The sequence below is a fragment of the Ascaphus truei genome, chromosome 4 (assembly GCF_040206685.1).
Source record: "Ascaphus truei isolate aAscTru1 chromosome 4, aAscTru1.hap1, whole genome shotgun sequence".
NCBI classification, from domain to species: domain Eukaryota; kingdom Metazoa; phylum Chordata; class Amphibia; order Anura; family Ascaphidae; genus Ascaphus; species Ascaphus truei.
Genome location: NC_134486.1, coordinates 230207215 through 230351393, shown reverse-complemented (window position 1 = coordinate 230351393; position 144179 = coordinate 230207215).

The following is a 144179-nucleotide window of genomic DNA, read 5'->3' as shown; positions in this document are numbered from 1 at the left end:
AAGTCCAATAACCGCTGAGCGAGGACCCTGGGTCTCATCTTAGCGGTGTACTTCATGTTCCAGAACTGCTGCCGGTAGGTCTCTGGGGTCAGACCTAAGCGATACAGTATGGCGGCTTTTAATTGTCGGTAGTCCATTGCGTGATCTGCAGGGAGGCCCTGATATGAGGCCTGGGCTTCTCCTATGAGGAACGGAGCCAAAGCAGTTGCCCAGCGATCTGTAGCCCAGCCCTGAGCTTCGGCAACCCTTTCAAATGTCAGTAAAAAAGCCTCTGGATCCTCGTTAGGAGCCATTTTCCTCAGGAGTACCGGGGGTTTGTTTGCAAATTCTGGACTGGCAGACCCCTGGAATTGGGTCAGCAGCTTGGCCATCCGCTCTTCCTGTGCTGCCTGCTGCTGGGTTAGCAGGTGAGTTTGCTGCTGCAATAGTCTTTCATCTCTCTCTGCTTGTAGTTGGGCCTGCTCCTGCATTAACAGTCCCTGCTGTTTGGTCTGCTCGCACAGAAACTCTTTCAAAATTTCTTCCATTTTTCTCATTCTTTTTTGTGTGTGTGGCCCTTCAACTGCAGGGGCCTCTCAAAATCCCGGCACTTCTAACACCATATGTTGCAGGGTACATGCAACTACACACGCGGTGTTTTCTTGATACTTTAACCTTGGTCTCTATCCCCTTTCAGAGGATTGGGTTAGACATGGTAGGACCTCTAAAATCCTCTGCATACGGACACAGGTTTATTCTGTGATAGTTGACTATGCCACAAGATACCCTAAGGCATTCCCCACGAGGGCAGCAACTGCTAAGCAAGTAGCCAACAAGTTGTTGGAGCTGATCTCATGGGTCAGACTTCCCCAGGTTATGTTGACTGACCAAGGGACTAAATTTATCGCTAAACTGATGCAGAATGTCTTAAAGTTACAAGAGGTCATGTAAGTTTGGACATCGGCCTAGTATCCACAGACTGCGTAGGTTAAGGAAATTTGTAGACTCTGAAAAGAGAGTTCGGGATGAACTTCTCCCCTTTCTGCTGTTTGCAGTGCGGTAAGTTCCTCAGGCCTCCAAGGGGTTCTCCCCATTTGATCTCCTATATGGCTGCCAAACTCAGGGTATTCTAGACCTCCAAAATGAGCCCTGGGAGGAACAGCGGTCCCCTTCTCAGAATACCCTTCAATATGTGTTAGACCTTAGGAACTGCCTAGACATGGTCGGCCATTTTGCAAGGGAGAATCATAGACATGCTCGAGACAGACAGGAGAGACATTATAATCAAAATTCTCACATGAGGGTTTTCAAACCTGGGGACCAAGTGATGTTGCTAGTTGTGGGAGTAAATTTCTAGCCAAAAGGCAAGGCCAATGTGAAGTAATCCACCCCACGGGAGATGTAAATCTCTCAACCAGGGTCCAGGTAGTGTAAACCGATTTACTATGTAAACTTACTGAAATCCTGGAAGGTGCAGAGATCTCTGTTCATTCACCCTGTGGAAGGGAAAACATATCTGGGTCCTCAGCCCCTACAGGGAAACACCTTTGAGGACAACCTAATCCCTATCGGAATCTAATTGACCTCTGGACAGAAAGGGGACATGTTAAAGATGTTTACCCAATTCAGAGATGTTTTTTTTTATCTCCCAGATTGAAACAAATTAGTTTCAAATATGATAGAGACAGAACCTGGGGTAAAGTACGCCTGCTCTGTATCCTCCTCATATTCTACACCTCCTCCTACTAACTCTTCTCCTACCTCCCTCTACTCTATTTCCTCTGTTACAGAGGAGGACCTGTCACTGCTGATCTCCTCTTCTCCCTCTACCACTTGCCCCCTTGATCCTCTGCTATAATGGGGAGCCCCTTCTATACTAAGGACTCCGTGTATACCTGCAGATATCTTTTAACCCCTTCATACCCATTTACCTCTTCTCGAAGATGCTGCAGCAGGGATCCTGGCGGTGAGTCGTAAGAACGTTTCCAGGGTCAGAGTGTTGCGGAGTAATGTGCTTAGCTGTATCCGAGGATGTCAATCAATCCCCGTATACAACATTTGGGGTATCCCATAACTTCGGAACCCCGCTACATAGACACATTCTGTAAAGACTTTCTCTGTCAAACCCACCCTGAAATTTACAGCGTAAAAATCTCCCAATCCCAGTATCCCAGTGAAGGCAAAAATCACATAATTCTTTAATGTCGCAAACTCAGTATACAATATACAGTATACATTTTCGACCCACGGGTCAGGCTTGACCTTTATTATACGCCTGGTTAACCCCTTCACCATCACATATGGAGAATGTGAAGGAGGAGAGGGTGGTCCATGGCATCAAATTCTGCAGAGAGATCGAGTAATATGAGCAGAGTGTAATGACCTCTATCTTTACACTTCAGACCGTATAAGATCCCAGAAGACAAGGGTTTTCCCAGAGCCCCAATTCACAAGTGTCTGGACAGATTTACCTCAAATCAGAACTAGCTATGGATTGGAGCTTTCTCTGGGAGAGGCTGTGGCGATGGTCCTTGCGAAAGAGCAATCCATCGGTGTTCACTCCAGAGGATGGTGTACATGCTTTCCAGAAGAGGAATACAGTTGTTCCTTGTTACCTTTGTGGGACTGGTGGTCCCGAGTGGATGGGTTGTAGTTTACACACTGGTCTGGCCTTCCTCTTTGGGCATCAGCCAGAGCTGGTGGGGCCTGTACCGTCAGGCCCCAGCCATTCTCCGGGTCTTCAGCTCAGAGAAAACTCTCCATTAACTGAACAGCCTGATCTAGGGTTTTGACAGCATGGCACTTTACCCAGAGGTGTGTAGGAGGGGTTATCACCTGTAGGAATTTATCCATAATAATCTGTTTGAGTACCTCTCTGTTTGGGTTGGATCCAGAGAATACACAAGTCCAACAAGCACTGCACTAAGACACAGGATTTCACTTTGGAGTTGTGACGGTGCTCGTCTCCAATCAGAAGGCGGACCCGCAGGGCTGAGGTAGGAATGCAGAATAACCAGACAGAGTCCTGTTAGAGTATACATAGTCGGTAAGCAGGCAGAGGTCAGTACTGGCAGCAGTGGTGCAGAGTCCAGGCGACAGGCAAAAGGTCAGGGCAGGCGGCAGGCAGCGAGGTCGCGGTCACGGTCTGGGGTCAGCAACAGAGATACCAAATAGGCGAAAGGGTAATGCGTGAGAGCAAAGATCAACCAGAGATTGTGTTTAAGGTGACTGACTGCCATCCAGGATGATATTGTTGTGAGACAGTTCGAGACTTGGAACTGTACAGTAGATTTGAGGTTGTGCGGATAAATACAGTTGTGTCATTTGCATATACATACATACACTGTATGCTCACACAGGGCTATTTCTGAGGAGGACTGAGTTTTGACACCTTTTTTTAGAGAGCAACAAGAAGCGCCATGCAGTGATTATGAAATTATAGGAATAATTACGGAATAATGAGTGGGATGTTTTTTTTTCACTGCAGATGTCCTTATTAATTACTTCAGCACTGAAGGAGTTCAATATGGATTATACATAGCAGTTTACATATAAAATCTATTACAGGCATACCGCGGTTTAAGGACACTCACTTTAAGTACACTTGCGAGTAAGTAGATATCTTTCGAAAGGCAAACGGCAGCTCACGCATGCGCCTGTAAGCACGTCCTGAACAGCAATACCGGTTCCCTACCTGTACCGAAGCTGTGCGCAAGCAGGGAGACTATAGAGCCTGTTACACGTGTTATTTATATCAGTTATGCACATATATGACGATTGAAGTACAGTACATGCATCGATAAGTGGAAAAAGGTAGTGCTTCACTTTAAGAACATTTTCACTTTACATACATGCATGCTCCGGTCCCATTGCATACGCTAATGCGGGGTATGCCTGTGTCTCCCACCAGGTATAAGGTGGCGAGACTAATGTGGTTTCTAAATGTATAAGGTGTTACTGTGGCAGTGTTTTCCTGTAACCGCGCAAAGGAAAAATGGTTTTAAAACCCAGTATCTAGCAGCATAGCAGGTGGCTTTTTGCTAACTTTCGCTAGGAAACTCCTAGCGCAGTAAGATTTGCTGTGAGCACTGTTCGGATAAAATCAGGAAATATTTCGCACAATTTTTATAGTTATATAAAAATTGATGAATTAAAGTCCCCCTATTTTAATTGTGCCAACATATTAGGCATATTAGGATTTTCATCTAACACGCCAGAGACAGCGGAAACCTTTAATTTGTAAGTACTGTCATTTAGAAATGTATGGCAGGAAATTCCTGCAAGGGAATGGCGCATATTCAGCCCTGGACTTCTAAGACACCCCGCTGGTGTGCTGCTAAGATGTCTGAAAAAGTCAGATCCAATACCACAGCGGCAGAACGAAGGAAGCAGCTCCGGCGTAGTAACAGCGGTTGCGAGAGGCGCCACTGACCAAAGACTGTTTCCAGCTCTATTTGCGCACAACTCCAGCTCCCGGGAAATTGTGCCTAGAGACTTAATTTCCAAAGATTTCATTTTGGGAACAAGATTTTTTGTTTGCCCCGTCCCAGTAAGTGTATTTTCAGTGTAATTGTATACCAATGCGTGTGTGTTTATTCTTTAAATAAATCACAATTTATTTTATCTCTTTGCTTTGCTCAATCAAATGATCTGGGTATTAAGGTGTTAAAAGTGCTGGTCTCCCGTGACAATTTTGCTATCAATGTATTACTTCCTGGTAAAATATTTCATAAATAAATAAATAAAATTATGGTTTGTTGTTTTTATCTTCATTTGTTTAAGCTATGTCTTTTGTAGGGCATTTTGAACATTGCTGTGTTTTTTAAATTAATTAATAAAGTGTAATAGACGTTATATGTATATGCAGCACCTTTTAGGCAATATATGCCCATTTGCACCCAATAGGCTTTAAAGACTGAGGGTGAGGGAAGGGTTAACTCTTGATGAAGCGGCATAAGCTGAGAAACACATTGAGTGACCAACACGGTGGGAGGACGTGTGGTAGCAGAGTCACAGGAAGAGCCTTCATTTACCGTTACCCGACGATACCGGAAGCAGGAACGCACTGGGTAGAGACGTCACATGCCCGGGAGGTTGGGGATATAAGCAAGTGGAGCGGTGAAGCAGGGGGATCCTGCCAGAACCCATAGAGCTGGAGGCTAACAGCAAAGCAGCATCTGAGTGCCCCAGAACGGAATCTTAAACCAACAACTCCTTCTGTTTACACAAAGTGTGAATATTCTGTGTAATAGCCCACTAAAACTTTGTGTCTTTTGGAATACACTATTTCTCCTTTTTTGTCTTGAGGATACATCCACATGCTGTACCTGGGGAATAGCTATACCTGATCATATACAGACCTGGGATCTTAAAGACATATCAGCAGCAAGAAGACATTACAACCTTTGATTTGATGAGCCTTATTTGATCTTTTCTCTAATAAGTGGGCTGGCATATGGGCCAAGTTCAGTGACATATCGCCATCATTTATATACACAGTTTACACTATATTGTGTTTTTTTTCTATTCTGGGGTGATCCTGCTCCTTCTGGAACTTGGAGGTGTAACGTTGGAATTAGAGGACTTTTTGTAAACATGTCCTCATCAGAGGTTTATGAGTGAATCATATACACAGTATCTTTCACCTACATCTAATTATCCACTCTAATATTGAAATATCAGTGTGGGAGCGCCTGTCCATTCTTTGGGTGTGTCTAATCCTACAATGAGCACCGAAGAGTTGGGGACTTTAAACACCTTGGTGCGCAAGCTATTGGTCCTTGCACAGGGATCTGCTGGCGATACCAATCATCATTACCTCGCGATCGTATATGAACTATTTTATTCTGATTTACAAATGGTGTCTGATTATGCTGATATGGAACCTACTATGGAGCTACACACCATGCACCACGTGAGGTGGAACAAAGGCTCCCTTCTGGGCCGTACAGCCTGGGTGAGTGCTTTCCAAAACATGCTCGCTACCACCCCACCACCGGAGTTGTGCCCTACCATGTCCAGTGTGCTACTTACCCTGAGTAGCCAACCGTCAAAGCCCCACAGAGAAGCACAATCCCCATACTGTGAAGTGTGCACTGCTGCCGCTCCGGTAAGCTGCTCCACGAGGAAAAATATTCAAGAAGTGAGTGCCATCAGTGAATCGGAGGACGAGACCGATGACATCCATGAGGTACCTGCCGAGACCACCTATGTACCCGAATCAGATACTGATCCGCAGGTTCCGGAAGTCGTCACCGGGGAACCAAGCGAGATCCACTTTGCTAATCCGTGCTGGGACCAAGCGCAGAAGGCTGCCGATCTGTCCCTACGCTGCCACCAGGAGATGCGTGAGGCCCGCGCTAGAGCTGCCGCCTACGTGAACGCTGCGGAACGCCACTTCGATGTGCTGAGGCTGTTGGAGGAATTCCCTCGGGAAGTGCCAGCCGGCACCACCCCAGATGTCCGTGATGTCACCACAATGACAGCACCACCACCAGGAGATGAGAATCGTGCAAAGCCTGCCGGACGGGCTTACCTGATGCCACTCCGGTGAGTGCCTAGTTCTGCTGTGGAACCTTTGCTCCATCATTGCGAGGAACGGAAGGAGGAACGAGGCGCTCTCAATGCCACCGCCCTGGCTGAAGCCCGATTTCTTAAAGCTAAAGGCCGAGGTCAACTGAGGTTTGCTGGGACTGTGGATGTTTCTATCGCTCCTCCTGGGGAGACTCCCAAAAGTTTTCTCTTCAGACGTTAGATTGTCCCCAGTTGCCCCAGCCACTGCCCAACCTGCCCATTCTATCCCGCCGTCCCCTACCATCACCAGTCCTAGAGTAAGACCCCTAAGACTCCTAGACCCTTATCCCTGGTGAGTCCTGTGGCCTCAAAACGCAATTTTAAATGGGATAATATGTGTGACATGCATGTTATGCCTGTATCAGCTGTGGGAAAGTCTGTACCATGGGGGGACTGGGTGGAACAGGAGGAAAAGACCTCATCTGAATCAGTACCGATGGGGTATGATAAGAATAAGTTGTCAGGGTCAGTACCCAATACCTCTTTAGTTAAGGAGGAGAGTGCAGAACCACCATTATGGGAAGGGTCTGTGTGTTGGGTGCTACCTGGCACAGCCAGAGAAAAGGGCCTATTGAAGTACAGTAGGGCAGAGAGTGTTCTAGTACAAAGATTCTGCCAAATGGGATATGAGTATCCATATGTCCCTGAGAACCTCATGAGGAGTACTGAGGAATACAGGATGGAGTGGGTGGAGGAAGCTATAGTAGCACACTTAGCAAATACTTCCAGAGACTTCAGAAACCGTGATTTTGACAGGGCAAAACACCTACTCAAGCTATGGGTAGTGGGCCGCAATATACATATAGACAGAGTAGAATATATCCGAGTCTGGGAAAAGGAGGTGCTATTCTGTCAAAGTACCTGACGGTCAGGGCAATATGGTCAAGAAGCCGGCCCACTACTACTGAGGTAGCCCTAGTACATTCACAATAAATCCAGGTTCCAGTTGGGGATGGATATTTGTTATGGTAATGTGCATTGCAATGTGTTAATGTATGCAAATGTTAATGCATGTAATGTTTAGGTTAATTCAAGGTTGTTGAACAGTATGGGATGTTACACCTACTGTAGTCCAAGTGGTGATGTTGGATTTTCATCACGGGGAGATTGTAGCCTAGTCTCCGGCCGCTATGTCTTTTCCTGGGCCCTACAAGTGTAAGTCCTGTTAGGTGCAGGCAGTGGATGGGTTAATTCATTCAGGAAGGCCTTGTGTGCTTTTGCAGCCTTAGATACATTTGATGTATCTAAGTGTGGGCCTAGCAACAGCCAGAGAGTGTCAGCCTGAGGGGTGGATACTGATTGGGTCACATACTGGATGTGATGGCCTGTCAGTATCTAGATCTGTCTTGTTATGAGGCGGAGTTACTCTCACACCTAAGGGTATAAATACTGGCACTCTCACAAAAGTAGGTGTGTCTCTTTCCTCCCTCTGTGGAATGAGTACCAGCTACCCTGCGTCTAACTAGGAGGCCTCAGGAGGAGCACTATCAACATGCAAAGGGAAAGCTATGCAAGCTGTAAGATCAGAACCTACAATAAACACCATTGTACCATCATCAGTGTGATTCACTGTCTAAGGACCAAGAAAGGTGTCAGTATGGACTCTCCTTCCACCCAAAGGACCCATGTTGACTGGAGGCGCTGCAACCAACGAATAAGGTACCCTGTAAACCCTGTCCTGGTCTCCCCACAACACCGCAGAGCACTCAGCCCTTTTGTTGCCACACAGGTATGCACCACCCCAAATTTGAAGAAGCAGGAGAAGCAGACCCAATCCCACTTGGGGGGTGGGGGGAAGGAGGGGTGCAAGGGCTACATACAGATTATACAATTTCCCTAAAGATCCTTTTTCCATTCACATGCACAAAGGGCTAGATGCAATATGCTCTGCTAAATCAGTGCAAATAATGCCAGGTTACCTTAATAGGTAAGAAACTTTATTTTCCCTGAGTTTAACTGGTATCCACTAGAGTAATTATATGCAAAAACAATGTCCGGAATCTGTCATTGACATAGGGCTAATGTCAGGTTAATTAATCACTACCTGATGTTCAAATAACCTGAACTTAATTCATGTCTTACTTCGTCCAGACCCTGAAATATGGAGAAAGAGTGAGAGAGAGAGAGAAAGACCTATTCCAGTATAATTACAAGTGCTTTATATATCCCATGAAACCTCTCATCAAACACGTGGAGACACCTGTGCTCATAAAGGAACATACTTTGGAGATATGTTAATAGGATATGCAAAGTATATTTTAATGACTCCTATTAGCATATCTCCAAGTATCTCAGGTGTGTTCCTTTTTGAGTACATGTGTCTCTTCATGTGTTGTTTGAATTAAAGGGAGGTTTAGGGGGTTATACTCTATAGAGCACTTAAGACTCTATTAAAATAGGCCTCTCTCTCTCTACTCTCCCCTCCAGCAAAAATGCCATATTTTAGGGTCCAGACGGAGCTAATGCCACCTGTACCTAATTCAGATTAAATCCCTGTGCGAATGGTCTACAGTGCATATGTGATGTTACAGGGAACACCTCATTTACATATCATTAGCACTAACGGACGGAAAAAAATAACCATACGTTATTTAAACGGTCACACTGGGTTATTTACTTTAGTGGTTAGGCATTATGATTAGCCAGACGTTAACTAATGTTTAGGTTAACATTAGGTTAAATATGCAGAGTTTAGTGCAGACCTGCACAACATACGGCCGCCTGGACTCCCTGTGCGGCCCGCGATGTCCTCCCCCCCCCCCCCAGCCTGCTCTGCAGACACATAAAGGAAGGAGCGGCAGCATTTTGACACACTCCCCACCCCCTCCTGAGCCCGCTCTGCCGAGCGCTAGCATTGTGATGGCCCCCCTCCAACCCCTTCTGCCTATTAGGGAAGGATCGGCAGCAGTTTGATGCGATCCCCTGCAGGCAGAGAGAAGGGACAGAGCTGAGGCCGGTCTGACTGCAGAGGGTTGGGGTGGGGTCTGACTGCAGAGGGTGGGGGTGGGGTCTGACTGCAGAGGGTGGGGGCGGGGTCTGACTGCAGAGGGTTGGGGTGGGGTCTGACTGCAGAGGGTTGGGGTGGGGTCTGACTGCAGAGGGTGGGGTCGGGGTTAGTGACAGCAGAGCCTGTTAGTGAGAGCAGGAAGTGAGGTGCCTGCTGCCAGGGACCAAGATGGCTTCCCCCCTCCAGTCATGCTCCACGGTGAAAGGTAGGACACCCCCCCCTGCAGCTGCTCCTCAGAGCTAGTGTCAGTGTGGCTGTGGCAGTGTGTCAGTTTGGCTGTGTCAGTGTGTCAGTGTGTCAGTGTGTCAGTGTGTCAGTGTGTCAGAGTGGCAGTGGCAGAGTGTCAGTGGGGTGATGTGAGGTGAGGTGCAGGGTGAGAGTGAGGTGAGGTGCAGGGGGGGGAGGTGAGGTGCAGGGGAGTGAGGTGCGGTGGGGGGGTGAGGTGAGGTGCAGGTGGGAGGTGTAGTGGGGTGATGTGAGGTGAGGTGCCGGGGGGAGGTGAGGTGCAGGGGGGAGGTGTAGTTTGGTGATGTGAGGTGCAGGGGGGAGGTGTAGTGGGGTGATGTGAGGTGCAGGGGAGTGATGTGATGTGAGATGCAGGGGGGAGAGTGATGTGAGATGAGGTGCAGGGGGAGGTGAGGTGCAGTGGGGAGGTGTAGTGGGGTGATGTGAGGTGCAGGGGGGAGAGTGATGTGAGGTGAGGTGCAGGGGGGTGAGGTGCAGGGGGGTGGGATGTGTGTGGTCTGCAGGGGGGTATTGTGTGTTATGTGGAAGGGGAGTATTGTGTATGGGTGAGGGGGAGAGATGGGGGTGTGAGATAGAGGGTGAGTCTCGCAAAGGTTGATGATGAGGGGTGCAGGGGGAGATATAAGAAGATGATGAGTGCTGGGGGAGATATGAGGATGATGAGGGGTGCTGGGAGAGATATGAGGATGATGGGGTGCTGGGGCAGATATGAGGATGATGAGGGGTGTTGGGAGAGATTGATGAGGGGTGCTGGAGGAGATATGAGGATGATGATGATGAGAGGTGCTGGGGGAGATATGATGATGATGATGATTGATGATGATGATGATGATGATGATGATGTTGATGATTATACCCGTGCGGCCCAAATCTGTTTTTCTTGGAGCAGTTTGGCCCTTCTCGCTTTACAAGAAATATTGAGGTAACGGTCCCCTCAATTAACAAGTGCTGCAGAGCATTGTATCCACTTGTATAATGAATTGCTGCATCCAGATAACACAATGTTAAAATGAAATGCTGAGTGGAGCTAGTATAAATTAACCCCTAGTTGGGACGTGGTCTGACTTGAATATGAAGGGTTGTCTGGGGGAAGTCCTGAGACCCACCCAGACCCCATTCATGAATCCAGCAACTTAATGAACCAGTGCACCTTGGGAAGCTCCCACTTTGAAGATGGTAAAAAAGTACTCACATGTATCTTTACTTCATCCGGGTTTGTGTGCTCCACGCTGTATGCAGACACAGGAAGAAATCACCACTGCCAAGAAGGAGAGTGAGACTGCGGGCACGGCCGTGCAGCAAAAGTGATAAGGCTGGACTGAGCTAAATAAAGTCTTTATTGAAGCATGGATTTAAAAAACAAGAGGTAGGGTGGCACCCCCCCACGCCTCTTACGCGTTTCACCCGCTATGGGCTTTCTCAAAGAGTAGCGTTACTCGTGCAAAAGCCTCCTGAAATACCGGATACAAACCGGACGTGACATCACTCAACCAATGGGGTGCGAGTACTCCCTAGATGGTATACAGGGAGACCGCACTTCTGGTAAGTGTATGCTCATGTGGGATGTATCAGTACCAGGGACATGCGCAATGAAGACAAATAACAGAGCAAATAAAAACAAATAATTTTAAATTTACACAATATGACAACACAACTAATTAATCTATAATCATATCCTCATAGAGAGTGGCACATGCATAACAATATATACATAAAGATGTAACAAAACCACTCATATATGAGGATGCGAATAATAAGAACACTGCATAATAAAAAATGCAATATAAAATAAAATCAAGTAAAGTCGGGGGGATGAGGGTTTTCAATCTATTAATTTTGTTAGAACAATTTAAATAACTAAAGTGCATAATTCAATAACATGCAGTGATCATAAATGTATTCAAAGCTTGAAATGTTGATAATATATACCAATGTAGCAGTGTAACATAAGTAGCATCACATCTTTATACACATAATAGCAACAATTAAAATCAATTTTTGCAACAGTTGAAGTCAGTTTTTTATATGTATGAACTTCAAGAAGCTTATTTATATTTTCAATATATTCTACACCAATATGAAAATTCATTACTATTATCAAAGTTTTTTTCAAGAGGTAGAAGGGGGGGGGGGGGGTGAGGGGGAGGGGGGAAAAGGGAGGGGGGAGAAAGAACATATAATCAGAAAAAAAGGATCATCAATTTTCAATCAATAATGGATAGGAGGCTCTCAACCAATACGAGGACTAGTTTCATGAAGATAATAATAACAATATATAATATGTCTCAAAGAGGAGAGACATAAACATATATAAAACATGTCCATACTGCTTGCATGAACATTCGCACAAAATATTATTATGAAATGAAACAATCAAGGCACAAGAAATATCATATGATACTCTAACAGGTCCACACATAGCTCTTAGTAATTTAATGTCCATATATGCTTGCATACATGATGGATTATGACCCCAATGGCACAGTATTAAGCAAAGGTAATACTTATATACAATAGATGTTATTTGATAGGTGTTTACTGGCTGAGCTACATAGGTGAACAATTTAGAGCATATAATGATTCCCAGTGTAAAGACCTATCAGAGAAAGTGTTTTATCTCCCAGTCTACGTTGATTCCTCTTGGTGTCATTGTGTCCATTGTAAAAATCCAGAACATTTCCTTTTGATTAAGGATGTTCTGGCAGTCGCAACGTCTGACTGGGGGTGGAATATATTCTATCCCACTAAAGGTAAAAAGATCTAATTTCCCTTTAGGACATTCTAAGAAGTGTCTTGCCACTGGGAACCTCTGACAACCTCTGATCTTTGTTCTTTATACTTCTAATATGTTCCATTATATGATTTTTAGTGGATGTATTGTTCTTCCTATGTAGCTCATACCACAACCACATGTCAGAATGTATATTACATAGTTAGTATTACATGTGATAAAACTCCTAAGTCTGATTTTGTCCTTATTAACTTTTGAATGCATCACTTTGATGGATTTTGCATAAGTACATACCTTACAAAAAACCCTAGAATTTGTTAACGTATACATACATAATTTGACAAAGTCTTTGCCTTTTTAAACACAAATTTTGGTAGTTCTTCAATGTATGGTTTAAGTTTGGTGTCCAAAGTCAAAATATTCCAATGTCTGGCAACAATGGAACGGATAGACTTAGCTTGTCGGCTATGTTGTGTAATAAAGTATAATGGTGTTTTATCCTTCCCACTTCTAGATTTATTTAGTTTTTTCAACAAATCAATACGTGGAGTGAAATAGGCATACTCAAAAGCTTTCTGTAAGTCAAATTCACTGTATCCCCTAAGGCAGAATCTCCCAATATCCCATAAATAAATTTAATAAATAGAGAATAGATTCAATGATTAATGTGATTTGTGCAGGTGATAAAAGTGAATGATTAAGAAAGTGTTGTATTGCTGTGATGCCTTGTGTGTGATCAATAATTGTGTAAAGAGATGTGACGTCTAAAGTAACCCAGAGAAAATTAGGAGACCAAGTGAAATTCAAAAGTGAATTAAGTAAGTCAGTGGAGTCTTGGAGGTATGACGGAAGTCTGTGGACCAATGGCTGTAAAAAGATATCAATGTATCTGGATAGCAACCCTGTTATCCCCATTTTTCACCATCTCCCAAAGATCCATAAATCTCTGGTTGACCCTCCTGGGCGACCAATAATATTGAGTATTGGATCTTTGGGAGATGAACTATCCAGAAACATTTATTAACTCACAATTATTTTTTATTTGATACACTTTATTATTTACAGACACGAGGCAAAGCAATGGGCACTTCGTTTGCACCATCATACGCAAATTTATTTATGGGATATTGGGAGTTTCTGCACATTTTTAGTCACACAAATCCTTTCCGTAATAATATTATTTTTTGATCGAAGATTCATAGATGACCTGTTTTTGATTTGGGAAGGTGACACGAGGTCCCTGACAGAGTTTGTGGACCATTTAAACAACAATGAATATAATTTACATTTTACTTTTTCATATCACCATCAAAAAATTGAATATTTAGATCTATTGTTGTATATCGATTCAAATCAATGTATTTAATCTGATTTCTTTAGGAAATTGAATTCGAGAAACACATTCTTGAAAGCGGATAGTGGTCATCCCCAGCCTCTAATTAGAGGCATTCCAAAACCACAATTTTTAAGGCTTTGACACATTTGTTCAGATACAGATCATTTTATAAATCAATCAGAAAAACTAGCCACCAGATTCCGCCTTAGGGGATACAGTGAATTTGACTTACAGAAAGCTTTTGAGTATGCCTATTTCACTCCACGTATTGATTTGTTGAAAAAACAAAATAAATCTAGAAGTGGGAAGGATAAAACACCATTATACTTTATTACACAACATAGCCGAAAAGCTAACTCTATCCGTTACATTGTTGCCAGACACTGGAATATTTTGACTTTGGACACCAAACTTAAACCATACATTAAAGAACTACCAAAATTTGTGTTTAAAAAGGCAAAGACTTTGTCAAATTATGTTTCGCCTAGTATGTATACTAATCCGTTAACAAATACTAGGGGTTTTGTTCCACCTAAAGGTTTCTTCAAGTGTGGTTTTTGTAAGGTATGTACTTATGCAAAATCCGTCAAAGGGAAGCATTCAAAAGTTAATAAGGACAAAATCAGACTTAGGGGTTTTATCACATGTAATACTAACTATGTAATATACATTCTGACATGTGGTTGTGGTATGAGCTACATAGGAAGAACAATACGTCCATTAAAAAATCGTATAATGGAACATATTAGAAGTATAAAGAACAAAGATCAGAGGTTCCCAGTGGCAAGACACCTCTTAGAATGTCCTAAAGGGAAATTAGATCTTTTTGCCTTTAATGGGATAGAATATATTCCACCCCCAGTCAGACGTGGCGATTGCCAGAACATCCTTAATCAAAAGGAAATGTTCTGGATTTTTACAATGTACACAATGACACAAGAGGAATCAATGTAGACTGGGAGATAAAACACTTTCTCTGATAGGTCTTTACACTGGGAATCATTATATGTTCTAAATTGTTCACCTATGTAGCTCTGCCAATAAAAACCTATCAAATAACATCTATTGTATATAAGTATTACCTTTGCTTAATACTGTGCCATTGGGGTCATAATCCATCATGTATGCAAGCATACATGGACATTAAATTACTAAGAGCTATGTGTGGACCTGTTAGAGTATCATATGATATTTCTTGTGCCATGATTGTTTCATTTCATAATAATATTTTGTGCGAATGTTCATGCAAGCAGTATGGACATGTTTTATATATGTATATGTCTCTCCTCTTTGAGACATATTATATATTGCTATTATTATCTTCATGAAACTAGTCCTGGTATTGGATGAGAGCCTCCTATCCATTATTGATTGAACATTGATGACCCCTTTTTTCTGATTATATGTTCTTTCTCCCCCCCTATTTCCCCCCTCCCCCCCTTCTACCTCTTGAAAAAAAACTTTGATAATAGTAATGAATTTTCATATTGGTGTGGAATATATTGAAAATATAAATAAGCTTCTTGAAGTTCATACATATAAAAAAACTGACTTCAACTGTTGCAAAAAATTGATTTTAATTGTTGCTATTATGTGTATGAAGATGTGATGCTACTTATGTTACACTTTGCTACATTGGTATATATTATCAACATTTCAAGCTTTGAATACATTTATGATCACTGCATGTTATTGAATTATGCACCTTAGTTATTCAAATTGTTCTAACGAAATTAATAGATTGAAAACCCTCATCCCCCCGACTTTACTTGATTTTATTTTATATTGCATTTTTTATTATTCAGTGTTCTTATTATTCGCATCCTCATATATGAGTGGTTTTGTTACATCTTTAGGTATATATTGTTATGCATGTGCCACTCTCTATGAGGATATGATTATAGATTAATTAGTTGTGTTGTCATATTGTGTAAATTTAAAATTATTTGTTTTTATTTGCTCTGTTATTTGTCTTCATTGCGCATGTCCCTGGTACTGATACATCCCACATGAGCATACACTTACCAGAAGTGCGGTCTCCCTGTATACCATCTAGGGAGTACTCGCACCCCATTGGTTGAGTGATGTCACGTCCGGTTTGTATCCGGTATTTCAGGAGGCTTTTGCACGAGTAACGCTACTCTTTGAGAAAGCCCATAGCGGGTGAAACGCGTAAGAGGCGCGGGGGGGTGCCACCCTTCCTCTTGTTTTTTAAATCCATGCTTCAATAAAGCTGTCTCACTCTCCTTCTTGGCAGTGGTGATTTCTTCTCGCTTTACAAGTTGTGCAGGCCTGGTTTAGTGTATCTGGCCTAAACATGGTAATATGTTATCAGGACTCCATGTTCATGTTTCACTGCAATGGCAGTGGCTGAACTTTTGGTAATTGGTATAACGCTAACATTCTCCGAATTTCTGCAATAGCTGTAAAACACTCATAACAATAAATCAAAATTAAACCTAATGTCATCGAAATAATTTATTAACCAAGGAACAAAAAACAGCACTTTGTAATGTTCAGGATTGAAGATTATAAAGTAATTATTCTCATAGCCATGAATGCCAAGCTTCTTCCATTTGGAGATTTTGGATCCAAAAATAATACATTAAATGCTCCCATCAATAATCACTGCAACTGACCATTACTGGTTGTTCCTAACGACCCCAGACCAGAAACCCTATCATAATCCCTGAGGAAGTTCTATCATAGAACGAAATACGTACAGTAGTATTCGGAGTGTGCCAGGAGTTAGAGAGTCTGCCTATCCTTTAGAGAGCCTGCACGGCTCCTGTCTTCACTGCCTGTCAGCTCAGGCTGCTTGTAAGACTTCCCGGGTTCCTGCAATCCAGCTCTGAGGAGGAACAAGGAATCAGGAAATCACAGTGGAGCAGAAACAGAGAAGGACCAAGCAACAGACTACAACTGCCTCCTGTCTGCACACATTGCAAGACTCTATCTAGGACCAGGAGAGTCTATAAGCCAGGACATCCTTAATCTTCATACTGCCGTGAATCAACTAATGTTTATGAGTGATCCTATTCCAGGATCCAGGCATTAACCTATTGTGTAAGCCATTATCCTTATTAGTTGGTTTTGTTTGTGCACCTTATCTTCTTTTTGTCTCCATTAAAGTCTATGAGACAGTTGATGCTAAAAATCTGTTAGACTTGACTCCAAATCGCTGAGCCTCACAGAAAATCAGTGAGAGTTGACAGGTCTGCAATAAGAACTGGAGTATATTTAGTTACAGTGAAAGTGACTTGTTTACATTGGATCATTCTTTAATAGTTAAAGCACATGCAAACTTTCTACATTCTGTAATTGAAATCTAGCATGTCTGCCACATTTCTGTCCAAGTGTTACAGTATTTCTGCACATGTTGATAAATGTCAAAATAACTTTACCCTTATTGCTATGAAATTATACAGTTATCATGGAAACATAACCCGAGGCCCTGTGATTATTTATTAATTTATCTGAAGCATTACATGTTGGATAAACAAAGAACCGCACAGAGCAACATTTGGCATTTTCACATTCCATTTAATTAGCAATTCACTTTTTTTTTGATAACCTGAAATCAGAATTATGTGTCACATTGATTAATTAACCTTTGCAGCTCCCAGACCCTTATTCAATATGCTCTGAAGCCACTTCCCTTTTCTGCAGAAGAGATCAGCTCTACTGAAACAAATGGGGCTAACTTATTCTCCAGCACCGGGATGTGGTTTCAGAACAAATTGAATAAGGCTCTAAATCTTTTATGGTTTATATTTTTATATTAGAAATGTGGGAAAAAGTTACCTTTTGCAAAAGAAATAGAGTATAAAAAATAGGTTGATTACTAAAGTCAATGATTAATGAATAAAAGCCGCATACATTTTCACTAAGGGTAACTTTAATATCATTCATATACTGTGGTTTGTTTTAATGAGTGTTCCTTATTTTAAGAAAACCCTAATTATTTTCTTGCCCTTTTTTTTAATTTACTTACTGAACCATTTATCAAAATGTTGCACTGCAAAAATGAGACAAAACTGATGCAAACATATTGAAGGAGATCTATTAAACTAAACAATTCAATTGGTTTGACACAAAATTATTTCCCTCGATAAATTGTATTTTCTTGAGAAGTTTTGCACCCGGGACATGCTGATAAATTATTTGTGTCGGATAGGGAATTGTCGTAAAGTGAAACTCGTTTTCTGCCCAGTGATTTGTATTATAAAGAGTCGGCTATGAGAGTATGTGAGTGAGCGTCGGATAAGGCGTTTTGACGTCGGAAAACTGCCCATTGGTATGCATTATTTGCGTCTTATATGCAGTTCATCGAAAAGGGAAACGTCGAAAAGCGAGGACCGCCTGTACTTTTTTCCAAAGTGATTTATGATTCCTTCTGCTAGATTTACTGAACAGTGTAAGAAATGCTAGTCTTGCTATTACTACCGAAGTGTGTATTTCCCTTTTCTTATTACAACAACATCCGAGATATGTATCACCATACTATATAAATAGAGCCTGCACCAATGTCACAGGGAGAATACCAGCAGCCGAACACTGTTCAAACTGACACTCTGGAGAATTGAATGATGAATTTATGAATTGATGTTTCGGCCCTTTCTTTGGCCTTTATGAAGATAAACAGAATAAACCCAATCATCCAGTATAAATACCTAAACAAAAGTGATGATATGCATTATTTTCAATGGACAGGCAATCAATCTGCTCCCATTTAAAATAACGCATATGGTCCAACATTTTGCACATACAAATAGGTACAGTGTATTTGCTATGTCAATATGGGATAGAGAAGCAAGTAACCCCTCCAAAGGAGGCTCAATAACACGTGCAATTTACTATATGCAAAAATTATATAATCAATAAAATATGTGTATTTATGGATTTATTTGTAGACACACACACACACACACACACACACACACACACACACACACACACACACACACACACACACACAAACACACGATGTGGTATTACATTTCTCCTAAACAGCTCCTCATTAGCGTATAAGTCATCAATCTCCCAGCTATTTTAATTAGCTGAAGCTTCAGCAGCCGTTGGTAGAAATAGGTATAGCTGGATTTAATAGTTACAGGACAAAAAAAGAAAACAGGTACTGTACAGTACCTGCTAAATAGGTACAGCTGTAGGGTATTTTGCACCGTGCATGTTACAAATATCGATAGCGACCATCAAAATGAATAAATAATGCAATTGTACTCGTTTTGATGCTAGTAATCAAAATCCAATATCTAGCAGTAAGGTAGTACAGTCAAAATGTGAATAAAGGAACCAAATAGCGCTTTAAATTATTTGTGATATGTGACAATATAGTAATAAGGTATGTGTACAAAAGTGTTTTAATTAAGCAAAAAGGGGAATGTATTCCTTATTGCTAAGAGGATAGGCTCAAACCAAGTGAAAAGTGTAGCTAGTAAAAATTATGGCTAAGAACATCAAAGAGGATTAAAGAACAATACAAGCGTAAAATTCTCATGATAAGGATTTAAGTAGATATATAAAAAACACATAATAAAACCGCACATAATGCAAGTGCTAACTGAACAAAAGAGTAATCAGTGATACTGTACATTGTTACCGGGCTCCCATTGACATAACAGGGTTAATGTTGATCTCAGATGTAAAAACGCCAAGACTTTGACGAAGAGGGGAATGTCCACGATTAGATGAATGATGAAGAGGACAAAGCGGCTCTGCTTGACGTAGCACACGCTCCTGATCTCTGCAGCAGACACACACAGCGCAGTAGAGGCGGATCGACTCTGGTAGGGAATGCACTCGCTCTCCTGGTCTCGAGAGGTAAGTGCAACACATCTCTGTCAGCTGGATATAAATGGAGGCAGAATCACCTGCGCTGATGTAGCAGCTGTAGTAGATATGCTCAAGAGCAAAGGCACTTAGGTAGTGCTTGTAGCTAATTGAATACGGTTTGAAAATCGTAGAGATATACAAGTAAATGCAGAGCCCAGAGAGTGATATAGCACAGTGGCAGAGGCTTCCTAGCCTTCCAGAACAGTGCGTACCAAGGATAGTGGATACCCTCCAGGAAGGAACATCACCTGATGGAAGGGAACCTGTGGAAGCTGGGGTTCCAAAGTTGTGAGTAGACCAAGTGGAAATGCATCCAGGGGATCTCCCCTACAACACATCAGTATCATTTCAATGTACACTGCTACCACCATTCTTTGCGAAGTACCCAGCCTGCAACTGAAACACACACACACCTCTACATTAGCTCCAATGCTGTGCAGGCATCAACAGTGGCACATTATTTATCACACAGGCCACTAGGACTGAGTAAGAGACACTTTGAGACAATTGTACAGTGGGGTTCATTACTATTCTCTCTGTACCAATGCCATAAGTATTGTTCATGGTCTTCCGATTCCGAGGACCAGTGTATGCCATTTCTGTGTTCTCTACTTTTAAAGAACCATTATTCATAAGATACGTGTCCCGCTGCTTTGTCTGAACCCAACCTGGTTTCTCGACAGCTGAATATTCTCTCTCTGGTACAGGGGAGGTGGACTCAGTCCCCCACCCTGCTATATACATATTAATATATCTAGGGAAATAAAGAGGGGCTACATTTGAGGCACTGTTAAGATTTTTTTTGGTGCTGACAACACACAAACCCTCATGCAAGTGGGGAAACTACAGCGCTCCCCTAAAAAGCTGATAAATACAAGCAAGCAATAAAAGGGACTCAAAATAGTCAGATACAAGCCCTTATATGTATCCTCCGGATTTGCAGCTCAACCTTGAAAGAAGGATCCTTCCTTGATCCTCAGTGGTTAGTGATCAGAGAAGAGTGGTGAGTGCATAAAAAACCGAAAAAATGATAAGCAGAAATAATGTGTGACCACAGGTATTGACACACACACAAGGGGGTGGCAGGGTTTAATAAAAATGTTAATAGTAGCTCAACTCACACGGGCATGTGTGAGCCCCTCCTATCAAAGTTTCGTTCAGCTCTTGTCTCAGAAAACGATCGGGGAACAGCTTATTCTCACGGGGTAATCCCTCTTGAGAAGTACCAAACATGGGGCGACAGCCACAAGATGTATGAAGAAATAGGTAGTTTATTCAAACATAAAAGTAAGCATAAAGAACTTACATAAAAGTACAACACTGTCAGCCTCCGTGTCCACTTGGTAGGCACCGCCAGTGAAACCCCCCTGTTCACGCGTTCGGTCGCAGGGCCTATGACTCAGATCTGACTAAGCGATACATTCGCGAAATATGTAATCCTGTGTTGGTGGAGCTGCATCATTCTGTTTGGACACCCGAAGCCACCATAGGCCCTGCGACAGGACGCACGAACAGGGGGTTTGGCTATTGTAAAAGCAGTTAGAGAGGGGGGAGAAGCTGTCACCCCTGTTGAGTACTGACAGACACTAGCGTAATGATGTTCGTCTATAAACTGAAAGTGACCCGCAGGGCTGAGATAAGATATCAAATCACTGACCTTAACCGAGAGATAGAGTCCTGAATTTAGAATAGAGTAGTCCGGGTCACAGGCTGGGGTCGAGGCAGGTGGCAAAGGAGCATGACCGGGGTCACAGACAGTGGTCAAAGCAGGCGGCAGAGGTGCAAGGTCGGTGTCACAAGCTGAAACAAAGAGAAACCATGCTCTGGTAACTTCCTGGAGGAAGTCTTGCCTTTTTATAGGCAGGATGCTGGTATCCAAGATGGCCACAGAAGCTTCTGTATGGGTGGAAGTGATGAAAGCTGCCAGGGAACAACATGGTCATAGGAGCTTCAGTGTGGGCGCTGAAAGATCCGAAGCCTCATACCTAGAGAACATGTTCGGAGCCACAGAGAGCCAGGAGGACCCCTACTTTCAATTTATTGGAATGTAACAGCAAAATGGAGAGAAATTATCAGAATTCCAAGAGAGGCTAGAAGTGGTCCTCCAGAGAGTCGGACAAAAAAATGGGGTCCTGGTGGGCAAGGTTGATTGCACCCGAATAGAACAGTTAAAACAAGGGGTCGATACTGGGGATGTGATGACTTCATATCTTCAACTAAGTGAAAGAAATAAGACACCAACATTTTAGAACTTCTGAAAGAAATACAGGATCAAGAAGGGCAGATATCCCAAAATCCACCCAATGTAAAGGTCAAACGAGCATATCAGCTCGATGGAGATTCGGAGACAACGCTGCTGAGGTATGGCTGGTGGAAGAAGACCCGCCTTAATCAGGGATGCTTGAAAGGGGGAGTGAAGTGTGAATCAGGCCTGACAAAGCTGGAGAGCCCCTCGAGAGGATGCATGAACATCTGAACTCAATGCAGATGGAGGAAGTGCTGGGATAAGACGCTAGGACTGATTGACAGGAAAGACCCCGATGAGCCCCCAGGAGAAAAACACACACACGGATGGGAATTAACTCAAGGGGACCCCTTCTTTAATGGGCACTTGCCCCATCTTCTGCTATAGATGCAGAGAGGAAGGGCATTACGCCAAGCACTGTACAAGGTGAGAGAATCTGCAACACATGGTAAAGAGGTTAATTTGATCCAAATCTAACCAGGGAAATGACAAAGCGACTCAGTGAAGGAGCATACTGGGCCCCACGTGGCTCCACAAAGGCAATGCCTGCCAAGAGACTGGAATTATTCCACCTGTCTGATGGCCTTCTGGGTCCCTCTGCTAGGGTACAAGCTCTTATCGAAGAAAAATATGCAATGTTCTCCTAGGCAGTGGGTCACAAGTGTTCAAGCCATGGTATGATAAACATCTGAAACTTCTGCCATTGCAGCCGTTAGATGGGCTTATTGTGTGGAGTCAGTGATGCCAGCTACCCTTATCTAGGTTATGCAGTAGTGGAGTTGGAGTTCCCGAAAAAAGTCACTGCCGTATCGGGACCATTGACTGTGGTTACATTGATATGTCCAGAGGTTCAAAGTAAGGATGAGACTGGGGCTATAATCGGAACGAAGGCAAATATTTTTGGACAACTAGCAAGATGATGTCAGACGGTTGGAGGAGATGATTATGGCAGGACTCTGACCATTCAAACCTTGTGCTTGAAAGCATACCAGTGAGTGGAACAAGCTCCCTGACTTAAGATCTGATAAGAGTGGTCAGATAGACTGCACCTCGTCCAGTGAAAGTGCCCCCCAACAGTATCTGTCAAATAGAAGGAAGGATGACCCTCCATCGAGAAGTAGAAGGCCCTACTTTGATGATAGATGGTTCTCCCCTGGGAGGAATCCTGGGTGGGCTGTTAGTGAAGAGTGGGGTGATAGTATCTGCTAAGTAGCTAGAGTGGATAACAGTCGATGTAAGGAATAAAACTACCCACGATGTGCGGAAGAGGTACGGTGATGCTTTAATCTGTACAGTGCCAAAGTATTGGGTCAAGCCCAGCAGATGAAGACTAGCCTGGAAAGAGTGACTCCGGATATGGTTGACTTGTGGAAGAGGGAGCTAAGGGAGAAGACGGCCAGAAGGCCTGAAGTGTTCTCCACCCATGAGTGGAATGTGCCTACGCATCACAAAATACACCTGATGTCCGTCCATTTAGAGAGAGGTCAAGGAGACTGGCCCCAGCCGTTATTGAAGCTGTGAGGCATCATCTAAAGGAATTACTAGCAGCAGGTATAATATCGGAGTCAAGAAGCCCTTATGCTTCTCCAATTGTGGTGGCCAGAAAGAGGAAAGGAGCATTGGGGATATGTATAGATTATAATACATTGAATAAACAGACCAACAGACAAAAATACTATGTAGACAATGGTAGATGCACTGGATTGCCTAACTGGAAGCAAGTGGTTTTTGTTCCTCAACCTTTGAAATGGTTACTACCAAATCCCGATGCATGAGAAATACATGGAGAAGACATCCTTCATACGCCCCATGGGGCTCTACTAATTTGAACATATGCGTCAAGGAGTGTCAGAGGTGTCTGCCACTTTTCAGAGGCTAATGGAACAAGTGGTTGGGGATATGAACCTGCTGGGGGTACTAGTAAACCTAGATTACCTCATAGTCTTTGGGAGGACTTAAGAGGAACATGAGGCTTGTCTAATGAGAGTGCTGGACCGGTTGCGCAAGCCTGTTTTGGTTACCCCTGCTCCATGTATAAGGGTCCAAACGATTTAGCTCTTGGGCCCAGCAACAATGTATTACTGCATTATACTGTCTGTAATAAAACCATTTTTGTGTTTTTCCCTTTCCGGGCATGCCATCAAGCAGGGATTGCTAGGGTATGGGTTTTAAGGGGGGTTTAGCAGATGAACCATTGACAGAATGTGCCTAGGGGTTAGGGTCTGGAGTTACCGGTTCCCTCATAAATGTACCCAGGAATCATGCCTGATTCTCAGATGTAGGCACATTGTCCCGGCAATACTTTCCCCTTGAAAATGCAAGCGCGACTCACCACTAGGGTACGCTGCTTCAGCACAGCCCAGAAAGGAGAATGAGGCACAGGGATAAACATGTATTCCTGTAGCTGAGGAAATCCCTAAGTTAAGAGGGTGACCCACAAACAGTAAAGGGTTTGTGGGTGCCCCAACTGTATATAAGGTTGGGGGGGGGGACATGGGGGGACTCTGAGAGTCCAAACTGAGTCACAGGGAAAGTGTGTGGGGAAATAAGGTAGACAGAAATAAAGAGACAACATTTTTCCTTTTCTGTTCCCTGACAGAGTGTATTACAATATACTTTTTTTTTTGGATATACAGGCATAATAAATGATTGTTTTGCTAATGTTTATGTATCTCATGTATTTCTAATGTATTTAGCAGCTTTATTTATACATTGGTGTGTGTAATGTAATTTTTATTTAGTTACATGTTATTTTTAATGGCTTATTTCTGGTAGTTAGATTTGAATGATGGTGGTTACTTTCAATTAGAATTATTTTGGCAATGGTTTGGCTTTAGGAATTGAATAGGGAATTGTATAATTGATTTCGATTGTATTGTAATTGGTTTAGAAAATTGATTGAGGGTAAATGTATTTATGTTGCTTACTTTCTATTTGATTTTGTGGATGGCATTGGTGGGTAAGGGACATTGTTCATAGTATTTATAAAATATTTTACCAGGAAGTAATACATTGAGAGTTACCTCTCGTTTTCAAGTATGTCCTGGGCACAGAGTAAAACAAATAGTACATGGTTACAAGTACAGTTACATAAATGAACAGGGTATACATTATATACAAGACATTGCGTGCACAGTTAAAGAAAATATATATTATGAGCGTATGAAACAGTTACAGACCAGGTTAAAATGTGAGACAGCCTTAGATTTGAAAGAACTTAAACTGGTGGTGGATGTGAGAGTCTCTGGTAGGTTGTTCCAGTTTTGGGGTGCACGGAAGGAGAAGGAGGAACGTCCGGATACTTTGTTGAGCCTTGGGACCATGAATAGTCTTTTGGAGTCTGATCTCAGGTGATAAGTTCTGCAGGTGGTAGGGGTGAGGAGCTTGTTCAGGTAGCTGGGTAGCTTGCCCATGAAGAATTTAAAGGCAAGACAGGAAAGGTGAACTTTGCGCCTAGACTCTAGTGTTGACCAATCTAGTTCTTTGAGCATTTCGCAGTGATGTGTGTTGTAGTTGCATTGGAGAACAAAACGACAAATTGAATTGTAGAGGGTGTCAAGTTTGCTAAGGTGGGTTTAAGGTGCCGAGCCATATACTATGTCTCCATAGTCAATAATTGGCATTAGCATCTGCTGTGCGATACGCTTTCTCACCAGGAGACTTAGGGAGGATTTGTTCCTGTAAAGTACCCCTAGTTTGGCATAGGTCTTGGTTGTCAGGGTATCAATGTGCATCCCGAATGTTAAGTGGGAGTGAAACCATAAGCCCAGGTATTTAAAACTAGTGACAGGTGTTAGGGTGGTGTTAGCGTTGGTTCGAATCAGGAGCTCAGTCACTGGAAGCTTTACAAATTTAGTCTTGGTCCCAAATATCATTGTTACAGTCTTGTCAGTGTTTAAAAACAGTTTGTTTTGGGAAATCCAGTTTTCGAGTGTTAAAAAGTCAGACTGAAGTATGTGTTGAAGGTCAGAGAGGTTATGACTGTGTGCATATAGGATTGTGTCATCTGCATACATGTGTATTGAGGCTTCCTTACAAGCTGTGGGAAGATCATTAATGAACACTGAGAAGAGTAGGGGCCCAAGAACAGAGCCTTGCGGGACACCACAGGTGATATCCAGGGGGTTGGAGTTAGAGCCTGAGATGGACACATGTTGGGATCTTCCTGATAGGTAGGACTGAAACCAGTTTAAAGCATGTTTCCCTATTCCAGAGCTCTGGAGTTTGTTAAGCAGGATAGCATGATCGACTGTGTCAAAAGCCTTTGCAAAATCTAGGAATACTGCACCAGTGAGTTGACCCCGTTCCATTCCACACTGGATTCCATTGCAAACTTTTAGCAGGGTAGTTACGGTGGAGTGTTTGGGGCGAAATCCAGATTGGAATTGGCTAGGGAAATTTGTCTTGGTGTAGAAATCGCTTAATTGGGAGTGGACACATTTTTCCATGACTTTGGATAGAATTGGGAGAAGTGAGATTGGCCTGTAGTTTGAGACAGTGTTTTTGTCCCCACTTTTGAAGATTGGGACAACTCTGGCAGTTTTCCAGGTCTTAGGGATATGGCCTGCAGACAGGATAGAGTTGACTATCCCAATAAACATAGCAATATACAACACACATCCCCCCTGCCCCCTAATACATAGTGTATTTTATTTTGAAATTGATTTTGCATAGTGTTACATGATGCACAGATTAATTGCATCATGTACACACTCAATGCAATTGTGTGACATTTGATATACATTTGTCTAGCTGCTGGTTTAATTGTAAGATGCAATGTGGTGATTTTCAGATTAAGATTTCATGTTTTTATTTATGCATGTTTTATGTGTTTCATAATGGGCAAATAATCTATTATCCATATCTGGATAGTAGTTATTTTGCCCATTACTGTATTGTATGTGTTAGGGGGCAGGGGGGATGTGTGTTGTATATTGCTATGTTTATTGGGGGCAATTGTCCCCAATAAACATGCTATTGTGCCTTAACCCCTTCATTGCTTTAGCGGATAGCCGCTAAGGTAATGAAGCTGCATTAATGTACATTTGAATAATAGTGTGCGGGAGCAGGGGGTCCCCTGAGCTGAACCGCATTGATTTCTGCCTCAGGGACCCCCTGCTTCCCGAGTTACAGGCCCCTGTTTGGGGCATCGGTGCCAGTGTCGCCACCATCTTTATAGAGCCCACGTCGTGTCTTGGACACTATAAAGATGGCGGCGACATTGGCCTCCGATGCCCCATACCGGGGCCTGTAACTCGGGAAGCAGGGGGTCTCTGAGGCAGAAATCAATGCGGTTCAGCTCAGGGGACCCCCTGCTCCCGCACAGTATTATTATTAAAATGTAGATTAATGCAGTTTCATTACGATAGCGGATAGCCGCTAAGGTAAGGAATGATTGTTTATTGATATGTGTGTTTTGACAGTAGTGTAGATGTGTAAGGGGTCTCAGGAGCTGAACCGCATTGGTTTCAGGCCCGCGACCCCCTACTTCAGGAGATACAGGCCCCTTTATGGGGTGGCCGGTATCCCCTGCAGAATTTAAATGTCCCGGTCACGTGACGCGGAAGCTTTCAAAGAGCAGGGGATACCGGCACCCCATAATGGGGCCTCTTTCTCCTGAAGTAGGGGGTCCCCGGACCTGAAACCAATGCGGTTCAGCTCCGGAGACCCCCTGCTCATGAACCCTATTATTAAAATGTATTTGTTTTGTGTACGATCGCCTGTAACAGCCTTACATGGAGATGGCAAATCTCCATGCAAATGTTCCAAGCGGCTTTCTTTTTTATCAGCTAGCGTATGTGAATCGCGTCTCCGGCTTCACTTTTTATCGGACGTGCTTTTTTGTTTCAGCCAGACGCAAAAGCACGGAGCTTAGTGCATAGCCCCCTAAGTCCTCTATTGGCTTTAAAATTAGTACTGTCTCCATATTTCAGGGTCCCGTGACCCTTTTAATTAATGTTTTAATTTTCCTCCAGAATAATACAACTTAGGGCAGGTCCACCAAATATGTTTAAACAAGCCTATCTGGCCACAGTTCCAACAGCATAAAGGGGAGGAAGCCGGAAAAAATGAGTGGATTCTGGCGGGGGTGTAATACCATCTATGTAGAATTTTAAGATTAGTTTCCCGTACTGCCGGGCGCCTAGACGCTCTGGCTGATCTCTCAAATATTTCCGGCCACTCGTCCCTCTCTAGTGGACGGCCGATATCATTTTCCCAGTCTAAAATATTTTTACTTGGTTGCTCCGCCCTATTGTGTAATCAAAATTTGGTACAATTGTGCTATGTTGCCTTTATGATATTCACCTGCTGAGTATAGATTCTCGAAAATTGTCAGAGCTCTAAAAACATCCTGTGTAGGCAGTATTGAGGTGGCGTAATGTCTTAACTGGAAATATTGATATAGATGCATATCTGGAATATCAAACTCTTCTTTTATTTCCTGGAATGTTTTAATCCTTTCGATTTCACTACGTCCCCAGTCTCCTCAGACCTTTTTCACTCCAGATGTATTACAATATACTTTAATGTAGTGTTAAATGTTTTTACATTCGGAACCGATGTCCAAACAGGCAGCCCGTGCAAACCCATAGGCACCGGAAAGTCTGCTGGACATCGGAGTTCATAGTGAAAAGAAAAACAAGCGCAAATAACATTACTAATAAATTAAATAACACAGATGGTATACTATCCTTAATGAGTGCAGCTCCCGACGTAGAATTCAAACCAAATTCAATCAGCAAACGAAGGAGAAACAGGTGCGCAAATCACACCAGGACATGGAAAGAAAGTAGAAACACAAAATAGTGCAATATTGTCAACCCCAACAAATGATTTCAGTGTTGAAAGTTCTATAAAATTTGCACTCACGTGTATAACGTGAAATGAAAGCATTGTGGTTATTAGAAGTTAGGTACTCCAGATCCATAGGGAGGGGTGGAAACCCATATACAAAAAAGGGAAAGCAAAAATAGTATAGTACTGTTTTTAATATTAAAAACACAAAGTATTCCACTTACATAAGTGCCTTTGTTTGTGAGCATTCAGACCACCCTGGGTCATATGGTCAGACAAAGATGTTCACAGCAACAGCATCTGCTCCACGGCCGTCACAGCATGCACTGAGCTGAATGAAGTTGTCTTCCACTCTGGATGTCATCAACAAGGGCTTCTTAGTAATCACTGATTCACCCAACGCGCGTTTCCACAGCAAAGTCTTCCTCAGGGGCTAATCTCCTTAGCCCCTGAGGAAGACTTTGCAGTGGAAACGCACGTTGGGTGAATCAGTGAATACTTTGTGTTTTTAATATTAAAAACAGTACTATACTATTTTTGCTTTCCCTTTTTTGTATATGTATAAGGCAAGCTGCAACTAATTGCCATTACAATCTGAGGTTGACGTCCTACTTTCCTCACTTAGCTTGGTGATTAGGGGATTTCTCCTCCTCTGTGCTCTGGCATCTCAGTTGCCATGACAGCGGTGGACGCTTGTAGTTGCAGCATCCCCTGTAGCCATGGCTACCTACAGCTGGCGCCTGTTCTGACGTTGGACATCAGCGCAGCAACACGTGACAATGCGCCTGCGTCATCAGGGGGCGACAGCTGTGGATGGCTGACGGAGCGATGAGGGGCAAGTACACTAGGGTATAAATATGTTTTAATATTGTCACATAACAGCCCTCACCTTGACAAACTCAGTGTAACTCTGCCGAAACGGTGGACTCATGGCAAAAGTAATTCTTGGAATTAAGTCTGTGTGTCTGCATCTTCCTGATCACCTGTTGCTTATTCTGGGACCCATGGACTCCCACTGTGTTATAATGCACCGGCAGCTAAATATCAACTACTAAGTCTTAATTGAGTGCCTGCATCACCCCTTACATTCCTGTATAAGTGGCCATATTGGTACAGCTGGTGAAGTGAGGAAGCATCCATGTTGGTGTCAGCGAACCCACACACTGATGGGACATTGACCACGACATACATGTAGTGTGTACATAGGCTTAAGGAGCAGCTACGCAAAGCCTATAGACTTGCTACTGAGGCGTCTGACTGCCAACAGGGCGAACAAAGGCTGCTATGATAAATGAATGCTGGGCTATGAACTACATGTGGGAGACAGGGTCCTCAGTCAAAATTTATGAATACCCAGCATGCACATAATCACTAATCGATGGAAACCAGAACCCTATGTTGCAATGGAAAAGCTGGGCGAACTACCAGTTTATACAGCTGTAACCCATGGACCCCTGGGCAATCGCAGGTCGGCCCCCCTACGCTGTACTAGGGTCTGGCTACTTGTCTGTATGTAGCCTGCTGGCATACCTGCTGGCAACAGGAGTGCCTGAGTCTCCCGCGATGGTATGGGGGATGACAGGAACAGGTTTCTGGGGTGGATGCCTTCATTCTAATCTAGTGGTGCAGCACCTCCATCTCTAGTAAGCCCCAGGAATGCGGAGTGGAATCCTTCCAGAGAGTTCCCACACAGGGATGAGAGATTCCAGTCTCACACAGGTAGATATCTTTAAATAGCAGCAGTCTTTATTCACAGCAGCAGCAGTAATAGCAACAACAGCAGCAGCAGCCAGATACAGGGTATCCACTTCACTCTGTGCTCTCCTTCAGGATGGTCTCTTCCCTGCCACCACCCTGGATCAAGGGCACCCAGGGTGGGGCTAACTCTTCCCTCACCCCCTAAGCAGGGGGAGAGGTATTGGTCCACCTCACTACACTATTGTTCCAACAGCTCTACTCAGAGGCTGCTGGCTTCTCCTTCTCCAACTGTAATCTCCATACACTAACTAGCTCACACTTAACTTAACTCAGACTCACTCTAAATAGGAAGTGCACTGCTCTTTATGATAACACAAAGAGTTGGAAGGCAAAAGCATATTAGTGCCTCCGTCTACCAACTAGAAGCTCATTATTCAAACGCACTCCTGGGCGGTTAAAACTTAGCATTTAATAATTATTATACTAAAATAAATTCTACATACAGAATATTAATAATATACACACAATGTACTTATACAGAGAGGGAAATAGGGAGGTAAGGTTGGGCTCAAGGTGTATAACGCTATGGCGTATAACTGAAATGAATCAGAAAAGCTAATTAACACCTAATATAATATAGCCTATTAATATAGAACATAGGATCTCTGAATAACAGCCAGCTAACAAGACTCTAATCACTATAACAACATACATGTGTTGTGCGGCATGAGGCGTAGCATACCGATCAAACCAACCTGTAATTGTGGGATGTAGCACCAAACAGTGTATTAGTAAATAGTAACTTGCTATTTTAAACTAAAAAAAGTAATGTTTTCACTGTAGGTGCCACACAATAACAAGTTGGTGGTACGTGGATTGATTCTACGCCTAATGACGTTGACATACACAGCACACAGATAAATCACACATATAGCTGATAGGAAATATAAAAGCCTGGAAACAGCTGTGACTAAACACTCTGCTAGAGAAATACAAGCAGCATATAAGTGAACCTGTGGTATACGGACATGCCGTCCAAATGAAATCAGTGCTACTGAGACCATGTCCCATAAGGAGCAATCAGCATCAAGCAATCATATGTTCTGCTGTGAAAAACCGTGCTTAAAAGTTGATAGCACTGATAGTAGTGTGTGGTGCAAAAAAGCCCCCAATATGTCAGCAGTATTGATATGAATCAATGTATAGCATGCATCACATTGAGCCGTCTGACATATATACAGAATAGCACTGAGACAGACACAAACATTAGCCACAGTGTGATAAGTCAACTGCTGTACCAGGCTGCAAACGCAAATAAAACGAGTCTGTAGCAGAAACAGAGATACAATGTGCCAACGATACCAGACTCCCTCTGATCCCTCCCTGATGACGTCACCACGCCAAACGCCCTACGTGTTTCCCTCCTACACGGAGATTCTTCAGGGGCGAGTGATGAACAGCTGATGTCGGGAGCGTGTATTTATAGAGTCACGGGTTACCATGGTAACCCGTGGCCAATCAAAGAGTCACATGATGTTTAGTGGAGACTAACAACAACACTATCCCGATCACAGAGTTACTGCATGCAACAGACAGCAGTACAAGAGAAGTACACACTAGAGGATTAAAAAGATAAAGGAGAGTCAAAGGATATAAGTCCACCATTCACGGGGACAGTGTACATGGAATGAGGCTAAATGAAATTAATAATAATGATGCAGAGTGTGCATAAGACCGCATAGCAACTCTGAGATAGGTGGCAAATAAAACGGGCTGATAATATCATGACGTACTAAATGGTATGCATATCAACCTCCCATTAATACACTGTGTTGTGATATTAAGTGCTTACTTGCCCAAAAATAGATACATAACAGTTTTTGTCAACAATGTATATAATATACAATGTGTAAGTGGATGGACAGATATAAAACATCTTAAAGAGATCAAATGAAAGGTGTGTAGGTGAAACCCTCATTAAGACCGTGAGGGCTCAAAGTTTTTAATTTATATCTCCATTCCGCTTCACGTTTCAACAATCTGTTATTAACATCACCTCCACGTATGTTGTTCTTAATATGGTCAATGCCAATAAAGGAAATGCATTTGATGTCTCCTTGGTGGATATTATTTAAGTGGCGAGCAACAGGGGTATCAAGTTGATTGTGAACAGAGTTGATGTGTTCAAGTACTCGTCGTCTAAATTCCCTTATAGTTTTGCCCACGTATCTAAGGCCACAAACACAACTGATAAGATAGATCACATTAATGGTTTTGCAACTTATGTGGTGTCTAATGTCAAATGATTTGGATTGATCGGTGGTGGTGAATAACTTAGCGGGTGTAATGTACTGACACGCCTTGCAGTTCTTACATTGGTAAGTACCTTTTGGTGGTGGTGTCAACCATGTAGATAAAGTTTGGCGTCGAAAATGACTGTGTACCAAACCGTCGTGCAAGTTGGCTGATCTTCTACTGGTAATGCTGGGGGTTTCGTTAAGAACCCTGGTTAAATCATCATCCGACTTAAGTATGTGCCAGTACTTGGAGAAGATCGATTTGATCTCTTGCCATCTATAATTATAGGTACCAATGCAACAGACTTGAGTGTTAGATAGTCTATTGGTCGGACCCAGCAATTTGTCTCTATCACTATCTCGGGCTCGATGGTAGGCATATTTGAGTGTAGCAATTGAGTATCCACGATTTAAGAAGCGATCTTTAAGGTCTTTAGCCTGTAAGTGGAATTCCTTAAACGTTGAGCAATTGCGACGTAGTCGCAAATACTGACCAATGGGGATACTTTTGATTAGTGATGGAGGGTGGTGACTCGTAGCTGCTAGGAGACTATTGGTGGCTGTCTTCTTCCTAAAGACCGTAGTTTGAACATTAACATCTGCGTCCTTACTTATTTTTAAATCTAAAAAGGTAATTTCAGTAGCATTACACTCAAACGTAAGTTTTAAATTCAAATCATTGACATTCAGTAATGCCACAAATTCAATAAGTACAGATACCGGGCCGTGCCAAATCAACAAGATGTCATCTATGAATCTAATCCAGAGATCAATGTACTTAGTATATTCCGCAAGTTTGTCACTGAACACATATTTGTCTTCCCACCAGCCCAGGTACAGATTTGCATATGTGGGTGCACATGACATGCCCATCGCTGTACCCTGAGTCTGGTAGTAAAGGATGCCATCAAATAAAAAGTAATTGTGACTCTTTGATTGGCCACGGGTTACCATGGTAACCCGTGACGCTATAAATACACGCTCCCGACATCAATCTCCGTGTAGGAGGGAAACGCGTAGGGCGTTTGGCGTGGTGACATCATCAGGGAGGGATCAGAGGGAGTCTGGTATCGTTGGCACATTGTATCTCTGTTTCTGCTACAGACTCGTTTTATTTGCGTTTGCAGCCTGGTACAGCAGTTGACTTTTCACACTGTGGCTAATGTTTGTGTCTGTCTCAGTGCTATTCTGTATATATGTCAGACGGCTCAATGTGATGCATGCTATACATTGATTCATATCAATACTGCTGACATATTAGGGGCTTTTTTGCACCACACACTACTACTGCACCGACACACTTTATTCGAGCAAATACCCAGTATGTACCTGGCAGATACCTGGAATGCGCCGCTCCACACCTCTGACAAGCCCCGTTGTGTTTGCCTTCCCAGCCTGGGTTCATGCCTGGCTGATGGGCGGCTGATCTGTTAAATGATAATGATTAGGATTTAATAGGCTGCAATGCTTCGCGTGTCTACCAGATGGCATAAATTCATGAATTTTAATGCAGTATATATATATATACTGTGCAGAATTGAAGCCAGCAGGAATAAAATGCTTCAATCCCTGCTTGGAAAATAACTCAATGCACTCGGGCAGAAAACAGTCACAAACCTCAATACACCCGGGTATACCCGAATTCGTGGGACTAGCCGAGCTCGAATAAAGTGTGTCGCCAGTGTATCAGTGCTATCAACTTTTAAGCACGGTTTTTCACAGCAGAACATATGATTGCTTGATGCTGATTGCTCCTTATGGGACATGGTCTCAGTAGCACTGATTTCATTTGGACGGCATGTCCGTATACCACAGGTTCACTTATATGCTGCTTGTATTTCTCTAGCAGAGTGTTTAGTCCCAGCTGTTTCCAGGCTTTTATATTTCCTATCAGCTATATGTGTGATTTATCTGTGTGCTGTGTATGTCAACGTCATTAGGCGTAGAATCAATCCACGTACCACCAACTTGTTATTGTGTTGCACCTACAGTGAAAACATTACGTTTTTTTTTTTTTTTCAACCAAAAGTTTTTTTTTTTTTATTGAGTGCATGGTACAATAATCACATTTTCTTCCAACCCATTGTCGTATACAAATGTATCCACAACAACTCATATTATAAGTATACTCACAAAAGACATACTGGGGATACGAACAGACCAACAAGACGTACCGACATACTACACCAGGGGGGGGGAGGTAGGAAGGGGGGGGCGGGGAGGGGGTTGCCATCGAACGATTCCAGTTCAGCTGGGCTCCACATAGGGGTTGTGGTTCTCGCTGCTTCCCGGACTTCTTGGGCTTATAGGACAGCTGATCCGCAAGATCTCACAGTGACTGCTGTCGTAGCGTTGGTTGCTGAACTCTTCTGGAGTATCTTGGCCCTTGTCTATCCTTTTCTCTGCCCCTTTTATTTATCTCCTTGTTTTGATAAGCGTCTATGTCTCCCTGTCTTCTACACTCCATCCAAGGAGAACGCGTCTACAACTATTAAAGCAGTATATTGGAGGCATTGACCCCAGGGATATCGTTCAGAGCTAGCCATGGTGACCAGACTTTGAGAAAATTTGTGCCGGTGTCGTTAACCAGACTTGTTAACTGTTCCATCCGGCAAACGTGCCAAATTCGATTTCTGATTTTTGGGATGTTTGGTATATCCGGTTGCTTCCACAATGCTGCGAGTTCGCACCTCAGGGCAGTTGCAAAATGTGCAATTAATTTGTGCTCCGACCTGTTTAGCCCCTGAGTGCGTCTGGCCAGCAGAAACAACCAGGGGTCCAAAGGGATCGTGCAGTCGAGAATTCTCTGAAGCCAATTTCTGATCTCCTCCCAGATTGGGAGTACCTTGGTGCAGCCCCACAGCATGTGTAGCAAGTCTGCCTGCTCCCCACATTGTTTAGGGCACAATGGGGGGTAACCTCTGACAAACTTTGATAATCATGTTGGAGTCAGATACCACCTCATTAGGACTTTATACGCGTTCTCCTTTAATGTCGTGCAAATCGAGCTTTTAGCTGCCGCCAAGCTAATTTGATCCCAGTCTTTGTCCTCTAATGTGTCTCCTAGATCTCTTTCCCACCTGTTCCTATATTTTAATGTCACGTCAGCGTCAGGAGTCGGACAGACCACCGCTTTATACATTGTAGAGATAAGTCCCTTGGTTCCTGATCCAACAGAACAGAGCTGCTCAAAATTAGTGCGTTTAGCGCGGATGGGAAATTTGTCATAGAAAGCTCTTAGCTGGAGGTATCTAAAGAATTCTGAATTTGGAATTGACTTTTCAGACTTAATTTGCTCAAACGATTTAATCGATATTCTACCCTCCAGGTGTCGAAGGCGAGTATAACCCTTCTGTGTCCATGTAATAAAATCTTTCTTCTGCAGGCCCGGAGCGAAATCAGGGTTCCCAAAATTGGGGTCATCAAGGAGTGTTGTCTCATCAAGACGTGCTTATATTTGCTTTTGTCCCAAACTGCCAAAGAGCTGACTACCGCGGGGAGCGGGTTTGTGAAGTCCTTGCGGACCTTGTTTGGAAGCAATATCAGGTCCTGCAATGTCACCGGGGTACAGCAGGCCGCCTCCAGCGCTACCCATCGCCTCTGGATAGGGTGGGTATGCCACTGGATGATTTGGGTTAATTGGGCCGCTCTATAGTACGACAACAGGCAAGGTACCGCTAGTCCTCCTTTTATAGTGGGTCGAATTAGTATACTAGTTTTGATACGGGGGGTTTTATTACCCCAGATAAATTTCACCATTGCGGACTGTAACCGAAGAATCTCCTCCCTATTTATTGGGACCGGAAGAGTCTGAAATAGGTATAGTATCCTGGGTAGGAGATTCATTTTCAGTGATTGGATCTTCCCGATCCAGGATATGTTGTACCCTGCCCATTTCCGGAGATCTTCCTTCAGTGTCCGAATTAATCTGGGGTAATTCGCTTTATAAAGGGTATCTGATTGTTTTGTGATATTTATTCCTAGATATTTGATGCAGGAGGCTTGCCATTTGAATTCAAATTTTAGTGTGATCAATTTCTCAGTGGCCTTAGGTAAATTGATATTTAGTGCCTCTGATTTTGCCTGGTTAATTTTAAATCCCGATATTGTATTAAATTCCCCTAGTAATTGGAAGACGTTCGGCAGAGAGGTGAGGGGCTGTGATAGAGTGAGTATCACGTCATCAGCATACAGGGCCACCTTGTGTGGCTGGTCACTGATTTGGATACCTGTTATATTTGGGCTGAGATGGATGTGTGCCACCAGGGGTTCAATACAAAGCGCAAAGAGGAGGGGTGACAGGGAACAGCCCTGTCTGGTGCCGCTCTTTATCTGGAATTCTTCCGAAGGGAAGCCCTGGTGTCGGACCTTCGCCGTCGGTCCCTGATACAAAGCGAGAATTGCCTCTATCATTCTCCTTCCCAGCCCGAACGCCCCAAGCGTCGCCCTCAGGTAGGGCCAGTCTATTCTGTCGAACGCTTTTTCAGCATCTAGACTAAGCACCATAGACGGGATATGTTTTTTCTGCGCCAGATCAATTAAGTCAATAATCCGTCTGGTGTTATCAGCTGCTTGTCGACCACATATGAACCCTACTTGATCAGGATGGACCAACTTGGACAACACCTGGTTAAGGCGGTTAGCTAACAGTTTGGAAAAGATTTTTATATCCGAGTTTATTAACGAGATGGGTCTGTAGCTTTTACAGTCCGCTGGGTCTTTTCCTTGTTTGTAGATTACAGAGATTGACGCCTGGAGCATCGAGCTCGGGATAGGGGCACCATCCAGAAAGGAATTACAAAGTTTTAGTAAATGAGGAGCTAGTATTTTACGAAATTTCTTATAATAGAGGTTGGAAAAGCCATCTGGGCCTGGGGCCTTGGCTGCTTTCAATGACTTCATTACCTCTAGAAGTTCCTCGCTAGTAAATTCTGCCTGCAGTGCGTCCCTCTCCTCTCTGGTTACTGTAGGCAGCTGTGCCTCAGTCAAGAACGTCTTAAGCCGTGTTTGTGTGTTGGCGTGTGAGCCACCTTCGCCCCATCGTATAGGGTCTCGTAATATTTCTTAAATTCATTGACTATTTTTTTAGGGTCCGAGGTCAGGTCCCCTTGTTTTGTTCGAATTGTATGAATTTGGGAGACCTGGTTTTTGTCTCTTAGCTTATTGGCAAGTAGGGTATCTGGCCTGTTTGCTTTTTCAAAATATTTCCGCTTAGTCCATGTCAGCTCTTTTTCAGCCCGGGAGGTTAACAAAATATTCAGTTTGGTTTTGGTGTCTAGCAACTCCTTAAGGGTCATCGCGTCTTTATTCTTTTTGTGTCGAGTTGAGAGGACTGCTAATTCTGCTTGTAAGTGATTGATTTTTTTGTCCTTCTCTCTCTTTCGCCTGCTTGCAATCCTCATGAGCTCTCCTCTCAGAGTCGCCTTATGGGCCTCCCATAAGATAGCCTGCGAAGTCACACTTCCTATATTCTCCTGAAAATATTCCCTGATCTTGTCCCCTACGTTTTGTGCAATTGCGGGGATCTTTAGTAAAACTTCATTTAGTTTCCAGTTCGCTCCTGGTCTGTCCAGACTAAAATTAGTGCAACGTAGCTCAATCGGTGCATGATCTGACCACGAAATATCGTGGATGCCCGTGTGGGAGATCTGTGAAACCATTCTACTTGATACAAACAGGTAGTCTATCCGACTGTATCTGTCATGGGGATGGGAGTAGAATGTGAAACCTTTATCCTGGCGGTGCTGTTCTCGCCAAATATCTAGTAGGTTATTGGAATGTAGCCCTCTATTCCAAGTTTGTCTTATCTTAGAGCTATTTTTACTGCCCGGAGTGCATCTGTCCATTATAGGGTCTAGGGTTTGGTTGAAGTCGCCCCCCAGTATTACACAACCTTGCGCTACTCTCCGGAGTACAGCGAAAAATCTGTCTAAGAAAGCTTCCGTGCCTTCACTTGGAGCATAAACATTTGCCAGCGTGATTGGTTGACCTCTTATTTCACCGATTAAAATGAGAAATCGGCCGTTGTAGTCTTTTTTAATGGTCGTAATCGTCAGGGGCAAACGGTTATGCACCAGAATGGCTACTCTTTTTTTTTTTGTGGCTGAGGCTGAGAACCAGTTCTTATATCTATGGTCGATAAATTTTGGGGAGTTAGTTTTAGAAAAATGAGTTTCCTGTAAGAGGATGATGTCAGGGTCTGTTTTTTTATAGTCAGCTAAAGCTAGTCTGCGTTTCCCTGGATTATTAAAGCCCTTAACGTTATGTGAGATGATGGTAATCCCTTTATTCATGTTTGTGGTTCCCAACCTTTACTCTTGCGGAAGCAGCCGTCTGAGCCTCTGGTGACAGCGATGTGGGTGGCGGGAGTTCCTGTGCTTGATTCTGCTTGTCCGCAGTCTGGAGCCATGGCATAGGGGTACGGGGGGAAACACACTGGGGAAACATAAAAAAACACAGTTCAACAATCATTTCAACACATATCAACATTCCGGGGATTGGGCGAGAGCTAGCTCCCCCAATCTCCTTCTCTGCCCTTCTCAGGCGTGCAGCCTGGATGGAGTACGGGATGGCCCTCCTTCCCCCTCTCCCATCCTTCTTGGCTGGCCTAAATGGGACTTCCATGGGCCTCTCGTGGGTCGTCACTCCCACGCCCATGTGGAGACTCATGCTCAAAGCCTTCGCGAGGGGCAGCGCTCCCCTCCTCCTCCCTTATCTAAGCAACGTAGTAGTGAATTAGTGTAACGGCCACTTTGTGTAACTTTGCATGCTACCTGTAAGTGCAGCTTAATACATTAACTATTGGAGTGTAACTGTTAACTTGTACAAAATAACTGTTTGCCCCTGTTTGCTATCCTTTCTTGTATTTTCCTGCCTGTCTCAGTGTCTATGTACGTTCCAACCCTCTGTTGTGCTGGGTACCATATTGCTCGCTAGTGGTGTATGGTAGGCTACGACTGACTAGCCCTTCATGTTATGCCCCCGCCTCTCTGCTCTCATGCTAAGCGTTGGTGAATCAATTGGGTCTCCCCTCCCTCCGCCCCTCCGTTTCCCGGATAGAATCATTATTCCCTGCTTCTGCTGCGGGGTAGTGTCTTTGCTCGTGTTTGTCCCTTCATGCCGCCATTAGTGCTATTAGCGCCTTAAGTCCTCGATAGCGGTGGTGCCCATCTTCCATTAAGTGTTGTGCTCTTCCGGTGCTTGCCAGTGCTTCTTTCCGGCGTATCTGCTCCTCTGCCACCTCCAAGATGGCGTTTGGTCCACTTCCGGTGACGTATTTCCGTCGGCCGCCATTTTCCTTCAGTCAGCCCGCGGAGAAGGATGTCTCCTCACCTGTTCCCGCGCCTGGAGGCCCTCCACTTCCGCAACGAAGCCATGCTGTGAGCCGCAGTCTGGGGCATCATGTTGGGTGTCTTGCGTTCCATCTCGAGTCGCCATTTGCAGCTTCAGGTAAGGTTTTGAATTTTCTTTTTCAGGCAATCCGAGAAGTCCTCTTAGTGGTATTACCGGCAGGGCAGCGACATTGACAGATATCTTGGCAAGTTCTTTGAGTGGCAAACTGGTGTGGGAAGCTTTGCTCCAACTTTCAAACTGTAATTGTAGTCAACTGGACTTAGTTAGTTTCAGGAAACTGGGGGGTTCAATGGGCCTCGGGGGATTTTGGCGCTCCCACGGTGCTCCATTCTGGATCCTCCCGTGCCTCTCTCCTGGGGCTTTGTGTCTGGCCCTCCTTCAGTCCCAGTTTATGCAGGAATTCTTCGCTTTCTCCTGGGTCTTTTATAGTTATGGCCCTTCCGTTCCTTATCACCATCAGGCCAAACGGAAAGGTCCAGCGGTATCTCACCGCTCGGTCTCTCAGCAGTTTGGTGACCGGGTGTAGTGCTCTCCGTCTCGTGAGGGTGATCGGGGATAGATCCTGGAACAGCTGGATAGCGATTCCCTCAAACCGGCATGCTCCCTCCGTTCGTGCACATTTAAAGATCGCGTCTCTGGTTTTAAAATAGTGCAACCTTGCAATGATATCCCGCGGTTGATCAGCTGCTGCCGGGCGGCTTCTGAGGGCTCTGTGGCAGCGGTCCATCACTCTTTCTGCCGCAGGGAGATCGGGTAGTATGGTTTCCAGCCATCTGGTTATAAAGTCCTCTGCGTCTGTAATCGTTTCTGGGACGCCGCGCACCCTGATATTGTTTCTGCGGTCCCGGTTTTCGGCATCCTCCTGTCTGTCTAGTATCTCTGTAATTTGAGTTTGCATATATGTGATTTTTTTATCTGCTTTTTTATGTTGTTTAGAAGCGGCCGCCATCTTTTCCTCTAGGGCACCCGTTCTCTCCCCAGCCCCTGAACCTCTTTTTTCATGTCCTGCAGTCCGACATATATCATATCTTTCATGTCCTGGTATAAGCGATCAAAGTCGCATATTCGGACAGGCATCTGGGTGGGCTGATGCAGTGGGGGGTCTTCTTCCCTCTCTGAGTCTGATCCTGCTGTTGACTCTGGCGGTCCCGCTGCGGCAGCGCCTCGTGGGGTAGAACGTCCCAAATATCGCCTTAAATCGCCTTCCTTTTTCTTTTTCGCTGATAGCGGAGCCATCCTGGGGGTAGCTCTTACTCTTTTCCTGCTTTTATTTGTGGGTTTTTTCAGTGATTATTGCCGTTTTTATGACTTTGTGGGAGGTGGGGGATGGAGCTCTAGGTTTATGCTGCCATCTGCTCCAGCCTCGCGCATGCGCCTCAACATTACGTTTTTTTAGTTTAAAATAGCAAGTTACTATTTAATAATACACTGTTTGGTGCTACATCCCACAATTACAGGTTGGTTTGATCGGTATGCTACGCCTCATGCCGCACAACACATGTATGTTGTTATAGTGATTAGAGTCTTGTTAGCTGGCTGTTATTCAGAGATTCTATGTTCTATATTAATAGGCTATATTATATTAGGTGTTAATTAACTTTTCTGATTCATTTCAGTTATACGCCATAGCTTTATACACCTTGAGCACAACCTTACCTCCCTATTTCCCTCTCTGTATAAGTACATTGTGTGTATATTATTAATATTCTGTATGTAGAATTTATTTTAGTATAATAATTATTAAACGCTAAGTTTTAACCGCCCAGGAGTGCGTTTGAATAATGAGCTTCTAGTTGGTAGACGGAGGCACTAATATGCTCTTGCCTTCCAACTCTTTGTGTATTCATTCAATATCAGCTCATCAATTGCACCCAACGTCACACTAGGCGTTTTGGGCACACTCATTCAACACAACTTCATAACTTTAGTGAGCTGTATACTCTGTTTGTATTTAAGATCTTTATGATATCAGCAGGCACCGCCCCTGTGTCTCTGCCTTCAACACGGGGTCAGGTGACCTACCTCCACCATTCAGGGCAGTGCTTGAAGTGGGGGAAACCCATGATAACTCCTGGCAACCTGCCCTTAGCAGGGATTACACCAGGAGGAGGATAGAACTACAGCCCCATTTCTTACCAGGGCTACACAGCATAGCCCAAAAAGGCTCATGGGTCCTTTAAAATGCTCCGCCCAAATCATCTACTGCCAATTAGACATCTTGTGAGATGCCCTCTCCATGATGAGGCCCCTACTCAAACCACTGGGTAGAAGAAGCAAACACTAGGTCACACCCAGAGTCAGAGCCCGAAGAAGGGCAGGTAGAAGTGCCAGTAGATCAAGTGTTATACCCTTCTCGCTCTCATAGATAGACTAGGCCACCCATGCAGTTAACGTTTGATTCCCCTGGGGTATTCCCTTAAGTCCTGGTGGGTAGTATACCAAAAAGAGTGACCCCTATGGTGTGCGACCCATGTGAACCTTGGAAGTGTGGTACCTAGTGGTGTACAAATTACGCTGTTATGTTCTCAGTTGTAATGTCTACTCTTAAACAATACAAGTAAGTACTGTAACTTTAAGACTAGACCCTACAGACGCATTATGTTGAAATTGTCATTATATCTTGCTCCTGTGCTGATTTGTGCCTAGATAAGAATCAGGTGTTAGAATTTTTTTTTGTTTTACTGTACCCAGCATGTACCTGGTGATAGCCCCAGATTTTCCAAGGCAAGTTTTGAAATACTCGTCGGCGCACCTGTATGTTACATTATTACTATTATTTATGGAACCACTGTGAAATTGATGGGGATATCAATGTTTCTAGCAGGGGCAGAGTGTAACACCCCTATGAACACATATAAGTATATTGATTTACATGCTCTCTGGCCAATGGCTGTGAACCAATGAAAGGACTGAGATCATTGGATATCAAGAAGGACGATATCATGGAAGGAGGAGTGGGGAGAGATATAGGTAGAGAGGAGAACGGAGCAAGGAGATACCCGCGAGGAGAGAGGCCCCATCCCGAGGAGCCTGGCCCGTGCTACAACGCAGTGGCAGAACCTTTCTATTCTGACAGAACAGCGCATACCGAAGATAGCAGATACAAACCAGGAGGATACATCACCTCATTTAAGGGAACCCATTGAAACTGGGATTCCGAAACTGTTAGTAGACCAAGTGGAAACGCATCCAGGGGATTGCCCTTGCAACACAGCAGTATCCTTTCAACACAGCTAACGCGATTCTTTGTGAAGTACTAGGTCTGCAACTGTTAACACACACCTGTACATGAGCTCCAACACTGTTCCTGCACCAACAGTGGTCCATTAGTTAACAAATGGTCCACTGGGAATAAGTAAGAGACACCATGGGACAATTGCACTTTGGGATACTGTAACAGGGTAGATAATCGCCAGATAATGATACAGGGTTAACATGTTTGCAAATCCTGAGACAGAACTGAGCAGGTTAAGTCCAGAGCAGGCTGGCTTAATTAATTGGCTCCTCCGCTGGCTCGTTTGAGACTTATAAAAAAACTACAGAGCTCACTGCAAGCAACGCTCTGATCCAGGAAGCTACTATATTGGAAGAGAGTCCACCCTGCACGTGGAGTTTTCACTCCCTATCCCAACCAGGCAGAAGTTGCGAACCAAAGGTAAACTCTCCTACGCCTGTCTTATATAATATCATTGGTAAGGAGCTAGATAGAGTGAAGAATGTTATAATCAGTGCTACAGAGAGGAGCTGGGTCTGTTTATTTTTGCTCCTTTATGCTGAAGACAAGCAGCATTTATGTTGTCAAAGTGTAATAGAAGCCTTTTTTATTTTCCCCTAAAAATGCGTCTCCTGTTTTAAAATCTCTGCACACATCTTCTACAGGCACATTACTATTCTATCTGTACTATTGCCATAAGTATTGTTCCTGGTCTTCCGATTCTGAGGACCACTGTATGTGATTCTTGTGTTCTCTACTTTTAAATAACCATTATTCATAAGATACGTATCCCACTGCGCTGTCTGAACCCAACCTGGTTTCTCGCCAGCTGAATATTCTCTCTCTGGTACAGGGGAGGTGGACTCAGGCCCCCACCCTACTATATACATATTAATATATCTAGGGAAATAGAGAGGGGTTACCATGTATATATGTATAATTGTTTGTATTTAAAAAAATATTGCTATGTTGTTTTCCTTTGGTTCTATTGGTCCAGAGTCCTATTAACTACCTTGGGCTTCTAGACCTGTTAGTGTCACGGGTGACCAGGCCATTTACAACTTTTTACCAGGATCATGCATTGAGCAAAATGAGTTAATGAAATAAATTGTAAATTTATTCACAGGAAAAGGCAAACACACAATGTTACACAAACTACAGCAAAAAGACACACTTACTTGGGAATCGGGGTTGAAAAACTATACTTTACTAGGTGTAGGGGCTTATCAATCCAAAGCTTACCCTAAAAAGTCTTGGAACTGAAATCAACCTGCAGTTCCAAACACCACAGCTCCCTCTCTCTCCAAAGGGCTGGAATTCACCTGGTGCTTAGAATCTTAGAAAACTTTGAGAGACCTAGGAGAACACTGGAAAACTCTCTATCTAATGGGCACAAGGGGTTATAATACCTCTGACTTTCATTCAAAAAATACTATAGCCTAATCCAAAGCGTGAGAAATTTCTCCGCCGTCAATCAGAGACAAGATGGTAGACACAATAGAGTTACCTGGAAATCTGAATGAACCAAGGGGCATGGGCAATTTGGCACCTCTGGCCCTGGTTCCCTCAATGCCACCCCCAGTGACAGGGTCCTGCCAGTCTGGTGGGATCAATGGAAATGCAAAGGGCGTCCCTTCCCTCCTGTCCAAATGATCTTGACACATCAGACACATCCTATGTGGCTTTCATCTCCCCCATATGATTAGACACAGTGGCACCCATGTTGGTAACCCACTGGCTCACTCAGAACACTGGCTCTGAACGTCCCAGCTCATCTCTGTGCACAAACATATTTTTTACAACACACTGTTCCGTAAAATATACACTTTAAAACACACTGTTCCATAAAATATACACTTTAAAAATATCATAAGTCTTTTGGTTATGGGAAATAGAATAAGATGCTTTACGTTAATTCTTACTAGACATATTCCCCACACTCTATACAATAAACTTAGGACTGGACTTTTAAAAGTCCCCTCACAACCTTGTAGATGATTGGAGTACCCCCAGAATCCGTATACCGGTTCTGGGTGACCTGGGAATTTACTGGGTATCCCCATTAAACTAGGGATCCGTGGACTGTTTCAGGGACACCTCACATCCCTATTCCCCATTTACCTTTCTGGTCTGTGCTGAAGCAGGGACCCCAAGTGTTTTCAAGGGGCGATATTACCGAGACAATGTGTCTACATGTATCCAGGCATCCTACCTGATTCCTGGGTACATTTTTAGTGGAACAAGCAACTCTGGGCCCTGACTAGATAGACACAATCTGACAACACTTTCTCAGCAACCCCCCCCCCCCCTCCCACCCTCCTTCCCCTGAAACTCATACCACAGCAATTTCTGCTTGCTGGCATCCCTGGAAAGGCAAAAACACAAGAAATCTTTATTGTCGCATAATTACAGGTAATGCTTTTACAACAGTTTGGTCCAAGAGCTGAAACTTCTGAACCCCAAAACATGGATCAGAGGTAACCAAACAGGCTTAAACTAAAACTTTATTAGTCAGCCTGGCTACCTCTTCACTGTCACAGGTTAGCCCAATCCTATAGATGGGGGGGGGGGGGATGTTTAAGTGTGTTGGGGTGTAGAGTTAGGGGGTTGGTAACCCGGGGAGGGTGGTAGGGTTTAATGCTTTTTAGGTAGCCATGGGAGGAAGGACGTGTATGTAGTGTAATGCAAATACTTATTTATTCCTTTAGTTCCTCTGGTACACATTGGTATCCTCAGACACATAAGAGGTTAATGTATTTTTCGTCTGTAGGTTAGTAGTAACTGTTATAAGCAGTGTTCGAAAATTATTATAACTACACGCCCGTGGCGAGTGGATTTAGGCTGCTGGCGAGCCGTGCTGTGGCTCTAGGAATTCCCCATGCAATTTTCCCTGCTCGCACTATGTGAGCCCATTATTTGGCTCCTTCTGTATCTGCTATGGCCCCACGGCGTCAGACGCCGTGTTGCCATGCCAACATGATGCTCGTGACGTCATGGCCGGCATGTCCCATCTTCCGCCCCCGCATCTCCCATCTCCCGCCCGCATCTCCCACCCGGCTGGCCACATCTTCTGCCCGCATTTCATCTCCCGCCCGAGCTCCAGCACTGCTCGCATCTCCCGCCCGAGCTCCAGCACCGCCCGCATCTCCCGCCCGAGGTCCAGCACTGCCCGCATCTCCCGCCCGACCTCACTCACCTCACACCCGGCTGCCCGGCCTCACGCACCTACCGCACCGGCTTCCCGACCAACAGCACCTCCCGCCCGACCTACCGCACCGGCTTCCCGACCAACAGCACCTCCCGCCTGGCTGCTGAACTGCTGCACAGGTGGGCCCCTCCTTTCAATGAATACCCTGTCTGTGAGTGTGTCTGTCTGTGAGTGTGTCTGTCTGTGAGTGTGTCTGTCTGTGAGTGTGTCTGTCTGTGAGTGTGTCTGTCTGTGAGTGCGTGTGTGAGTGTGTGTGAGTGACTGTGTGAGTGTGTGTGTGAGTGTCTCTGTGTGAGTGTGTGTGTGAGTATTTCTCTGTGTGTGTGTCTCTGTTTGAGTGTCTTTGTGTGAGTGTGTGTGTGAGTGTCTCTGTGTGAGTGTGTGTGTGAGTGTTTCTCTGTGTGTGTGTCTGTGTGTGAGTGTGTCTCTGTGTGTGAGTGTGTCTGTCTGTGTCTGTCTGTGAGTGTGTGTGTGTATGTGAGTGTGTCTCTGTGTGTGAGTGTGTCTCTGTGTGTGAGTGTCTCTGTGTGTGTCTGTCTGTGATTGTGTGAGTGTGTGTGTGTGTGTGTGTGTGTCTGTGTGTGTGTGTGTCTGTGTGTGTGAGTATGTCTGTGTGTGTGAGTGTGTCTGTGTGTGTGAGTGTGTCTGTGTGTGTCAGTGTGTCTGTGTGTGTGAGTGTGTCTCTGTGTGTGAATGTGTCTCTGTGTGTGAGTGTGTCTCTGTGTGTGAGTGTGTCTCTGTGTCTCTGTGTGTGAGTGTGTCTCTGTGTCTCTGTGTGTGAGTGTGTCTCTGTGTGTGAGTGTGTCTCTGTGTGTGAGTGTGTCTCTGTGTGTGTGTGTCTCTGTGTCTCTGTGTGTGAGTGTGTCTCTGTGTGTGAGTGTGTCTCTGTGTGTGAGTGTATCTCCGTGTGTGTGTGTCTCTGTGTGTGAGTGTGTCTGTGTGTGTGTGTGTGTCTGTGTGTGTGTGTGTCTGTGTGTGTGTGTGTTTCTGTGTGTGTGTCTTTGTGTGAGTGTGTCTGTGTCTGTGTGTCTGTCTCCCTGTCTCCGTCGCCCTCTCACTGTCTCAGTCTCCCTCTCCCTGTCGCCCTCTCCCTGTCGACCTCTCCGTCTCCCTCCCTGTCGCCCTCTCCCTGTCGCCCTATCCCTGTCGCCCTCTCCTTGTCGCCCTCTGTCTGTCTGTCTCTGCTGTCTGTCTCCGTCTGTCTCCCTCTCCCTCCCTCTCCCTGTCTCTGTCTGTCTCCCTCTCCCTGTCTCTGTCTGTCTCCCTCTCCCTGTCTCTGTCTGTCTCCCTCTCCCTGTCTCTGCCTGTCTCCCTCTCCCTGTCTCTGTCTGTCTCCCTCTGCCTGTCTCTGTCTGTCTCCCTCTCCCTGTCTCTGTCTGTCTCCCTCTCCCTGTCTCTGTCTGTCTCCCTCTCCCTGTCTCTGTCTGTCTCCCTCTCTCCCTGTCTCTGTCTCCCTCCCTCTCTCTCTGTCTCTGTGTCTCCCTCTCTCTGTGTGTCCCTCTCTGTCTCTGTGTGTCTCTCTCTCTCTCTCTCTCTCTCTCTCTCTCTCTCTCTCTCTCTCTCTCTCTCTCTCTCTCTCTCTCTCTCTCTCTCACCCACTCTCACTCACCCACTCTCACTCACCCACTCTCCCACTCTCTCTCTCTCATCCACTCTCTCTCTCTCTCATCCACTCACTCTCTCTCTCTCTCTCTCTCTCTCTCTCTCTCTCTCTCTCTCTCCCACTCTCTCTCTCTCACCCACTCTCTCTCTCTCTCATTGACTCTCTCTCTCTCTCACCCACTCTCTCTCTCACCCACTCTCTCTCTCTCTCTCTCTCACCCACCCACTCTCTCTCTCTCTCTCTCTCTCTCTCTCTCTCTCTCTCTCTCTCTCTCTCTCTCACACCCTCTCTCTCTCTCTCTCTCACCCACTCTCTCTCTCTCTCACCCACTCTCTCTCTCGCTCTCTCTCACCCACTCTCACCCCACTCTCGCTCTCTCACCCACTCTCTCTTACACTCTGGATCTGGATCTCTTATTTACCCTATACAGTATATCTTAACTGCCCTATACTACACCGAAATAACCTATACTGCTATTTTCCAGATCTAACTCTCGAGCTTCACACGGAAGACATCGGAATCCCCCCTAACCCAGAAGACAGGTAAGGAACACATCCCCTCCAATGTATAACATTTCGGGAATGAGGGTACCTGTACAGTACATTGAGGGACTGCAGATCAGGTAAGATCCCAGGCGGGATTGCTGCTTTAGATATTGTGACACGGGGGCGTCCAGGCACTAGTTATGGGGTTCAGGAAACTAGTCATTCACATCTGTCTGTTTTTTTCTAAATCCGACATTTACACACACACACACACACACACACACACACACACACACACACACACACACACACACACACACACACACACACACACACACACACACACACACACACACACACACACACACACACACACACGTAACAAGGACTTGTAGTATAATGTAATACAATAAATAAACTAATGTCAAAACGAATGTTGTTCTTACTAGGAATATATTCATTTTTTTTTTTAAAGCGGGACTAGGGGCAGGGCTAGGGCGGGGCTAGGTGGCGAGTAGATTTTTTGTTCGGCGAGTAGATTTTTGGGTGATTTGTCGAACACTGGTTATAAGTGTATAACTGTTATGCTAGAAGTTTATAGATTCCCCTCCCCATTGCAACGTAGACATAATTAACTCCTATTTATTGGTGAAGTAAATTACCACATACCTATTGCTATTTTAAAATAGCAGACAATAAATTCAACTGGGTCCAATCAATTTGGTAATAAGTGCATTCGTTTTTTTACAGGTGTGATATTAACGCAAATTTGTTAGTGTTTAATGACTCCCCGCCAATATACAGATCAAAATAAATAAGTATAGAGTTTCTCATTACAAACAAATAAAATAAACAAAATAAATATGTTGCAAGCAATATCTGAAGTGAGCACCCACAAATAAATACGAGAAGCTGGTGGTTTTTCACTAACAAGGATAAATATTTTTGTTTCTGATACCTGTGACCTTGTTAAAATTACTTTACTTCACCAATCAAAATTATATATATTTTTTAAACCAAGGAACACACAAGAGCATTTTGTTATTTTCAGGAATGAAAATTATCACGCATTCATCTTATAGCTAGGAATGCTAAGCTTCTTCCATCTGGAGAATTTATATTAAAAATAAATATTATTGACTCCCGTCGATAGTTATTGTGACTGACCATTACTGCCTGTTCCTAAGGACCCTTGACTATGCACAAACACTAATACATATAAACCATGCACTGTGGGTAATGTATTAATGCTATTGCTAAAGGAGCCTTTCTTGCTAATTGTTGCTAATTGTAGCTCTGGTGTTAGAAATACTTAATTTACTATCCGGGCTGTGAAGGAAGCAACTTGAGAAGTTTAAGCTGATTTGTAGCCTGCCAAATACCTGCCAGGAAAAAAGTAGTCCAAACAACAATGGACTAAAGAGGAGCTTAAGTATAGAACTCCCGGTGTCATGCTGCTACAGAAAAAGGATATCTACATCAAACCTCCTGACTTTCAGTGAGGACGTTAGAAACAATGCAGGCACACGCATGTAGCAGCAGTACCGCTCCAGAAAGAAAAACACCTCAGGTTCCAAAGAGAGTAACATCGTGAGATATTCCCCCCTTGCATGTTACGAAGCAATCCATCGCGTACCAAGATGTAACAATATGAATGTTTTCAATCTTTATACAGTAAGCGTAGCTTTACAGATGAAAAGTTTCCATTATTGCAAAGTGTGAAGTAGGGGGTAGACGGCCTTTATTAATAAAGAGAGAGAGTGTCAGCTCTTGGATCTAATATTGTACCTTACTGTGTTGTCCTGTAATTCTGTTCCCCTTATACTGTCCCCCATAGGGTTATAAGCTAAGAGCCGTGTGTCTGGGGTTAACTATGTAAGCTCAGTGGGCCAGTTAATGCATTCTATGCTGTATTCCCTTTGACTCATGGTCCCGTAGCTGCCTGTGCAAGCTTATAAGTGGCTTGCCTTGTACAGCCGCGGCCCGTTTTATTCTCCAACATCTCCGAATTCTCCAACATCTCCGGCAACACTTGCTGTCTGTCCCCGCTCGGATACCTGCAGCCTGAGCCGGATTTCGCGTACAGTTTCGAGCAAACTTGCATGTACCTCAGCGATTTCCAGCCTCATCAGCTGACTACAGGTGTAGTAGTCCCGCTGTCACCTGTCAACGACGTGTATGATCAAGAATACGGGACTGGCAGTGGCTCGGCGCCAGCTGATTGGGAAAGTCTATGGTGAGTAATGTTGCCGTATTTTATTCTGTTTTTTTTATTTTGAAAATATCAATATCAGTGCGATTCAAAAGTCAAGCGATTCTCCTGTAAGCAATATCATTGGCTGAGCGGCTTCTACAGTAGATACAGTACAATTGGTTAAAAGCTAGGTGCATGCGCATTGGAACCTTCTTGAAACGCATATGCGTGTCATCACATCGACGGTAGGCGCATGCGCATGTGAACAGGAGACTCCCCCCGAGAAAATTATTGGTGGGACTGACTGTGGGAACTTCTTCAGGGGCTTGACTGACTGACCATTACAGTAAAACTTTAACTTTTTTTTTGTTCCTCAGAAAAGAAAACTTTGTCATCACATGCGGAAAACGGCAAATGGAGGGATTTCAATGGATAATATCGCTTTGTATTACAATGCTTGCACATTGCTGAATCTGAGTAAAAAAAACACACGTACCGGAGTCTACAATTTAGTGGCCGTTGTTATTGATTAGGATAGAATACCTGAAACAGTATGCTGATGTTTTCAGACCGTATACAATACTTTTTATATATACTGTATAATAAACCCGAAAAAATAAAAAGTATGCATTTATTCTACATGTATTATGTTAGTATGGTTTACAGTCAACACATCAGTATGGTGTTATTAAAAAAAATTCTTTATTCATAAAATTAAAAAATGCAACATCTCCTTTATTAAAGTACAGAAAGTCAAAACATTTACACTAGGATGGTGTACAGAACAGTCAGTCAGGCCTGCACAACTCCAGTCCTCGAGGGCTGCAAACAGGCCTGGTTTTCAGGATAACCTTGAACACCGGGCCTGTTTGTGGCCCTCGTGGACTGGAATTGTGCAGGTCCTGTGTACAGTAAGTAAAAACATTTCTTTATTAATACAAGTTAAAACACGCAACATCTCCTTTATTAAAGTACATAAAGTCAAAACATTTACAAAAACATTTACAAAAAATAAACAACAGTTGAACAGTCACGCAAATGCGATCCCCACCAGATTGTCCTTCCAGGGCCGATGCCTTGTATGGCATACATGTACACAAATTCTTCTGGTGGAGGGGGTGCGCTTGGTGTTGGAAGGCGGTCGAAGGTCCCATTCATCACATCCATGCCATCCTCCTGCTCCGGCGTCGGGGATACAGGGGCATGAACACAGAGCAAATTATGTATCCCCGCTATGTCAGTCTCTATCTTCTCCATCCGTCGATCCATCTTCTCCATCCGTTGATCCATCTTCTGCATCCGTTGATCCATATTTAGCATGGTCTCCAGAAGCAGATCTATCTTTACCAGCACAGTAGAGTTCCCGGGGATATCCATACTTAACCCATTCAGCATGCGGTCTAACGAGCTTGTTCTTGAGCATGGCGTGCTGTGGACATCTGGGTGGATGGGTGCTACGGAGGATGAGATGGGGGTTCCATGGAGAGAAGCGGCAGCGTCGTCGAAGAAGGATGGAGGAGGTGACCTGTGGATTTCCGGGAGAGGAGAAGCGCAGCGTCGTCGAAGAAGGATGGAGGAGGTGACCTGTGGATTTCCGGGAGAGGAGAAGCGGCAGCGTCGTAGAAGAGGGATGGAGAAAGTGACATGTGGATTTCCGGGTGAGAAGCGGCAGAGTCGTCTAAGCGTAATGGAGAAAGTGACCCGTGGATTTCAGGGGCACCAGCGTCAGCGTCGTCGAAGAGCAGTGGCGAAGATGGCCTGTGGGTTTCCGGGAGAGCGGCAGCAGCGTCGTGGACGAGTAGTGGAGAAGATGGGCTGTAGATTTCCACGAGAGTGGTGGCAGAGTCGTCGAAGCATAAACGAGGAAGTGGCCTGCGGATTCGATGGGTTGGCTGCCATTTGTTTTGCATCGAGAGTACATCACCGTATTTCTTCATGACATAATAAGGCTTACGTGTATTAAAACCCTTAGCCTTTGGGGTCAGCAGAAGGTTTTTTTTATTAGCCTTAGCCTGTCGCTTTGGCCTTGGTTTGGAAACGGCTGCCGCATTTCGCTTTTTCTGTGTGATAGGCACGGCAGAGGCGAGTGGCTTCTTGCCTACATAGAATCGGGGTTGATCCATGGAAGCAGATGGCACAATGCAGTATCTGGACAAGGGCAAGTTCAGATAAAGATCATCGAGTGGTGGGCTATGCAAAGTGTGTAACTTTTTATGCATGGCGACGAGGTACAGGTGTTGAAAGTGGGCGTACTCTAATGTGAGTAATTAACGTATAAATACACCATCCAGTTTGTGGATTCACTGCACATTGAATACACATCGACTAAACATCGAATATACATTCTTGTGTTTGTATTTCTTTCTACTCGCAGCAAGGCCTGTTAAAAAGATTTCAAATGATCTCAGCATGAGAATTAAGGAGATGTACACGAGCGGACAACGAATTGCAGATATCCAATGCTGGTTAGTTGCTTCTGGCCTCGTTGTGCCATCAACCACCGTGTGCTATCATGCACACGGAAAAACCAGACAACGCACGAGGACACCAACGGTAACTAACGCGTAAGTATATTTATATAACTATATAATACAGTATATCTATTATTGTTTATTTTGCTGCATATTAATAGAACTATATATTGTGTAGATCTTTCTAATTTTATAGTTATTTCGGTTTATTTATATAACTACAGTATATCTATTGTGTATATTGCTGCATATTAATAGAACTATATATTGTGTAGATCTATCTAATTTTATAGTTATTTCGGTATATTTACATAACTACAGTATATCTATCGTGTATATTGCTGCATATTAATAGAACTATATATTGTGTAGATCTATCTAATTTTATAGTTATCTATCTCATTGTATACTATTTTGACTGCAAATTATGTGCTGTGCTTGTGGCCTACTGCACTGTAACTTACCGGATTATTGTTTTTCTGTACATTGTAGGGAGACAACTCTTCTGGTCGACAAAATAAGTGAAGAGAATGATGAGAAGAGTGCATTAAGGGTCAAAAACACTCTGCAGCAAAATCACAATCTCACTGTATCCGAGACCAGCAAAAAGAAGATGAGACGCAGAATTGGATGGAAATATGGACGTGTGAGGTTAGTACTGGACAGTACAGGAGGTAAAAGTGTTGTTTAAGAAACTGTACTGTACCTCTAAAATTATTTATTCCTTGTCATTACAGAGCGTACCCTATGATAAGGGACGTTAACAAAATCAAGAGAGTGGTCCAGGCCCAGGCATGGATCGACAGTGGAGAAACTTTCCAGGATTGCATCTTCACTGACGAGTCTACTGTTTCGCTGGAGAGATTTGCCACCTTTGCATTCCACAAAAAAGGTCGCATATCTATGAAGCCGCGTCCAAAACACCCAGTGAAGTTGCATGTGTGGGGTGCCATCTCTAGGCGTGGACCAGGATGCATCGTCATCTTTGAAGGTACAGTAAAATGTATGTCACACGCTTTTGCCTTACGCACTGTACTGTACTAGTGTGCAGTTTTTTGAGCACTTTTCTTTTCTTGTTATAGGAATCATGAATAAAGCTTTCTTCCAAGAGAAAATTGTGCCTGAGATTGTGGAATACATCACACGTGAGTTCCCGGATGGTCACCGTTTCTACCAGGACAACGATCCGAAGCACACCGCGTCAACAGCGCATATCCTTGAGCGCGGTATCAACTGGGTGAAGACGCCAGCGGAGTAAGTGCTGTAACCATGTCTCATTTTTTCCCATTGTTTTTACTGTGTACTGTATCTCTTAGACAAGAAATAGGGGAGCGAACCCCTCGGGATACTGTGGCTACCAAAACCGTGGTGGTTCAATTTATGCAAGTCCCTGGTAGCAAGAGGTGGACATCCTTTAAATTGTAAAGACACTAAGCAACCCAGATTTAGCCGTGCAGACTAAAGCAGGGCGGGGGGCTTTTAACCGGGGGAGATACCTGCGGGCACGTCCAGGGAAATGCCCGAAAATAAACCCCAACCAGTAGCAATATGCCTCACCCACGCCCTGTGTCCCGGACTAAACCCAGCGGTCAGTACTCACGACTCCTTGTGTGAACTGCCAGAGTGCTGGTTGAGGGGTTGCTCAGCGGTCTGCTGTACGGTGGTGTCCTCGTGTGCTCCAGCAGGAAGTAGAAGAGATAGGTGAAAAAGCGAGTGACGCCGCGGTCACGACTCCTCTAAACAGCCAAACGCATGTAGAAAAAATAAAAAACTTTATTGAACAAACAAGTGAACAGCAGCCATAGTCATCCTCTGACGCGTTTCGTCCGGGTCACGGACTTTTTCAAAAAGTCCGTGACCCGGACGAAACGCGTCAGAGGATGACTATGGCTGCTGTTCACTTGTTTGTTCAATAAAGTTTTTTATTTTTTCTACATGCGTTTGGCTGTTTAGAGGAGTCGTGACCGCGGCGTCACTCGCTTTTTCACCTACTGTATCTCTTAAACTAATTGTCCTTTTTTTCCCCCTCCCTCCAATGACAGATCGCCAGACTTCAATCCTATCGAAATGGCCTGGCATCAGCTGAAGGACCATATCCGAAAAGTCGTGAAACCCTCCAAAAAGGATGAGTTGGCGCAAGGCATACTGAGTTTTTGGAACGATGTACTCACCGTGGAACGATGCAATAAATATATTGACCATATTGCGACTGTGTTGCCCATTGTGATCGCGCGTAATGGGCAAGCATCAGGAAGATAGTATGGTATAGTACTGTACTGTAGTATTGTAAGTACAGTATGATACAGGTAAGTATGGCACATATTTTTTCTTTCCTAGTAGTCAGAGTATACAGTAGTTCCAGTACAAACTAGTTTGACAGTACTAACTGCATACTGTAGTCCAATATGGAGTAGCTATACAGTAGACAATGCCATAATACAGTATGCACCTAACTGCTCAATTTTTTTCTTTCCAGAGAGAGCAGCACTAGCCATCTGGTTACAAAGTATTTAACAGTAGTCACAGTATACAGTAGTTCCAGTATAGACTAGTTTGACAGTACTATACAGCACACAATGCCATAATACAGTATGCACATAACTGCACTAATTTTTTGTTTTCTTGTCTTTTCAGAAAAAAAGGATGGACTGGGGGAGAGGGGGGTATCGTGTAAAGTTTGTGAACTGTTTGTTTGTAAAAATTATATTACTATATATATATATTATTATATATTATATATTATTAATTAATATTATTATCAATGTGCATTATTCATGATTATCCACCGGCCCTCAATTTCCATCTGACAGAAGAACTGAATAAAGACTGCATTTTGTATTATTCATGATTATTTTTATATTTGTTTTTTTTGTTCCTGATAAAATAAAAGAAATATTTCTTTACATTCATGAGAATCATAATCAATTTTTTTTCCCGGCCAAAACACATGGTTTTCACGGTCCAATCAGGACCGTGGGAACCATGACGCAAAATGTGACGTCATAGGCCTTTAAAAGCCTATGTCGTCTCATTTTGAAGCCAGACGCCGCGGAGGAAGGACCTCCGGGAAAGAAAGAAGACCAGGGCGTGGCCACAGACGGGGAGAAGACCCCGCCCCGCCCCGCTGGAAGGAGATAGAAGAAAGAAGAACACAGATGAAGATGGATTACAGATTGAAGACCCGTGGATTGGTTTGGATTTTTAGTTTAATGTTTATTATTTTCTGGTTTATTATTTTATGGGTTCCTGATCGTGGATTGGTTCGTGAGTAAGCTGCGCAACGGGAGTCGGTGGGGGCAAGTAATGGTAAGTGAACTACAGTAAAGAAATGTATTTTATTTAACTTGTTAATTTTTTCAAAAGGTTTTTTAACAAACGTGTATTTTTTTTTTTGTGGTATATCATTTCTTGCCACTGTATGTATGTATGTATATATGTCTAGAGAGATATATACATACAGTACAGTACAGGGTAAGAAATGATGTTGTTTTAAAAGCTGGATTAGATGTGTTTTATATTATTTTGTGTATGCTGCTACAGTATGCTTTATTGTGAGTTTAAAGTATTTTAAAATTAGATAGATGTATTCCTTGGTATTGTATTGTGTGTTTGAGGAAGGTCAGGGATAGGCTTGGTTGTATATTTTTTCAAAGGCTTAATTGTTCTGCTCTAGGCGTGAATTTGTTAATGGTTTCATTGTTCTTGATGGGAGTGTGAATTGTTTAGGGATGTAAATAATGATTGATAATTGATTTTTGTTTACTTGCTTTAATTAATTTGCAGAATGTATACTGTATGGTGCATACTAGATATTTAGGCATCATTTATATTGGAATGTAAGTTGTTTAATGGCTTTTCAGAGGTTTAGTGATGATTTAAATTGAGAGATCAGTTATGAATATTAAAGGAAATTGATTTTAATTTAGTGTGTATGTATGGAGAAGTGTTTGGTGTAGGACAGTGCTTTTGATAACCCTTCTACATTTATTTGTACTGTATATTGGTTTATCATGGGTGTGTATATAACGTGTGTATATATATATATATATACTGTATATATCTCTCTCTCTTTCTCTCTGTCTCTCTGTATATATATACAGTATATATATATATATAGTTGCATGATGAAGCCACAGTACAAATTCATGGGTGAAGGGTGGGTATCGGGCCTGTGTGGCTTAACCCCTTAATCACCTTTGCGGTTATTATCTGATAAGGTGTTTAAGGGGTTAATTGATATCTGAATGTAATTGCAATGTATTGGCTTTTGATTTTTGTTTACTTGGTTGTAGGGCAGTATGCTTTTGATAACCCTTCTACATTTATTTGTACTGTATATTGGTTTATCATGGGTGTGTATATAACGTGTGTATATATATATATATATATATATATATATATATATATATATACTGTATATATCTCTCTCTCTGTCTCTCTGTATATATATACAGTATATATATATATAGTTGCATGATGAAGCCACAGTACAATTTCATGGGTGAAGGGTGGGTATCGGGCCTGTGTGGCTTAACCCCTTAATCACCTTTGCGGTTATTATCTGATAAGGTGTTTAAGGGGTTAATTGATATCTGAATGTAATTGCAATGTATTGGCTTTGTATTTGCTATGTATGTTGTGGACAAGACAAGGATTTTGCTGGCAACGGACACTTCGTATTGATGAGGTCAGTAGTACTTTATTTATTTGTATATGCTAGTTAATGTTTTTAATAATGGGCAATTAATCTATTATCCATATCTGGATAATAGTTATTTTGCACATTATTGTACTGTAGGTGTTGGGGGGGAGGGTGTATGTATTGAATGTATAGGCCAGGTTTATTTTTTTTACATTCAGGGTTTGATTCCGTGGTTTTGCGTGGGGCCTATGAAGACCACCTGTGGGTATCCTCGGGTATCCTAAAGGGTAGCAGGCTGGTGGTTCCACGGGTGACACATGCGGGGATGACGATGTGTGGTCCCACTTCTGTGGGAGCACCTCCGACCCGTAGTCTGCGGGCATGACGATGTGTGGTCCCACTTCTGTGGGGGCACCTCCGACCCGTAGGTGCGGGGATGATGATGTGTGGTCCCACTTCTGTGGGGGCACCGCGGACCTGTAGTGAGCACCCGTGAGTTCCCCAGACCCCCATGGGAACCACCCGAGGCCCCGCATACACCTGTGGGTTTGACCCAGGGCTCCCAGACATCCTTGGGCCTACCGTGGGGACCAAATTGTGGCCCACGGTGACCCAAGGAGACCACCTGAGGGCCATGGTGCTGGCAGGATACACCAGCAGGCCTCCAGATCCTGTGGAATGCTGCTGGTAAACTATAGGTCTGTCCAGGTGCCCTGCCAGCCCACCGGGGACTAGCGTGGGACTGCGTTATGAACCCTGTATGTAAAAGGATAAATCTTGTATTTATGGGGGGGCACAGGGGGTGGGTAATGTATTTAATAAATATAATGCTGTTTATTGTGGGTCATTGTACTGTTTTTATTGTGGGTACTGGGGGTGGGGTGTTTCCCCAACGGTATGTGGGTAGGCCTCCCTTGTGGGTACTGACTGGGTGGTTAGGCCTCACGGGGGGGGTTAGTGTGGGAGGGTATGTAGGCATCCCGAGTGGTGGGTGAGGGTGGGTTAACCCCTTCATGACTGTAGCGTTTAATAACCGCTATGGTGATTAAGGGGTTAGGGGACATTACTTTGTATGTTTTAATTTTTGTGTCTGTTTTGCAGAAGCGGAGGGGCCATGGCCAGGATGGGGGGGGGGTAACGGTATGTGGGTAGGGGGTGAGGGTGGTTAGCAATGCAGGGAGGGAGATTTACTGGTAACAGAAACATCTCTCTGCCTTCAGTGTAATCTGTTTAAAGCCCCCTCCCCCCTAATGTGTGTTTCTGTAAAATCTCTCTCCCTTCAGTGTAATCTGTTTAACAGAAACATTAGGGGGGAGGGGGCTTTAGGCCTTTACATCTCTCTCCCTTCAGTGTAATCTGTTTAACAGAAACATTAGGGGGGAGGGGGCTTTAGGCCTTTACATCTCTCTCCCTTCAGTGTAATCTGTTTAACAGAAACATTAGGGGGGAGGGGGCTTTAGGCCTTTAGGCCTTTACATCTCTCTGCCTTCAGTGTAATCTGTTTAACAGAAACATTAGGGGGGAGGGGGCTTTAAACAGATTACACTGAAGGCAGGGAGATACAGGGAATGTACTGTATTGTTCATCATGTATTTTGTTTATTGTAATGCTGTGTATAAAGTATAAGGTTTTTTACAATTAGATAGATGTAATCCTTGGTATTGTAAGGGTTAGCTTTGGTTTTAAATTGTGTTTTCTGGTTGGTACTTACAGTATATATTGATTTTGGTTTACTTGATTGGTTAAAATAGTTGACTTGTTTGGAAGTGACAAAAAATGTGTACCAAGGAAGGTACACCAAAGAATCCCCTTACAGGCGCACCGCAGACCTAAATGTATACACGGTCAGGGGTGGATGTAGTAAGTCAAAAAAACTTTTTTAATTATATATGTAAGCGTGTAGTTAAAACAGTATATAGTGCAATACCATATACTAAAATAAAAGATAGACTCCTATAGGTCTATTCAAACTCCGCCAAGCGACTCGCTGAGCTCCAGGGCAATTATCTATGTAGTACCGTATACAAGGTAGGTATATTCAGATAGTGAAATTAGTATACATAATCTGATCACTTCTGATGGTTCCCCTTAGTCTCTACTTGATTTGTATAATGGATGGTGGGGTGTGTGATCTATATTAGTTCGTTAGATCTTCATGTCCCTGTACAGAGGGTACATATATCTTAAAATGTGTAATTAGGGACAGGGTGTCATGTATTCAATATGCTGAGAGAGGGGGGGGGGGCTGATACTCCAAAAGTCTGTGTTTCATTCGTTCTCATACAGCCTGTATATATTAAAGCTGCTTATTGACCTTGGATGTATATTGAACCTGTCACGTTGTTTTCCTAGGATAAAATAGGGTAAGTGCTCCTATTATAACCTAACAGAGGGGGCCATGCTCTGTCAGCAGTTCTGTTGCCAGCGTTAGCTCTACATGCACTCACAGTATGTCAAAATAGCACAGTCATGCAGTCTATAGACTGCGCATGCGTCACGTGTGGTACTGTGTGTGTCCCTGAGATATTCTTGCGGACATACGTTGCGCATGCGCCGAGGCTGGACTCTGCCTTGACCGCTTTCGGCGGCTAGTTTGAAGGTGAGTGGTGGGCACATAGAGACACTTAGTGTGTTAGGGGAAGTTTAATGATTCTCTGGCGCAATGGTATTGTCATTACGCAATGTCTAGAAGTCCCACATCAAAGTTCCCAGTATGTTCTGGGCCGCGCATGCGTCATTGACAGCGCTGTTGGTGCTCTGGTGATACTTCTGCAAATGCCAAGTGCGCATGTGCCAGGGCAGGGCTACGTAAGTGCTATATAGGGTTAACAAGAGTGGTAGTGAAGTTAATAAGGGGCGCGGTTACAGCGATATAAAATAAGGTAAAGTTATATCCATGTGACTGCAGAACTGCTTGTGATTGAGATGTTGCGCAAGGAAAAGTCCCGGCCGCTCTCAGCGAAATAATCAGCTGTTAGTAGTGCATATGTTGCGCAATGTGCTGTAATGATACGAGCAGTATTGCCAAGGGAAAGCAGTGTAGAGATTGACTCGTGGAGGTGCTTGCTGCATTTATTCACATAGTAGTGTAGGCTGAGGATACATACTGCCTAGATAGCAAGTGCTTCCCTGCGGCAGTACTAACACCTCTTTAATTGGGTGTAACAAGTCAATGATGGTATTATAGAGAGCTAGGCCCTCAGAGGGCTGCTAGAGATAGCTGACAGAGTTAGTTATAAGTCGGCAAAAGACCCGACATGCCGCATGTTTCGTCACTTCCTGTGACTTAATCCGGGGTGGGCGTTACTGCGTTCCTGATCGCTTCTTTATACCCGGTGGTAACCATGGCGATCGTGAGACGCCTGATGCCGGTTAGTAGTGATACAAAGGTGCTGCATCCTGTGCTGACCTTAATTCATAATAGTGGTATGAGATTGATAGAAAAATGACTGGATTCAATGAATGTGTTGTTACTAGGGAGAGGCAATAGTGGAGGAACATTGTTTAAAGGAAAGAATTAAAGACAAAGCCTTCATTTAGGCCAGATGGATATTGGGTATTGAGCAGATAGATCCATCTGGCCTCACGTTGCAGGAGTTTCTTGTCCCAATTCCCCCTGCGGATGCTGGGGGGAACATGGTCTATGCCCTGGAAGTTTAGAGTGTCTAGCTTCCCTGCATGGTGTTCTCTAACGTGACGGGAGACAGGGGTATCCAAAGCGTTCCTTATGGATCCCATGTGTTCCAGGATACGTCTTCGGAGTTCTCGTTTTGTCTTTCCAACATACTTTTTCCCACAAAAACAAGTTATCAAATAGATGATCCCACTGCTTTTGCAGTTAATAAAATGTTTGATGTTGTACGTTTTACTGTTGTCAGTATTTGTAAAGATCTTACTTTCCTTTATATAGCTGCAAGCCTTACAGTGGTGGCATTTGTACGAGCCTTTAATACTCAACCAAGTTGTACTTTTTCTGTTATTTCCCACCGTGAAGTGGCTGTGTACCAGGTGGTCTTTGATATTTGATGCCCGTCTCCAGTCGATGGAGGGATGACTTCTAAGGACTTTCTTGAGATCTTCATCATTCGTCAGGATTGGCCAATGCTTGGTGAGTATCTTATTAATGTCTCTCCACTGGTTGTGGTAAGTGGCAATACATCTAATTTCACTCATTTTGTTGCTCTCATCCGGTGATTTGGGTTTTAATAAGTCAATGCGTGGAGTGTTGATGGCACGGTGGTAAGCCGTCTTTAGTTGGCGGTTGGAGTATCACCTGGCTAGGAAGTTGTCCCTCATTTTTCTGCTTTCTTCCTTGAAAGCCAAAATATCTGTGCAGTTGCGTCTGATGCGCAGAAATTGTCCTGTCGGGATACCCCGTATGAGGGGTTGAGGATGAAAACTGTCTGCTCTAAGGTAGCTATTTGTGGCGGTCTCTTTCTTGTAGTTGGTCGTAGAAAGATAACCATCATCGTTGATAGTTATTCGTAGATCCAAGAAAGTCATGCTGCTGGTGCTGGTTTCCGATGTTAGCTTAAGATTGTGATCATTAAGGTTTAGCAGTTTAAGAAAGGTCTCCAATTCATTCTTTGTGCCCTTCCAAAGTAGAAGGATGTCATCTATATAGCGTAGCCACAGATCTATGTGGTCCGTATACATAGACATTCCTTCTGAGAAAACACTGATTGCCTCCCACCAGCCCAGGTAAAGATTGGCGTAGGTGGGGGCACATGTTGTACCCATGGCCGTTCCCTGGATTTGTAGATAGTATTTAGAATCAAACAGAAAGTAGTTATGTTCCAGTACAAAATCTAACAGCTCAACAATAAAGGCATTGTGTTCAGTAAACAGGCGACTCCGTGATGATAAAAAGTGTGTAACCGCGATAAGGTCAAACTCGTGTTTTATACTGGTGTATAGTGACTCAACGTCAAAACTAACCAGCAGAGTACCCTTAGTAACTTGTATTCCTTCAAGTCTATTGAGGACATCCTTGGTGTTCTGGACGAAGGAGGGTAGAGATGTAACAAATTTTCTGAGTACTTTATCGATGTATATGCTGCTTGGTTCGGTAAGGGAACCGATACCCGCCACTATAGGTCTTCCAGGTGGTTTGTTGATGTTTTTGTGGACCTTGGGGATGCTATAGAAGGTTGCTATAGTAGGGTCTTTCTGCATCATGAAGTCATGTTCGTTCTTTGATATAACTTTCTTCTCCAGACCTTTGCGTAGTATAGTGCCCAAAGCTTTTTGGAATGGTACCGTTGGGTCACTGGGGAGAATCCTATAGCACTTTTTATCCTTGAGTAGTCTCAGGTTTTCTCTTCTATAGTCCTCTGTTTTAAGTATCACTAGATTGCCTCCCTTGTCGGCTGGTTTTATTGTGATTTCATTCAGGTTTCTTATTTCCTTGAGTGCCTGTTGTTCTTGTTGGTTCAGATTACTTTGTGTCCTGGTTTCTTTCAGGGACTCCAGGTCCTTGGTGACCAAATTAAGGAATGTAGAGATGTTTGCACAGCTATCTTGATGTGGTGTAAATCGGCTTTTAGGTTTTAGAGTGGTGTGGGGTCCATCTCCAGGGTTTTAATCTCCATCTTCCAGGAGGTTGACCAGATTGACCAGATGTTCTTGATCTTGAGTTTGCAGAAATTCTTCATACAGATTTGGTAATGCATTTCTTCCTCGTCTCTTGAAGAATTTGTGCAGCAACATTTTGCGAGCGAAGAGGTTTATATCTTTTATAGCCTCAAAGAGGTCAAATTTGTTCGAGGGAACATAGGATAGGCCTTTTTCAAGGAGGCTAAGTTGGGCCTTTGTGAGGGTGGTATCAGAGAGGTTTATAATTTCACATTTATTCTTACACATATTCTCTGTGTTTAGTGTCTTCTTTTCCTCTGTCTCCTTTATCCTGACCATCTTCCTCTTCCTCTTCCTCTCCAATATCCCTCCTCTTCTTGTCTTTCTGGGCCATAGTCTGTCCCCTCCTTGGCCAGGCCTAAAAAATGTTCAGGATTGTGGCTGTCCCCTTGTGCAGGGGATTTTTCCTTATGTGATTTGGATCTTGTTGTTATCTTGTTCTGGTACCCACTGGTGTCATCCGTCTCGGACATGTCCCAGTCAGTGGACGAGTCACTGTGATCCTGCATTTTTGCTTTCTCGGCCTGAAAGTGGTGTTTATAGATTTTGCCTCTCGTATAGTCCCCACTATCTCTAAGAAATTTTATGCACTTTCTTTCTTTTATTCCTTTTACATAGTGATCAGTGGTTTTCTGTAAGATGTTTTCATACTTTTCGAAATTGGGTGAATCCTTCCATTGGGCCGCTTCTTTCTTGTTTCTCTCTATATCAATGTTGACCTTTTTGAGTTCAGCCAGTTCATTGTCAAATAAGAGAATCATTAAGTCGTGTGAACACTTTGTTATGGTGTCATCCCATTTTTTAATGAATGTCTCTTGTAAATTATGGTATGATGGAGAGAGATTAACTCTCAAACCCCTCGGTATCATCTTACTCTTTTGATATTTTTGGAGGCTGCACACTTCCCACCATAGGCGTGATTGTTTCTTATATACATATTCTAAATTTTGAAAATATGTTTTGATGTTATTCACGGTGGGTTCTTCTCGTGACATAGGGTTTACGGAAAATATATATAGATTCTTTGGTGTACCTTCCTTGGTACACATTTTTTGTCCATTCAGTATATCCCTAGGCAGCACGCCTTCACCAACTAGGGGTTAGAGCGAGGTTTCTCTCTGTAGTATCTTGTTTGGAAGTGTTTGTATTTACTGGTAGAGTAGCTTGCAATTATATTGTTAACATTCATTTGCAGAATGTATATGGTGCATAGATTTTATGCATCATTTATACAATGTAAATGCAATGTACTGTGTGGATTGGAATGTTATGTTTTATATTGTAAAATCAGTTAGGATTATTAAATGGATTATTATTATTGTCTGTATAGAGAAGCGTTATCTGTAGGACAGTATGATTTTGATAACCATTCTACATGTATTTGTATATTGGTTCATCATGTGTGTATATATACTGTATACTGTATATATATATATATATATATATATACTGGATATATATACAGTATATATATAATAACAATCCCTATACATATACAGTATATACTGTGCATATACTGTATATACACTGTATACACATATATATATATATATATATATATATATATATATATATATATATATATATATATATGTGTATACAGTGTATATACAGTATATACACAGTATATACTGTATATGTATAGGGATTGTTATTATATATATACTGTATATATATCCAGTATATATATACAGTATATATTTATTTCTCTTCATGTATTTATTTATTTATTTAGATTTATTTATTTATTTTTTGGCGGCTGCTGTGTGTTACAATATTATTAAAAATACAGAAATGCTGCTTCTTTACCATAGCGCATAGCCGCTAAGGTAAAGAACGAGTGTTTATTTACTGTATATACTGTATGTGTTTTATTTATACTGTACATGTGCAGAGGGTCTCCAGAGCAGAACCGCACTGGTTTCAGGTCTGGGGACCCCCTGCTCCCCGAGATACAGGCCCCTTTAGGGGGTACCGGTATCCCTCTGCTCTGCTTGGTTTACAGGCCGCGATCACGTGGTCGGGCCCTTTAAACCAAGCAGAGGGATACCGGCACCCCCTAAAGGGGGCTGTATCTCGGGGAGCAGGGGGTTCCCAGACCTGAAACCAATGCGGTTCAGCTCCGGAGACCCCCTGCACATCTACACTATCAATAAAAATGTATTTGAAATGTATTTATTGTCATTTATTTGTTTATTTATTTAGATTTATTTATTTATTTTTTGGCGGCTGCTGTGTGTGTGTATTTTTTTTATTGTGGGTAGCGGGGGTGGGTGAATGGGGTATTAGCCCCAACGGTGCTTGTTTAGGGCTTGCGGGGGGGGGGTAGCGGGAGGGCTTAACCCCTTCATGACCGTAGCGGTATTAACTGCTACGGTCGTGAAGGGGTTAAGTGCACCCGCAACCCCCCCTCAAGTCCTAAACTCACACCAAGGGCCAAATACCCCCCTCACCCATCCCCACTACACACAATAAAGCGGGCACGGTGGGTTAACCCCTTCATTGCCTTAGCGGCTATCCGCTATGGTAATGAAGCAGCATTTCTGTATTTTTAATAATATTGAGCAGGAGCAGGGGGGGTCCCTGAGCATTAATTTCTGGCTCAGGGAACCCCCTGCTCACTGTACAATATTATTAAAATACAGAAATGCTGCTTCTTTACCATAGCGCATAGCCGCTAAGGTAAAGAACGAGTGTTTATTTATACTGTATACTGTATGTGTTTTATTGATAGTGTACATGTGCAGAGGGTCTCCAGAGCAGAACTGCACTGGTTTCAGGTCTGGGGACCCCCTGCTCTCTGAGATACAGGCCCCTTTAGGGGGTGCCGGTATCCCTCTGCTCTGCTTGGTTTACAGGCCGCGATCACGTGGTCGGGCCCTTTAAACCAAGCAGAGGGATACCGGCACCCCCTAAAGGGGGCTGTATCTCGGGGAGCAGGGGGTTCCCAGACCTGAAACCAACGCGGTTCAGCTCCGGAGACCCCCTGCACATCTACACTATCAATAAAAATGTATTTCAAATGTATTTATAGTCATTTATTTATTTAGATTTATTTATTTATTTTTTGGCGGCTGCTGTGTGTGTGTATTTTTTTTATTGTGGGTAGCGGGGGTGGGTGAATGGGGTATTAGCCCCAACGGTGCTTGTTTAGGGCTTGCGGGGGGGTAGCGGGAGGGCTTAACCCCTTCATGACCGTAGCGGTATTAACTGCTACGGTCGTGAAGGGGTTAAGTGCACCCGCAACCCCCCCGCAAGTCCTAAACTCACACCAAGGGCCAAATACCCCCTTCACCCACCCCCGCTACCCACAATAAAGCGGGCACTGTGGGTTAACCCCTTCATTGCCTTAGCGGCTATACGCTATGGCAATGAAGCAGCATTTCTGTACTTTTAATAATATTGAGCAGGAGCAGGGGGGGTCCCTGAGCATTAATTTCTGGCTCAGGGAACCCCCTGCTCACTGTACAATATTATTAAAAATACAGAAATGCTGCTTCTTTACCATAGCGCATAGCCGCTAAGGTAAAGAACGAGTGTTTATTTACTGTATATACTGTATGTGTTTTATTTATACTGTACATGTGCAGAGGGTCTCCAGAGCAGAACCGCACTGGTTTCAGGTCTGGGGACCCCCTGCTCCCCGAAATACAGGCCCCTTTAGGGGGTGCCGGTATCCCTCTGCTCTGCTTGGTTTACAGGCCGCGATCACGTGGTCGGGCCCTTTAAACCAAGCAGAGGGATACCGGTACCCCCTAAAGGGGGCTGTATCTCGGGGAGCAGGGGGTTCCCAGACCTGAAACCAACGCGGTTCAGCTCCCGAGACCCCCTGCACATCTACACTATCAATAAAAATGTATTTAAAATAATTTTTAATGTGTCGCTGTTTGCGCAGAGAGAGCAGCGGATCTCTCTCTGCTGCAAACACATCTCGCCCCCAGTATGTGCATATACAGTACTGTATGTGTACAGTACTGTATGTTAGGGGTTATAGGGGCTGTTGTTATACAGTATATATATATATATACAGTATATATACTGCATTACAATTCACTATAGGGGACGGCTTCAAGAGAACAGCTCGCAAGCGCCCTCATGTGTTTTTACACGGCATTGCAGTATTGTAGCTAGCCGGAATAAAATGCTTCAATCCCTGCCAGGAAAATAACGCAATGCACTCGGGCAGAAAACAGTCACAAACCTCAATACACCCGAGTATACCCAAATTCGCGGGACTAGCCGAGCTCAAATAAAGTGTGTCGCCAGTGTATAAATGTGTTAAAAGACCTGGTCTACCGTGGCACAAAGGGGCCTTACTTATCTGCCTACAATTTTGGACAAGATTACAAATGTGAAGAAAGATATCTCAAGATTTGTCGAAAATTACATTTAAAATGTTTTTATTTCCCATCACAGTGAGCCTAATAGTAAAAGGCATACTAATGAGCCTGAAACACAGATATTGGATTATAAGAATCGACATATTAAAAAATCCTCTAAATTTGGCCATAAACAAATGTAAGTTCTTAAAGTATTTTGTTACTTTTGAAAAAAACACTTTTATGAAATAAATACATGTTTTTTTTTTTACAGTAATAGCAGACTACATCAGAGTAAAGAATAATTTAACATCTAGAGAAAGTATACTTCTAAAACAATTAGCCTGAAAAAAACTGGCAGAGGTGCTTTGAAATGGAATGTAAAAGACAGGTGTCAGATACAGAATATTATTTACCACTTGTTAATGATCCTACAAAGAATATTCAATAAAAATGTAATACTATATGTTGTTAAAAAAAACAGTCGATAATAACTGGATTACAAATAAAGTGGCAGATAATATTATAGTACAATATCCTTACACATCTGTATTTTATACTGTCCCTAAAGTCCACAAATTATTATATCCCCCTCAGTGACTGCCGATAGTGGCTAGGCTATTATAGATTTTATTTTAGAATCTTTATTGAGATATATAGCTCAATACTTATACAACAAAGTACTATCATAGCAAGCATATCTAAAAAGGACACAACACATACACTTGAAAAGTTAAAGACAATACCTACTCAATCAATTATTTATATTTGTAACTTGTGTAGCCGAGTCCCCTACTCTGCCTCTGGTGCAGGGATCTTCCCGGCTGTTTGGCCGGAGCTCTAGGCCAAAATGGGATCCTACAAACCGATGGAGCATAGTCATAGTTACCGCTGCCCATGATTTGAGTGAAGTTGAGGGCCCTCGGGCCCTGCATTTTACGGAAGCCCTGCCCACTGACTGCACGTTAATATACCTAGACCTACCGATACAGATGGATGATTTCAGTCCCCGAACAGCATCTGTGGGGCCTGAACGTCCATCCCCTGAGAATAGCCCTAGAAAGAATGAAGCTAGTCCAGAGTTAGCCCGCAGCGGCCAGTCAGATTTCTGTAGTCGACGCTTGTCTGGAGGCACTGACGTTGAGGAAATACTACAGAAATTGGCTGACTAATTTGCGCAAGCTATCACTATCGCTTTCTGCAGCGTGCGGCCCACACCGCTGGAAGAAGAGGAGTTTGAAGAGTGGAGAGACCATGCGGTGCAAGTGCTGCCAGAATGGACTTGCTCTGATACCGTCAAGAGACAGCGGATCGTGGAGTGTCTGCGACCCCCGGCCTGCAACATAGTGCGCTTATATCGTGAGTGTCATGCGAAGGCCGATGCCAAAGCTCTGATCCTGACCTTGACTAAAGCCTATGGCACAAAAGATGATCCCATTGCTTTACTGGCCCAGTTCCATGCCTTCAAACAGAAAGAGGGGGAAGAATTATCGGAATTCCTCTGATGGCTGCAATTGGCACTGTGGACCCTGATCAACAAGAAGGTCATCTGCGTGGCTGATTTAGATGACTTTCAAACCAAGCAATTCCTGCGGGGAGCATCGTTTATTCACACCCTCATCGCCAGGATCTACTGCACTCTCTCTACAGAGAATCCTCCAAATTTTGAAGACCTAATGGATCAAATACAAGATCAAGAGGTTATCCTGCAGTTCCAGACTCCCAAGACGTCTCGGGAATCTTCCAAAGGAGAGAGTAAAGCGACTCCATCCAAGAAGTCTAGGGTGAAGGAGAATCCTGAGGACAATACCCCCAGGGTCCTTCACGACTGACCCCCTCAACACCTTGGAGCACAGCCTCTAACGTGACCCGAAGCAACCGCTGTTTCACTTACCACAAAGAAGGTCACTTTGCATGGGACTGTCCAAAGTCCGACACTTCATCCCCTGGAGCCATGACCTTCACTGTGCATTCGGCAGAACAGCCCTCCACATCCTCGGATAGGGCTCCTGCGCCTAGCCCCGAAAAGGAGCCCCAATCAGATGCCTACAATTGAGTAGGACCTCAATTATACAAAGGCCATAGTGTGAGTACAAGTGGAGGGTATCTACTCCTCCGCATTGCTGGACACTGGGTCTCAAGTGACCATCATCTACCTGTCATTTTACGATCTGCACCACAAGCATCTGCCTATGCAGTCGGCAGAGATAATGAAATTGTGGGGCCTCAGTAGGGAAGATGACCCGACTGATGGCGTGATTTAAGTACGGTTGGATATACCGCAATTTAACACTATCAAAACCTACCCCATGGAAGTGGAAGCCTTGGTATGTCTCGAGCCCCGGGAACATCCAAATTCCCCCATCATATTGGCGACCAAAGCGGATGTGGTGCGAGCCCTGATCAGGGCCTATCTGCAAGAAGCCGGACAATTACTCCTACCATCTCTGCGGATTCACCCAGTATTCAAAGAGGAGTGGTACAGAATGCTCTGCTCAAGAAGGGTTTGGACAAGTATTCTATCTTGAGAAGGGGTTGACAGAGATTCCACCAGGGGGAGTGAGACACATGGCCACCATACCTAACTACCTGGGCCAGATTAAGCCGACTGGTACTTTTCACTAGCGACCACGTCCAAAGAGGACGCCAAGAGAGGGCTCAAGGTGGTGCCAGAAATGAAGGAGTGGAAGTCTTAACTTCCTCGCCGGTTCAAGGTGACCATACAGAACATCTCGCCTCACCCTATACAGTTTGACGTCGGGCAAGTGCTGGGTCAAATATACCCAGTGGTTCACGTAGAGTCTCTAGCTCATTTGAATGCGCTACCGTTCAGGAAGCCCCTCCCAGATTGCAATTTGACTTTGGTGAATCGTCCTTACGACTGGAATGGAAGAAGCGACTGAATGAAAAGTTGGCTGAACGCAAATAGGTGTTCTCCACCAGTGAAATAGATGTGGGCTGCAGAAAGAGTGCTCAACATATGATCCGACTGAACGATGCCACTCCATTTCGAGAGCGTTCCAGACGCATAGCTCCCAAAGATGTGGATGACGTGAGGGATGTCCTGAAAGAGATGGAGACGGTGGGCACCGTGACTGAATCCCGTAGCCCCTATGCATCCCCTATTGTGGTAGTGCAGAAGAAGAACGGATCCGTGCACCTATGTGTGGACTACCGCACCCTGAATCGCCACACGGTCCCGGATCATTATACTCTGCCGCTGATTGAAGAGATCTGGCATCTGTGGTGCACCTGCGACTTTCCAGAGACTAATGGAAAGGACCATCGGTGACATGAATCCCTGGGAATGTCTGGTCTATCTGGACGATATCATTGTGTTTGGACGAATCTTAGAAGAGCACGAAGAACATCTTCTGAAGGTCCTGGATAGACTGGGAAAAGAAAGCCTGAAGTTGTCCCTGGACAAATGCAGTTTCTGCCGCACTTCAGTCACCTATGTGGGCCACATCATGTCCGCAGAAGGGGTGGCAACCGACCCTGCTAAGGTTGAAGCATTCGTGAATTGGCCCCAACCAGAGAATGTGATGGAGCTCTGATCCTTCCTGGGGTTTTGCGGATACTACCGAAGATTTGTAGAGGGGTACTCCAGCAAGGCCAAAGTCCTCAAAAACCTGTTGAGAATCTATCTGGAAGATCCGAAGCACAAAGCAGCGATCCCACGAACACCGTTCAGGGACAAGTGGACTTCCGACTGCGAGAAGGCCTTCACAGAGCTTAAGAAGAGTCTCACTGAAGCCCCTGTCGTGGCCTATGCAAATCCGGAGTAACCGTACGTCCTGCACGTGGACGCCAGCTTCAACAGGCTGGGAACCGTATTACATCAGAAACACCCTGCCGGTCTCCGCCCAGTAGCGTATGTGAGTCGCAGCCTGACAGCAAGTGAACAAAACGACCCAGTTCACAAACTGAAATTTCTAAAGTGGGCCGTGGTAGATAAATTACATGATTATCTCTACGGGGTCTCCTTTGAGGTGCGAACCGACAATAATCTGTTGACATACATCCTGACCTCCACCAAGTTGGATGACACCGGCCACAGGTGGTTGGCAGCTCAGTCTTTCTATCAGTTTATCCTGAAGTACAAACCAGAGCCCTTGAATATCGGAGCCGATGCTCAGTCCAGAAGGCCTGGACTGAGTTTAACATCGGACAATGGCGAGTGGGAAGAGATTCCTGGCCCTGGGATTCGGGCAATGTGCTCCACAGCGGCGATAGTGGAGGACAAAGTCACTTTCTCTGAACTCAGAGTGATGACTCATTGGGATGTCAGTTGAAGGCACTTTCTGCAGCATACTGCAACCCAGAAGGCTTGTCCATCACCCAAGATACCATAATGAGCTGGAATGAGTTAGTGATACATCAGATGCGAGACCCAATGGCTAAATCCATACGCCGAGCCATCCAAGAAAACAACCCCTCCTTAGTGAAGCTTGCTCCTGCTGACACGGTCGCTATTATCATGAGGGAATGGGACAAGTTCCTCATAGGGATAACTCGGTAGAGGAGGCCATGGTCTATCACAACCATCCTGATAGGAGACAACTAGTCCTGCCCAGACAGTTGCAGTACCATGTCCTATGGTCCCTGCATGATGATCACAGACACCTGGGAGTGGACAAAATGTTCGTACTTGTAAGAGATCGGTTGTTCTGGCACAAGATGTGGGAATTGGTGGAGCACCATTGTCGAAGGTGTCTGCGGTACATACAGCATAAAACACTGCCTACACGTGCTGCTTCAATGGGCCACCTAAAGAGCTCTGGTCCCATGGACCTAGTTTGTATGGATTTCCTCTGCATCGAGGCAGACTAAAAGGCTATCAGGAACGTTCTTGTAGTAACAGACCATTACACTTGATATGCTCAAGCGTTTCCCACCAAGGATCATAAAGCTCTCACAGTAGCCAAAGTACTGTGGGAGAAGTACTTTATCCATTACGGGTTACCTAATCGGATGCACTCTGATCAAGGGAGAGACTTCAAGAGCAAGTTCATCAAAGAGCTCCTGAAGATTCTTAATATTGAGAAGTCTCGCACAACTCCCTATCATCCTGAAGGTGATGCCCTTCCGGAGCGTTTCAATGATACCCTACTAGACGTGTTAGGAACACAACGGGACTCTGAGAAGGCCGATTGGAGCAAGCATGTAGAGCCTCTAGTACATGCCTACAATTGCACTAGGCATGAGTCCACAGGGTACTCACCCTATTTCATGATGTTCGGTAGAGAGGCACGACTACCGTGGACATCCAGCTAAGAGTGTCTACGGATGGGGTACCAAACATTACTCACTACAAATATGTGCAAAGGCTCCAGGATAACCTCCGTAGAGCATATCAGTTGGAGGAAAAAGCAAACGCCAAGCTGAATGAAAATAACAAGCGGAGGTATGACCATAAGGTACGTTACAGGGAACTTCAGCCTGGAGACAAAGTTCTCCTGCGAAATTTAGGAATACCAGGGAACTATAAGTTAGCTGAGTGCTGGCGAGAGGCTCCCTTTGAGGTGGAGTCGCAGAATTTGTTTAATTCCTCTGATTTTTCCTTATCGCCAATAATTTGCCTCCCCATCTCACACTGAAATGGTCCTATATTTTCTTTTCTATTTTTTTGGGGGTACTTAAATAACTTTTTAGGGTTGATCTTACTTTCTATTTGTCATGGGAGACCAGGTTTATTAACACATTTATACCGAGATCATAGGATTGAGTAAAGCAAGGAGGTAAAATAAATTGAAATTTATTTCATGAAAAGACATACACACAATGTTCTACAATTACAGTCAAAATACACTTACTGGGATGGGGCAAACAAAATAATTTGTTTTCAGAACGAAATGTTGCAAAATAAAGTCTGTAGGAGCAATTTCTCAGGAGCGGGAATTACTTGCGAAAGCCTTGGTCCGTTCTCAAATCTGCTACTGCTGTAATGGCACTTGAAATCTTGATGAAACTTAAGATGAATCTGGTGAATCTCATTCCTGATGGGCTGCAGGAATTCTTATAGGGTTCAGAACCCTATACCTAACAAGTGCAGCCAATCTCTCTGTGGGAATAACTTTTCCCACCTATCCCGGAGTTGCCAATACTTCACAAACCTGGCAGGAGTGGCTTCCCATTCTGCTAAGGGCATGCGCCAACCTAGCACCTTTGCCTCTTAGCATATGGGACCCAACTCCTTTACTTGGCGACTATAAGTCAGGCCTGGGCAACAATTTGCCAATGGCCCGGACATCACATTAGGATGGGTTTACTTGGGCTACCCCTCCCAACCTGACACCTCAGAGACACTGAGCCCTTTCAACTCTGGACTTTTGCAGACATTGTGGCATCTAGCTAGCGGGATGCCTTAGAAGTCTGGAGCTGCACATCCTCAGCTCATTTACAGTGAGTCACTACACGCATACTAAGTGGGGTGCTATAATAAATGTGTTTCCCTGTCCCCGGTGTTCTGAATGAAAGTCCAATTATTCCTATCATGTTTCATTTAGGTTGACTTTCATTCATCAATTTTTATGAAACGTTATAAAAATTGAGTTATGGTCATTTTATATGTTTCTACCTGAACTATGCGCACGGCTAGTTTCAGAGCGCTAGGAGCTTCCTAACAGTAGTTAGCAAAAGCTGCTTTTTATTCTGTAGGCGCTGGACTTAGAAACATTTTCACTCTCGCCACCTTATACCTGCTGGGAGAGACTCCGAACCCTTATACTGGGTTCTGGGGGTTTGGGTGTAATCACTATTTGGTCAATTGACACAGTTGTATTACATCTCAATAGAAGCGCCCGGTTCCATTTTCTTTCTGTATACAGTATCTTTGTTCAGGTAACTTGAGGCTGCATCTAGATTTGAAATATGGAGAGCTTAAACTCCAATGTCTTCACTAGAAGACTTTCCAGAAATAGAAATGTAGATTTCTCCCTCTCACAAACAAATGCAGTACAATTGAGTGAGAGAAATCTTAAATAGAGAATTTACTAAGTTGGAAGCTCTATTATTTAAAGACACCAGGAAATGGTGGGAAATGCTTTTTTTTTTTTTAGATAAATACTGTATGTGGTTAATAATAACATTCTCTGAGGATTGAAAATCAAGAAAAGCCTTTCTTTTGATCTACATGATACAGAATTAATGGAATCATGGGAAAGCATTCTTGATAATGCACACTTGAGCTCATGAAACTCATAATCCTACAGCATAAAAAGAAATTGGCCATTCTAGATAAGGAAATTAATGTCATAAAGAAAAAATAGAGCCATTAATGGATCATCCAGTTTTTAAAGAGAATGATAAAACATTACAGAAAAGGTTAGAAACTCTTGGAAAGCATATAGTCACAACGAAACAGAACAAGTATAAACGAGAAGAAGAAGATTATGCGAAAGGGAATTGTAAGAATTTGAGTACCAATAAAACTGTTGAAAGAAAACATAATTTTGAAACACAACATTATGAGAGTTCAAATAGAGACAGCACACACCGTAATCATACAAATACGAAAAGGGAAGTAGGGGCAAAAAGAAGTGCCTTAGGCACAGCAAATATTGAGCACCCACATCAGAGTGGGTTTATCCAAGCCATGAGAAAGGACATTTTTTAGAGGTATTTTATCAATGGTAACCAATGGTTTGAATCAATTAACTCAGCAGACTACGAAATTTAAACATAATTTAACAAGGAAAGAAAGGGAGGCACGAGAAGGTCTGATTACAAATGAAGATATTATCATAAAACAAACAGATAAGGGGTGTGGAGTTGTAATCATGGACCGCAGTTTTTATGTAGGTGAAGCTAACAGAATCATTGGGGATACAGATACTCATATAATATTAGAAGACAATCCGACTATAAGATTTTCAAAAGAATTGAAAATTCTATTACTTAAAGGAAAGGACTTGGGAGTTTTAAATGAAGATGAGTTTAAGTATCTGTGGAGGGAGAAAGCGAAATTACCGCTCTTTTACTTCCTCCCTAAAATTTATAAGGATATTGTCAATCCACCAGGGAAACCTATAATATCAGGTATTGAATCATTGACTAGTAATTTGTCCCACTACATAGACTGTTTTTTTACAGAAATATGTGAGTTCTCTTAAGTCCTATGTTCTCTTAAGTCCTTAAGTCCTATGTTAAAGATGCAACAGATATAATAAGAATATTGGAGAATATAGAATGGTGCGTTGATTTTATTCTAGTAACAGCAGATGTTACATCCCTTTATACATCAATTGTACATAGAGTTGGGCTAGAAGAAGTTGAGAGAACATTAAGATAGTGAGATGAAGGAAGAACAGTTCCTCATTGATTCAATGGTTATTTTCTGGAAAAAAACTACTTCTGGTTCGATGATAAGTTCTATCTTCAAAAGCGTTGTACAGTCATGGGAACTAGGTTTGCACCGAGTTATGCCAATATATTCATGGGCATATGGGAAGAGGACCACATTTGGTCCATCCTGGAACTCAGTGCAAACCTAGTCTCCTGGCGGAGATTATAGATGATATATTGTTTATATGGCGGGGTAGTGTGGAAGAGCTAGAAACTTTCTTTTTATATATGGGAGACAACAATCTCAATCTTAAATTCACAACAAATTGGAGTAAAACAGAATTGGAGTTTCTAGATCTGGTTATTTATGTTGAGAATAGTGAACTCAAAACTTGAACTTTCTTTAAGAAAGTTGATAGTAACAACTTTATTATGGAAAGTAGCTGCCATAATCCAGAATTGATACGCAATATTCCACATGGACAGCTACGTAGATTAAAGATAAATTGCACAGAGGAACACACATACCGCCAACAATCAGAAATTTTGGTTAATAATTATATAGATATAAACTTCAGTCACATCACTATAGAAAAATCACTTAAGAAAATTGACAATGTTGAAAGGAAAGATCTGCTAATAGAAATATTAATAAAAATATTAAAAAAATTTGAATATGTCTTTTTTTAACTCAGTACAATAGAGAAGCACCTAAAATAAAACATATAATATATAAACACTGGCACATTTTTAAAAAATGATGCTGTTCTTAAGGATCACATACCTGACAGACCCCAAGTAATTTTTAGAAAAGCCCCTAACTTAAAAAGTAGATTAGCTACAACAACTTTAAAAAAGAAAACAGAGAATGTATCATCATGGCTTGGGAAACCTAAAGGATTTTACTGGTGTATTATGTGCAAGGCGTGTACATACAGTATAAAGATAAAGAAAACTACGCTTTGTCTCAAAAACCACCGGTGAATCTTTTAAGATAGAAGAATATATTAACTGCAAAACGGAATTTGTGATATATGTTTTAGAGCATCCCTATGGTCTCCAATACATAGGGCGCACCTCCAGACCCCTAAGAGGGAGGATTTTAGAGCACCTTGGAAATATAAAGACAGGTATTTTAACACACAATGTTTCTAAACATTTCAGTTTTCATCACAATTCTGATCCAAATTTTGTAAGTTTTAAAGGTATAAAGCACATCCCCATACATTGGAGGGGGGGGGGGGGGGTGTAATAGATTAAATAGCTTTGCAAAACGAGAAACTTTTTGGATTCATAGAATGCAGACCTTAACACCCAAATGTCTGAATGTGGATATCGACATTGGTGCGTTTTTAATATAATTTTTTTTAATAGTGTCAGTTTAATATGTATTTTAAAGTATTGGTAGACTTAACTATTATATTATGGTATATTGGTTTTAATACATTGTTTAATGTATCTTCGCCTTCTCTTCCTCATTTTTTAGATATTTCTATTTGCGTCGTTTTTAAAAAATAAATAAATATTTATTTTGTATTGTAACTATGTGGTTCTCTCCCACAAACATATCTTTATTGTTAAATGGGAGTGCATTATTTATATATGTAAGAATGTGCAATATACCCTAATTTTATTACACTATTGCGAGCTCTCTCTCTTTTTATTCCTTGGGAGAAACTCATAAGGATTCACCTTATAGAAAACCACCTATAGAAAACCACCTATTGAAAACCACTTCAAGATATCCACCCCTGAGGGTTTACACAAGGGCTCCCATCAGAGAGAGACGGATCTCTGATATACCTATCTCTATTAGAAGAAATCTGTGAGTTAGACCAACACATTTATTTTTTGATTTAACAACACTTTATTACAAGCTACACTATTATTTGCTTTTCTATTTTTAATTTTCACATATACCATCACGAGATTCATCAGCGCTCCCCTTACCTGGAAGACGACATACGGTTTGGGCATATACTGGGGGACACTTGAATGTGATTTATCCCCCTGCCCCGTCTTACTGTTCTGGTCTGTAAAATCCCCCCTGAAACTCACGCCCTGCGAATCTCCACTGGTTGGCACTCCTGGAAAAGTAGAAAAAAAAGAATAAAGGTGTAGTGCTGCGCTAATCTAAATCATTAACCAAACTAAATGGAATATAGCACATCTAAACCTAAATAGTGATGTGAAAGATAAGTGAAGGCTGCCATTATATATAGGTAACTCTGGCTACCCTAGTCAGATGAAGGACATGGAAAAGAATAGTTACCAAACTCCTGGAACAGTAAAACACACAGAAATCTTTTAATACAATGCAGTTCCCATGCCATAACTGGGTTGACGAGCTGACACTTCAAACTCCCCAATATGGCTCAGGAGCACCCAACAGGGCATAATACCTTTATTATTGGCCTGGGTACCCCCTCACTGTCACACTATTGCAATCCTTTTTTCATTTTCAATGGTTGCTAATTTGATTGCCCTTCTGCAACTTTTGTTACATTCCTCATAATTCTGATATGTTGCCTCCATCCCTTCTGACTTTAAAAATCTGAATGCTGGCCTCTTCTTTTCCATTTCCTCCCTACCTGTTTTTTTAGCCACATTGGTTTAGACTTGTTTCTCTTATATTTATTACCCGTGGGTATACACTGATAAGTGTGGTTTTCTAACAGTGTATTAAACACTGCCAATCTATCTTCCATATGTTTCCCTGCAAAAACATAATTCCAATTTGTTCCCTATAGATTATTCCTCAGTTTATTATAATATGTCTTTCTAAAATGTAAAATCTTTGTTGAACCCATGTAATATGAGCTTTGATCATTTATTTCAAATAAGACCATGTTATTATCACTGTTTCCCAAATGTTCCTGGACTTGAATATTTGTTATCACTTCTACATTGTTTGATATTACCAAATCCAATATTGCCCCTCTCCTGGTTGGTTCCTCAATAATTTGGGTCATGTATTGTTATTAAGCACCTGTTTCCTTTCGTTGTAATGCTAATCTAGACTATGCCTGGATAATTAAATTCACCCATTATGCAAACATGACCTAGTTTTGATGCCTTCTCCATTTGAAAAAGTATTTTGATTTCCTCTATATCACAGATATTTGTATGTATGTCTTTATTTATATAGCGCCATTAATGTACATACTGTAGCGCTTCACAGAAGTAATACACGTGACAATCATATAAATAACAAATAATATAAATAATACATAAAGGGGAGAAGTGCTTCATACAAAAGTACCATTTAGGAAAAGGAGTTCCTGCTCCGAAGAGCTTACAATCTAATTTGTTGTTAGGAAGAACATACAGAGACAATAGGAGGGCGTTCTGGTAATTGTGTCTGTATGGTTTATGTATGAGGTGTTCATTATCAGCCAAGGAGCTACTCATATGCTTCTGTAAGCAGGTGTGGGTCTTAAAGATGGATAGAGAGGGTGCTAGTCAGATATTGAGGGGAAGGGTATTCAAGAGGTGTGGGGTAGTCAGTGAGAAAGGTTTAAAGCGGGAGGTTTATAGTATATCCCTACAAACATTTGCTTTGTACTTTTACCTTCACTGCTAATTTCCATGCACAAGGTCTCTACATTTTCATCATTCCCTTCATAAACATCTTCCCTTATAATAGGTTTTAGATCCAGTTTAACATATAAACATACTCCACCTCCTCTTCTATTTGCTTGATCCTTCCGAAAAATGGAATAGCCCTCTATATTAACTACCCAGTCATGAGTTTCAACCCACCATGTTTCAGTAATGGCTATGATATAATTCTGCTCCCTTGTAGCTATTAATTCAAGCTTCAAATGTTATCTGTCAGGCTTCTTGCGTTAGAAAGCATGTATTTAAGTGTTTTTTCCAGTCTCTGCTATTATCTTATCTGCTCCTGCCCTTCTACTTCAATTGTATTTAGTCTTTAGAAGTTTTCTAGTATTATCTGTTTTTAATATGGGTGTCTCCCTGCTTGACAAACTCCCACTTCCCCCATTCTACCTCCATGACCTCTATTTATTTTCCCATTTCAATCTATTCTGTTTCTTGTCCCTTACCCATCCGTTTAAAATAGACTCCAACCTTTTTAACACCCTCCCCCCTAGCACAGAAGATCCCTCTTCATTGAGGTGCAATCCATCCCTACCATAAAGATAGCACCTTTCAGAAAAGGACTCCCAGTGCGCTAAAAAACACAAACTGTCCTTCATACAGTATACCACTCCCTTAGCCATGTATAAACCGCCCTAATCTCTGACTGTCTCCCTGGGGTAGCGTATGGCACTGGTAGTATTTCAGAAAATACTACCTTGGAGGTCCTTGCTTTAAACTTGCGGCCTAGATCCCTGAAAGCCAACATCTGCTGGCCTAAATATAATGGGAAATTCATTAGTACAGTAAGTTACACTGGGAAAACTATAGAAAAATGTCATGCATTTTGCTGGGGTTTTATAATATGCACCACAATGCATGTACATGACCTCCAAAGTGTGTTAATTTTTAAAGTGTTTTTTTTTCCCCTAATTGAAATAAATTCTAAAAATGTTAAATATTGGAGCAAACCTCTTTTTTTTGTTGTACATTTTTTTAAGGATTTTAGTTGTTCACACAATAAAAATGAGAGTTTATGAAATAGAAAAACAACATAAAATGCTCAGGACAAAGGTGACAATATAACAGCGATAACATATTTAGATTTAGCAGGGAGGGGTATAGTCTGTCTGGTTTGTGATGTCCTAATTTAGAAGTAAAGTTCTGAGCGTATCAGTTTAGGTGCGATGGCATTCAGTATCTTTATAGGGTTATTTAATTGCTCATTCAGAGTTCATAGCTGTCATGATTTGGTTGAGTCATCTTTGTTTCTTCATCCTATAGAAGTACACTAGGTGTTCCCTACCTAGTTGTGGATATCAGTGTTAACTTCAAGAATTTAGTTAAAGAAGGAAGAAAAGGGAAGGAGGAAAAGAAAAACAGAGATACAGTATAGAACAAAGGAGGTCATGTAATCAAATATATCATTCAAATATAACGAGTACACCAATGCCCTTAATTTAATTATAATTTAACTTTGAAATTCAGTTGTTTCTTTCTTTCGTACTTGTAGTTTTAACATGGAGCTTGTGATATCGTGGATTGACAGAATGATCATTACACAGTATAAACCTGATAAACACAACAATAAGATACATGAATAAAAGTGTAATGGAAAAATGTTGTCTGTTAATAATACTGTACATTGTGACTTATGTGAAATGTTCTTGCCCAACAACTCAGCCCCCTTTCAATATAAACCTTGGGAAGAGATTTTGTGAAAGATGTGAAAAGAAAAAATTACAAAAAATGACAGCAGCAAAAGTACAATGAGAAAATATGTGAACTCATATCCCCTTAGCAATGCAGTAGTGCACTGCTCATACGGCAGGTTCAGTTTCATGGCGCTGCCGCACAGAAAAAATCGCCGAAAAACAGAACTAGCGATTTTTGGCGTCTCCTACCCTTCTGCGCATGCGCAGACTTGCAGTCCCCCCTTCTGCGCATGCGCAGACTCGTTTGTTTTCGGGCGAATTCGCGTCGCCGTCGCCGGTACTATATGCACGGCCTTAGAAGTAAAATCAAGGTTCGACTGCTGTAGATAGTAGTCAGGTAGTACCAGGTTACCAGATGTACCTGTCTAGGTATAATAAGGGTGGGACTGCTGTTCGCGATGATTTTCAGATGGTGTCCCATTGCGAGATTGGGAAGTATGATTCAATCTGTTGGTCCCGTTATCTTCTCCTTCTCCTTTTGAAGTTGCCATGATCAAACATATTCGCAAAGGATGGGGCCAATACCTATAAACTTCCTCTGACCCCCGGATTGGGGGGGCTGCGAATGAAGCAATCACTAATTGACAAAATATAGCACACAGATTTCTTTCACGTACTAGAATCAGCTGAATCCCTGAAGTATTCATAATTGACAATGAGATAGCCATATATTTCTGATAGAGTGGCTTTCTTATCTGCTGCATCATTAATTTGCTGAATATATGAGAACAATTAGGCTACACTAGGTTTCTTCAAAGCAACTGACATTGCACTCTGTCTCAGCTCACGAATCAGTCAGGAGTGAGTGAACACAAAGTATAAGTAGAAAACATTGAACATTTATGTTTTCCAACAAAATTTTAAAACAACCACATTTTGATAACGTCTGCAATGGTCAAGGCAATAAAACTACGAGGAATTGTAATGAATTGCAGTATATTGCTGGATCAGTCTGGCACCTGCTTGAGACTTATAGCACTCTACACAGACTAACTAACTTAACACATTCACTTTGCCATCTGGCTGACAGGTGCTGAATTTCCAACAAACAAATCTTAAATCTGTCTAGCATATCCCTGTTTAATTCAGGTGTGAATAACAATATGGATAGCTGTCTCCAGTTGTCTACAACTAAACAGAGTGTATATTGATAACATCTCCAAAACAAAACGATTGATGTCCGGACTTTAGTTAAGGAAAACTGAAGATACAGACAGGCTATATCTGTACATACTCCTTTGATCCTTAAGCCTTAAGTTATAGTGTGAAAGTTGACATCATGAGTAGAAGAAGAGAAAACAAGCCCAACATACAGTATATTATAATTGAAAAAACTGAAAGCAATCCATCAAGTAACTATTCATTTTTCAAAGTTTTACAATGTATTTGATAGCTTTGCAAACTTAGACTTAAAAAGCCTAACTGCAAAAAACACCACAACAGTATATAGTTAACATAAAAATATTTGTAAAGTAGAACAACCTGTTCGTGGTCAGTGCTGCAAATTTTAAACCAGCCAGTGGAGTATGTCCCCAACAAAGTATTTAATTCTCATATGTAAAGATGTAATCACATGAGTACTGATATGTGGGACCCGGGTGGAATATATGAATAATCAAATTATATATTGGATATCCTTCTCTTTAGGTAAATGATGACATTTATATGAATGCCACAGGCTGAGCATATACTGTATATAGAAGAGTCATAAGAGTTCAATTCGTGAAAGTGAATCAAGGGGAGGAGGGTTTTTAGGGTACTCTCGGGCCAGGACCCATATGGAATAAACACCCCCTAACACCTCAGCAAGCCCTCACGTAATTGATTCTCCTTCCTGAACATATATCCAGAAGTATGAAAAGGTATCCATGATGTAAAATAAAGTCCTGAAATAGAAATTCCTGCAATGGCAGAGAACTGGTATTACTCACGACACCTGTCCTGTCAAACCTCTGTGGGCATGCTTCTCCGATCAAGTAAACAAATAGAGTCCAGCTGCAGAGCAGGTAACAAGAAAGATCCTTAGTGCGTGAAACGCGTTAGAGTAGCTAGTACACTTTGGCTGCCATGCTGTCAATAAATCTGTTTTTAACCAGCAAGTCACTTTTTTGGACCCTGTTTTTTTATTGAGGAACTGTGCTTTCTTCCTACCTGCGCTGCAGCTGAACTCTCTTCCTTTACCATAAAGGTATAATAACAGCACAGCATATATTGCTTTTATTAGTGGTTGGATTTGGAGAAATCCAAAAGCAGCAGTTTCAAAGTTGCAAATATCACGGTTGAGTTTACAAAGCAGATTTGAAAAAAAATCACAAAAACAGAGAACACGGAACATATCCAACGTTACTATAAAACTTTAATATAAAGTATTTATTTGAAAAAGGTGCAGCACATTGTAAAAAAAATGGTTTTCTTTTGTGTATCTGGGACCATAAATTGTAAAATTCATCTATAATGTAGAAGAAAAAAGTTGTGAATAAATGGATTCTATGACACATCTAAGAGTAGTTTATGCTATTATGTCTACCAAGGGGATTACCAGGACTCAGTATTCTAGAAAGAACAGGTCCCTGGCAAAGTTGTTGATAGGGAAACTATTTTCTGAAGTACAAATCCGCTGCATAAACAACTTTTCACATGTAACATGGCTGGCCCAGATTGCTTCTCTGCCTCCTGTCATGCAAGCCCTGATAACGTCAGGCTGTGGCAATCCTGGGGGCATTGCCTCCCCCCCCTCATGCTGACTCTCTGAGTGACAGAAGTGGTGGTGTTCCAAGGGTCTGTGTATAGCCAATAGTGGTATAGACATTGTGCCCTCCCCTTCTAGATGCTCATAGAGGAAGTGACAAATTGTAGTCCGTCCTAGTCTCCAACTCCTAGGGGTGAGACGTGCGAGTCCAGCTCCCACCCTCCTCGGGTGAGGAAGCAAGGAGTCAAACTCCTCCCGGCTGGGAGTGAGCAGGCTAGACAGTCCTCCTGGGCTGACTGGGCCCTGAAAGATCAGAGGCCACAAGAATATCAAAGCACCAAGCACCATCCAGATGCTTGGAATCCTCTGTGACCCCTGCATCCGCTGTGTGTACCACCTGCAGTGACTGTGAATAAAGCCTTTTTGTTTTATATACTTCTGCCTGAGTTCTCAGTCTATTGGGCAGGGGTGAGAAAGACCCTGTTTTAGTGGGGACTTCCTCTGGAATCCTGGAGCCCACTGAAGCTGGAGGCTCTGACACCCTGAGCTGAACATCAGCATCACCAAAAGCCTATCCTGTTCCCCACACCATCGCGGACTACTCAGCTCTCCTGGACCCTCACAGGTATGACCGCACCACAACAGCAGTAACCAGAGGTAGATCTTCCAGAAAGGGGGGAAACTGTGTTACACACATATGTCTAAGTTCAAAAAAAGTTTGCTTCCACTAATGTAAAAACAAACAAAAAATCTTGCAGCGAAAAAACAGAGTCATTAAAACTTGCTGCAGGTAGAACTGCATGCATTTGAACTTTTTTTGAATAACAAAAAGCTCAAATGAACACAGCACATTTGCCACGTGTCACGGGAGACCAGGCATTTACACCTTTTTACCAGGATCATACATTGAGCAAAACAAGTAAAGTGAAATAAATTGTAAATTTATTCGCAGCAAAAGGAATACACACAATGGAACACAAACTACATAAGAAAAGACACACTTACTTGGGAACTGGGGTAAAAAAAACTAGACTTTCCTAGCTAAATAGCACTTAAAACAAGAGTCTTTAGTTGACCGGTACTTAGCCCGAATGTCCTGGAACCAAAATCGGCATGTAATTCCAGACGCCACCGCTCCCTTGTCTTGAGGACTTGATTTTGCTTTACCGAGACGTAGCTCCAAACGTCCTGGAACTAAAATCGGCTTGAAATCCAAACAGCAATGGCTACGTTCAATTCTCAGAACTTGGTTGCAAAAAGCAGGACATAGAAAATATTCCGGGTTGGTTTTTCTGAAGTCTGGGCTCTATTTGCGCAGACACATCTTTTTCCACATTCAAAACCCCCGCCGTTGTTTTGGCGCTTGAGAATCTCCCGGGTGATTGTCTGAGAGGATTCTTATAGTATTTTGGAGTTCATTCACAAAATACAACAACCAATCATAGGGTGAGAACTTTCTTACCAGCCAATCAGAGCGATGCCAGTCTTCTGAAGCGGGGCAACAGGGATTCTGGATCAGCCCAGGGCATGCGCAAATTTGCCACCTTAGCCACTTGCTATTCAGAAGCCTCCCGCTGGGTTAGGATACTCCAAATCTGGTGGGGCAAATGGTAGTCCGGAAGACTTCCATTCATCCCTGGACGTGGGTACTTGGCCTAGCCCTCCTGCCCAAATGTTCTTGACACCTCTGGCATACTCTGTGGCTTTCATGTCTGATGTCTGAGTAGACTCACTGGCACCAAGTTGGTAGCCCAGTGGCCTACTCAGAAGATTGGTTCTGAAATTCCCCGCTCATAATACCGTGCACAACATTACATACTTTATTAAACAACTATTAATAAAATATACTGTTACATGTCTTAAGTCTCTGAGTATGGGGAATAGAATAAAAGCTGCACCTTATTTTCTATTAGCCTGTATTCCCCACACACTATAAAATAAACTTAGGACTGGACTTTAAAAATCCCATCACAACCTTATATATGATTGGAGAACCCCAGAACCTCTATACTGGTTGTGAGTGACCTGGGCAATAACTGGGTATCCCCCTTAACCTAGGGACCCCTCATAGTTACAGGGACACTTTGCACCCCTTTTACCTTTCTGTGCTGTGCTGAAGCAGGGAACCCTATGTAAGGGATCGTGGGACACGCGCCTCTCAGCGGGTCCCCGTCACCCAGGCTCCCAGTGCGGCCGCTCGTCCCAGACCCCCTCCCCGTCGGCTCCTTACCTCCTCCGGTTGGACGCCATGCCGCTCCTCTGCGTCGCACGCCGCATCCTCCCACACGCAGTCGGGGCGCGTGCACGGGAACCTTACAGGGCGCGCGCGCACCCGATCCTCTTTGCCGCCCTCCTGCACCACTGGCTCCGCATCCCATCAGCTACAGGCTGTCTCCACCACTCGTTTTGTGGATTGTAGGGAGAAGCTTGTGGGGAGCGCAGATGTCACCATATGTGGGAAAAGAAATATAAATATAGTGTAGTATGTTCTATAGATTCAACAGTCAATTCAAAGAGTCACGATTATGAACTCACACTTTCCCAGTTAGAGATCAGCAGTGGAGATAGTAATGCAGACTTGATCAGTGTGTAGTTTCAGGAATCAGCAGCATAATCCCCCACTTAGAACTGCTCTTATATGGTCTACTGTTGTAATTCTTGACTGTGGTTTTGTCGTTGTCCAGCTTCCCCTAAAAACTATGGTCCAAGACAACCCAGCAGCAGGATACAATAGCTGCAGAAACTTGAGTCTCATCCAATATATATTTTTGCCATACTTAAAGACTTTATAATGTAGCCATGTTTAAAAATGGTATACAGTTCTACATTGTAAAGTCTTTAAGTATGGCAAAAATATATATTGCATGAGACTCAAGTTTCTGCAGCTATTGTATCATGCTGCTGGGTTGTCTTGGACCATAGTTTTCAGGGGAAGCTGGACAATGACAAAACCACAGTCAAGAATTACAACAGTAGACCATATAAGAGCAGTTCTAAGTGAGGGATTATGCTGCTGATTCCTGATACTACACACTGATCAAGTCTGCATTACTATTCACTTACCTGACTTTGAGTCCACTTTACACTCCTCCCTCTCCTCTCTCAGCTCTGCTACAGACCCTGACAACCTGGTCAGAAAGTACAACTATGTCTTGTCCTCGTCTCTTGATCTACATGCCCCACTTTCTCTCTGCCGCCCTCGCCCTTCTAACCCTAGACCCTGGCTAAATTCCCACACGCGCATGCTGCGTTCCTCCACTCGTTCCTCTGAACGCCTCTGGAGGAAGTCTCACACTCTCGCAGACTTCATTCACTACAAATTTATGCTATCCTGTTTCAACTCTGCCCTCTCGCAAGCTAAACAAGCCTACTTTTCTGCACTAATCAACATGCACAAGTCTAACCCACGCCGACTGTTCTCTGTCTTTGATACTCTACTCAAACCACCCTCAGCTGCCTCTCCTTCCTCCATCTCCGCTCAGGACTTTGCTGACTATTTTAAGGAAAAGGTGGAATCCATACGGCAGAACATCCCCTCTGTTTCTTCCCCCCATCCTACACCTCTTCCTAACTCTCCTCCTGCCTTCCTTGAGTCTTTTTCCACTGTCTCAGAGGAGGATGTGTCGCTGTTGATCTCCTCTTCTCCCTCTACCACTTGCCCTCTTGACCCCATTCCCTCCCATCTCCTAAAACCTCTAGCTCCTACTATAATCCCTACGCTTACACACATTTTTAACTCCTCCCTCTGCTCTGGAACCTTTCCATCCTCCTTCAAACATGCAACAGTCATACCATTACTCAAAAACAGCAAGCTTGACCCTACCTGTCTTTCTAACTATCGACCTGTCTCCCTCCTGCCTTTTGCCTCTAAACTACTTGAACGTCTTGTATTCTCTCGCTTGCTCCATTTTCTCAACACCTATTCTCTCCTAGACCCTCTACAATCTGGCTTCCGCACTGCTCACTCCACCGAAACAGCCCTCACCAAAATAACTGACGACCTCCATGCTGCCAAAGACAGAGGTCATTACACTCTGCTCATATTACTCGACCTCTCTGCAGCATTTGACACCGTGGACCACCCTCTTCTCCTCCACATTCTCCATACTCTAGGTATTCGGAACAAAGCTCTATCCTGGATCTCATCCTACCTCTCCCATCGTACTTTTAGTGTCTCTTCTGCTAACACCTCCTCTTCCTCTATTGATCTCTCTGTGGGGGTACCCCAGGGCTCTGTCCTGGGACCTCTTCTCTTTTCTCTGTACACACTCTCTCTAGGTGACCTAATAACATCTTTTGGGTTTAATTATCACCTCTATGCCGACGACACACAAATATACTTTTCAACACCTGACCTTACACCTGCTGTACAAACCAAAGTTTCTGAATGTCTCTCTGCTATATCATCCTGGATGGCCCTCCGACGCCTTAAACTCAACATGCCTAAAACAGAGCTCCTCATACTTCCTCCCAAACCTGGCCCTACTACCTCCTTCCACATTACTGTTGGAACTACAATCATTCACCCAGTAGCCCAAGCACGCTGCCTAGGGGTCACGTTCGACTCCTCTCTCACATTCGCCCCTCACATTCAAAACATTTCTAAAACTTGTCGCTTTTTCCTCCGCAATATAACTAAGATACGCCCTTTCCTCTGTTGTTCGACTGCTAAAACTCTGACTCAGGCCCTCATTCTCTCCCGTCTTGATTACTGTAACCTCCTGCTGTCCGGCCTTCCTGCCTCTCACCTGTCTCCCCTACAATCTATCCTAAATGCTGCTGCCAGAATCACTCTACTCTTTCCTAGATCTGTCTCAGCATCTCCCCTCATGAAATCCCTCTCCTGGCTTCCGATCAAATCCCGCATCTCACACTCCATTCTTCTCCTCACTTTTAAAGCTTTACATTCTTCTGCCCCTCCTTACATCTCATCCCTAATTTCTCGGTATGCACCATCCAGACTCTTGCGTTCTTCTCAAGGATGTCTTCTTTCTACCCCCTTTGTATCTAAAGCCCTCTCCCGCCTTAAACCTTTTTCACTGACTGCCCCACACCTCTGGAATGCCCTTCCCCTCAGTACCCGACTAGCACCCTCTCTATCCACCTTTAAGAACCACCTTAAGACACACTTGCTTAAAGAAGCATATGAATAGCACTGTGGATATTCTAAACACGATACATAATGCTTGGCCCCTTGCAGACGCACTTACCAGAACTCCCTCCTACTGTCTCTGAACGTTCTCCCTACCTACCAATTAGACTGTAAGCTCCTCGGGGCAGGGACTCCTCTTCCGAAATGTTACTTTTATGTCTAAAGCACTTATTCCCATGATCTGTTATTTATATTATCTGTTATTTATTTGATTACCACATGTATTACTACTGTGAAGCGCTATGTACACTAATGGCGCTATATAAATAAAGACATACAATACAATACAATACTATCTCCACTGCTGATCTCTAACTGGGAAAGTGTGAGTTCCCAATCGTGACTCTTTGAATTGACTGTTGAATCTATAGAACATACTACACTATATTTATATTTCTTTTCCCACATATGGTGACATCTGCACTCCCCACAAGATTCTCCCTACAAACCACAACAGGAGGAATTGGATCTTCTCCACAGAGGGTTGAGCAGCGAAGTTCACTTCAATATATATATTTTATTTATTATTATTATTAATGAGCACTTTTTTATAAAAGGTTTTTATAAGGTTTATTATTCACATTTATTGCACCTCTATTAGAAGCGCCTCACATTTTCTTTTTTACACTTGTCTCCACCACTCACCTGGCTGACTCCCACTCTGGGCACCTGAACCTATCCCTGGGCTTGCTCAGACAGGCCTCCGCTCCACCTCTTGCGCTCATTGGTCCTCCTGCATATATAACCCCAGTCTGCCCTCTCCTTCCTCGCTCTGCATAGTTCTTCTGTGGCTTCGGTTGTTCGGTCGTCTATGCCTGGCTCTCTTCTGTATTACAGATCTAGTTCCTGTCCCTGCCCCCGTTTGATACCCTTGGATTTGATCTTGGCTCTCGTTGACTTCGTGTACCTCGCTACTCCCTGGACTTGGCTTTGGACCTTACTACGCTGCTCTCTCCTGCCCCTGACCTACGGCTCTCGGATCTCTACCCTTGGACTTCTGACACCCCGGACACAGCAAGTATCAAGTTAACCCTTTCTCACCAGGCCCGGAAACGCATCATACCACACTCCGGGCACACCCTCACTGCTGTGGGTGCGTGTTATACCCTTACTCACCTCAGTATTGGGGACTGACCAGGTCTGCGGGCATTCAGGCGTTACAATATGGAGAGCCCAACAAATGCAGACCCCCCTGAGGTGGGCCAAGGTGTATCTATGGATCACTGGCAATTTTTAAGCGATCAAGTCACGGCCGTAGCACAGCAGCTTTCTAACCTCTCCCTGCGGGACTCGCCAGCTGCACCATCTCCTCCTGCCCCAGTACCTATGGGCCTCGCGAATCCACGTATTCCACCTCCCAACCGGTATGCCGGAGACCCCCTTACTTGCCGGGGATTCTTGAACCAATGTGACGTCCAGTTCGAGATGTCCCCATCTTGGTTTCCCACAGATCGCTCTAAGGTGGACTATGTCTACGCCCTGCTGACGGGCGACGCTCTCACTTGGGCTTCACCTCTCTGGGAGCACAGAGCTGAGATAACACAAGACTACCCCAGATTTCGGCGAGAGTTCCAGCAGGTCTTTGACACACCTGCACGTAGGGAAACTGCCGCTTCTTCCTTGTTTCATCTCTCCCAGTGTCACAGGTTGGCTGCAAGATATGCGGTGGAGTTCCGCACCATCGCTGCGGAGATTCGGTGGAATGATGAAGCCCTTTCCGCTGCATATTGGCAGGGATTGTCCAAATCCCTCAAGGACGACCTGGCAGCTCACGCTCGTCCCTCATCTCTAGAGGACCTTATTGCCCTCAGCATCTGGATGGACCAGCGCATTCAAGAGAGACGCAAGGAGCGCCAGCGTCCCTGTTTTATGCTGCCCTCGTCTGCTTCTCCTAGGTCTCCTCCCTTGGCTCTTCCTGCATTGGACGTTCCTGAACCGATGCAGATCGGTAGCCAGCAGCTCCGGACCGCTGAGAGAACACGCCGCCGAAATTAGGGTCTCTGCTTCTACTGTGGTCCCCGGAACATCAACTACGTCACTGTCGCTTGCGACCGGGAAACGAGAACGCCCAGTAAAGGTTGAGGGGCTTTTACTGGGTACCATCTCTCCTCTCCCCTCTCCTCCCAAAGAGCTACCGAAGAGAATTCTTCTGCCCATAACCCTCGAGGGTCCCAATGTCCAGGTAGCAGTGGAAGCCTTCATCAACTCCGGGTCTGGTGGCAACTTCTTGGATCACGACTATGCTTGCAACAATCAAATTCCGTTAGTCAAGAAGAAGTCACCCATTGGTCTTGAGGCTATCGACAGTCGACCGCTCCAACCAGCGTTTATAATATTGGAATCTGTTCCTCTCACTCTGACCACCGCGGATGGTCATACGGAGGTCATCATCTTCGATGTCTTCCACTCACCTACTGTCCAGGTCATTTTGGGATTGCCGTGGCTCCAGCTTCATAACCCGCGTGTCGATTGGACAGACGAATTACCGATCCAGTGGGGTCCTACCTTGAAGGAGGCAGTCCTTCCTCCCGTTACCGTGCTCGCTGGTCTCGACGCTTCTTCACCTCCTCTCTCTACCCTGCCTGAGGTATACTGTGATTTTTTGTATGTCTTCAACAAGACTCAGGCGGAAGTCTTACCACCTCATCGTTCATACGACTGCCCCATCAAATTAATTCCTGGAGCCACACTCCCTAAGTCTAAGTCGTATCCCCTCTCCGTGCCCGAGACCGAGGCTATGGCGACTTACATCCAGGAGAATCTCGAGAGAGGTTTTATTCGGAATTCCACTTCCCCGGCCGGGGCGGCTTTCTTTTTCGTGAAGAAGAAGGATGGCTCCCTAAGACCCTGTATCGACTTTCGTGGGCTTAACAAAATCACGCTTAAAAACCGGTATCCTCTTCCTCTAATTACGGAACTCTTTGACCGGCTCCAAGGAGCCTCTATATTTTCCAAATTCGACCTGAGAGGAGCTTACAATCTAATCCGAATACGCGAGGGTGACGAGTGGAAGACTGCATTTAACACACGTACGGGTCATTTTGAATATCTAGTGATGCCGTTCGGCCTCTGCAATGCCCCAGCCATCTTCCAAGAATTTATGAATGACATCTTCCGGGACATTTTGGGTGTTTTCGTCATAGTATACCTACTGCACCGACACACTTTATTCGAGCAAATACCCAGTATGTACCTGGCAGATACCTGGAATGAGCCGCTCCTCACCTCTGACAAGCCCTGTTGCGTTTGCCTTCCCAGCCTGGGTTCATGCCTGGCTGACGGGCGGCTGATCTGTTAAATGATAATGATTAGGATTTAATAGGCTGCAATGCTTCGCGTGTCTACCAGATGGCATAAATTCATGAATTGTAATGCAGTATATATATATATATACTGTGCAGTATTGCAGCCAGCGGGAATAAAATGCTTCAATCCCTGCATGGAAAATACCTCAATGCACTCGGGCAGAAAACAGTCACAAACCTCAATACACCCGGGTATACCCGAATTCGTGGGACTAGCCAAGCTCGAATAAAGTGTGTCGCCAGTGTAGATGATATCCTCATTTTCTCCAAAAACCTGGAGGAGCACATTCGTCACACCAGGGTGGTCCTCGCTCGGTTTCGAGCCAATAGCCTCTACGCGAAGATGGAAAAATGTCTCTTCCACTGATCATTCACAGCCTTCCTTGGCTATATAATTTCCGACAAAGGCTTCACCATGGATCCTGAGAAATTGAAGGCTGTTCTAGATTGGCCGTTGCTGAATTCCTTAAAAGCCGTCCAGCGTTTCCTCGGGTTTTCAAACTACTATCGGAAATTCTTCTGTAATTTCTCCACTATCGCTCTACCCATTACCGCTCTCACCAAAAAAGGGGCTGATCAAGAAGCATAGTCCCCAGACGCCATCAAAGCCTTTGAGTTTCTTAAAAAAGCTTTCGTCTCTGCCCCTATCCTTCGTCACCCGGACACGTCTCTTCCTTTCACCCTTGAAGTTGACGCTTCGGATGTGGGAGATGGGGCGGTACTCTCGCAAAGGTCCTCACCCCAAGTAAGACTCTATCCTTGTGGATTCTTTTCTAGGAAATTCTCTTCAGCCGAGAGAAATTATGATGTCGGGAACCGTGAACTTTTGGCTATCAAGTTAGCCTTGCAAGAATGGAGACACCTCCTCGAGGGTACCAAAGAGCCAGTAGCAATTCTCACCGATCATAAAAACTTATTGTATATTGAGGGGGCTCGTCGTCTGGGATCTCGTCAAGCCCGCTGGGTACTTTTTTTCTCTCGTTTCAATTACACGATTTCTTATATTCCAGGTACCAAGAATATCAAGGCCGATGCACTTTCTCGCCAGTTCTCTACAGAGGAAGGATCTAACGAATCTTCTGAGTCTATTCTTCCTGCAAAATACATTATTTCTGTCAATACTTTCGACATCCTGGATGAGATCACCAAAGCCCAGGCTCATATCCCTAGGAGATTTAAGGTGCCAGAAGGACGTCTGTACGCTGCTCCATGTTTTCGTCACAAGATCTGCTGGTCAACCTGGCTTCAAGAGGACAGTGGATTTTATTAAACAGACCTTTTGGTGGCCTAATATGAGCAAAGACATTTTTTATTTCACCAGAGCTTGTCCAGTGTGTGCTCAGAGCAAGTCCACCCGACACAAGCCATCCGGTCTTCTCCTTCCCCTTCCTATTCCGGAACGGCCTTGGAAGCATATTTCCATCGACTTTATTGTGGAACTTCCTCCTTCTAAGGGGATGAATACGATCCTTGTAGTAGTGGACAGATTTTCCAAGCACACACACTGTGTACCCCTAAAGGGTCTCCCCAATTCAGCTACCTTGGCTGATATATTTTCTAAAGAAATTTTCAGGCTACACGGCGTTCCACTCACGATTGTCTCGGACAGGGGTACTCAATTCATTTCTAAGTTTTGGCGAGCTTTCTCTCAGAAACTTGGCATATCCCTCCTCTTCTCCTCGGGTTACCACCCACAGACCAACGGCCAGACGGAGAGAATGAATCAGACCTTGGAGCAGTATCTCTGATGCTTTGTGTTAGAATCTCAAGACAACTGGGTGGACCTATTAACCTGGGCGGAGTTCGCAATTAATTCGTTGAAGAATTTATCCACGCAAGAGTGGCCTTTCTTCATTAATTTTGGGTTCCACCCCAGCAGCCTTCCTCTCTCCTCCCTGCCCTCTGGTGTACCTTCAGCAGATATCCAAGTTTCTAATCTACAAGACTCCTGGAAAAAGATTCAAAAAGTCTTGCAAGGGGCCGTCCAAAAACAAAAGGCTCAAGCAGATCGACGACGTCAGGTGGCTCCGGAGTACAAGCCTGGAGACAGAGTCTGGCTTTCTTCAAAAAATATTACACTTAAAACTCCTTCTCAGAAGCTGGCGCCCTGATTCTTGGGTCCCTTCAAGGTCCTAGAACGGATCAATCCAGTAGCCTATCGACTTTCGCTACCTCCCACCACAAGGATACCCTCAGTGTTCCACGTTTCCCTTCTGAAACCCTTCGTTCAGAATGTACATTTTCCGGACCATTCTCATAGACCCAACCCCATCGTAATACAAGGGCAACAAGAATTTGAGGTTCACTCCATTCTCGATTCATGTTTTTCTAGGGGCAAACTTCAGTTTCTCGTTCATTGGAAGGGATATGGTCCGGAGGAACGTTCCTGGGTACCTTGTCATCAGATTCATGCCCCAGCTCTTCTTAAACAATTTCGTCGGAAATTTCCTCACAAACCTTGGGAAGATTGTCCGGAGTCCGATCCTCAAGGGGGGGTACTGTAAGGGATCGGGTGACACGCGCCTCTCAGCGGGTCCCCGTCACCCAGGTTCCCAGTGCAGCCGCTCGTCCCAGACCCCCTCCCCGTCAGCTCCTTACCTCCTCCGGTCGGACGCCATGCCGCTCCTCCACGGCTCACCCCGCATTCTCCCACACGTGGCCTTACAGGTCGCGTGCACCCGATCCTCTTTGCCGTCCTCCCACACCGCTGCCTCCGCCTCCCATCAGCTACAGGCTGTCTCCACCACTCACCTGGCTGACTCCCACTCTGGGCACCTGAACCTATCCCTGGGCTTGCTCAGACAGGCCTCCGCTCCACCTCTTGCTCTCATTGGTCCTCCTGCATATATAACCCCAGTCTGCCCTCTCCTTCCTCGCTCTGCATAGTTCTTCTGTGGCTTCGGTTGTTCGGTCGTCTATGCCTCTCTTCTGTATTACAGCTCTAGTTCCTGTCCCTGCCCCCGTTGGATACCCTTGGATTTGATCTTGACTCTCGTTGACTTCGTGTACCTCGCTACTCCCTGGACTTGGCTTTGGACCTTACTACGCTGCTCTCTCCTGCCCCTGACCTACGGCTCTCGGATCTCTACCCTCAGACTTCTGGCACCCCGGACACAGCAAGTATCAAGTTAACCCTTTCTCACCAGGCCCGTCAACGCATCATACCACACTCCGGGCACGCCCTCACTGCTGTGGGTGCGTGTTATACCCTTACCCACCTCAGTATTGGGGACTGGCCAGGCATGCAGGCATTCAGGCGTTACACCCTAGCGGTGAGTTGTGCAAGCGTTTTCAAAGGGAGATAGTGCCGGGACAATGTGCCCATATATGTCCGGGAATCAAGCATGATTCTCGGGTAAATTTTTGGAGTATCCAGTATCTCTGGACCCCGGTTATCTAGACACATTCTGACAACACTTTCTCTGCAAAACCCCACTTGAAACTCATACCCTAGCAATCCCTGCTGGCTGGCATGCTGGAAAGGCAAAAACACAAAAAATCTTTATTGTCGCATAATTAAGCATGCATATACAACAATTAGGCTCAAGAGCTGATACCCTTGAACCCCAAAGCATGGATCAGAGATAACTAAACAGGCTTAACCTTTATTTGTGAGCCTGGTTCCCCCTCACCGTCACACCACGAAATAGAAAAGTTTATCCGAAAGTTTGCAGGCCGAATTTTGACCAATTTGCCCATCACCAGACTTCACTGTCCCCTCTGTCTCACACGACCCTAGGTGGTGATCTGTTTCTGTGTTATAGTTGTACTAAACAAAATAAGCTTGGTAACTTGTGCAATAACTACAACAATCAATTTTGGAAGAAAATTATTTCACTTACTGGAAAACTGAAATTTAGTACTTTCCACCTGCCAAATGGACACACTCTAATATTTCTAAGGTCTTCTCAGTGAAACTTATTTGTCCAAAGCTTTGTGGTGGTACTAGAGATTCTGTCACATGAATTGTGCTTCATACACCATCCAGAGAATCCACTGGCATCCCCGGTAAGATAGAAAAAAGCCTGTATGTGCCGAGTACGTGCATTTTAATTGAAACTTCTTTGTCTTTTGTCACTGTTTTGTCACAGAAATTGTATTTGTGATGATGGTTTTAATTAAAAATCAAAACACAATTTCAGTGCCAAAACGCAAAGAAGTTTGACTCAAAATGCGTGTTTTATCTATTTGCACTTCTATATTTATAGTAACTGTGAATTCCTTGTGTGTGTGTCACTGTGTGTGCGTCAGTCAGTGTGTGTGTGCGCGCTTCAGACAGTGTGTGTTTGTGTCAGTCAGTCAATGTGTGTGTGTATCACTGTGGGTGTGTCCTGCAGGCTCTCCCAGCGCTTCCCCCCCTCTGAGGACACCACACTCAGCGCTCTCCCCCCCCCCCACCTACCCTGAGGTATGGGGACACGGCACGCTCAGCGCTCTCCCCCCTCCCTCCGACAGTGTGGCTGCAGGGACATGGCGTGCTGAGCACTCTCCCCCCCTCCGTCCCTCTGGGGGTGCTGCTGTTGGGACACAGTGCCCGGATCTCGCAGCCCCCATCCAAAGAGGAGAAGATCTCGGGGGAGCCGGGCAACAGACGTTTGGGAGGGCGCCAAAGAGGAGGAGCGTTCCAAGCCTCGGAAGGGGGAGGTCTCTCTCCGGTGACTGGTGGGAGCTGGCAACACCAAACTCGCTGATGGCCTCTTCTGCCAGCAGTGATGTCACTTCCTGCACTGTACTTCCGTCACCATCAAGGCAATTTACTGCCAGGGAAATTTTCATGTGGTAGGTGCCGCTAAAGAAGTTTCACTTCAAAAAGTTGCCCTTGAATGCATGCATGCATAAAAAAACAGAAAATCAAATACAAAATCCTCATAATGTATCTGGTACTATTTCTCTCTATGTATAGTTGTTTAGTGTAAAAAAAACATGTTTTGTTGTTCTTTCTGCCTTCCCTTGGATGCTTTATCTAAGATGAACAATGACATGAGGAAAATAGCGGCTTGAAAGCCATATTTACAAAGTGCTGCTATCCCATGGGAGACCTTGCAGGGCATGGAATACATGTTGTGACCCATTTAAGTAAGGTGTCTTCCGATGGTAGAGGGTGTTTTTTGGAAAAGCACAATGTAATCTGATGTTTAATGGTTGGAGAGCAGAATGCAAGTTGGGATCGGTTTTATACCGCCTAAAAATTTGGTTAATATTTACAGATATAAATATTTAATATGAGCATAACATTTTTTAAATGGTGAACAAGGGCAAAATGTAGGATTTTCCTGTTACAATAGAAGTAAAAAATAGAAAGTAATAGTTTTTGTTGGTTCTAATCTAAATATTGGTAAATTACGATTAAACCAATTATTACACAAATCCCATATATTGTATACAAATCATGGTAATTTACTGATATAATTCAAAATAATGATGGTCATTTGAAATAGCTACAGACTCTCAAGCTTTGTGACTCCCACTTGAATTTTTACCACCAACATAATTTTTATCCCAGCACACAATGGTGACCGATAATGCCTAGGATTGGATAATCGAAGTGCTGCTTCCAAAAAGCTGCAAAGCTCACAAAAAAGAAAACTCTGAGCTATTTCTTCTAGCTACCTATTTTGCAAGCAACAAGGAAGTCTCATAAGGCAGCTAATATTTGAGATGTTCAGTGAAGAGACACGTAATATTATTTTGAAAATGGGTTAAATCTAGTTCTAAATGAAGGTCAGTGGGCCAGGGCTGTCATGTGAATATTTCCATTGTTATTACATTCCAGATTCTAAACTGTCTGTTAGATGCAACTGTAGGCTTACTCCATCCTGCCACTATGATTTACATCAGTGTCTCTCAAACCTCTCCTTGGGGCCTTGAGCTGTACCAGGTATTTGGGGCAATCAATCAATATCCTATTCATATGTAAAATAGGTACATTCAACTGTGTTTACAAATGAAACCTGAAGTGGCTAGTGGTCCCCAAAGAAGGTGTTTGAGAACCTCTGATTTACATCTATTCCATGCCGTAAATAAATAGCTGCTATCTTTCCATAAATGTGAGCACATTACAAATTTATATGGAAGCTTTCACAACAACTTAAAGCTTAGTACCTAGATGACTTAGTGGGGTAATCCCTACTGGAACATGCCTACTGTATGTCACCTTCACCCTGTTTCCTGTACCGGCTTTGTTATGCATGGGGCATGCATGCGTACATTTTTGCTTATAATAAAAAAGAGATGTGAAAGTATAATATGGTATTCAAACATTACAACTGTAGGATACCTTGAAGAGAAGTTTGAAAAGTGAAAAGGGTCAGAGGAAATATGCAGCTTCTTTGAAAATAAAAACTACCTCCTCTAAAAAGAACAAAGCGAGCCTGGCAATGACAACGGCTAGTTTGCCAAAATGAAGACACCTATGTCTTTGAAAAGGAACATGGCAGCAAAATAATTCAAGAGTTTGTTATATAGCATCAAAAAAGTTATGGTTAACCAAACCCTCCACCGTACAGTGTACAGTAAATAAAAACACCACTTGTGGTGCATCTGCATGTTTGAGACATGCAAATGCCCGACTAGTGGTATTGTTATTTAAATAGCACCACAGCTTCAAAATCGTCCCATTATTAACTGTATAATAATATATGCGGCCTTCTTATATGTTACTGCAGCGGTGCTGAGCACCTCAACGTTTTCTAATAATATAAAAAAACAAACCTGCACTAAAAGTAGGGAGTGCAGAGAACGTACCAGCAAAAACCGACAAAACGTCATCCAGATCTTCATATCTTTGAAGAAGGAAATATTTAACGTGATTTTTCAACTTCAATAAAACATTATTCGTTACAAGCAAACCAAAAAAAGTTAATAAAATTAAAAACTCATTAATTAAGCGATAGCAACATTAATGGAAACCATCTAAAGATTTGACTTGCAGGAGCTCAAAAACTAATATTCAAACTAAATTTATGATAAAATCTCATTTTGTTTAATTCAAAAGGTATCACTGTCAACAACAAAATCAACGGAAACCATGATATGTGGTACATTAAATATGAAATATTTGTCTCTTATCGTACAAAGATCAATTTCTGATAACAATAAATGACACCATCCAATGAATATAATGGAGTAGCATTGTTCCCCCTAGAATATTGCACTAAAATTCCAAAGCTTATTCACAGGGATGAATTTCCCAAAATGTGTTGTAATTCCCCTTTGAGTATATTTTCCCAGTATCTCAGATGGACAATTTTTTTTATTGTTACGGGAGACCAGTTACTTACACATTTATACCGGAATCATATCACTGAGCAAACCCAATAAGTAAAATAAATTGTGATTTATTCCGCAGAAACAGGCAAACACACATTGGATTACAATAGGCAGAAGAAAATACACGTACTGGGGGTTTGGGGTTGAAAAACTAACTTTCCTGATTGAAACAAAGTCTTTATATAGAGAAAGAATAATGATAGACAGCACTCAAATAATCTACTGATAATCGTACGCAAATTGCAGGGTGCAAACTAAAGGAACAAAAAGAAGGACCCAATTCATCCTAAATAATTACAAAACAGTAATAATAGTTCCAGCACTCACTGACTGATGGAATAAATCTAAGGAAAAGGTAAATGCCAAATCAAAATAGTATTTAATATCTACACAAGTTAAATACATGGAGTGATGTGACCCACACACAATAATCTAAAATACACAATGCAAACATAGGTAGTACAACAAACGGTTTTAAGAAATGAAAAAGCAAAATAGGGAAAAGAGAGAGAGGATGCTGATCATAGATCTATTAGAAATAATTCTGTATGAGAACTTTTTCCTATTTGAAGACAACTTCTATGTTCAAACATAAGGAACGGCGATGGATTCCAATATCGCAACCACATACGCCAATATCTTTATGGCCAAATTTGAAACAGAACATGTATTCTGTCATCCATCATTTCTGGACCATAGGCGTATGTGGGTGCGTTTCATTGATGACGTGTTCATGGTGTGGCAGGGAGATGTGGTTTCATTGACGAACTTTGTTACAGATATCAATGCGGCCCACAGGACCATTGGTTTTACGTGTACTTATAATCACAGTATGGTTAATTTCTTAACACCACAATTAGATTAGTGGACGGTAAACTAGAGTCCGACATGTTCTCTAAAGACACAGACCGCAGTAACCTATTACATTTTTCTTGTTTTCATCCACCTGGGACCACAACTGGCCTACCATATAGTCAGTTTCTGCGGGCTAAGCACATTATTAGTACACCGAATAAGGTTGTGGATAGCCTGGACAATATGCAAAACAAATTTTTAGCTAGAGGCTATCCCAAAGAATTACTAAGGAGCCAACACGACAAGGCAGAGGCGTGGTCCGCTACAAACACCTGTGGCACCCCCCAGTAAGACATTTTCAGTCCCTTTTGTATCCACGTACAACACAAATTGTGGACGTATAAAAAACATCATTAAGCGTCATTAGCTGGGCATAATGCTAGCCAACTAAGGTACCCAGTCATTGATGGTATGAGGACGAGTCGCCATGGTGGAGATATACAAAGGCTGCTACTCTAGGAGGAATCCAGGTGGATCAGACTCCTAGGAACCATGGCCCAAAGGGGAATGAACAAAGAACTAGACCTGAGTTGCTACTTTTAATGGATGCTGTTGTATTTTCGTCTCTCTTGTATTTTGTGATCCTCTGGTCCATATGCAGCACCGTTACCTGGCAACCTATAAGATTAGCCTCGATTGACCTGGTGCGACATCGTTCCTGTTGTCCCTCCTGATGAGGGATGTGGCTGGTCGAGTATGGGTCACTAGTGGCAGCTTTAGTGTAATGATCCATCCTTCATACATGGTTGTCTTTTACCACCTCTATCCCTGGTCCCAACCCCCCCCCCCCTTTGGTACAGGTCAGTACCTTCACAGTATTTTAGTGTTATCATCTGTTACAGAATTTATGGTTTGATTACAATTTGAGTATTTGCTTACATGCTTCACACGTTTATTATTTTTATTTTAATATCCCTTATGTTCTTATCTTAATTGATATTTTATTTTAGGTAGTACTATTGAGCTACATGTTTGATTGAATTACCCTGCGCACATTGGACAATGATTCTGGGCTGGACCAGTATGCAGATTGATGCAAGGGCTCTTCTTCTTCCCATAGAGCTCCTATGGAGAATGAAGGGACTATCTACATTACAGCCTGTGCACGGAGGATCTCATAGCAGCTTCTGAGACCGTCACAGCAACTTCTGAGATGTGTATTGCGACAGCGCACGTGCCCGGTCGCGCGCTCCCGTGGATGTTCTACAGGTACAGCTTATGCAGAAGGAGTCTAACAGTACTAGAGTGTGCAGGTGCTCCCAGTGGACACCTTCACTCAGCACTACTGACTCTGCTGAATGAGACTGCGCATGCACATGCAACGGAGCGGTGTCTACTACACTATATGAAGGGGCTCAGCTACTCCAGATGGATGTTAGCACACACAGCTGCTGTTATTGGATTAACTACACCACCAATAATGACGTCACTCCTCCCCTTTATCAACTGCTTCATCCAGTCCCAGTCAGCAGTCACCCTTGCAGCAGGAGAGGAGAAGTGCTTGAGATTACGTGTGACATATATCCTGTGGTTTGATTCTACACTTGTTATTCTCTCTTTTGCTATATCAGATTCTAGCATTTATTGCTTTACGTTTTTTCATGTGCATAGTTTGTTAGGAGTGCTGTCTTGTGTTATTGGGGTATTGGGGCAAGGGAAGTACCTCGGTGCCCCTTTGTGGACTTGAGGGAACGGGCCTGAGGAAGGGGTTTGTCCCCGAAACGTTGCCACCCTGTTTATCCACATTTTTTGCCCCCCCCCTTTTTTGCCCTATTTTGCTTTTTCATTTCTTATCACCGTTTTTTGTACTACATATGTTGGCATTGTGTATTTTAGATTATCGTGTGTAGGTCACATCACTCCATGTATTTAACTTGTGTAGATATTAAAGTCTTTATATAGTCCGTTGGTTAACGGGGTCTTAGCTCGAAAAGTTCTGGAGCTCAAAATCGGCATGAGCCTCCAGCAGCTCCTGCACTTACCACTCCAATTGGTACTGAAAGTGTGACTTAGAAACTTTTCTGCTTAAAGGCCTGTAGCTGTTTTCTTGCTGTCTCCGCAAGGCTTCTTTGGGTCGGTCCGACCCCTCCGTGAAGGTTACACACTTTGAACCTTGGAATCACAGGTCGGATCGGTGTTCTGATCTCTTAGGAATCTCTTAGGAATCTTGAATCTTAGTTATCTGCTCTCTGGGATGGCTACTAACATTTTTTTAATAACATTTGCAAAGTCAGTCCCACAGAATAACTGCCAACCCACAAGCGTGGGAACTTCATGTCTAGCCATTTACACAATTTGCCAGGTTTGTGAAAGCAGGCATGTAAGAGACGTATTCAGATGTATGCAATGGAGACTGTTTTAAGGTGAAATTAAAATAAGGCTTTATTGCGCCTGTTGCTTTAAACACAGCAAACATGTAAATCAGCAAACAAAATCTGCTCCACTCTGGAGTATATATACACTTGTGATCCAGTTCTCTTTAACTGCGTGGTTAGCCCAGCGATTCACCAGCCCAAATCATAGAGACATTCATATACTTAGATAGACATAGATAATAGTCTTAAAAGAAAAATGGTATCTGTTAGCTGGGTTGCTGTAGGGGAAGGCTTCTTTGTTCTCCTGGGGTCCACACCCGTGTGTGATAAGGCAATGTCAGGATCCAGGTATAGAAGTATTATCCCCTGTGTCTTGTTGTCAGCTTGCCGCTCAAGACATCTGTCCTTCCTTGGTTCAACCCAGTTGTGGACTAAGGAATTCTCCTCTGTCTGTCTCCTTGTTCAGCTCACATGTGTGCTCAGGAGTCTCTCTTCCTGTCTCAGAGGCAGGCTTTTTCTAACACCAGTAATCAGCCAGGTGGTGTTAGTTAATTGCCTACCAGCAGTTAAGCACCACACTGCTGGATTAGAGGCACATTTGTGAACAGGGATAAGTCCCCTGTTACAAGGCACCTATGGCTTCAGAATCGTGAGAGGGCATGTGCACAAACGCCATCTTGCCCAATTACTATTCAAAGCCCCTCGCAGGCTCAGTACCTCCAAGTCTAGGAAGGTGACAACTGGCCAGGCTGGTCAGCTACTGTGGAGGCCCCCTTAAACCTCCATCATCACCAGAATTGTTCGGGGCTGTTTGCTTTTACAGCCGAACTTGGCCGCGCGCCAGACGCATCTCCCGTTCAGCGCTAATGGCTCTAAACAATGAAAGCGCCTGCGGCACCGAAACAAAACAAAAAAAGGACGCGGGTACTTGACTTTGCCATTTCGCCTGAACAGCTTTCAAACCCCTGGCAGCTAGTATCACTTTGATCTACGGACCTATGATTAGACTCACTGACACCAAAGCCCAGATGGCCAGGAGGCCCCCCCTATCCATAGGATGAAAGACCTTGCCTGATTTAATGTATAAAGTAAAACATATTTTAAAACACTGTGGCTTAATAAAATATACTTTTATACATTCTGCTGCTAAAATGTGTTACAGTCCTTTGGTGTATGAAATAGAGTGTAAAAACTAAACGTTTCCCCTTACACTAGCCTTTATTTCTTACACACAGCAAACTAGATTTTTAAGCTTTACTTTTAAAACTCTCACAGCCTTATCTCTGGCTAGAGTAACCGCCAAACCTTTATACTAGGTTTAGGGGGTATGGGCAAACCCTGGGCACCCCCTCATTACACTGGGGACCCCGGTACAGGTCTAGGGATACTTTAACTCCCGGTGTCCCGTTTGATCCTCTGGTCTGTGCTGAAGTAGGCAGAATAGCAGAGAGCTGCAACAACGCTTTCATGGTAAGGTTTTGACCGGAGCACGTTTTGACCTGAGCACTGCGCTTCAATGTACAGTGGCGGCCGCCTTTATTCTCCTGCGTCCGCCACCACAATGTGCGGGCAGACGCGGCTGATTTGTTTTTCTTTCTGACGCGTGCCGCGCGGTACTGGAGCGCCGGTCATGCTTGCAAGGGTGCGTGCCAGGTTTCCGCCGGCATCCCAAAGATGGATGGAGGCAAGGCGGGGTAGGCGGGGTAAGGCCCAGTGATTAGAACTCTAAATTGTGCATCAGAAGCAGAGGCGGAGCAGCCAGGGGGTCGCGCGTCATAGAGCGCGTCATGGACCGGAGGAGGGGAAGATGCGGCTGGCGCGCGGCCAAGTTCGGCTCCAGCCGAAAAATAACCCGGGTAAATGTAAGAATAAAGCTGGCCGCAGCAGTAGCCTGGAATCTAACCTGAATCCCGGGTACATTTTGTGGGTCTCCAGTAACTTTGCAACCCTGCTAAAAAGACGCAATCTGAAAGAAGTTTCTCCGTCAAACCTACCCTGAAACTCACAGCCTGGTCATCTCCACTTGCTAGCGCTCCTGGAAAGGGTAAAACATAAAAACAATTTAATTGTCGCATATTTTATTACATGGTACAGTAATGCATGCCCAATACACGGGTCCAAAAGCTGACACTCTTGGACCCCCAAAACAGTTCAGGGGTAACCAAGTGGGCTTAACCTTAATGATAAAGCCTGGTTACCCCCTCACCGTCACATTAATTGTTTCTGTTAAGAAGTTATAAGAGCATTTCAAATATGTGCTTAACTTCTTAAACTTATTGGCTGCTGCAGAAGGTGATTGTCAGGGCATATCCTCTGCTTTGCAAGCGCATTGTAGAAATGCTGAAATCCTACAGCCAAATCCTGAATATAGGACTAACAGAGGTCATGTAGGCATGGCTAAAAGTGGCATAAATTGCTGTCAACATTTGTCGACGTTTTCCCCAACATTATTTACTAAGGCCTTTTCCATAATTTTTAAGACCATTTTTTTTTTACATTTCTCTGTGCCAGTATCTTCCTAATAGCATACAATTTCTCCTTTAACTTATTAAGTATAACCACCATAATCGAAATAGTTATCAAGGAACATTTATACATACAGTCATGTGAAAAAGAAAGTACACCCTCTTTGAATTCTATGGTTTTACATATCAGGACCTAATAACAATCATCTGTTCCTTAGCAGGTCTTAAGATAAGGTAAATAAAACCTCAGATGAACAACAACACATGACATATTACACCGTGTCATGATTTATTTAACAAAAATAAAGCCAAATTGGAGAACTATGTGGGAAAAACTAAGTACACTTATGATTCAATAGCTTGTAGAACCACCTTAAGCAGCAATAACTTGAAGTAATCGTTTTCTGTATGACTTTATCAGTCTCTCACATCGTTGTGGAGGAATTTTGGCCCACTCTTCTTTATAACGTTGCTTCAGTTCATTGAGGTTTGTGGGCATTTGTTTATGCACAGCTCTCTTAAGGTCCAGCCACAGCATTTCAATCGGGTTGAGGTCTGGACTTTGACTGGGCCATTACAACACCTTGATTATTTTCTTTTTCAGCCATTCTGTTGTAGATTTGCTGGTGTGCTTGAGATCATTGTCCTGTTGCATGACCCAATTTCGGCCAAGCTTTAGCTGTCGGACCGATGGCAACACATTTGACTCTAGAATACTTTGGTATACAGAGGAGTTCATGGTCGACTCAATGACTGCAAGGTTCCCAAGTCCTGTGGCTGCAAAACAAGCCCAAATCATCACCCCACCACCACTGTGCTTGACAGTTGGTATGATGTGTTTGTGCTGATATGCTGTGTTTGGTTTTCGCCAAACATGGCTCTGTGCATTATGGCCAAACATCTCCACTTTGGTCTCGTCCGTCCAAAGGACATTGTTCCAGAAGTCTTGTGGTTTGTTCAGATGCAACTTTGCAAACCTAAGCCATGCTGCCATGTTCTTTTTAGAGAGAAGAGGCTTTCTCCTGGCAACTCTTCCAAACAAACCATATTGTTCATTCTTTTTCTATTTGTACTGTCATGTACTTTAACATTTAATATGCTAACTGAGGCCTGTAGAGTCTGAGATGTAACTCTTGTTTTTTTTGCAATTTCTCTGAGCATTGCATGGTCTGACCCTGGGGTGAATTTGCTGGGACGTCCACTCCTGGGAAGATTGGAAACTGTCTTGAATGTTTTCAACTTTTGAAAAATCTTTCTAACTGTAGAATGATGGACTTTAAATTGTTTGGAAATTGCCTTATAACCCTTCCCAGATTGATGGGCAGCAACAATTGCTTCTCTAAGATCATTGCTGATGTCTTTCCTCCTTGGCATTGTGTTTACACACACATGAATGCTCCAGACTAGCAAACTGCTAAAACGTTGGCTTTTATAGAGGTGGTCACACTTGCTGATGATCAATTAATCAAGTGCACATGATTAGAAGCACCTGTCTGCTACTTAGCATCTTAATTCCTATGGAAGCAGTAAGGGTGTACTTAGTTTTTCACACATAGCTTCTCCATTTTGGCTTTATTTTTGTTAAATAAATCATGACACGGTGTAATATGTCATGTGTTGTTGTTCATCTGAGGTTGTATTTACCTAATTTTTAGACCTGCTAAGGAACAGATATGATTGTTATTATGTCCTGATATGTAAAACCATAGAATTCAAAGAGGGTGTACTTTCTTTTTCACATGACTGTACCTTGAATATGTAGCTACAAGGTGAAGATTTAAATACCTTCCATATACTGTAGAGCATTCAAAATATATTATACCTAAACAATTTTTTTTGGAAAGCTTAGAAAAAAAACACCTGGGACAAATCATTTCCATGCAGTCTATCCCCCCAATTGCAATGTACAGTATGCTATTTTAGGTGTGTTACCCTGGACAGGACACACATTATTCAGTTCAATAGCCTTTTGAACTCTCTCCATTGCTATTTGTCCATCTGAAGTAATAAAGGAATGATGAGATTATGAAAAGAGATACTGAAAGAACCAATGAATACAACATCAGATACAACTGCTCCGTAACAAAATATTAGCATCTGATTGAAGTAAGAATAACAATCAAAGACAGCTTTGTCTATATTTGCTGCTTAGATGCTTTATTTACACACAGTAGATAATGTGACAAATTAAAGTATATACTTGTACAATTAAAGATAAAAGATAACGTAAAATATAAAAATATCCTTTTTTTAATTATTGCTAGTGTCATTTGTGTAACCTGTAGTGTCTTATCTTTCAGATAAGCAAAATACCATGGACTTGAATTAAATATAGAAATAAACATATTTTTAGCAAAATGATATGCTTTGTTTTATTAGAGGTAATTCCTGAAAGCTCTTGCATATGCTTTGAATAAAACTGAGCAAACTATATAAACCTTATAAATCTATTATCCACTGATAATTTTTAGATAGTTGCATAATGCATAATTATTTATTGCAATTTTAAAAAGGAAGACACGAGTCCTTGTATAGTTTTCTTATTTCCATAAAACCAAGGGTAGCTTTGGTACAACATAATAAATAAAAAGTGGCCGGATCTGTTCTACTACTTTATGGGTCTATCTCCATTTCCTATCCCTTAGGCACGAGGTGGGCAACCCTGTCACCATTTGCCACTTGTGGCGAATTGGCAACAAAAGTGTGGCGAATTGTACTTGGGAAGTAATGGGAAGCGAGTGCGGTGGCATGCGCGAGTGCGGTGGCATGCGCGAGTGCGGCGACATGCGCGAGTGCGGTGGCAGAAGTAGCACTCGATGGCAGCACTACTGCTGAGCGGATGGTGGCCAGGAGGCGAATGGTGAGTGGAGGAGAGAGAACCAATGAGAGCAAAGCGGGGGCGGAGCACACACCCCACCTGCGACCGCTCAACATGCTCCTCTTCTGGTGCTCTCTGACAAGGTAAGAAGCAACACAATGCTGGCTCAAGAGATGATTATGATATTGGGGGGTGGGGACGATGATGATGATCATGGTGGGGTGATGATGGTTTGGGGTGGTGATGATGGGATGGGGGGTGATGATTGGGGGTGATGATGGGAAATTACATGATGATGATGAGGGGGGGAAATGAGATGATGATGAGGGTGGTGAGGAGTTGAGGGAGGGGGAAATGAGATGATGATGAGGGGGGAACGAGATGATATGATGATGGGGAAAGGAAATGATGATGGTCTTACATTTTCAATGTGAACCATTTTCATCGTTTGCATCTGACGCAGTTAGTAGTCAAAATGTTCATGTTTTGAATAAACTTGTTCAAACAGTGTGTGTTTACATTTTCGAATGCGCAACATAATACTTCATTTTTTACATAGTGTGGCTATTGTCACTTCTCATTCGCCACACTTGTGGCTACATTGAAAAATAGGTTGCCCAACCCTGTCTTAGGCTCTTCTCTTCATGTCCTCCAGGAACCTAACTTTCCTGAACCTTCTCTCACCTAAATACCCTTCCATTATGTCAGAATCCTCATAGCAACACATGGTGGAGCCCAGAATATGCTAAACTTTAGGAGAGGGGTTACATATGTTTTTTATATTGTATGTGTAAAAAGATATTTTGTAATTTTGGTATAGCTTGAGTGCTTATTTGGGGGTTCTTCTCTCTTTTGTTTTTGATACATATTATACAGTATGCCCCACGGTACCATCGGAGTTAATATTGAGGATACTTTGTTGATATATATATATATATATATATATATATATATATATTAGTGTGAAAAAGAAAGTACACCCTCTTTGAATTCTATGGTTTTACATATCAGGACATAATAACAATCATCTGTTCCTTAGCAGGTCTAAAAATTATGTATGATAAATATATATAGTCATACAGAAAACGATTACTTCAAGTTATTGCTGCTAAACGTGGTTCTACAAGCTATTGAATCATAAGGTTTACTTTGTTTTTCACACATAGCTTGTCCATGTTGGCTTTATTTTTGTTAAATAAATCATGACATGGTGTAATATGTCATGTGTTGTTGTTCATCTGAGGTTGTATTTAACTCATATACATATATATATATATATATATACAGTGTTCGACAGACCCGGTCGCCCACTCGCCAGGTGCGACTGGATATTGGCCCGTGGCCAGTTAAATTTCCCCTGCTCTGCAAAAAAAAAAAATCCCCTGCTCGAAAAAAAAAGAGCTGCCAGGACCTTTTTTTTTTTGGCGCTGAGCACGGCTAAGTGTAAGTGTAAAAGTGTGTGTGTGTGTTGCTGCTCGCGCGCGGTGTCCCTGCCTCCTGCCCCCAGTCCCCGTGGCTGACTGCCCACCAGGGGCGGGAGGTGGTAGCAGGGGTATTCCTTCCCCCCCCGGTCCCCGGCACTCCCTTGGCTGACTGCGCGGGGTGGGAGATTGGTGCGGGGAGGGGGGAGCGGGGCGGTGGTGCGTGGCAGTGGTGGTAGTGCGGGGGTGTTCCTTCCCCCCCGGTCCCCGGTGCTCTCTTGGCTGCCCACGCGGGGCAGGAGATTGGCGTGGGGGGGTGAGGGGGGGAGGGGAGTGAGCGGGGCAGTGGTGGTGGTGTGTGGTCGTGGCTGGCTCCTGGTGTGGAGCTGCCTGCTTGATCACCAGCCTTTCCTCTCTTCCTCCTCCCCCCCCCACTGTCCCATGTGTGTGTATGGTTGAGAGAGAAAGTGTGTGTATGGGAGAGAGAGTGTTTGTTGTGTATGGGAGAGATAGTGTGTGTGTATGGGAGATGAAGAGAGAGTGTGTGTGTTTGTGTGTTTGTGTGTGTCTGTGTGTGTGTGCAGGACAGCAGAAGTACCCCCCAATCAGTCACCCCCCACCCAATCACCCAGTCAGTCACCCTCCCCACCCAATCATCCAGTCAGTCACACCCCACTCAATCACCCAGTCAGTCACCCCCCTACCCAATCACCCAATCAGTCAAGTGTCAGTCACCCCCCCCACCCAATCACCCAGTCAGTCACCCCCCACCGAATCATCCAGTCAGTCACCCCCCCACCCAATCACCCAGTCAGTCACCCCCCCCACCCAATCACCCAGTTAGTCACCCCTGCACCCAATCACCCAGTCAGTCACCCCCCACCCAATCACCCAGTCAGTCACCCCCCACCCAATCACCCAGTCATTCACCCCCACCCAATCACCCAGTCAGTCACCCCCCACCCAATCACCCAGTCAGTCACCCAGTCAGTCACCACCCCACCCAATCACCCAGTCAGTCACCCCCCCACCCAATCACCTAGTCAGTCACCCAGTCAGTCACCACCCCACCCAATCACCCAGTCAATCACCCCAGCACCCAATCACCCTGTCAGTCACCCCCACACTCAATCACCCAGTTAGTCACCCGCCACCCAATCACCCGGTCAGTCACCCCCCACCCAATCACCCAGTCAGTCACCTCCCCACACCCAATCACCCAGTCAGTCACTCACCACACCCAATCACCCAGTCAGTCACCCACCCAGTCAGTCACCCACCCAATCAGCCAGTCAGTCAGTCACCCCCCACCCAATCACACAGTCAGTCACCCCCGCACCTAATCACCCAGTCAGTCACCCCCACACCCAATCACCCAGTCAGTCACCCCCCACCCAGTCACCCGGTCAGTCCCGCCACCCAGTTACTCAGTCAGTCACCCCACCTCCCACCCAGTCACCCAGTCAGTCACCCCACTCCCCACCCAGTCACCCAGTTAGACCCCACCCCCCACCCAGTCACCCCCACCCTGTTACCCAGTAACCCCCAACCCCCCAGTCAGTCAGTCACCCCCCCAGTCAGTCACCCGCTCTCTCCCACTCTGTCACTCTCCCACTCTGTCTCTCACCCTCTCTGTCTCTCACCCTCTCTGTCTCTCACCCTCTCTGTCTCTCTCTCTCTCTCTCTCTCTAACCCTCTCTCTCTGTCGCCCTCTCTCACCCACACTCTGTCTGTCTCTCACCCATACCCTGTCTCTCTCTCTCTCTCACACACTCTGTCGCTCTCTCTCTCACATTCTCTCTGTCTCGCTATCTCTCACACTCTCTCTCTCACACTCTGGATCTCTAATTTACCCTATATATCTTAACTGCCCTATACCTACACCGAAATAACCTATACTGCTTTCTTCCAGATCTGACTCAAGCTTCCCACGGGTTACATCGGAATCCCCCCAAACCCAGAAGACAGGTAGGGAACATCTCCCCTCCAACATATAACATTGTGAGAATGAGGGTACCTGGACATTGAGGGACTACGGATCAGGTAATATCCCAGGCGGGATTGCTGCTTTAGAAATTGTGAAGTGGGGACATCCAGACACTGGTTAATGGGTTCAGGAAACTAGTCATTCATATCTGGCTTTTTTTTCCAGATCCGACATTTATATACACACACACCTATGTAACAAGGACTAATTGTAGTATAATTTAATACAATAAATACACTTATGTCAAAAACTAATGTTGTTCTTACTAGAAATGTATTCAATTTTTTTGGGGGGGGGCTGGGGGTGGGACTAGAGGTGGGGCTTGGGGGCAGACCTAGGGCGGGGCTAGGTGGCGAGTAGATTTTTTGGTTCGACGATGTAGCAGGGTACATGCAACTACACACGCAGGGTCTCTTGACAAGGCTTATTTATTGAGCCTTAAAAACATACAGCACACAAAACAAAATAGCTTCTCTTCAGCAGACAAAACAAAATAGCTTCTCTTCAGCATAGAAAATAGCTTCTCTTCAGCATAGCAAACAAAGCAGCTTCATAAAACATGTACTTTGCAAACAGACCATATAGCAGCAATCTCTTCAGTATTTCAAAACCTTTCTCCTGACCAGCTAGTTTGTGTGTTTGAAATGGTGCTCAAAAAGTGCTGGGACTGTATGTGAAGGAAGGGAGCATGATCTGGGTAAATGACAAATAAATGATTGGTGGTACTGAGCCTTAAGAGGGCATAAGGTACCCTGAAGGTTGGGGTGGATTGCCCAACGACACCCCCACTTCCTCATTGGGTTAGCCCCAGGTATTGTACTCACTGTATTTTTCTTCCTTCCCCAGTCTCCCTTCCAGAGCGTGCAGCTGTAGTAGGATAAGTTGCAAAAGCCAGGGTGTGCAGCGCACAGCAATGATGAGGAGAGCAGGTCTTGCAAAAATAAGTCCTTTATTGATAAATCATAGGGTTGTGGGACAGCAGCAAACCTTCTACGCGTTTCTTTCAAAAGAACTTTATCAAGAAGTGCTGTGCGTAGTAAGACTAACAATTTAAATACAGCTGATTTGCCAGATTTCGCGCCAAATGGTGACGTCACTGGACGTCTCTAACCAATGAAGTAAGTGATCTCCGCGCATGCGCGCGGCGCCAGAGTGCTAGGGATGACCAGCTAGCCTGCATGTGTGTACAGCCTGGGGGTTTTAAAACACCTTGACTATGCAGCTGGGGTCAGACTAATTAAGCAGCCCTTCTCAACTGAAACTTAACCTCGTCACTGCTGCACTGCAAGCCTAAATATAGGTTTGCCAGGTATATGGCTGGTGACGTTCATTCACCCTGTCACATTCCTCCCCTGTTAGTGTGTGGCTGGGGCCACACACGGCTGAAGCCCAATCATCCACCCCTTCTCTAGAAAAGAAGTCAGCATTTGCATTTTCTTTTCCAGGCCTGTGCTGAATCTCAAATGAGAAGGATTGGAGGGCCATATATCACCTGGTCAATCTAGCATTGGAGTCCTTCATACTATTTAACCACTTTAATGGAGCATGGTCCATCACCAGAGTAAAATGGACTCCTGCCAGGTAATGCCTCAAAGCCTCGATTGCCCACTTTACTGCGAGGCACTCCTTCTCAATCACTGAGTCGTTTTTTTCCCTCGGGAACAATTTCCTACTCAGAAAAAGGATCGGATGTTCCACTCCCTCAAACTGCAGTGACAACACTGCCCCTAGCCCTATCTCTGATGCATCGGTTTGCACTACAAAAGGCCTGTTGAAGTCTGGGCTTCTAAGGATGGGACCCTCTGATAGACACCTTTTTATGTCCTCAAAGGCTCTCTGACACTCCCTTGACCATACCACTTGTGTAGGGGCACACTTTTTTGTGAGATCCGTTAATGGGGCTGCAACTTCCGAGTAGTTGGGGATGAACCGCCGATAGTACCCTGCGAAACCCAGCAGAGAGCGTACCTGCATTTTTGTTTGGGGGGTCGGAACTTCTTTCAGGGCAACTACCTTGTCGGCTAGTGGCCTTACTTTTCCACCTCCCACTGCATACCCTAAGTATTTGGTTTCCGCCTTACCTAAGGCACATTTCTTAGGGTTGGCTGTGAGCCCTGCCTCTCTTTGAGATTTGAGGACCGCTTTCAGCCTATTTAGATGGGCCCGCCAGTGTTTACTATAAATGACAATGTCATCTAGGTAGGCTGCGGCATAAGCCCTATGGGGTCTCAGCACTTTATCCATGAGTCTCTGAAATGTGGCTGGGGCTCCATGCAGTCCAAATGGCATTGTCACAAACTGGTATAAACCCATGGGAGTGGCAGAGGCTGTTTTGCACTTGGACTTTTCCTCTAAAGGTATTTGCCAATATCCTTTTGTTAAGTCCAGCGTGAATATATATTCCGCATTACCAAGGGCGTCAATTAACTCGTCCACCCTTGGCATCGGATATGCGTCAAACTTGGATACCGCATTGACCTTTCGGAGGTCCACACAAAATCTTACCTTCCCATCAGGTTTAGGTACCATAACTAGTGGACTACACCACTCACTGCATGATTCCTAAATCACTCCTAAGTGTAACATTTCTTGTACCTCCTTCTCTACCAGGGCCTACGACTTTCAGGCAACCTATAAGGACGGGAACGTACTCTTACCCCAGGTGCTGTCTCGATCACATGTGAAATTAAATTAGTTTGCCCTGGCAAATCAGAAAAAACATCATGGAATTGTGTAATTATTTCTAACAAGTCCCCTTTTTGTTCAGAGGACAACTGTCTACCCATTGGGATTTTATCGTCACCCACTATGTTCTCCCGTGGGGGCTGAGGACCCAAGTCCGTTTCCTCCTCCACCGGTTGGAGGAATAGAGACCGCTGCATCTTCCAGGGTTTCAGCAAGTTCACATGGTAAATTTGTTTACCCTTCCTGGGTTGAGCGATCTCACAATCCACTTCACCCATGCGGCGGAGTACTTCGATTGGGCCCTGCCATTTGGCTAGGAGTTTGCTCTCACAACTGGGTAACAACAACATCACCTGATCTCATGGGTGAAACACTCTCATACAAGCATTTTGATTGTAATGTCTCTCCTGACTGTCCTGGGCTGATCTAAGATTCTCCCTAGCAAAATGCCCGACCACATCCAGGTGCTTCCTAAGGTCCAATACATATTGCAGGGTATTCTTAGAAGGGGACCGCTGTTCCTCCCAGGACTCCTTTAGGAGGTCTAGGATACCCCGGGGTTGGCGGCCATACAGCAGTTCAAATGGAGAGAATCCCGTGGAGGCCTGGGGAACTTCCTGCACTGCAAACAGCAGAAAAGGGAGAAGTTCATCCCAGGCTCTCTTCTCTGAATCTACAAATTTTCTCAGCATCCCTTTTAGAGTTCGGTTAAATCTTTCCACCAATCCGTCAGTCTGTGGATGGTAGACCGATGTCCGAACCGACTTGACCTCTAGTAATTTTAAGACATCCTGCATCAGTTTAGCCATAAAATTTGTACCTTGGTCTGTCAACATAACCTGTGGAAGGCCAACCCGTGAGAACAGCTCCAACAACTTGTTGGCTACTTGCTTCGCCATTGCTGTTCTCATGGGGAATGCCTCAGGATATCTTGTTGCATTGTCAACTATTACAAGAATAAACTTGTGTCCTTTCACAGAAGGTTCTAGAGGTCCTACCAAGCCTACCCCAATCCTCTCAAAGGGATCTGACACCACGGTAGAGGAACCAAATGGGCTGGTTTTTGTCAAATCGGACTAGTTAGCTGGCACTCCGGACATGCCACACATAACTTAGCAATATCACTATGCATACCTGGCCAATAGAATCGGGATGAAATATGGTCCAATGTTTTATCCCTGCCCAGGTGACCACCCCAAGGGACAGTATGGGCTAGAGTGAACACAGATTTAACAAACGCCTTGGGAACCAATATCTGTCTGGTGACCTCCCCTGTTTGTGTCTGCCTATTCACCCTATACAGGATATCATTCGATAATTCAAAATGGGGGAATACTATCACCCCCTGTGCATTCAATATCTGCTCATCAATTTTTACTACTTTATCATACTGTCTAGCAAGGACTGGGTCTTCCCTTTGCCTCTGGCGAAAATCAGTGAGGTTTGGTCTGGTAAATCTCCAGGGCCCATATCCCCCTCCCTCTGGCCATCCCCAGTCATCACTTGTGACTTCTGGCTACTGGAATGGTCACCCTGAGACCCAGATTTCTGCAACCAGTCCTTTTTGTCAGAGCATCTTTGCTTCCGAGTCTTTTGAACCCAGTGTCTACTGTGCAAAAGGTCTGCCGAGAAGGGGAACAGTTTGGCAGGGTTCTCCTGAGCCATAGAATAAGGCTCCTCATGAGAGACTGGAGCCATTAGGTCCGAAAAGAAAGGCCAGTCCCGGCCGAGCACAACGGGGGCAGGGAGCCAAGGAGCGACTTCTACTTCGAGGTAGGCCTCCTGACCTTTTACCTGTAGCCGGATTTTGGCCGTCGGATACCGTTTTACATCGCCGTGTATACATTCTATACTCCATGGGGAGTCAAAAGAACACACGTTAGGTGGTAACAGTTCCTGGAAGACCAGAGTTTTCCCTGAGCCCAAATCTACAAGGGCCTGGACGTTTTTCCCCCCAAACTGGGCTGGAAGCAGCCAGGGCTTGTAATTTTCTCCAGTGAAAGCCGAGGAAATGGTCCTGCTGAAGGAACAATCCATCTGTGAACAGTCCACATGCCGGTGGCCTTGTTCTCCGCAGGTGGAACATGGAGAGGGTTCCCTCGCAGGAGGGTGCTGCGGATAGCGCTCCGCTGGACCGGATACTGGAGACCAGGCATCTGGTGGGTCCTGTGGACAACGTCCTCGGACGTTCCTCTCATTTGGTGACAAGCCGACATCAGGAAGGTGATGAGGGTCACGGCGGGGACCAGCATTTGAACTCCGCCCTTGCTGGAACGACTGCTCCTTCCGTTGGACTTGGCGGTTGCGTATGGATGGGCCGTAGGTTCCCCGTTGATCCGACCTCCCTCTTTGGGCGTCTGCAAGTGCCGGTGGAGTCAAATCCATCGGGTCCAGGACACTCGCCTGCTCCTCAGCCCCAAGGACGTTCTCAATGAGTCGGACCGCCAAAGCTATGGGTTTCAGCAGCATGGCGTTTTACCAAAGAGCGTGCGGAAGGGGGTATTATCTGTAGGAATTGTTCCAAAACAACTTGCTCCAGAATTGCCTCCTTAGTGCGCTCCTCGGGTTGTATCCAGCGAGTGCACAAGTCCAATAACCGCTGAGCGAGGACCCGGGGTCTCATCTTAGCGGTGTACTTCAGGTTCCGGAACTGCTGCCGGTAGGTCTCTGGGGTCAGACCTAAGCGATCCAGTATGGCGGCTTTTACTTGTCGGTAGTCCATTGCCTGATCTGCTGGGAGGCCCTGATATGAGGCCTGGGCTTCTCCTATGAGGAGCGGGGCCAAAGCAGTTGCCCAGCGATCTGCAGTCCAGCCCTGAGCTTCGGCAACCCTTTCAAATATCAGTAGAAAAGCCTCTGGATCCTCGTTCTGAGCCATTTTCCTCAGGAGAACCAGGGGTTTGTTTGCAGGTTCTGGACTTGCAGACCCCTGGAATTGGGTCTGCAGCCTAGCCATCTGCTCATCCTGTGCTGCCTGCTGCTGCAATAGTCTTTCATCTCTTTGTGCTTGTAGTTGGGCCTGCTGGCACAGAAACTCTTTTAAAAATTCTTCAATTTTTCTCATTCTTGTGTGTGTGTGGCCCTTTTACTGCAGGGGCCTTTCAAAATCCCACTTCTGACACCATATGTTGCAGGGTACATGCAACTACACACGCGGGGTCTCTTGACAAGGCTTATTTATTGAGCCTTAAAAACATACAGCACACAAAACAAAATAGCTTCTCTTCAGCAGACAAAACAAAATAGCTTCTCTTTAGCATAGAAAAATAGCTTCTCTTCAGCATAGCAAACAAAGCAGCTTCATAAAACATGTACTTTGCAAACAGACCTTATAGCAGCAATCTCTTCAGTATTTCAAAACCTCTCTCCTGACCAGACCAGCTAGCTTGCATGTGTGTACAGCCTGGAGGTTTTAAAACACCTTGATTATGCAGCTGGGGTCAGACTAATTAAGCAGCCCATCTCAACTGATACTTAACCTTGTCACTGCTGCACTACAAGCCTAAACATAGGTTTGCCAGGTATATGGCTGGTGACGTTCATTCACCCTGTCACAGGCGAGTAGATTTTTGAAATATATATATATATATTTATATATGTGTGTAGCCCATCTACCCCTGCCCCTAAGTGAGATTGGGGTAGGTATGCCTTTTTATGGCTACACTGTGTGGTGGTGCATACCTGTTGGTAACAGTAGGGCTTAGTGCTCTCTGGTGGTGTGGGGAGAAGCAGGACAGGAGGGACAGGTTACCTTGTTCTCATTAGGTGCAGCGCCTCCAGCCAGTAGGGATCCTCTGTGGTTGTTCAGGGGATGAGCCCCTACTGACATTCCTCCATACAACAGAGACAGTTACAGACAGCATTGTCTTTTCTGCTGTTTATTGTAGGCAGATAATCACAACAGAGAGGCAGACATTCTTCATAGCTGTATGTTATTAATTGCAGATTGCCCTGCACCAAGCCTTAGACCCAGCTCAGGCCTGTTGTATTCCTCCTCCATCTCCTAGTCAGAACCCTGACTCAGGCCCACTCCTCTTCCTTCCCATCCCCTCATGGGTGGGAGGAAGAGACTCCTCTCTTCTCCTATAACTCCATCCTCTCTCAGAATTGGACTGAACTGTCAATTTGGGAGAATGTCAGAATTTAAAATCTTTGGGGAGTGTCTGTAACTCTGACTCATAACATGCCAGATCTGGATACGGATAGGCCATCACATACAGGGTGTGTTCCAATCAATATCCACCCCTCAGATTGACATTCTCAGAAGTTGCTAGGCCCGCCCTGTATATTGATTACATCATCCAAGGCTGTAAGACACACACAGGCCTACAGAAGGAATTAACTTTCCACTGCCTGCACTAACAGGACTGACACTGGAAAGGCCCAGGAAAAAGAAGTAGCTGCCGGGAGGCTAGGCTATATATGTATTGGGGGGTTATGTATTTTTTTTTATATGTATTGGGTAGGTGGTGTTTTTGCATGCATTTGGGGGGGTTAGGGAGGTTGTATATATTTGGGGGGAGGGGATTTTTTTGTATGTATTTGGGGGTGGGAAGTTTTTTGGTATATATCTTGTGGGGGGAATTGTGTGAGGGGGGAGGGAATGAGTGAGCTTGGGATAATTGATGGAGGGACAGGAGAGAGGGGGTGAGTGAGGAAAAGAGGGAGTAAGAGTGAGACGCAGGGGAGAGAAATACATGCGAGGCAGGAGACTGAGCGTGAGAGGGGGTGAGACGGAAGGGAGAGTAATACACGGGAAGAGAGGTGGCTCGTGAGGTGTGAAATGGGGGGCAGCTCGCAATACCGCCGTGACGGGGCAGGGGGTCTCTGCTTAAAATGTTTGTCCTGTGCCCCACGATTTCTGTTGGCGACACTGTATACATACACACACCCACACATTACCTTACAAGTGTATTTTACTGTGATCAGAATTGCACTTAGGTGTAGGCTGTGGGCCAGTAGAGGTGCCTCTCTGTAAAGTGTCTTCTGGCTTATCACCGATTACTGAATGGGGCCCTCAATCTCTTAAACTTGTCTATAGCATTTATGGGGGTAAATCTATATTTAGGTGGCCTTTTTCTATATAGTCCGAAGAAACTGATTTTTGGCCGAAACAGTCCCTAACGACTAATTTGCACTATATAAAAAAATGCCTGTATTCATTGAAGTTCTAGAATGGGCTGTATACAGTATTTATATCAGCAGTGTTACTTACTCTGCACTTTTGTACAGATGGTCATGTACTGTATACCGCTAATAAAAGCTATTGCACTCCTGCTTGGCTGCATTTAAAAATATTAGGTTGGATGGCCAACATCTCAGGGCAAATATATAAGGATATGTTTATTTAGCATCAATATCCATACATTAATATATCAAGGAAGACATTTTATAGGGTATGGTTGCTTGACATAATTCTTTACGTTGCTTGACATAATTCTTTACGTTGTACACCAACACCATTGCCACTATTGATAACATCAGAGGCAAGACAACATGAAAATATTACAATTTATCATTTTTAGTGTTGCAAAATATCAAGATACAGACATTTCAAGTATTACAAGTATGATGATTCTCCACAAGTGATGCTATAGCAAGTGATCACAATGGAGAGTTTCTGAATTTATTGCTTTAATATAGTCCCCTGGTGAGAATACACTTGGCATATAACTTATTGCAGTTTCAACAACATAGTTTTATTTTCCCTCTTAAAATGTGAAGAGCTGTTCGGCTAGCTTCACAAAAGTCTGTTTAATGGACTTATTCCTTAATACTTGCAAGATTCAATTGTTATCTGGTGTGCAGTCATGTATTACAAAGGCCTCTCTGCCCTGAGGCTTTTCGTAAACTAGTTTGAGTGAGCAGAAGATATAATGCAAACTTTCTGTACAATGTGTCCAATGGAATGAAAGTGCCAACCTAACACTTTTTGTGAATGCGCTACTAGCTTCTCTAATACATGTTTTTAGGTCGTGTGATGGGTTATAGGCAGCAGTGATGTAAACTCATATCATGCCGTCCCCATAAAGAAGTCGGCAGGTAAAGATATGTAATTAATACTACAACATACTATAGGACATATTACCCTAGTGAGGAAGGAGATGGTTCTATAGTAAGTAGAATAGCTGTCCATCTTAGGCTGAGGAAGTGGTTCGAATATGGAACAAAAGGGATGTTGAAAGGCAAGCTATGGCACAATTAAGAACAACTTGTATCCAGATACTTTCAAGTTAACACCTAAGTAACTAAGACTGAGGTTTCAACTCCAGTCCTCAAGACCCCACAACAAGTCAGGTTTTCAGGATATCCCAGCTTCAGCACAGGTGTCTTAATCAGAGGCACAGTTGAAGATGGGGGGGGGGGGGGGGGGGCAGACGGGGGAGGGAGGGGGTGTGGAGGGCCTGGAAAGTGGAAACACAAGTCCTGGGCTCTGGGAAAGATGTTTGCGGCCCTGGTTTTAAGTCTTCCTAATGTTAGATTTTTACTGAATTTTTGAATATAATAGTAGCACTTTCTATAAACATAATTCCTTTTTATTTTTCACAAACAAAAGGGGTGTTTGCCTTTGCATGTCATGTCATTACTAATGTTCCAAACGTTATTGCTCTACACACTCATTTTACAGAGGTACCATACAGACAGGGTTTTGCCTGGAGGGTTTAAAATGAAATAATTATAACTGTAGATCTTGCCTTTTAGTTTGTATTTTGCAAGCTTGCTTTTGCGTAGTCAAGGGACCTTGCTCAAAGGCTGCTTATCATTTTTGATTTCTTTTTCCATAAAGCATCCTTCTCTCCTAACCCCTCATCTGAAAAAAAAAATACGCCATCGCTACAACCTGCACAGGAACTGGGCAAAACCATCACCATCAATCAAGGGAGAATTTCAAGTAGCCTAAAAGCAATGAATAAACCATGCCATTGGCCATTGAACTTAATGTTTTTGTTTCTGCTCAGACTGATACAGCTAACAAACCAATACTTATTACTAATGTGTCTGAAAGTATCCTATACTGCTGAGAATATAAACTATTGGGGGGAAAGTACCTACTCCGATACCACCTTGGAACACCTGATGTCCCACAACTGCTCCTACAGTAGATCTGGCCTGGCCTTGCGAGAGGCTATACTGACACAGGATTTGTGAACAGTAGTGCTGGGATCTTCTGACACCATCGAAGAGACGGATGTCCGGTATATAAAACCTGATATGTTATATCACTGCCTGATTCTCTTTTTTAACCTTGTGAGTTAGCATTTGTCTTTGCACCCACATGAAATATTGTATTTTCTTGTAATATACTATGGAGCGAGCGCATGTTGTTTTTTTAGACATTTCGATTTGATATGGTTAATCTTTGAAAAAGCAGCACTAGGCTGCAAGATTATCCAAAAACTCTTCACGATAGAACAATATTGTCACAGGAGACCAGTGCTTTGCTGGTGCGGCCTTGCTCTGAGACAGCCTCTTCCATTTGAAGACTTAGTGGTGCAATCCCAATAGACTATCTTGATGGCCCGTCTTCCCCGGAAAGGTTTGCGACTCACCCATCGAAAAAAAATCTGCGAGCCCCTCGAAGGAGACGAAGGGAAGACTGCCGCTGGGAAAAGGCCAAGGATGCCCTCCAAGCCAAGATGATCCTTCTGCCGAGTTAAATACCGCCCATCCCCGCACCTCTGGACGAGTATCCCTACATACAGGACCAAGGCCGACCTCAGTGACGTCACCTTCTTCCACTGTGGCCAGATGGGTCACGTATTGTATTGTATTGTATGTCTTTATTTATATAGCGCCATTAGTGTACATAGCGCTTCACAGTAGTAATACATGTGGTAATCAAATCAATAACAGTTAGTTCATGTTTGGACCACAGAGTCTTTCTGTGCCTGTGTATAGGCAAACCTGTGGGTTAAAGTATGTAACAATTAGTTCAATCAGTAAGACACTGAGTAGCTAATTAGTCCACACAGTATAAATACATGACGCCCACAAACGACACGTCATGATGCTCCTGACGAAGCTGTATGCTACAGCGAAACGCGTAGAGCCGACTCATCAAAGCTGCAGCTGCCTTGAAGAGAGAACTCCAGAAGTACGAACTCTCCCGCATACCCTCTCCCAGCGCGTCATAATCTACCTCCACCGGATGCGGATAGACGCGAGAGGGAAGTGACGTCAGACGCCATTGCCGGCGGCACGTCTGGTGATAGAGGGAGACGGGGAGCCTCTACTACAGTGAGCGCAACCTATCCAGCGCCAAAGAAACCTTTATGTGCACTGTTTTAATGTACAAAGTGTGAGTACATGCCTTACCCTTACTGTTCATAAACCCTGTTTTTCTGCAACCTACACCATTGGGCTGTTTCTGCTTTCTGTCCACATATACAAAACTGGGATTCAAGCATTTATATCAACTGGAATAGTCTGCTTGTGCGAGGACCGGATGAGGCTAACTTTAACCTTAAAGACACATCACCAATTCCACACTACCTGACTGAGTCAGACAAAAGCGAACATTTTTTACTGTTGCTGTAAGTAGGTTCTCTATTAGAGCCAAGATTCATAAAGAAGCCAATATATAATCACAATACTGCACAATTATTGTTTTATATGTTTTTATTTACATGATGTATCCCTGACTGGATCGCTCCCTTTCCACAACAAACCAAGACTGCATCCGTGGAAAATCTTAGCACATTTTCCTGGAAAGGTTTGAGAAGTATCCTGTTGGGTAACATCTTTTCATTTTATTTTATTTATTTTTTTCTATATATTATTTTATTTTAAAAGGAAATTGTGGCGCCTCGGCAAGTCTTATAAGTGTAATCAAATAAATAACAGATAATACAAATAACAGATCATGGGAATAAGTGCTTCAGACATAAAAGTAACATTTCGGAAGAGGAGTCCCTGCCCCGAGGAGCTTACAGTCTAATTGGTAGGTAGGGAGAACGTACAGAGACAGTAGGAGGGAGTTCTGGTAAGTGCGTCTGCAGGGGGCCAAGCATTATGTATCGTGTTTAGAATATCCACAGTGCTATTCATATGCTTCTTTAAGCAAGTGTGTCTTAAGGTGGGTCTTAAAGGTGGATAGAGAGGGTGCTAGTCGGGTACTGAGGGGAAGGGCATTCCAGAGGTGTGGGGCAGTCAGTGAAAAAGGTTTAAGGCGGGAGAGGGCTTTAGATACAAAGGGGGTAGAAAGAAGACATCCTTGAGAAGAACGCAAGAGTCTGGATGGTGCATACCGAGAAATTAGGGATGAGATGTAAGGAGGGGCAGAAGAATGTAAAGCTTTAAAAGTGAGGAGAAGAATGGAGTGTGAGATGCGGGATTTGATCGGAAGCCAGGAGAGGGATTTCATGAGGGGAGATGCTGAGACAGATCTAGGAAAGAGTAGAGTGATTCTGGCAGCAGCATTTAGGATAGATTGTAGGGGAGACAGGTGAGAGGCAGGAAGGCCGGACAGCAGGAGGTTACAGTAATCAAGACGGGAGAGAATGAGGGCCTGAGTCAGAGTTTTAGCAGTCGAACAACAGAGGAAAGGGCGTATCTTAGTTATATTGCGGAGGAAAAAGCGACAAGTTTTAGAAATGTTTTGAATGTGAGGGGCGAATGTGAGAGAGGAGTCGAATGTGACCCCTAGGCAGCGTGCTTGGGCTACTGGGTGAATGATTGTAGTTCCAACAGTAATGTGGAAGGAGGTAGTAGGGCCAGGTTTGGGAGGAATTATGAGGAGCTCTGTTTTAGCCATGTTGAGTTTAAGGCGTCGGAGGGCCATCCAGGATGATATAGCAGAGAGACATTCAGAAACTTTGGTTTGTACAGCAGGTGTAAGGTCAGGTGTTGAAAAGTATATTTGTGTGTCGTCGGCATAGAGGTGATAATTAAACCCAAAAGATGTTATTAGGTCACCTAGAGAGAGTGTGTACAGAGAAAAGAGAAGAGGTCCCAGGACAGAGCCCTGGGGTACCCCCACAGAGAGATCAATAGAGGAGGAGGAGGTGTTAGCAGAAGAGACACTAAAAGTACGATGGGAGAGGTAGGATGATATCCAGGATAGAGCTTTTTTCCGAATACCTAGAGTATGGAGAATGTGGAGGAGAAGAGGGTGGTCCACGGTGTCAAATGCTGCAGAGAGGTCGAGTAATATGAGCAGAGTGTAATGACCTCTGTCTTTGGCAGCATGGAGGTCATCAGTTATTTTAGTGAGGGCTGTTTCGGTGGAGTGAGCAGTGCGGAAGCCAGATTGTAGAGGGTCTAGGAGAGAATAGGTGTTGAGAAAATGGAGCAAGCGAGAGAATACAAGACGTTCAAGTAGTTTAGAGGCAAAAGGCAGGAGGGAGACAGGTCGATAGTAAGAAAGACAGGTAGGGTCAAGCTTGCTGTTTTTGAGTAATGGTATGACTGTTGCATGTTTGAAGGAGGATGGAAAGGTTCCAGAGCAGAGGGAGGAGTTAAAAATGTGTGTAAGCGTAGGGATTATAGTAGGAGCTAGAGGTTTTAGGAGATGGGAGGGAATGGGGTCAAGAGGGCAAGTGGTAGAGGGAGAAGAGGAGATCAATAGCGACACATCCTCCTCTGAGACAGTGGAAAAAGACTCAAGGAAGGCAGGAGGAGAGTTAGGAAGAGGTGTAGGATGGGGGGAAGAAACAGAGGGGATGTTCTGCTGTATGGATTCCACCTTTTCCTTAAAATAGTCAGCAAAGTCCTGAGCGGAGATGGAGGAACTGTCCAAAGAAGAAGAAAACTCCCACTAGAACGTTCCATCCCAAGTCCATTATATGCAAGGTTCAGACTGCCAAAACAACCTCCCCACTCTTCGAGAGTGTGCCAGCGGTCAATCCCGATGAAACCTCTACATCGAACGCTTGCTGGCGTGTAGGACCGGAAGCACGATGTGAAGTATTCTCCACTAGCGAAATGGATCTGTGATACCACTCCATTCCAGGAACGGTCCCGTTGCATCGCAACCTGGGATGTGAGAGACTTTCTAAAAGAGATGGAGATGGTGGGCATAGTAACGGAATCCCACAGCCCCTACGCGTCCCTGATTGTAGTGGAAGAAAAATGGGTCGGTCCACTTATGTGTGGACTATCGGACCTTGAACAATTGCACTGTACCCAACCAGTACATTCTTCCGCGGATTGAAGAACTCCTCAATACGCGGTTGGGAAGCCAGTGGTTCAGTGTGCTGGACCTGCGATCTGGGTACTATCAGGTACCAATGAGCGCAGAAGATCAGGAGAAGAAGGCCTTTTTATGTCCCATTGGCTTCTACCAATTTACCTGCATGCCCCAAGGCATTTGTGGTGCCCCCACAACGTTCCAGTGGTTGATGGAAAAGACCATCGGTGACATGAATCCACAGGATTATTTAGTATACCTGGATATCATTATTTTCGGTAAGACTCTGGAAGAACATGAGGAACGGCTGCTAAAAGTGCTGGATCGGCTGGCCAAGAAGGCTTGAAGCTATACTTGGACAAATGCTGGTTATGCCGCACCTCAGTTAAATACATGGGACACATAGTATCCGTGGATGGAATAGCCACCAACCCTGCCAATGTCGAAGCCGTGGTAAACTGGCCAAGACCAGAGAATGTCGTGGAGTTACGCTCATTCCTGGGGCTCTGCGGATACTATCGCCGCTTTGTGGAGGGGTATTCTAGCAAAGCAAAGGTCCTCAACAACCTTCTTAAAATATACCCAGAGGATATTGGCCGAAAAGCCACCTCTGCGCGAACACCATTTGGCAACAAGTGGAAAACCGCCTGTGAAACGGCATTCCCCGGCTTGAAGAAGAGCTTAGCAAAGGCACACATTCTTGTGTTTTTGTTCTTCATGTAGATGCGAGCTTCAACGGCCTGGGGGCAGTCTTGCACCAGAAGTACCCGGCTGGCCTTCGACCAGTGGCCTACGTCAGCTGCAGTCTAAATCCCAGTGGGCAGAACTATCCCATCCACAAATTGGAATTTCTAGCTCTAAAATGGGCAATCGTGGACAAACTCCATGATTACCTACTGTATATGGCGTCACCTTCGAAGTACGGATGGATAACAATCCACTGACGTATATACTGACGTTCGCCAAACTGGATGCGACTGGCCACAGATGGCTGGTGGCCCTCTCAAACTACCGGTTCACGCTGAAGTACCATCCAGGGCCCCTGAACATCAGAGCCGATGCTCTGTCCCGAAGGCTGGGACTGGATACCACCCCGGACGATGACCCCTGGGAAGAAATCCCTGGACCAGGGATGTGAGCTATGTGTTCAACGGCAGCTATCATGGAAGATAGAGTGGCTTTTTCAGAACTGAGGGTCGTGGATTCCTTGGGATGCCAATCAAAGGCTATTCCTGCCGCCTACTGTCACCCAGAGGGAATGAACATCACCTCAGATAATATCATCGTGTGAAAGGATCTGGTGCAATACCAAATACGGGATCCAGTGGTTGGCATCATCCGCCAGGCCGTTCAGCAGAACAAGCCTGCATTACTGAAACGTGCCCCCAGCGACATGGTCGCCATTCTAATGAGAGAGGTGGACAAGTTCGAAATCGACAATTGTCTACTTTATAGGGTGGTGCAGTACCATAACCACCCAGATAGAAGACAGCTGGTTCTACCCAGAAACCTACAACACATGGTCCTGCGAGCGCTACACGATGACAATGGGCATCTTGGAGTGAACAAGACCTTTGGTCTGATATGAGACCGGTTCTTTTGGCCACGCATGAGAGAGTTAGTAGAATACCACTGCCACCGATGCTCACGGTGCATCCAATGAAAGACCCTACCTACCAGAACCGTACCAATGGCTCATCTGAAGGGCTCTGGTCCCATGGACCTCATATGCATGAACTTTCTTTGTATTGAACCAGATGCCTGAGGCATCGGCAACGTACTAGTGATTATTGACCACTACACTCGGTACGCCCAAACCTTCCCGACCAAAGACCAGAAGGCCATTACGGTGGCCAAAGTATTATGGGAGAGGTACTTTATCCATTATGGACTACCCAACCACTTGCACTCTGATCAAGGCCGGGACATCGAAAGTAACCTCATCAAGGAGTTGCTTAAACTGTTAAATATCACCAAGTCCCGAACGACTCCTTACCATCCGGAGGGAGAGGGTCTGCCGGAGAGGTTCAACCGGACTCTCCTCGACATGCTCGGTACCCTGAAGGGCTCTCAGAAGAGCGAGTGGAGTAAACACGTGGAATCCTTGGTGCATGTATACAACTGTTCCCACCATGAATCCACGGGGTTCACGCCCTACTTTCTGATGTTTGGGCCAGATGCACGACTACCGGTGGATATACGTCTAAGGGTTTCTACCGATGGGGTACACAACAGGAAGCACTTCAACTACGTACAACAGCTACAAGACAGCCTACAACAGGCTTACCAATTAGCGGAGAATGCATCTGCTCATCTAAATGCCGGTAACAAACGGTGCTATGACCATAAGGTCCGCCATCGGGAAATTCGTCCTGGAGACGCCGTTCTCCTCCGCCATCTAGGGATTCCCGGTAAACACAAGCTGGCCGACCGCTGGCGTGATGGGGTCTATGAAGTTGAATCATAGATGCCGGGCCCCCCGGTCAAATGCATAAAAGACGCGGATGGCCGGGTAAAGGTCTGGCACCGTAACCCTCTACTGCCTATCCCACAAGTGGGAGATGACAAGCCAGAGATATCAGCCACACCTCTGGATGGTAAGCTGGAAGAATTGGAAAACATAGAGAAACCCATAAATGAATCCATCGAGGATACTATGGAAACTGAGGAAACAGTGAATGAAACCGTATAGGATCTTATGGGGGGACCTTCTCAAAGGGTAATCCAAAGTCACGGAGCACCTCCCAGAGGAGCTACGGGTAAAGGGCCCAGACGAACAACAAACACCCTACTAGGGTGGCTCCAGTGAGCCAACTTCTGGATCCAAGAAGTCCCTGCTTTGTGCCAAGAGACTTTTCAGAGACATTTATTCCCTCAGTGGGAGAGGCTGAGCCTTAGGACTGACTCATGGGGCCCGGGATGCCAACCCCAGAAGACCCCCGCTGTTGGCGAGCCTGCACCTACCAAGCCAATAGGACAACAGGCGCCCCTAGAAGGAGATTAACTAGGCACAGGACACAGAAGGCGCCTTCAATGCCACTTCCCTCAGTGACTCAGACACAATTGACTCAGTATTACCTGAACAATCATGACCCACCACCTCCTCCTATTTTTTTAGTCTCAGCTACATGTCAAAACTCCAAGGAGGTACGACAAGACAGAACATACATAAGACAAGGGGGTAAAAACAAAAGCAGGCACATGTCACCCACGCTACAGAAAGAATTGTTTAAGTTTTCTTCTGACACATTGACAACTGCTGAGACTTCCATACTGTCTTTTGTGCCCACCTTCAAACCAAACGTATTTGATTGGCAGGTCGATTTGTAGAAAACTCACAGAAACCGCAAACTAAAAGACCACTTTAAATACTACCCTAACAAACAGTCTAATACATTCAGGAATACAAGCACATTTGACCCAGCTTTCACAAAACCTTCCATCAAAACCTTTATCAGGATGGAACGACAGATCGGGGAAAGATTCACTCACCTCACATAAAAAAGATTTTGCAACATCGCAAGAGATCAACAATTAGCTCTGCAAATCCTCACTCAAGATCAGATCATCACTATCGTTACTCAAAACTATAATGTTTATCAAGTTGAGAGATGGTGCTCAAAATCACATGTAAACTCAATTTAAAAAAATGAAAATATAAAGCCATCAAAATCCGGATAATGTGATGAGTGTCCAGAGTGGCATTCTTTGTGAGCTTACAAATAATCAATATTTTTAGTTGCCCTGGATATTTATATTTTTCTTAATTACTGGCTGTGCTCCGGTTCTACTTGATACTTCCTATAATGTTTACCATACTGATATCTAGTGTCAATTGTCTAAATTCCACCAACAAGTATAAAAGAGAACTTGGCTCCTTATTATACCTAGCCAATTGTTATCTACCAATACCAAATACTCTAAATGTTCTCACTCTGGACTTCCACAGTCGATCCATTATTACCACCTGGTCGCCTCATCTCAAGCTGTATCTCAATTCCTCGATTTCTACTTACAACCTTGCGTACAGACACTTCCTACTAATCTAAAAGATACCATCACACTGTTAACCCATATCAAATAATTAACTGACATACCCTCTTATATCTCACTAGTGACCCTGGATGTGGCTAATCTGTACACAGTCATAGCCCACAAAGACACACTTTTTTCCACTTAAACCTATATCACAGCAAACCCCTTGTACACAGGACCAACTGTTGAGTTGTTTTGGGATCTACTGGACTGGATACTAACCCACAACTATTTCAGGTTTGAGAAAACATATTGCGCACAAATTTCTGGCATGGCTATGGCGTCCAACATGACCCTTTCATTCGCTAACACATATTGTATATGTATTATTTTAAACACACACACTTTTTTGACAATCCAGAGGTACATAAACACATTTTCCTCTACACGCGCTACATAGATTATATACTCATACTCAGGTAGGGCCCCATCTCAAGCATCACGGCAGTGATTGATGGCATCAGTTCAAAACCTTTACCTATCAAACTCACCTTGAAAGCTGACAAACAGGAAATACACTTTCTTGATGTTCGCATTTACAAAACAGATCCCGATATAGTCACAAACATATTCAGGAAGCCCATCTACAGAAACACACTTATATCATCCAGCAGTTTTTACCCCCCTATGTTAACCCGGCGGATACTATTTTCCAAACTCCTTAGAGTAGCGAGGCTTGTGAGTGATCCCAAACTCTTTGAGTGCAAACTTGAATCCATGGGAAATGTTTTCAAGAGAGGGGGTACAACAACGTATTCTTAGACTACACAATATCTATTACACCCCTTCAATCGATACAGCAAAGGATATAACCAGCCTATTGTAGCAAGATACACCATTCTATCTGGCTCTATTCAAATGGCAATTCAAGACAACTCATAAATTCTAACCACCAATGTGACGTTACCCACCACCTTACATACAAAACCATGACTCAGCTACTGGTGTGGTAGAAACCTTAGAAACATTTTGGTGAAGATAGATCAATCCGTTGATAAACCATCCTAATTTCCACAATTGAAACCCATTTGCTTCATGTGTACTAATGACACCAGTGCTATTTGGGTTACCCTTTCCAGATAAGCAGGGTGGTTCTGGGAACCCTCTTGGGCTCCCGTACAGCCAGGGTTATAGGCTATAGAGTAAAATTAGAATTATCTGCCTCCACTCTCGCTCCATTAGGCTAACTCTGCTACTGTATATGTATGGTGCAAGATCTTTTCGTCTGCGCTTGGTCAGAATTTGTAGCACAAACAAATGTTGCACTTATGTGAGCTTATTCTGGCTGCAATGTTGAAGTTGTCCACCAGGCTGGAGACGCTGAAGAGCTACAACTCCCAGAGGCATTGCTATTTAGGACTTGCCTAATTCCTGCACAGTCCTATTTAGGATCAGGAAGTTGACAACAATATTTTCATTGCAACTCTTTCCCTAGACATTTCATGTCCCTGCTTCTGTCATAGTCTCAAGCTAAGTATTTACTTCCTGCTTGACCTTGGATTTGTACTGGATCCTGCCTTTTCCTGAGCCCTCTAACTATATTGATTACCAGTGAATGAACTCAGATTGCTCTGGACTTTGCACTTGCCTTAAACCTCAAGTTACATTGCCTTACCTGTATATGACCTCGGATTGCCCTGGACTTTGCATTTACCTTCCCCACTAATAATCAGATCTTCCTTCCTGAGACTCTGTCATCCCCAGCATTCTCAGATATGGTTAAATCATGTGTATCTGTCTCACCCTCTAATACTCTTTTCCATATAGAAGAACAATGTGTATACAGTATTTATACTATTTATCTGAGAGTGACCATGTCTGACATATTAAAGTTATTTGCACTGAATGTAGACTTCGGGGGCTATGCACTAAGCTCTGTGCTTTTGCATCTGACTGAAATAAAAAATCACGTCCGATACAAAGTGAAGCCGGAGACGCGATTCACTAAGGCCTTGAGCCCATTTTCTATCGTATGTGCTCAAAACAGCCACATCGTATGTGTTGGATTTTTCCCCCTGCTAGCATTCTTAAACTTTATGTACGCTAGCTGATAGGAAAAAAAAGCCGCATGTAACATTTGCATGGAGATTTGCCATCTCCATGCAAGGCTGTTACAGGCGATCATACACAAAAAAAATACATTTTAATAATAGTGTACATGAGCAGGGGGTCTCCGGACTTGAACCGCATTGGTTTCAGGTCTGGGGACCCCCTACTTCAGGAGAAACAGGCCCCGTTATGGGGTGCCGGTATACCTTGCACTTTCAAGATTCTGCGTCATGTGACCGGGACATTTACATTCTGCAGGGGATACCGGCACCCCATAACCGGGCCTGTATCTCCTGAAGTGTGGGGTCCCCGAGGCTGAAACCAATGCGGTTCAGCTCCGGTACCACTACTACTACTATACTACTGTCAAAACACACATATCAATAAACAATAATTCCTTACCTTAGCGGATAGCTGCATAGTGCAGATAGTGCATTAATGTACATTTTAATAATAGTGTGCGGGAGCAGGGTGTCCCCTGAGCTGACCCGCATTGATTTCTGCCTCAGAGACCCCCTGCTTCCCGAGTTACAGGCCCCGGTATGGGGCATCGGAGGCCAATGTCGCCGCCATCTTCATAGCGTCCAAGACGCGACGTGGGCTCTATAAAGATGACGGCGACACTGGCACCGATGCCCCAAACTGAGGCCTGTCACTCGGGAAGCAGGGGGTCCCTGAGGCAGAAATCAATGCGGTTCAGCTCAGGGGACCCCCTTCTCCCGCACACTATTAATAAAAATACATTAAAGCAGCTTCATTACCTTTGCGGCTATCCGCTAAGGCAATGAAGGGGTTAAGGCACAATAGCATGTTTATTGGGGACAATTGCCCCCAATTAACATAGCAATATACAACACACATCCCCCCCGCACCCTAACACATACAATACAGTAATGGGCAAAATTACTATTATCCACATATGGATAATAATGCATTTGCCCATTTAAAATACATATAAATCACAATAAATACATATTACACTTACCTTTTCCAGGCACCCACGATGAAGGCCGTCTTCATCCTCATCTTCATCCTGTCCATGTCCCTCCAGTGCTGCAAAACATACAAAACAATCAAAATAGCCAATGTAATGTCCCCTAACCCCTTAATCACCTTAGCGGTCATTAACCACTACAGTCATTAAGGGGTTAACCCATCCTCACCCACCACTAGGGAGGCCTAAATACCCTCCCCCACTACCCATCCCGTGAGGCCTAACCATCCTCACCCACTAACCAAGGCGGGAGGTCTACCCACATACCCTTGGGCCCCCTTCCCCCACCCCCAGTACCCACAAGAAAAACAATACGCAGCCTCACAATAAACATCATTATATTTATTAAATACATAACCCACCCCCTGTGCCCCCCTCCCATAAATACATGATTTATTATTTTACATACAGAATTAATACCCCAGGCCCACGGGAGTCCCCGGTGTCCGTAGACCTCACAGTAGCCAAGAACCATGTTTCAAACAGGGTCTTGAGGCCTATGGGTGGTCCCGCCAGGTGCCGTGGTCCACAAGGTTGTCTCCATGGGTCACCGTGGGCCACAATGGGGTCTCCACGAGTAGGCCTGCGGCTGTCTGGGGGGCCCCGGGTCAGACCCACAGGTGTCTGAGGGGCCTCATGTGGTTCTCACAGGGTCTGGGGTCCCTACGGGTCCGTGGTGCCCCCAACAGACATGGGGCTACTGGTTCTTCCCTGCAGGTATCCCCCGTGGACACCTCCAGCCTGGTACCTGTGGAAAGCCCGAGGAGACCTCAGGTGGTCTCCAGAGGTCCCCCGCAGACCAAAAGGAACCAACCCTGTATGTTAAAAAATTAAACCTGACCTATACATTAAATACATCAATTCCCCCCACCCCCCCCAACACATACAGTACAATAATGTGCAAAATAACTATTATCCTAATAGGGATAATAGATTATTTGCCCATTATTAAACACATTAATTAGCATAATAAAATAAATAAAGTTCTACTAACCTCATCAATATGAAGCCCCCTCGACAGCAAATTCTGTGTCCTCCGTTGCCAACAAAATACATAGCCAATACATTGCAATTATATTCTGATATCAATTAACCCCTTAATCACCTTATTGGATAATAACCGCGAAGGTAATTAAGGGGTTAAGCCACCCTGGCCCGATACCCACCCTTCACCCATTCATTTGTACAGTGGCTTCATCATGCAAATATATATATATATATATATATATATCTATGAAAGAAAAAAGAAAAGAAAACAGGCGCACACCTAGTGCATTAAAGTTTAACAATAATTTTATGGAACATTTAAAATCAGACAAATGCCCACTCACAAGTATAGCGTTATTAGAAAGCAGTTATGAGATTGGCCCTCATAAGCCAGTGGTGCCGTTTGAGCCTGTAATGGTGTCCTCTCGTGCGCGGTCTCCTTCTACCGGAAGTGACGCTCACCCGGTCTGGTGTCCCGCACAAAACGGAAGTCCCTCCAGGAAACCGAGGCCTCTCCTGACTGCCTCTAACTGCTGCACCACCAATCAAGCCAACCGATATGTCCAATGATCTGCTTTGCTGAGCCTCCCACAAGCTGTGTTCCTCTCGGTCTGCTCTCAGTGGGACAAATGTCTGCTCTGCTCTAGCCACGCCCTACGCGTTTCGTCATCGATGATGACTTCTTCAGGGGATGGCGATCCCCTGAAGAAGTCATCATCGATGACGAAACGCGTAGGGCGTGGCTAGAGCAGAGCAGACATTTGTCCCACTGAGAGCAGACCGAGAGGAACACAGCTTGTGGGAGGCTCAGCAAAGCAGATCATTGGACATATCGGTTGGCTTGATTGGTGGTGCAGCAGCTAGAGGCAGTCAGGAGAGGCCTCGGTTTCCTGGAGGGACTTCCGTTTTGTGCGGGACACCAGACCGGGTGAGCGTCACTTCCGGTAGAAGGAGACCGCGCACGAGAGGACACCATTACAGGCTCAAACGGCACCACTGGCTTATGAGGGCCAATCTCATAACTGCTTTCTAATAACGCTATACTTGTGAGTGGGCATTTGTCTGATTTTAAATGTTCCATAAAATTATTGTTAAACTTTAATGCACTAGGTGTGCGCCTGTTTTCTTTTCTTTTTTCTTTCATAGGTATTCCTAGGGAGTTGTGATCCCTTATAAACGGGCTGCCTATACCTGGATGCATTCACTTGGAACAGGACTCTGTGACTTTTAAGGTTTTTCAAAAGTTTTTAATAGTTTTTTGGAAAAAGTTTTTATTTTTATTTTTTCATATTTTTTATATTTTTCATTTTTTTAGATATTTTTTGTATTATAACATATATTTTTATTTTTTCCAGAAGCATTTTTTAACAATTTTGTCATGTACACTTTGTATTAAAGTTATTACACATTTTATCTTAGAATCACATAGGGTTTTTTAATTATATTATTCCACTTTAGCCACCCCATAGGTTGTATCAACGCAGTTGGCTACTTATTCACAGTTAGGCAGGTTGTTGCATTAGGCGCTCCTTTATTATTTCTGTTTTGTTTTGTTATATATATATCTATATCTATACATATATATATACATATATATATATACATATATACATATATATATATACATACATATATATATATATACATACATATATATATATATACATATATATACATACATACATACATACATATATTATATACACATGATTAACCAATATACAAAGAAATGTTTAAGGGTTAACAAAAACATGCACCAATAAAAATACCAGCTCTCCAAATCAATACATCATTGTGCATATGAAAAGTACAATATTATATAGCCACAGTAAAACAAAATCCTATTTCATAATAAAATAATTCTTATCTTCCAATCAATATCATCAAATGACAATGAAAACATTGAATTTACATTGTATACATGATGCATAAAATCTGTGCACCATGTACACTCTACCAATCAATGTTAACAATAAAATATTCCAAACAAAATACAATTAAATCCAAACAAGTATACTATTTAAACCAAGCAAGTCAACAGAAATAAATGACCATAAATTAATCAAATCCCAAAACAATTAAAATACCATACAAATCAATTACACAATTAACTATTTTTATCGTTCACCAAAACCATTCACATAAAAAGTTACCATCAGACAAAATAGAAGTACCAAAAATAATCCACTATAAAAAACCAAGCCTCACCCTGACCTAAAGTACTGCAAACAACACCAACATTTACATCTATCTAATTAAACATTACATTACACACACATTTTAGCATAGCAAAATAAATTTTAATTAGTGTAAAACAACCATTTCCAAAAATAATAATTTCTTACCCTGTATGTATATATCGATCGAGACATACATACATACATACAGTGGCAAGAAATTATATTGGCCAAAAAAAATACAATCACATTAAAAAAATAAAAAAAACCTGTAAAAGTTACAACAATAACATTTTTGGGGTTTACTTACCATTAGTTGACCCACTCCCCGACTCCCGTCGATCGGCTTACTCTCGAACTAATCCACGCACAGGAACCCATAAAATAAAAAACCATAAAATAAAAAAAACATAAAATTATAAACCATAACAATCCAGGGGTCTGTGTCTTCTATTTGTAATCCATTTCGTCTGTGGGGTCTTCATCTGTATTCTTCTTCCGCTCTCTTCTGGGGTCTTCTTCTCTTCTTCGGCCACGCCCTGGCCTTTTTTCTTCTGTAGGAGGTCCTTCCTCGTCGGCGTCTGCCGAAGAATACAGATGAAGACCCTATCTGGTTAGTGCGATATTCAAAGTGTCCTTAGCACAAACACAGGCAACCTTTGGCAGGAACAGCCCTACGCGTTTCAAGGACCTTGTCCTCTTCGTCAGGGGCGCTGTGTTTGTGCTAAGAACACTTTGAATATCGCGCTAACCAGATAGAGTTCCTGCATGTCTGGTCTGGAGGGAGAGCTAGTGTCTGCCAAAAGCCCAACCCCCAATCGACGACACAGACGCTGACGTCACAAGCTACGAGCCACGTGACGCGTGCTGCTGATCGAGTGGAAGAAAGCAAAGGAAGGACTCCAAGCACCCAGCTAACAGACAGGTGAACCACTACTGTTCCGGCGGTCATTCTAAGTACCGAAGTGTCTGTTACAACTTACGTTTTTAAGTGTTTATAACCTTTTTTTTAATTATTACATAAACTGACTATTCTACTCTATGGGCTTTTGCGCTTTTATCTTTTTTGTCATTTTTTCTATAGTTCTTGCCGGTCTTGGGGTTAGTTCCGGTTGCTAGAGAAGCTGCATACCCATTTCCTGCCCAATTGGACTCTTTGGGTATACTTGATGTGATTGTATTCTAAAAGTTTTGATGTACTGTCATTCCTTTCTATGTAACCCATTTTTACTATATGACAATTTGTTCTAGAGCTAAGAGTGCCAGCTGATACAATTATCATCACAGGGATTATCCCTTTAATTTTCAGAATTATATATATATACCCTCCTTGTTATCAGCTTTTATTTTCCTTAACATATAAGTTATGTTAGTTGGTTGCTGTTTCTGATATTTAGTAACATTACAGACTGCTCTAGGGCGCACACCACTAGACAGTTACTACCCCATTACCCTGCTGACTTGGTCAACACGTTTGTAATTCCTGACCACTTTGTGGTTTTTTTTAAATACTTTTTATTTGTTACACTGCTCTGTGTGGTTGCACTTTGCATTTTTTCCCCAGAGGCATATATCAGTATACAGGGGCGCTTCTGCAGCCCGTACATGCAAATATTTATTGCTTTTTGGTTGCACAGCAACAACAGCAGATGTGAGCGGCAGCGGTTCAGCCCACAACATTGGAGTGAGGGTAGGGTGACCATTCGTACCGGTTTTACCGGGACAGTCCCGGTTTTTTGTGTCCTGTCCCGGTTTTAAGTCCGTCCCGGTTTTTGTCCCTGGTCCCGGTATTGCGGGGCAGCGGCGGTGAGGAGAATGCGGCGGCGGTAAGTATTTTGAATGTGTGTGTGTGAATGCTGCCGGGGGGACTGAATGAAGGAGAATGCTGGGGGCGGGACTTAGAATGCCGGCCGGGCAGCAGGGGATTGGATGGAGGATGCGGGGGCGGGGCTTTGAATACCGGGCCGCAGGGGATTGGCTTAAGGTAAGAGGATGCGGGGGCAGGACTTTGCCAAAAAAACCAGTCGCAGAGGCGACCGTCTGTCTGCCCGCTCTCGCCGGCTCTCCCTTCCCCCCCCCCCCCGGCACTCCAGCCCCTTCGGCCCTTCCCCGGCTCTCCCTCCCCCCAGCACTCCGGCCCTCGGTCACCGGTTCTCCCTTCGGTCCCGGCACTCCCCCTGGTCCCCGGCACTCCGGACCTCCCCCTCAGGCCTCCTTCCGGTCCCAGCACTCCGGCCCTCCCCCCCCGGTCCCCGGCTCTCCGGCCCTCCCCCCCCGGCTCTCCGGCCCTCCGCCCCCGGTCCCCGGCTCTCCCTCCGGTCCCGGCACTCCCCCGGTCCCTGGCTGTCCCTCCCTCCGGACCGGCACCCCAGCCGCTCGCTAGCAGTGCAGCACCTCCGGTGCCTAATGTTAGTGAGCGCGTGCCAGAGCCTGCCGCCTCCTACCTGAACCCGCCTCCGCCAAAGCCCAGCCGCCTGAGGTAGGCATATGGGGGAGATGCAGGGGGGGAGAGACATGGGAGACACATGGGAGATGCAGGGGGGGAGACACATGGGAGATAGGGGGGGGAGACAAATGGGAGATAGGTGGGGGGAGATACACATGGGAGATGCAGGTGGGGGGAGATACACATGGGAGATGCAGGGGGGGGAGATACACATGGGAGATAGGTGGGGGGAGATACACATGGGAGATGCAGGTGGGGGGAGATACACATGGGAGATGCAGGGGGGGGAGATACACATGGCAGATGCAGGGGGGGGAGATACACATGGGAGATGCAGGGGGGGGAGACACATGGGAGATGCAGGGGGGGGGAGACACATGGGAGATGCAGGGGGGGAGACACATGGGAGATGCAGGGGGGGGGACATGGAGATGCAGGGGAGGGGGACACATGGGAGATGCAGGGGAGGGGGACACATGAGAGATGCAGGGGAGGGGGACACATGGGAGATGCAGGGTATGGGGACACATGGGAGATGCAGGCGAGGGGGACACATGGGAGATGCAGGGGAGGGGGACACATGGGAGATGCAGGGGAGGGGGACACATGGGAGATGCAGGGGAGGGGGACACATGGGAGATGCAGGGGAGGGGGACACATGGGAGATGCAGGGGAGGGGGACACATGGGAGATGCAGGGGAGGGGGGGAGAGAGATCGGAGATGCTGGGCGGGAGAGAGAGAGATGGGAGATGCTGGGGGGGTTGGTATATGGGGATGATGATGATGATTTTACCTGTGCGGCCCAATTTCTTTTAAAATATGTATGGGGGTCTTTAAAAATGTATTGGGGCGGCGAGGGTCTTTATAATATGTATTGGCGGGGCAGGTATTTTTATTATGTATTGCGGGGTTTTTGGTATGTATTTTGTGGGGGGATTGTGTGAGCAGAGTGTGGTAATTGATGTAAGGTAGGGGCAAGTGAGAGGGGGAGTAAGACACAGGCGAGATAAATACATGCGAGGCGGGATGGGGGGAGAGTGAGTGAGACGGAGGGGAGAGAGAAATTCATGGGTACAGGGTGGGAAATGGAGGTGGCACATGAGGTGTGAAATTAACCTATGGCCGCGCTTATAGTGCGCGCGACAGATGATGTCACCCGTCGCCGCTAGCGAAAGTTGTAATTCGCTTTCCGGCGACGTCGCGGGCGACCAGGTCTTTGATTGGTTTAGAGGCTGTTACATGTGGCGACAGCCTCTGAAAAATCAAATTTGCCTGGCTTCAGAAATTTGTGCCGCCAGCGTCGCGTCGCGCTTACTATAAGCGCACGCGATGGCGGCAATACATTTGTTTTGCTGCGACGTCGCGTCGCCGACACTATAAGCGCAGCCTAAGGCCGCGCTTATAGTGCTGACGTCATGCTGTGGTCACTGGAAAAATCAAACTGAAGTGACTTCCAGCGATTTCCAAGTTGACATGACAACGGGATGCATTATGGTGACGAGGCATCACTTAATGCCACATTGTCATGGCAACATGTCACCGCCTTAAGTTGGTGTCTCATTGTCATGGCAACGGGGGGCGTGACGTTCATTGTTTTATTAATAATTTATTTAAGTGTCCCGGTTTTTCAATTTAAAAATCTGGTCACCCTAAGTGAGGGGTATTATAAGGTTTTACATTTTCACTGTATCTTTGTCATGAGAAATACTCCATAGTGAGCCAAAACGTTGATTTGTTTCAATAAACTTTGTGTTCTTCTACTACAACTGTACCCAACTGCTTTCTACCCAACTGTATTGCAATTATGTTTTGTATGTGTGTGTATATATATATATATATATATATATATATATATATATATTTCTGGCTATGCATCTTAACCCTGGCTGTGCTCAAAGCTGTGACCATGCAGCAAGCTTAATCCTATAGGGAACTATGTTAAAAATGGTTTTGAAGCAAAAGGTGACACTATGTGCTCATTTGTATGTCATTTCCCAGAATCCCTTGCTGCAGTGGAAGTGCTGTGTGCTGGGTGATAATTGTGAAAGGCGGGGTTGCAGACCTTCTAAGACATGCAAATGAGCATACAGTAATATTTCCATTTGCTATATGCTTTGTTGTGGAGGGTTTTGTCACTTTTTTTCCACCATAACTTAACTAAGTATATCTATCTATATCTATATCTATATGTATGTATCTATATCTATATATCTATATCTATATATCTATATATATATATATATATATATGTAGAGGTATCAGTACCGTGTTAGCCGCGCTTCAATAATCAAAAAATAAATAGATGATACCGTTCTGTGGCTAACGAAATGCTTTTATTTGTGCGAGCTTTCGAGATACACTGATCTCTTCTTCCGGCGATGTTACAATGAATGAAGCAAGCATATATATGTATGTAACATGGTATGTCCCATAATACCTTTCTTTCCCCACATAGTATATCTGCTATGTAAGTCCTGTTAAGTTCCAGGCAGTAACAGGTTAATCTATGGGTCAGTGACCCCCCTTCTGCTTTCCTTCAAAGTGAAGGAAGGAAGGTGGTGACTCATGGCCTGTGTATAGCCTATCAGCCTTCCAGAGTTTTCAAAGGAGGAGCATGAAAGTTAGAGTAGTCTTACTCTGCTCCCCAAAAAGAGAGGAAGTGCTGTCAGTCTTCCTCATCGGGGATAAACCTGCCCACTCTAGGCCGGATAGCCTAGAGACCATCAAGACTTAAGGCCCATAATATCGGGGCAGCACCATCTAGATGTCCTAGGACTTCGGAGACACCATGCTGCTGCTATGAAGAGCAGCTGCAGCTATGCACAACAATAAACCCTGTTCAACTATACCTCTGCCTGGTGTCAGTTCCTGGGCAGGAGGGGTAAAGAGTGCAATGATGGGGACTGACATCCATATACCATGGGTCTCATCACCACTGGAGGCACTGAACCACTAATAAGAAGAACACAGAGATCCACCTAAGCCTGTCCTGGTCTCATTGCCATCTATGCAGACGACGCAGTACTCCTGTGAGCCTAACAGGTACTGCACCACACACACAGTAATACATGTAGATCCCCAGTAGTGGTGCCTATATGAGATTGGGGGGGGGGGGGGGGGGGAAAGTGTTACATATATTATAATCCTTTTTCCTAATGTTACTTTTATGTCAGAGGCGCTTATTCCCATTATGTGTTAGATTATTCTGTCACATGTATCACTGCTGTGGGGGAGAAGCAATTTGCATCCTGGATTTGTCTCCTTTGCTGATCAATTTAGCTGGATCTATGCCTATAAAATCTCAGGCGTTCACCAGCCTGGTTCTAGCGAATGCCAAAACACAACATCCACCCTACCTTGTTCATCTCAAATACTCTACTCTCCTTTGTCTGAGTCTTTATATACACAACCCTACATACTGTACATTATACAGTACTATGCATTACAGTAGACTACACTATGGTGGGTGTGAGAGAAGACAAAGCTATGTAATTCAATACATTATTAAAGCTGTCTCTCCTACCTGTATGTATGCATGCATGCAGCAACAAATAAATCATTTATTAGTGTGAAGCCCCTGAAGTTTACTAACATTTAAGATTAAACTGTATAATTATCATTCAAATTAAATTTACATGTTGTGCCTGTAGACTCAATTCATGTCTGTGTGACAGCAATGACATAACTGTTTATTCTTAGACTGAGAGAGAATCGTTTCTGAATCAAAGTGAATCACTGTACTAGAACTGAATAATTCTTACTATAGTTGTTAGCAATTCGAAATTGTGATTTTACTTATGTAACATTTTAGATCTCCTTTAAAACAATGCAATCAAGGGTCCATTTAAGCAAATGCAAATATTTCCCACTGTTTAACTGATCAATTTAATGAACCAATTAATTGTTAAAGCAGCCATTTGCCATAAAAACCCTAATCATTAAGACACAACAACCCTGCGGTTTCCAGGGAAGAAGGTTAGAGGTTTTATTTGGCTGCAATTAATGCTACGGTAGGAAATGTGTATTTAAAGTACCACTGGTTCTGATTAAATATTAATATATTAAGATATCAAGATTTAATTAAACATACATTTCATTGCCTTTTTCTCTTAAATAACTGGTATTTCTTTTGTTACTGTCCACCCTCCATGACTGTGTTCCTTTATTTAAGGTTAACATATCGATATTACTAATTTTATATTATGGCATGCACCCCATTAGATGGATCTGGTGTAGAGAGATAGATTTCAATGGGACAACGTGGTCACCTCATGAATTGCATTGCAAGAGAAAAAGTGGCTTCAACATAAGCAAAGATAGAAAACAAAACAAGGATTATGGAAGGTTATAGATTACAAGTTTATACATGTGTGAGTTTTGTTCCAGCCACAGCAATTTATATTCCCTGGGCAAATAACTTTGACTATCTCTGCCTCAAGGTCAAAATAAAGAGTTTAAGCTCTATGGTAAAGGGACTCACCAAGAAGAAAGATACTAACCAGTGGGATATCATATCTCACTACCAGATCATTCCATAAATGATTTAAAAATCAAAATCCTCAATGAAATGTTTAAATGTACCCACGAACGGAAAACATTTTAACTCAGAATGATAAGACTCTTTGACACTAAAACAGGAGGACTCAATGCGGATATGGGGTTTCTCACACACTATAACAATTGTTTGTAATTATTCTGCCTGCCTCTCTGCCAATGTCCTTATCCACACCTCCTCCCCAGCATCCTCTTCCCCTTCCATGCTGTTCCTTGTCAACATTGTATTATAACATAACTTGTGGTAAACCGCTCACGAAATAATGGTAGTAAATACAGTTAAGAATCAAGACACAGCTGGTGCAAAGGAATGGTAATAGTACACAGAAACAAGCCAGGAGATCACAGGATCTCCCAAAGATCCCTATTATGTTGCACTCTAGAGCTGCTATATTGTATAGGGGTAAAATACTCCCTGACACAATGTCTGATAGGCTGTATGGGGTACACAAGGTAACCGCTCCCAACACTGTCAGAGGACAGTTGCCACTAAAAGCCTACGTCAGGCCAAATAATACAAATTTATTTATACATAAACAACGGCGCATACTCTAATTAACATAAAAACAGTTCAAAGGAGGGTGAATGAGTAACACCAAAGGGAATATAGTGGGTACTCCCAATTACATAAATCAGATAATCCCTTATGATGATTACTAGATCGTTAGGTGGGTGGGAGACTATTAGAGAGGTACCTACACTGTACCTAAACAGTCAGGTTCAAGGTGCCATTTAGAATACTAGAATATCCACATACGGGTAGTGCCCAAATGTCTAAATGGATACTGGGATATCACTCCAATTCAAACCCTAATTGGTATCTAGTATGCACCCGTATATCTAACAGGGTACATCCACCTCTCTAGATAGATGTCGCACGGGTTGCTAGGTGTGGTGAATATAGATGTATACACATGAATGAAGCACGGTGTGTAGCTCAGCAGGGCTATAACAGTATTTCAAACACACCATAATATCACATCAAAACATCCCATATTTGCAGTGTCTCGGTGTAACAACAACATGTGGCACATATATCATGGGTCCCAAGCTCTCAGTGTTGCACAAACAACATACATATACAGCCAAGTCCACACGTTTTGAGCTGTGTAGTCTCAGAACCACTGTATGGATGGCAGTCCAGGCATATGTAGTACCCGCAGTGCGATCTATATGCAGAGTGTTATATGTAACATGGTAGCAAGAAATCTACTCACAATAGTAGCCACACACCTGTATCAAAGCTGGGAACGCCGCCACCCACAATAGCAAAGCCATTGTATTACCCTTTGAATGTCTTCAAACATCACTTTCTCACCCTACCATATCTACAGTTCATCTCTTTTTTTCCTGCTCTCCTAAC